The sequence below is a fragment of the Mytilus californianus genome, unplaced genomic scaffold (assembly GCF_021869535.1).
Source record: "Mytilus californianus isolate M0D057914Y unplaced genomic scaffold, xbMytCali1.0.p SCAF_8, whole genome shotgun sequence".
In the NCBI taxonomy this organism is placed as follows: domain Eukaryota; kingdom Metazoa; phylum Mollusca; class Bivalvia; order Mytilida; family Mytilidae; genus Mytilus; species Mytilus californianus.
The window spans coordinates 81,426,996-81,571,174 of NW_026262734.1; the positions used below are offsets into that span (position 1 = coordinate 81,426,996).

At 31.7% G+C, this 144,179-nt stretch overlaps 1 protein-coding gene across 1 annotated transcript; it reads right to left on the reverse strand.

Moving 5' to 3' along the window:
* Positions 1 to 26,180: 26,180 nt before the first annotated feature.
* Positions 26,181 to 90,985, reverse strand: LOC127711525 (uncharacterized). Its single transcript, XM_052217606.1, has 14 exons — positions 90,921 to 90,985; positions 84,717 to 84,885; positions 80,998 to 81,306; positions 80,286 to 80,352; positions 78,427 to 78,512; positions 76,734 to 76,781; positions 72,416 to 72,478; positions 61,431 to 61,664; positions 51,786 to 52,148; positions 50,827 to 50,924; positions 50,477 to 50,606; positions 41,431 to 41,544; positions 31,202 to 31,251; positions 26,181 to 26,719 (listed from the first exon to the last, which is right to left on the reverse strand). The coding sequence occupies exons 1-14, from the start codon at positions 90,960 to 90,962 to the stop codon at positions 26,507 to 26,509; spliced, it is 1,986 nt and encodes a 661-aa protein (XP_052073566.1). The 5' UTR covers positions 90,963 to 90,985; the 3' UTR covers positions 26,181 to 26,506.
* Positions 90,986 to 144,179: the final 53,194 nt, after the last annotated feature.

A 144,179-nucleotide genomic window follows, 5' to 3' on the forward strand; every position in this document is an offset into this window, starting at 1 on the left:
AGCAATTCAAATTTACAAAATTTTTAAGAAATAAAAAAGTTATTAGCATTTTCGTTTTGGTCCAGTCATTAGTGTAACCCGTCAAAGGGAGATAATTCGTATTGTCAGGAATATTACACAATGACCATTTTTTAGAAATTAATTTCAGATGTTTCTAAGTAGATTCCCCATAACTTTTTTTGATTTTTGATAAAAACAAGGCTGAAATTAATTGTTTTTGTGTTTCTTTTTAATAGATGTAGACGCATAATTTAACAACACTACACCAAATATTGTATTTTTCTCAAAATTCCAAACTTTCTCCGCTGTTACCATGGTAACCAACCAATATATATATCGGTTGGCATTATTTTTCTGACTAGGCTAATAGGATATACATATCAGCCAATTTTCAGAAAGATCGGTGAATATGTGTGCCGAAAAAGTTTAAGTGGTTACAGAGAATGAGTATTAAATATTTAAAATTTAACTGTCGAGAGTGGATAAATATCGTATTACACGAGATTTGGTGGTGGAATCTGTTTCTCTAATGATTTTCAAACTATATGCAGGCAAACTTATTCCTTCTTTTTGAATGATCTGCAAAAAGATGTGTTCTTTCTATTGTGACGTCATCAGGCATGGTCGCCTTTTTTCATGCCGTCACAATAGGAAATTCAGAGGAAAGCAAGAAAATTCGACGTCATAATCAGATTTTAACCAATGAAGAACTGAGATCAAACGAACCACACGTTGATTAATTTTTTTTTATACAATGGGTGCAGAAAGGGATAAATTGACGTAGAATTAGATATATATATATATATAAATAAGTCTAAATTGAAAACAACGTTCAAACCTATATATATAATATATAATTAACATATTCTTGTCTCGTTATGCTTTAACTTTGACGTTAAAAAGCTTTCCATCATCAACATCCATGGCAGTTTTGATGGCCAAAAAGGATAGGTTTGTGCGTTTGTAAGACCGGTTTAACATAAGCACAATTCATGACTACACATTTAGTCTACTTGGATCATGTGTTGTTTATTGTGCTTTTTTTCTGTACGAATATTTTTTTGAAGTCGGTTGTTGTGTGCTTGTGAGATCTGGTGTACTGGCAAATCTTTAGGTAATTCCTATTATCTTTAAATGCATTTTACTGATGGAGAAGGCATATTTAAATATGTAGGTTAAAAAGGAAAAAGGCGTAAAACCAGCTGCCGGATAGTTTCACACATGCAAGCGAAAATAAAAACAGAGCAGTGATGTACTTTACCTGGTGTTTACAGCCCGACTTTGTCACGAAAAATATGTTATCATTTCTGTGAAAAACTTCTGACAGCTCACTCCCTCTCTTTTACAGACATGTATTTGTAAAAAAAATATTGAAGCTAACCCCTCATTTGAAACTTATATTGGAAGACTGAGACTGCTGTTGCTAATGTTGAACATCTTAGTTAAAGTTAGAGTAAATGAAATAAAATGTTCTTTTATGAAACTACCAGTCAATTCTAAATAAAATTTACATTTTTTCCATTACCTGCTACACATGTAGAACCTTCATATCTTGAATATCCAACTTTTTGTTATGGTAAGTTGTTTTAAATATAACGTAATTATATCTAGATGGCTACAATGCATTAAAGTAAATGAAATATACCTGGAAACAATACGCTAATAATATTTTCCGTTATTTGGTTTTAAATGTTAAGACTTTTCTCTCCATTTAATTTGTGCTATCAGCAACTTAATTCATGTCTTTTGTTGAATGAACTGCTTTTAGGCACTTTCATATGTGTGGCAGTACGATCTCCTTGTAGATAAAGTGTTATACGGATGAACATAGCTTGTTCTTTCGTAACTGTTTTCCTCTGTACTTTCAGAACTGGAAGAGTCATCTTCTATAGCCGGATAAAAGCTGCAGGAACTTTGGTCAGGTACAGTTTTGCTTGACTTTTCCCCATCTAGAACTAATTTTTGGCCATTGTCGTCTTTGTGCTTATACGATTTGTTTTTAGTTTGTAAGTTACAATTTGTTGTACTTCCAGAACTTAACGAGGCCTCTTCTTTTGCAAAGTTCGGACGAAGTACGCTTTCCATTTGTATTTCATCTATCTCTTCGTAAAGCCTTTCGTCGAGCTCAAAGGTTTCTTGTCTTACATTTTCTTCTGCATTTGGAACTTCCTCTTCAGCAGTTTTGACACGTTTTGATCTAGACTTGCATATACGTCTGTTAAAGCAGTATAAGATTCCCAATATCCCAAGTATTACAATGATCCCAGATGAAGCTCCAGAGTATAGCATTAGAAGTTCTGTCTTTGATATACCAGTACCTAATGAATAAGATTTCTTGAAATCAATTAATTGTTTTATCATGTTTTAACTTTTTAAACGGAATATAAGTGTTCTAAGAAATATATAAATATCGAACCCCTGAATAGCAGAGCAAGCGAAGAAGCTGAATAGTACTTGATTTACAACAAGGATAGTTTTTCAGAAATGTTTGAAGTTTAATAATTCAATATGCATTGCATCATATAAGAATAACATTTAAGTCAATTCTGAAAGTACTAGTTAAATTTTCTTACATGTTATTTTCTTTACCTTTTCTGTCAAGAAATTTATGTATAATACATCACAGTAAGCTGTGACTAAATACTATATATTGTAATACTTCCAATACGTTAAAGTGGTTTATATATTAATCGTTTTTCATAAATCTTAATCACCTTCGTGTTCTTTATCTTCATGTGTCGTAGTCATACTTTCTGTTGACGAAATGACTTCATGCGAATTTGATTTGGTGATCACTATATAAAATAAAAACAATTTTAAATGAAATTTTCACCGTGTAACATAATTATCAGGACACATATTAAAACTCCACAATGTGTTTTTTTCAGTTTATACAATATACATTATAAAGGATTACATGTACATGGGACAATAATATAACCGTTGTTTTTCTCGTTATTTAAAAAAAAAATTAATTCGTTCCATAGGAATTATAAAACCTATAGGTAAAAAGAGGGAAATCAGTGAAATACTATTAAGTTACAAGAATGAAGGTAGTTTCCCCCGAATGACTGTTCACAAAGAACAGACACAACCATTCCACCAAAAAAATTGCTCATTCCAAGAAATTATTAAAGCTATTATTTTTTTAACATGATAAATGTAGCATAATAGAAATCATAGCAATGACCGTAGGATAAAAATATAAAGGTTTATGCTTTCTGTTCATTTTTCGTAAAACCCAGAGGTTTTGGTTTGATTGCTTCATAGACATTTATAAGTTATCGCATGACTTTTAGGACATTTGTTATTATTATACATGATATGTTAATTGTTTTTTTTATATCTCATAAGTGGTATATAATTTTATTATCAAGAATCCCTTAATGTTGAATGTATCATGATGCCAATTTTTTTTTATCATATATTATTTTTTAAACAAAGTGTATAATATGGTTTTTATCATTCACCAAAGTGGTTCCATACATTACATATTCTTTCATAGCTGTATTGCATCTATCAATCTGATTTACAGACTTGAATAGTTAATATTCTTATATGTGTAGTATTCTAGACGGTGCGATACATATAAGATTTGCTGACTTTAACATATATATATATAACATATATTGGATCTGTCGTAGAGTTGTCACTTGTTAAGACGTACTTAATTTGCTTCCGCAAATTTGCAGATTTAACATTGTTGTGCTGTTATTTAGAGTTATTATGAATATAATATGTGTTTTGCAGCCGTGTATCACCTTCTATAGGTGGATCCAGGGGGAAAAATTTGGTTGATTATATAGGGAATCACTGAAGCATGACTGTAGCGGGCCCCCTCTTATGGCAGTCAGTGCCCCCCCCCCCCCCCCCCTTTATAAAAAGTTCTGGATCCGCCACTGCATTCACTGATGATCTGTTGTAGAGTTGTAACTTGTTTAGACGTACTTATTACATATATATATATGATAATCATCGGTCATTTTAAAACGAAGAAAGAAATTGCCTATAACCACGAGACACCTCTTTAGAACAAGACATTATTGTTTCCGAATCACATAGGAAATAAACAAATATTTTTTTTTTCAAATCATAGTCATACATTCATACATAACAGTGTTTGATATAATAGAGATTATCAAAATTTTATATTTTCAATAATCTGGTTTAATTGAATCAAATATTTGTGCGGGTGTGTGGGTGTTGCAGCCTTCAGCTCATTGCCATGTATGGCATGGCCATAGATGGCGCTCTCACGTGGAATTTGAATTTTGGAATTCCCGTATCGGGCACTTGTTAATTTTCTGTCGACAACAAAGCAGGTGCTGCAGACAATAGTTTAATTATTAAAAAACTAAAAGATGCCAAACAAAAGAAATGCCAGGGGATCGCCATCAATTAGGACCATTGGAAAGAAGAGGAAGACGACCAGCAGGAAAGAAGGACAGCGGGGAGTACGGAACGTAGACATCACTCAAAAGAAGGACGGAGTTGGACGCAAACGAATGGAAAGGAAAAGACAGGAGGTGGATCACGTGGAGACACAAGGACCAGAAGAAAATGCTGAAATATCATCAGGTAATGAGTCGGAGGAGGATGCACGGGCATCCCCCCTTTTAGGCACGACCCGTCACAAAAAAATTTTGAAATGGCAAATAATTCAATTGATTTCACCCCGACACAAGAGGCTAGCATTCATGACACAATGGGGGAACACGTGCCTTTTAAAATTAAGGAAAAGATTTGGGAGGGAAAGTTTATTGAGCTACATTATCTTTTGAGAACGCAAAAAGAAATGGAGGAGGTTGACGATGGCGATTTGAAATTAAAAAGGGGGAAAATTTGCATTGAAAAAAGATCGTCAGGTGTTTATTTGTCCATAAATGAATGGACTTCAGCATTCATGTTTTTTATGAGTGTTTACATTGAGAAATACAGTACTCGGGCACAGGAATTGTTAAAATATATGCGTGATATAAGATTAGCGGCAACGAGGTCAGAAAACTGCATGGGCCACCTATGACGAGCAATTTAGGCTAAAAATAGAAAAGAATCCAAATTTATCTTGGGGAAACATACACGGTGAATATTGGCTATTACACATCACATCTCCCACAGTACAAAACAATGTGTCAGTGCAATCACAGGGTTATAGAACAAATACTCAAACTCGTGGTCATTATTACTCAAATGCAGCTACACTTTCAAACACTTACACGAGAACACATCAGCAATCACAGGTAACTAGTGGTAGTGCAAATATGTCATGTAAATACTATAATAATGGTAATGACTGTCCCTACTTTCCTCGTTGTAGGTTTCAACATGTATGTGAAATATGCAGTGGCAAACACAGAAAGGCCCAATGTAATAACCGGGCCCAAGGAAGAAGTAACAAAAAGTATTAATTTTTATTCATTAGGAAATACTCCTGTTAAAGTATCTGTCTTCGAAAATTATTTAGAATTTTACCCACATAACAATTTAGCACATGAAACTATATCTGGTTTCAAATATGGTTTTTCATTAAAATATTTTGGCTCTAGGGAAACAAGGAAGAGTTCCAATTTAAAAAATGCAATACAGCTACCCAACATTTTTAAAGAAAAATTAATGAAGGAAGTTAAACTTGGTCGCATTGCTGGCCCTTTCAGATACCCGCCTTTTCCCACACTTCAGGTATCACCAATGGGGCTAGTGCCAAAAAAGGATGGGGATTTTAATCTTATTCAACATTTATCCTATCTTGAGAATAATTCAATAAATGATTTTATTGATAAAGATCATTGTTCAGTGCAGTACAGTTCAGTGGACGAAGCAGCATGTTTGATTAATAGACACAAAACATTTGCCCGTTTAAGTCAGTGTGATGTAAAGGCGGCTTATTGCCAATTGCCCCGCAGGATTTTGACTTGTTGGGGATAAAATTTCAGGGTGAATATTATCTTAATAAAATGCTGCCAATGGGGCCTCAATAAGTTGTGCCCTTTGGGAGAAATTTGCAAAAGCTTTGCATTGGATAATACAGCAAAAAAGTGGAAATGATAATATCCTCCATTATTCAGATGATTTTCTATTTGTCGAGTCGAGCCAAACATCAAAAGTTGGCAATACTTTGAAGATATTCCAAGAGGTTTGCGATAAAATAGGTATTCCCCTTGCTAGTGACAAGACTACTTTGCCTACTACATTACTCATTTTTTTGGGTATAGAATTTGATACGCAAAAATTAGTAGTTGCGGCTTCCAAATGAAAAACTTGTCAAACTCTCACAAAAAATCAGAGATACCTTAGACAGTTCTAAAATAACTCTTAAAGACATGCAATCTCTTCTTGGGCTCCTGAAATTTGCTTGCAAGGTGGTTGTTCCAGGCCGCACCTTCTGCCGGCCCGCAGACTCATAAATTCAACAATGGGGGTAAGAAAAGCATATTACAAAATTCGAGTAAACAAGCAGATGAAAGCAGATTTAGAAGTTTGGTTAGACTTTTTAAAACAATACAATGGTGTCACTGTAATAACCGACAATGTATGGGTTTCAAACGAAAAATTAGAGTTGTTCAAGGATAGTGCAGGGGGGTCCAAAGGTGGGTATGGGATCTATTTTGCAGGTCAGTGGGCCCAAGGCATATGACCAAAACATTGGGTTGAAACTCGAATCACCAGAGATATGATATTGCTAGAGTTGTTTCCAGTTGTAGCAGCACTTATATCCTGGGAATCATATTTTGTTAACAAAAAAGTTATTTTTCATGTTGATAATCAGGCGGTTGTTCAAATCATTAATATGAAAACTAGCAAATCAAGTAGAGTTATGACTTTAGTAAGACAAATGATTCTAATGAATTTAAAAAACAATACATCAGTTAAGGCAATTTATATCCCTTCAAAACAAAACCAAATTGCTGATTGTCTTTCTCGTTCTCAGTGGGGGAAGTTCAGAAGCCTAGCTCCAGAAGCAGACCAGTGGCCAACCAAAATTCCAACACAGATCTGGAACATTTAAGTCAGGTGGCGGATTATATTGTCAATCAAGGTGTGTCCAAAAATACACAAAAATCATACAATTTGGCTCTGTCAAAACTTTGTAATTTTAGATCATCTTACAAATTGAAACAGCATTGGTCAGTGCCAGTCAATGATTTGCTAAATTTTATAGCTTTTTTGTCAGTACAAGGTCTTTCTGGGGGTACCATATCATCTTATATATCAGGAGTTTCATATCATCATAAAACACAAGGCATACAGGATACTACAAAATTCTTTATAATTGGCAAGGCATTAGAAGAAATAAAAAGAATTCAAGGAGGGAAACGTAATGACATTAAAGCACCAATTACAGTGCAATTGTTATCAGATATGATACATTGTTTAGATAAAGTATGTAAGAATAAATATAAAGATGCTTTATTTTCAGCAGTTTTTTCAGTTGCCTTCTTTGGTTTGCTAAGGGTAGGGGAAATCACTACATCAAAAACTAAGTCTGTTATAAATGGCTGCAACTTAACAATTGCTGATATTTTAGTTAAGAAAAAAGTCCTGGAGCTAAGAGTAAGGTGGTCAAAAACTGACCAAAAGGGAAAGTCCGTTACTTTATTGATACCTGGGAACAGAAAAAAAACTACTGTCCGATACGACTCATTAACGAATACTTAAAGGTACGACCCACCTGTAACAATAACGATTTGTTTATGTATTGGTATGCCTTTAACTATATACCAATTCAGCAGTATACTGGAAAAGGCTTTACATTTTCTTCATATCAGTAAAGGTCATTTTAGGTCACATAGTTTTAGAATTGGTGGAGCCACTGAACTGGCCAGGCAGGGGGTCTCAGAGGAGGTAATTATGAAATGAGGCAGATGGAAATCGCATGCTTATTCTCGCTATATTAGGTTGCAGTTTTTCTAGTTACAAAAGGCTAACAAGCTACAAGTTTTCACAGATCCCAAGATTTTATGGATTGTTGGAAGTTCCCTTGTTCATTGGGCCAATGTAGAGGCAAAGAAATATGGTAGGACCAACTTTGGACTGGAGTCCAAAGGAGTCTCAGCATACTGGATTGGGCAACCTGGTTTACAGTTTAAAGATTTGGACTCCCTACTGGATGCAAAAAGAAAATTTTTACCTTCTCCTAATTTTATCATTATTCACTGTGGAGCTAATGATTTGACAGATTTAGAATTGACAGGGAAGGGTTTAATTGAAAATGTAAAATGTTCTATCCTACGTTACCAAGCTTTATTCAAAAATGTTATTATAATATGGTCTTTAATGCTACAGCGCAGATACTGGCATTTTACACCCTTAAATGCGGGTCCAATAATCGAACAGAAGAGAAAAAGAGTGAATTCAGTGGTCAAAAACTTTGTAATAGAAAATGGGGGAAAAGCTATTTTACATGAGAATATTAGGGCAAGTGAAGTGTCTTTATACAGAACAGATGGAACTCATTTATGACAAACTGGAAATCAGGTTTTCTTAAATAATATACAAGGGGGGTTGAGTCGTTTCTACGCACAACAAAATCAACTTTTCCAATACTTCAATAATGAAAATTTTGTGGAGGTGAGAACCCAAGTCAGATTTGGTAGCTGATATGGGCTCTCGTGTGGGGGTCCAGGGAGACTGGTAGTGATTGGGGGATTATTTCACTCGGCCCTTGCTCTGGGCCTGACAAGTTCTACAATTTGCAGGTTTGGAAAATGTGGTTAGTGGTAACGGTGGGGTCTACAGATGGGTAACTCTGGGACCTCCTCCACCTCATCTTATAGAGGGGAGGCCTACACCTGCCAACAGGTGGGGCACTAATAACTGGAGCATTGATAATACGAGTGTTTTCCCCGGTCACTCCCCATGGTAGGTGGTGGTGTAACCGTGTTTAACTACCAGGGTTTTTATGACACTATGTCAACATAGGTCAGCTGATAGCCATTGTGTATAGGTAATCGGTAGTCACCCTGGCGCCTCAACAAAATATTATAGAATAGTCTGTAGCCAAAGTAATGACACAAAGTAAAAATGTATATTCTAGTCATGAAAATGCAAATACAAGTTGGTGTAATAAAATGTATGTTTAATTAGAATGATTGTTTCTTGTATAAGTGGTAAAGGTTATTAATGAAAAACAGAGGATGGAACCTCTACACAAATGAGTATAAAATACAGAAAGTCTAGTATTTTAATCTTGGTATTTGTGAAGTACAATAAACAATAGACAAAGAAAGACAACTCTATAACAATTTTTAATCACTTTGTGATTAAAGGAAGGACTTCAACATAGTTACAGCAGATTCCATTGAGTGTGTAGCCAAAGGTAATATCTTTGGTTAGCTTGCTTGTTAGCTGAACCGTGAAGTCATTGTTAGGTTAGGTAAACTACCCTACTTTAAGAATAGACTAGTCCGACAGAAAACCAATCAATCTGTCTGTTGGACTATGCTACTTCGAAAGGAGGGTAGTATACCTGACCTAATAATGACTTCACGGTTCAGCTAACAAGCAAGCTAACCAAAGATATTACCTTTGGCTACACACTCAATGGAATCTGCTGTAAGAAAATACAACAACAACTCTTGATCGTTGTTCTTCATCTCATTGTTATTCGTTCAGTATTATTTTAAGGTCTTCTTCTATGAGTATTGCAATTAAAAAAAAAAACAACAAACAAAACCAACAAACATTCAAATTGCCCCATTTATTTTGGAAAAATGCTTAAAAGAATGACATACATGTACTTGTAGTCTCTACGTCACCCGCTACACATCCATTAACATTGTCACATCTGTAATCAAAATTAAACAAGGAGATTGATGATATAAAATGTTTGGCGTCACATCGGCCTACTCTAACAAAATCAGATTTAACGACTGTGAGTTCGGATGCATGAAAATAAATTGTTGTTTTCATTTTTTGGGAGAGGTTAATAGCACATTGAATATGATAATCGGGAGAATAAGTTTTTTCCTGTGTTTGAAGGAACAAAACTCGTATAACATCCCGAAACAATTGTCAGAAATCACCCGTGATAATTTAATCGAAGTGTATTATCAAAAGTATACTAGTATCTAACTGTTGGTACCTATTAAGTTAAATACACGAATAATTAGAAAAAAAAATCTGTTTTATAGTTGAACTGAAAATGTGTTTGAGTCTTTCCTCAGAAAACGGATTTATAAAAGTTTCTCCGAATCTCATGTTTGACTGCTAAGTAAAATCGTACTGTTATTATACTATCAATGTTAATAGTTGTTATAATTTCAATAATGAATACATGTAAGCTGTCCTCAGATTAAATGAATATTTATTTCAACTCTAAAATCAGAATAGTTTGCTTACCTTTGTAAATCATTGCAAATACATTCCTGTGAACATCCTTTACCAAAAAAAGTCAATAAACAGGGTTCACAAGCTTTTCCATTTCTCGACATGAATCCAGTTTTGCATTCTAAAAATATAAAACCTGGCAATAACAACAGAAAACATCTTTATTAACGCGGATATTATCAAATTTTTGCGCAATGGAACTTATACTTATAAAATGCAGTAAGATACGAAGATGATGTTATAAATAATCCGACAATAAATACAGAAAACATGTTCATTAACGCTGAAAACGACAAAAAAATCATCATCATCATCATCATCATCATCATCATCATCATCATCATCATCATCATCATCATCATCATCATCATCATCATCATCATCATCATCATCATCATCATCATCATCATCATCATCATCATCATCATCATCATCATCATCATCATCATCATCATCATCATCATCATCATCATCATCATCATCATCATCATCATCATCATCATCATCATCATCATCATCATCATCATCATCATCATCATCATCATCATCATCATCATCATCATCATCATCATCATCATCATCATCATCATCATCATCATCATCATCATCATCATCATCATCATCATCATCATCATCATCATCATCAATCATCATCAATCATCCATCATCAACGCTGAAAACAACAACCGAAAAACGACAAAAAAAATCATCATCATCATCATCATCATCATCATCATCATCATCATCATCATCATCATCATCATCATCATCATCATCATCATCATCCCAAGTCAGGATTTTGTTATTTTACTTTTTCCTTGATACACTCGCTTCTTGCATACTCACCAATGCATTCATAGTTGATTTCTTCATAATTCGAACAGCAATAATAAACCCTATTAAAACACATAAAACGTAAAAAAAAAAATTATGATTCGTCAACGAGTAATTATAATTTATGTATACGATAAAATAATAATATAAAAAAAACTGAACATTTTGATATAAAAATAAGAAGATATGATACGATTGCCAATATGACAAATCTCCACGAGAGACCAAATGACATAGAAGTTTTAAAACAACTATAGGTCACCGTACGGCCTTCAACAATGAGCCAAACCCATACCGCATACCTATAAAAGGTCCTGAAATGATAAATGTAAAACAATTCAAACGAGAAAACTAGCGGCCTGATTTAAGTACAAAAAAGTGAACGATAAACAAATATGGCAGTTGTTTTCCACTTGTTCTGTTGATTCATAGCAACCCCTTTTTGAATTGGACTTGGAGTTCGGTATTTTGTTATACTTTTTATGATATACAGGAACAAACGGCAACCAGTGAATTACAGGCTCATGACTTGGGAAAGACACATTCAGAATGTGGATGTGTTAAACGTGTTTGGTGGCGCCCAAACCACATATAACCCGCTAACCGTATACAGTGGTGTAACAACACAACAAATGAACAAACTATAAAAATCAGTTGAAAATTGGCTTAAAGGGAAAATTCGCGTTTTTTTACTTTTCATCTTATTATGTTCATAATATCATAAAAAACATATTCACCAAGTTTTATCTGGATATGAACACTAATAAAGAAGAAAATTGGGAATTAATAATTTAATTTGTTCGAACTTCCTGACTTATGTGACGTAGTTTAAGTCTTTTTGCATGCCGGGAGTGAATAAATCTCATTGTAAGTCTTGTTCGTTAATCATCTAATAACGCGATTTAAAGCGCATCGACGACTTTTGGCGTAGCTATTAACCAACTAATAATTAAGAAAGTAAAGTGATCAGCCGTGCAACTTTCAAAATTAAAATGTACGATTTATATTTAAAGGATTTCTGATATGATTATAGTAATAAAAGTAAATCATACAATAGAATATATTTTTATGAATTTTTTTTCCGACGGATATTTTGAACAAACATATATAACTGATATTGTTTTACAAATGCATGTTTGTATTCTCACCTGAAGGCTTTTACTTCAGTCTAGCAAACATTTCTCACTAGTACTGTGTAAATACAATGTGTATTGTACTGTGACACTTAGTGACTACCTGTTGAATGCGTGGTTAAATTCAAGGTAATTAAAGATTAGCATTCTGAAATTCTATTCTTTTGATCTTCACTCATTGAATTTTAGCCAACACGATTCACCGTTACAGGTGTGAACAATATTTCGTATGAATGATAAAAAACATTAATTATTTTGGGAGGAATATGGTGGCAAAATACCTGAATCGCCGTTATATATATTTTTTTTTTATATTTTGCGTAAGCTTAATTTTAAAATAGATAGGTGAGTATTTTGTTGTAAAATCGAAATTCTGAATAACTTTCAATTAAATAATTTTATAAATAAAAATGGCCCACGAAAACGAACGTATAAACCAAACACTGTACTTACTTTTTCAAATTATCATGGGTATTAACCTTGAATATTTCAATGTTTAGAGAAAATTATCGCGGTTACATGATTAATATAGCTTGGTCCGTCCACAGAGATCTACATTTACCTAATCGGGAATGCCCTTATTAAAATATTTAAAATCTCACAACGTGTACATACTTTAGCTATTTGACCAACGATGTTTAAAAAAAATAACAGAATCAATCTAACGTCAACTTTCCTTTTTTGAATGGAGACAGACCGGCGGAATCAATTTTCAATGTGCTTTATATCTTGTACCTTTGCAAGACTTATCATTCATTCATAAACCCACTCTATACCAGAGACATATATGTCAGTCTTAACTGACAAGAATACATCTCAAGCGGACAAGCAGTATATTCTTTAAATTTCTGTGATTTAATACCAAGAAAGAAAAATCCCGAAATTAATTTGATACTTTGATACTCAATATATTTCCTGGAAAATATTCATATCCTCGTTTGGTCTGAAAATAAGATAAGAATTTGGTATACAGAACATGCAGAAGTGTGAATGTCGTAAAACCTTGTTATATCAGAAACCATTATAAATGTGAACCTGTATACGTTTATTTCTTTTATAAATTATAATTACAAGACCTCATGGGACGTCATCTAACCACATACAGGTAATATACAAGTAGCTCTGTTATACCCGGAAATGTCAAGGTAAATCACTACCGATACAGAATGTACCAATGCAAAGAAAATTATGATGATTGTGAAGCGTGACCCTTCATGATTTTAGAGGAATCTTAGGTGGAAATTGCCTGTACGATTTAAATTCTGACTAGGTTTTTTTCTCTCAATTTAAATCACTGAATTAAAAAAAAAAGAAACCTACGTCCAAGATCAGAATTCTTCATGTCAATTCATAAATACAACGTTCTAATTTTGTAACTTTCAATATACTTTACCTCCAACCACCGCCCCCTCCCAACCTGGGAACAGTATATCTAACATTACAATGTTTGTGTAGCTGCCCAAATAAAAAAAAAAAAGTGAACAAAAAAGAAAGAGATGAACGGTAAGTCACATCAGATTCAAATATTTATATGGTTGATTGTCGTTAACTAGAGATGTATAGTTACATGTCTCTGCGTTAACTTATAAGAATGACAGGAAAGTATATACTTGAAATAGATTTATGATGAATAATATGCAACTGCGGCACCCCTTTTTATCAAAGTGTACATGCATGTATTTTAATGACTGTCCGTTATTTCGATTAAGAATGACAATTGTACGTGAAATTCTATAGTTGCCAGTGAGACTTTCTTTTACCAGATATGCGACTTTTCGTATTTATATTTTCTCTTATATTACTCTCATTTAATATTTTATACATAAGTGCAATATTGGGAATAGTTTATTCCCCAACAAGCCAACTAAATAAATTAATCAACCATCTAGTTAATCAGACGTTAATACAAATACTATCAGTCTATCCGGAGTGAAGTTTCTTTATTTCTTCAAATAGATTTTTTGGGGATCATTAGTGTACGTCCAGTGGCATATATATTATATGCATGTCGGAACAGGAAAGTTAGCATAATGTACTTTTAGAACCATGTTCACATCATTATACATTATACCCAACAATTGTGGTGATGACGAATTTCTTTAACTGTTCGAGAACAATCTAAATGAAATATAAATCTGTGATTTTAATATGTCCATAACTTCGATGAACCAAAGCAAGTGAGATATCAACCTGTATTTAAATCAAATTGGTTCTGGATGTTTCTCTGTTATATTCAAAAACATGTTTAAATTTTTAATTGCGACTATCTATACATGGTTCCGTAACTTTCTATCTAGGCGTATTAACCAATGATCGACAAGTGCGTACATTTTTGTTAAATCAATATTTGTATGTTTAAAAATGTCCATCATTATTGACAACGAGTATATACTTACATTTTCCACAATTTACCCTTGGAAAAATTTTATCAAATCTTTTTTTGGAATTATTTAGATTTTCTTAAATATCATTCTTTACACCAGAAATGTTATTTATAAACAAGCGTATGTGTTTAGTAATGACTAGTATATCACTATCGGACACGCAAGACAAAGATGTATATTACACCTGATAGTTTCAAAATGGAAAGTTACAAGTTATCGGCCGTGTACACTGATCAATACCCTCAGAAATGAAGGGATGCATGAACTTGCTTTATGTAATTGTGTAATAAGAGTTTTTAAGCCCGACAGGAAATCGCATGAATACCTGGACGTGTCACCTCACAATACCTCTGGTAATCCATGCTGGTGATCAGATAAGGGAAGGTCTGAGTTTATTTAAATAATTAGATATAAGAAAATGTGGTATGAGTGCTAATGAGACAACTCTCCATCCAAGTCACAAATTGTCAATTTATAAAAGTAAACCATTATAGGTCAAAGTACGGTCTTCAACACGGAGCCTTGGTTTATTACATAAAAGTTTATTACATAAAAGAATTATGAACAAATTAGATTTTCGAAAACAATTATACACGGGACACTTAATTATTTATAACTTTGAACTTTGACTTTTTAACTAATTCCCATACAAATTTCTTGTTTCAAAACTTAGTAAAAACAAGGATTTGTATAGTAACAAATACAAATCCTTGGTAAAAAAAAACAGTTTAAAAACGACAGACCATAGTTATTAAAACAAAATAATTGCATTTTCCGTATCATGTTAGTTAGGAAAGGTTGCACAACCATGTCTATTATAATCATTCTCGTAACCCGGGAAACTGTTTATGCTTTTCTTGTCGGATAAAACAACTGTACGCTTGACAAGATATCGACACGCAATTACGACTACGTTAGGTTACTGCTGGTTTTGGTCCTTTGTGGTTTGTAGATATATCGTGGTTTCTAAACCGAGAAGATGTCAAAATGGCCGCATGCAGAGAATTGATACTCTAAATTTAAAATCGATGGTGATCTCTTATATAGCAGAATAAAACTTTAATATTTATGAATTTGTGCTTTTTTATACAGAATGAACATAATATCAATTTTTCATTTTTTTGCGAAGTTTCCCTTTAACTCATCCGATCGATACAAAGCAGAAAAACAAGTAACAAAAACACAGACCTGACGTGGCAGGGTATTTATAAATACAAAAAAGACACTAAGTACAGATCTTAGAGTATTCGCAGTTACTGACAGCTAGTTCAAAGCCAATAACAACTATGAAAAAATCTAAGACTAAAATATCAATCAGTACACATCCAATGCATTTAGTATAAAGACGTCATTTACAGTCAAAGAAAAACATGACCTTGTGTAATGCCAAAAACAGGTATCGACATTCAAGGTTCTAAAATCTGTCGATACCTGTTTTTGGCATTGCACAAGGTCATGTATATGACAATAATGTTAGTTTGGTTTTAATTTACTGATAATAAAATTAATATTCATACAAATAAAAACAATGTATTTCTTGTACAGAGACACTGTTAAAAAGAGAATTGTCGGTCTTTCATTTGTTTCTTGCAGTATAAGTTTGTATAATATTATAATAATACCGAAATCCAAGGTCAATTCAAAAAGGGGAAGTTCATAAAAACTGACAAAATAAATCGTTATCAACCAACGTAACGAGCAGAAAACAACTGTCAAATTCCTCAAAAAATGGTGGGCTAAACCTCGTTTTATAGTTAGCTTAAACTCCCATTTATATGACAGTTGTTTATAGTTCCGTTATATTGACAAAATTGAGTGAGCAACCCTGACAGTCGTACTATGTTAATGTAACAATAATTTGGACGAAGCAGCTAAAATTGAGTAAACATACATCAAAGACATACAACACAACTGACTACAAAATTCAAACAAACATACAAATAAATCTAACAATGTGTCCAACAAAGAGGTCAACAAAAAAGTTATAGTTAATAGTAAACTTGACAGAGTCACCAACAAAAAAGTTTTTTAGTTGATAGAAATTTTAAAGACGCCGATAAAAAAGTTTTTATAGTTGAAAGTACATACAGTATATAGTATACATTTTATCGATTGAGTGCAAATGAAGTAAAATATAAATACTAAGGTGAACAAAATGGAAACAACACTAAAACCCTCTTGCGTCCGAATCGCACATCCGGGCCCACCTTCACCAAGGACGTCCAAAGTCAATACTCTGATAGCGGGATGCATATATACCGAGTCACATTTAAAGTCATACGATCAAAAGAAACATTATAGCACGAAGACAAATAAAGTGAAAACTGTAAGGTAAATAAAAGATACACAACTTCAGCACATAGAATCTATAACTTTTTTTAATATTTAAAGTATGCAAATATTTTACTAAACCGAGAATGTAGTACTATTTTCATGGAAATGCAATTTCTTGTTCCATTTTATCATCTTCTTAAAATCATAATTCAAGAATTAAATTATACAATCATTGGCTTAATAAGGAATTCGGGGAAAATTATTTGATTTGTTAAGAGAGGTAATTTTTTGAACATGTGTTTTCAATTAATAAGGAAATGAATCTGGATATTTTTGGCAAATTGACAAAATTTTATAATATTTTGTGAAAAAGCCAAAAAAAAAAATAATAAAAAAATAAGGAAAATATCAATTAAAAAAAAAATAATTCCTGAAAGTAGTGGATTTATACAATGCTGTTACCCTCGCTAGATAAAATTTATTCCCCATTATAATGATTTCCACCTTTATAATCTACTAAAGTGCTTGTCTCACATAAAAAACATGCAAAATTGTAAAAATTGTCCAGGATGGTGGTTTGAAATTTTCCTGCCTAGGTTGATTTTTCAGTTCTTAGGTGTCTTAGGAAATAAAAAAAAAATATTTCAGACTTTTCTAAGTTGAGGCTATATATAGCAACAAACTTATTTGCATATTTGGGTGAGAAAGGCCGGAAATACCATTAAAGGTTGGTTAAGTTTGAGACCTTTAAAATCACCAAATGACATTTCCACCTAATTTTTGGTTTATAATATGATTAAAATATATATTATAGATTATGAAAAGCAATATTATGAAAGAATGCCATCATCTGCCTTTCATGTAGGATGCTATTTATGATGCAAAGATAAAAAGTTCGAACTATATATAAAATTATGAACCCAATAAAATTAAAAATAAAAAGACATTTTATTAAAATGAAATTTGATTGTAAATTCGTTTAACGCTTTTTCGGATATCTATGAGCCTTAGAAAATCAAAATCCAAAATATTTGTATGATACATAACTAGTACAACTATTATATTCGTTTTTATTATCAATCTGTTGATAAGTATAAAATAAATCCATCATGTTGTCATTAAGTTATTCAAGTCATTATGATTAAGTGAATTGTTAGTTTTGCTGCTCATTAAACATTTAAGATTACGCAATGGTAAAACAAAATCAATCCCAAAAACCAAAATATATCAGAATTTATTACATTATATATCTTCCTACCATATATATATATCTTTTTTCCTTAAACATTCCAGCATTTCCCAAATAATTTTCAAGATTTCTATACAGCACATTTTATCGCGACATCAATATACAAATGATTCTTCAAGTATAGTGGTTCTTTCTATTCTGATATGTTCCCCATTTGTTTATCTTACTGTCAATGTTTAAAAAACACATCCTAAGCTTTGGTAAAAATATTGGTATAGGTTATTGGTAGTTGTTTGTTTCAATGAAATGATACCAATTTCAGTGCAACCGATGCGTTTGTGAAATTAGCTTATTAGGTAAACATTTTAAAAAGATCGAGCAGGTTAGGCGACAATTACCCCTTCGAAAGGGGTAAACCCTGGTGCACCAGAAAGGTAATGAGTTCCTGTCCCATTAGTGACACCCGTTTTGTTAATTATTGCAAGTAAACACTTTGGGATATAAGCCACATCCGGTGATGTCACACAAAAGAATAAAAAAGAGAACAGAGGTAAGCGAAGATTGCATGTTCTTTAATCTTTGAAAATTTTAGTAGTGACTTTTTCAGGAACTCTGAATCAAAGTTGTGGCGATCCATGATATATGAACATAATTGCTAACGGTCAGTTTTGCCTGAAGAAATTGCATATAATTCATTATATGAACTGATTTTTACTGGAGTAGATTAACCATAAAATGACAAACGGTCAAGCATCTCTTTATTTCTGTTTCCCGATAAAATAAAAATATATTTGGAATGTTTTCTATGGCAGTAAAATAAAACGCGACATATATGACATATTTGACATAATATAGCCATTTCAAAATATAATTTTGTTCAGATAATAATTATCCAGAAGTTGTGAATATTTAGAAGTCAATGAAAAATCCTCAAACATACCAAAATAATTATATTTTGTCATGTTTTTTTCTATTGTTGAAGAACAAATGTAAATATATCAGACACAACTGATTTCTTAAAATGCAAATATTTAAACAACAAAAGTCTAGTGAACATATGAAGGATGTTGTTTGGTGCATTTAATGGCCATAAACAACGCCTTTGTTATATAAAACTACTTATTAATTATACCAACTTAAAAGTACTTAAATTGTTTATTCTAAATTGTTATGGCTTTTTGGTTGTCATTAAGTATCAAAATATTTATTACATCACAAAATATTGAGATGTGGTATAATTACAAATAGGACAACTATTGATTAAAACCGCATGACAAATAACAGGTAATGAAACAGCCTTCCACATTGTAAAAAAACCATATTGTATAGTATGTGAAAACTATAAAAGGCTCCAGGAAAAAATCTGATTGCCTGATTTTTATATATTACATCAATAAACGAAAAACTGTTATGATAGACAACTAAAAGGAAAATCACAGTTTTACTGGCTCCTGGCTTAGGACGGACACAAAACGAACGTGGCGTGGTGAGAGATGTTTGTGAGTGCCCAACCCTCTCGCTTATCTGGGACAGTTGTGAATCAACACTTTATAAGAACAAACTGTAAAAATATGAAAAATATATATGAATAACGAACCTAAGTAAACGTAGAAAATACAAACCCTGCGTGCTTGTCAAAACATGAATTTTGGTCATATTCTGTTAAATCTCTGGCCTCATTTCTTAATACAGTAACGAGCAAAATAATGATGCAAGCCGACATTTCTCATTTATGATTGAAATCAAATCCTAATAAGGAAATAGTTACGATTTTAAATATAATGTATTTTTTAATGCTTTCAAGTGTTTGAGGATACATTATTGTACAATTAAATGTGAAATTAATCAATGCAAAATATTTTTGAAACCTAGGAATTAATCATTAATAATCGGCTTATATAGACGGAAATACATAGTTTTTCCGTTATATTCTGTCTGTTTATCTGTAATTTGTATACAATGGAGTTGGTTCACTAACTCATAATTTGGGGCCAAAAAATCAGAAAAAAATTCACTGTGATAATTTTGTGAAAACTTGATTAAAACATGTGTTAAAATGTCCAATTTTTTCAGTTAAAACATATTTTCACCAATTGTGAGTCATTAGTGACGTAATTTTGACGTCATAATAAAAAGTAATTTCGTAAAAACCTGAATTTTTGCAGAATTCTGCAAAATTTATGTGACAGTTTTCTGAAAAATGAACAGTGGTGCCACCCTTCGCCCACAAATATTTTTGCTGAAATATTCTTTATATACCATATGCTTTACCTTTCAATAAAAAATTCAATGGGCGAGGGGTGGCTCCACATACAAAATCATGAAAAAAGGTGGACAAATTGACAAATTTTTAGAAAAATTGATGAAAGTTAAATCTTTTCCTTTTTCACGCTAACATACTTATGAATATGAAGCAGATATACAATTTTCGTTTTATACTTTTAAATATCATACATTTAGCAATGCATACCCATTAGATTAACTTTAATAATAATTGAAGTTGAAAAAAAACACCTTCACAGGGCCGTTTTTGGGGTTCCTGGCTCTTAATCCTCCTGTTTTATCCCATTACTCTTACAAAAACTGTTTTGATGCCTCATTGGTGTCGAGTATATGCACATTTCTGCGAATTTATAAGTTCATCTCTTTGGTTGCGTATTATGGTAAACTATGAACAATATATCATGTTGTCACGATTAAAGTCTGACCAGGGGAGTTATTTACAGCAGATTCCATTGAGTGTGTAGCCAAAGGTAATATCTTTGGTTAGCTTGCTTGTTATCTGAACCGTGAAGTCATTGTTAGGTTAGGTAAACTACCCTACTTTAAGAATAGACTAGTCCGACAGAAAACCAATCAATCTGTCTGTTGGACTATGCTACTTCGAAAGGAGGGTAGTATACCTGACCTAATAATGACTTCACAGTTCAGCTAACAAGCAAGCTAACCAAAGATATTACCTTTGGCTACACACTAAATGGAATCTGCTGTAAAGGCATTGTCAATTTATGTTTGACAAAATATTTTATCTGATCATGAGGATGAGCTCTTCAATTGTCTCCTTTAAGATTTTCGAACAATTTTTTTGATCAGGACCTACACGAAAACAGCCGTCCATTTGATATATTATTTTTTTTTCTTTCACATTTATCCAAATAAAAACGGTACTTAAAACGCTCTGTCTTTGGTTTTTGATGTATATCCAATTAACCTAAGGGTCGTCTGGAGGTAAAGACATATGGTCATTCCTTGCCTTTTTGTTTTTTTGTTGTTGACATATTTGTTTGTATTTATAGTGATTAAGATTATAACACAATGTTGACTGCTGTAACCCTATTTTGGACAGTTTTACCTTTTATGTCTGCTTGTTTTTTTCACACATTGTTGTCAATATAATGGAATTTTATGCGACTGTCATACAAGTGAGGTTTAGCTAGCTGTAAAACCCGGTTTAATCCACCATTTTCTACATAAAAAATGCCTGTACCAAGTCGGGAATATGACAGTTGTTATCAATTTGTTTGATGTGTTTGAGCTTCTGATTTTGCCATTTGATTAGGGATTTTCCGTTTTGAATTTTCCTCGGAATTCTGTATTTTTGTTATGTTACTATGTTTTTATCCTCGGCCGACCGACAGTAATACTCTTGCTAAAGAATGCGTCCATTTACCTAAGATCGATTTATTTATTCGGAGCCACGTCCAGTCAGAATAGGGACGTTAAATGCAATGCCGTGTTTAGAGAGAGTGTCTTAACCTATTTCAAACAAAATGCCTTCTTACTCAATCTTTACAGTTTTCTGTTTAGTGACCTGTAGATCCTTCTTTGTTCCTATTTTCTGTCATAATCTTGTGTGTTATTCTTCGAATAATGGTTTTTTAGTGCATCATTTCTATTTTCGTACTTTTAATGCTCTTTCTTTAAGAAGTAGCTTATAGAAATTCGTTTTCATTGGGCTTATCTGAAAATTTGTTTGGTTCGTGTTGCTCAGTCTTTAGTTTTCTATTTGTGTTTTGTGTACTGTTGTTTGTCTGTTAGTTGTTTTTTTTTAACCATAGTGTTGTCAATTTATTTACGACTCATGAGTTTGAATGTCCATTTGGTATCTTTTGTCTCTATTTTAGCCAATGTAATGACACAAAAACTAATTTGATAAACCTAAGGGTATACTATTAAATAGAAATAAGAAGATGTGGTATGAGTGCCAATGAGACAACTCTCCATCCAAGTCACAATGTGTAAAAAGTACACAGTTATAGGTCAAAGTACGGCCTTCAACACGGAGCCTTGGCTTACACCGAACAGCAAGCTATAAAGGGCCCCAAAAATGACTAGTGTAAAACAATATAATAAGGAAAACCAACGGTTAATCTATATAAAAAATTCGTAAGGGTTCCGCGGAACCAAGTGTCTCGCCTACTTTTGCTGTTAATCGCAGGCTCAACAAAAATGAGATGAGGAAAAAAATTAATAAAAATATTCCTCTCGATACAATTTTTTTTATTGTAAGAAGCTTCTGTCCAAGTTTGGTAAAAATCCAGGAAAGTTTATGAATCTAATAAATGTTTTAAAAACTTTAACTGCAGACTGTATGTAATGTTAACTGGAAGAAAAACTAAGTCCATTTATAAGTAATATACGGAAAGACATGAAATTTTGTTTTACAAAATTTCCTTCTAGATACTAGCTTTTGATCATAAACAAGCTTCTGTCCATGTTTGATACAAATCCAGGATAGTTTAAGAAAGTTATTTAAATTTTAAAAACTTTAACTACAGAGTGAATGTAATGTTTCCTGGCAGAAAAACTAAGTCCATTTATAAGTAAAATACGGAAAAACAGGATTTTTTTTAAAAATTTACTTCTGGATACTATCTTATGATCATAAACAAGCTTCTGTCCAAGTTTGGTAGAAATCCAGGATAGTTTAAGAAAGTTATTAAAATTTTAAAAACTTTAACCACAGAGTGAATGTAATGTTTCCTGGCGGAAAAACTAAGTCCATTTATAAGTAAAATACGGAAAAACAGGAATTATTTTTTTTACAAAATTTACTTCTGGATACTATCTTATGATCATAAACAAGCTTCTCTCCAAGTTTGGTAGAAATCCAGGATAGTTTAAGAAAGTTATTAAAATTTCAAAAACTTTAACCACAGAGTGAATATTTGTGGACGCCGACGACGACGACGACGACGACGACGACGCCGACGGAATGTAGGATCGCTATGTCTCGCTTTTTCGACAAAGGTCGAAGGCTCGACAAAAACGAGAAACGAGAAACACATATGAACCACATAAAAAAACGACAACCACTGAACAACAGGTTACTGACTTTGGACAGGACAATATTAAAGTTCATTTGACACCAAACGCTTATTTTCAAAATTTATCAATAGTAAGTGGCAGTGGAAATCTTATACATATTCATAAAAATATCTCAGTATTTGAAAACAAGTATTTTAAAAACTCATCAGAGACAGCATGCTTATAATTTGAAAAACCAGACGCGCATTTCGTCGACATAAGGCTCATCAATGGCACCGAATCAAAATATTTTAAAGGCTAAATTAAGTGCAAAGATGAAGAGCATTAAACACAGACTATGCTTGGGGTAGGAAAACTTTAATGTTTTGAATAATTCAACATTTGATAAGCAGCAAATTAGCAGAAAATTGACACATGAATGCTATTTCATGTCAACACAAGTGTTGACTTCTAGGCTGGGGATACCTTCTGTCGGGACAAAACGTAGCAGAATGATATACGAATTTAAAGTGTAAAATAAACAGAAAATTTCGCTAAAATTTATTTGCACATTATCAAAACGTCCGATAATAATCAACTTCATATTATCTATGAGCCAAGGTCAATATCACATAAAATTTCAACGTCATAGAAATTGGTTCCTCAGTGTAATAAAGATGTATGGATGGTAACACCTCATTCGTTATACAACTGCAAGATAGTCAAGAGATTGAATTGTCAGCCATATAATGGCATAAACTGATTGAAACCAAAATATTTGATGACTAAGATAACTGCTACATTAAGTTTAGAAATATGATAATATGACTAACCCATTTTTATCGGAGTTAGTTGCAGGGCGTCCACAATGAAAAGTTTGATTTGAGAAGAAAACTAAATCCCTAATATGAGAAATATATAAAACACATATTACCATGGTCAATCCCCTTAATTGTACATTAGGACTCAACGAATTAAACCCAGTCGCCCTATTTTGTCCCAACCTAGAACAAAATGACCCAAGTTCATTCTCTAGCAAAGAATATTTATATAAAACATTATATGATAAAGGAGAATATCCTTAAGTCTATTGTTTTATAAATTAATAATATGCAAAGGGGATTCATACATGTACTTATCATAAAAAGTCATGACCAACTAAACCAAACTATGACCAAAAATTGTACTAAACGCTCCTCGATATGACGACGTTAAGTACTACCCGTGGAAAAATTGTGTTATATAGTCTAGGCCGTATCCTCTATTCGTTTTCGAAAAGCTTAATAAGCGATTGCAAACACAATAATATCATGTTTAACGTCGTATTGTTTAAAAGATATTATTCAAATAATAAGAAAATCACATGTAACGTATTTGGAGGCGTGGTATTTATCTTAGATTTCGTGTGTCCTTAAAAAACCCAGATCATGTTATCCCTTTGATAACAAGAGTTATAACTTCAAACTTAAAGTTGATAAATATCGTAAATTATTTTTTATTTCTGTAAGTTTTAAAGGTCTAATATGATAACTAGAATTTTACATTTTTGATAATCAGAAAATATTGACTTTATGAATGTTTAAACATTAAAAAATTGAAATAAATACATTTTTGTGTATTAGCATTAACGTTTTCTGAAGCAAAATGAAAACCATCATCAAACACATATAGGTTGAAAGACAGAAGCATGTACGTAAAAACTCAACAAAGATTCCAACCCGGAAGAGCGTTTCGTTTAGATAATAATCATCAGTTACGCTCGAACCAAAACAGAAAGAAGTAGTTAGAAAGTTTTGAAAAAAGAAAATACCATTATAGGCTTATAATTAAGTTCACCACACAGACGTTTTGTTCAAAATAAGTTTTGTCAATTTATATCAGCTATGAATTGCAGCGATCGGGAATCCTTCTCCATAACTTAAAAATGAACAAATCCAAAAATATAATTTACTATTGCTTGGTGAAAGTTTTTTTATACGTCATAAAACGAAGACAAAACATTTTTTCCCTCAAAGCTATTTGAATTGTCTATTTATTAACCAGTATAAATATCATCTAGTCTTATATTGCAGTTGTGTACGGTCTTACCAATGGACAAAAGAGAATATACCATTGCCTAGGCCTCAACAGATCTTTTTACAAACAAAGTAAAGACAGACAATGGACAAATACTGTATTCATTAGTCTAGAAACTTCGTTGAAGAGAGAGAGAGAGAAAGAGAGAGAGAGAGAACTTTGGATTTTGAATATAAAAAAGGTCAGTACCTGATTGTTTTATCTCGAAGTAAACACTGGTTGTTAAGTAACTTGTCAAGTCAGCTTATAGTACATCAAAAAGAAACAACATTTAAAACAGAAACTTACTGACAACGACACAAGATTGTGTGGGAAAGATTTGTTTGAAATCTTTGCATATTAACGAATGACATGTACACATATTGCATCACTAAAAAACATACTGACAATTATATACTTACTTAAACTTGGTTGTACTTAATTGTAAATGATTGGCGTAGTACCGGAACGTTTTCTATACAAATAGGAAATGGTGTTTGAGATAAAGCAATACTGACGAATAAGCATACATGTTCGTATATTTGATAAATTGGATAACAGTAGAATAGGACATACGAGAATATTTTCCCACTTGATTAACACACATAATTTTAAATGATAGAAGCTCGCACTTATTTTTAATACGAACAATGTCTTCTATTTGAGGCGGAAGAATGTACATCAGATGTTCGTGGATAATTTCAAACTTTAAGCATCGTTAAAAGCCGACTTCATGAATAAACTAAACATATTTTTTTTATTTGTGATAATTAATCAGTCGTATATTAACAAACATAAAGTAATCAATATTTTGTTGCAAATGTTATCTTCTATATATCTTACACATTGTTTTTGAAAAAATAATGCTACTTGTCCATCATTTCATTTATATTGCATCAATACTAGTATATAGATATAAGAAGATGTCAAATGTATATATGCATATATTAAATGCTCTACGCTGTTCTGGAATATTCAGTGATCAATTATCTTAAAGTACAATACACACATACAATCGACATAAACCTGCCGAAAAGATATCTCTACTAGATATTTTACATAATTCATTTCTTTTCGGTGTCTTGGTATCTCACCCAGTCGATAATTTTCTGAAACTTCCCCCCAGCCAATTTCGTTAATTCTCCCTTTGCCCATTTCGTTAACTCTTCCATAACAGTTGCCTGTTGTGGCTCTATTCCCCTTCTACGAATAGTGTAATCATTCCTAAATTTCTGTATCAGGTTTTCTATTGCTATCGCTTCATCTTTTTGTACCGCCTGTAAAAATAAACTAATTATTAACATAGAAAATAACTAACGTTGAATTAAAGAAAAATCTAAATTGTAAAAAGGTTTTTATAATTGCTGTGACGTAATACTATGTTACTCGGTTGGTTACTTCTTGTAGAATCAAGGATTTTTTATCAGTCTGTCGGGGATTTCATACATGTCCCTTTCCAGTTTTAAACATCTAGTTGAATGGTTCTGGTTAAAGATTGCGATATGCATTGCATTCATGGTATGTACTGAATTTGACTTTCAAAATCTTTCATATATTGAAAAGTGTGGTCTTGGCGCATTTTTGTATTCTAAAAATCATTTAACTAGTATATATGAAACATGATTAACTGTAAAAAAATCTCTAAGATATCATGTGTATAATGGATCTTAATCTGTGGTTGTTAGATTACCAAATCAATGTCCTTGTATTTTCAAAAAGTCAATTGCATTGACGTGAATGCTTTGTTTAAGTAAAGTAGAGGCTCTTAACATTCTTAAGCGCCTGTGTCGCTTACATAGGTTCATGTGCATCTTTAACACATTGGACACTCTTCAACATTTAGACTAGAATAGAACAGAATTCGTGACACAGATCTTTTGTGGGGATTTTGTATTGCTGATTATATTCTTTCTGTTAAAAGCTCTCTCTATCTTTTTAAGTTTTTACCCAAATCATAAGAGGGTTAACAAATCGTCATTTCAGGGCAATCCTATAAAGAGTCTACTAACTATTTTAGCCAAATTTGACTTGTATGTAAATGTTGTCTTGCTGATCATTTTTGTTATTTAAAGTTTCTATCTATCTTTTGTAGTTTTCAAGATAATAGATAAAAACGCAATAAAATGGTAAAATTTGTCATTAAAGAGCAGAAACTCCAATATGGAGACTACTGACGATTTTGGTCATATTGACTTATTTCTCCTGTTGATAATTTTAGCTATCTAAATTGTCTATCTATTAATAATAGATTTCAAGTCAATTGGCTAAACTCTAAACATTGGTAAAAATCGTCTTCAACAAGCAAGAACTCAATTATGAGTCGATTGACGATTTCAAACCTTTGACTTCCTTGTAGGTCCTTCCTTTCTGATCATTTTTGCTATATTAAGTATCTATTTATATATTATAGTTTTCAAGATAATGGGCAAAAGCAGTAAAAATTGGATCATCATTAAAGAGTAATAACTCCTATAATAAGTAGTCTGAAAGGTTTGATGTAAATAGACAATAGACAACATTCTAAACATTTCTGCCCCTTATCAGATTTTGTTCTATTAGACGTGTTACGAAATTGTATATGCTCGACGCTGAGGTTGACAAATTAGACTTTAAATGTGGGTATCGTATCAAAACACAAAAGTGATTTAAAGATTTAAATTACATGTGTATCAATGGAATCTTGTGTTTAAACTGCAAAGTACTGATGTCCACGTATATTTGTTCCTTATAACAGATATCCCTTTGGAAACTTTTTCACACACAATTTCATTATAAATTTTTCTAATGGAACAAATATTCCATAACAATTATTCTGTGAGGAATAAAAATGATAAATCCCATAATATTCCTTCCTTTTGGAACACAGACAGGATGCAAGGGTATTGCAGAAAGGATCACCCCATTTTTGGTGGGGATTGTGTTGCTTATTCTTTAGTTTTCTATGTTGTGTTTTGTGTACTGTTGTTTGTATGTTTGTCTTTTTCTGTTTTAGCCATGGCATTGTCAGTTTATTCGACTTATGAGTTTGAATTTCCCTTTGGTATATCTTTTGCATCTCTTTAACTTAACCCTAGGGGTGTTTACCTGAGGTCAGAACTTTTTCCTAACCTAGGAGCTTTTAAACTTTGCACACGGTATGTATAGACATGTACATAGAAAATGTGCAACTCCTTTTATGGATTTATTTTGGAGATAGTATTTTTCGGAGTTTGAAATTTAGTGAATTTTTGGCAATTGTACAAATGAACAACATGACACATCTATGGCCTCGCTAACCATTATTAGACGAGGAAATGACTTTATATTAAATAATCTGTTAATACCTACTCAGGAAAAGCTTAATTTCCCTTATATTATTTTCTTGTAAAATGTGCCTGGTTCGATCCAACGGAATAAGGATCTTTGGAAAAAGACATCCTATATTTATTATTGCAAAGTTCCAAGCATTTCGCATTGTAATTTTTGAGGTCTGAAATTGTCGTACCCGTTTGACCATCCTTTCAATCAGTACGAAAAGTACTCCTTTCATATACCCTTTAATGCACGTATTTTCTTTGTTTATTTCTTTAACTCTAACTTTAAGGAAGTCTTAAAAAAAAAAAAAACCAAACAAAAAACAAACCAAGTTTAAACTGAAATTGAGGTTTCTTGTGTAAGGGTTCTATGCAAAATGTGACTCGCTTTACACCGGTTTGACATCCTAAATACATGTTCCTGCATATTTCTGTTTGAGGTTTCTGTTCATGTTACGAGTGCACAAATACATGCTTAAATATCGGTTCTTTGTGAAATCTATATAGATATAAGAAGATGTGGTATGAGTGCCAAATGAGATAACTCTCCATCCAAGTCACAATTTGTTAAAAGTAAACCATTATAGGTCAAAGTACGGCCTTCAACACGGAGCCTTGGCTCACACCGAACAGCAAGCTATAAAGGGCCCCAAAAATGACTAGTGTAAAACTATGCACTAAATACTTCTTAATCGACCGAAGAACACGTACGGGGCAGGTGACATTAAATGCCTACAGTGTTAGCAGCAATCGACAGCAGTTTTCATGCCATTTACAGACAACACGCGAGGCCCCGAGAACAATTTTACTTCAGATACCGGCATTCCATACATACACAGGTTTTTGTGGACAATATGAATAATAAAATATTCACACACAGTAGTTTCCTAGGACAACATGATGATGTTCAACAGTTTAATGTAATGCCTTCAATTGGCCAGGTATGGAATTCAGTTTTCCCCAGGTGTTTGTCATTTAAGATAATAAAATTATCGCATGTCGTTCTCCTCTCGTTACCCTATGTAGGCGTCATAAACGTAGAGCTGCGTGTAGACCAAGAGCAGAAAGAATATAATGTAAAACATGTACTCGCTATTATCGTTCGGATGTCGGATATGATTATGTGGAACACGCTTTTATGCGCTAAAAACTTTCAAAGTCAGTTGAAGCCTATGGAGACTTCAAAAAATAAAATCAACCAGACTAGAGCTTTGTGCCGGTTTAGTAAAGATTGATTGATTGTTGTTTGTTTTTCGTCCAGTGACAAATATTTCATGCATTTTCAGGACAAGGTTTAGCAACGAAGTTACAGATTGTCGAAGAACAGTCATTAATATAAAAAAATCAAACTGGCTTATCATGTGATTTTTTTTTCAAATCAGAAGTGCAAACTTGAATTACCACCAAACCCTCCCCCCGCACACACGTGCACCTTTCCAGTCCTATAATCACAACCAATGATATTAGAAAATGATTCTTCTATAAATCAATATAATTTTAAATGAACCAAGGCGTATGTAAGATACCTGGTTAACAACACACAAATTGAATTTTACATGTTTTAATCGATCATCAATGTTTTGACACAATCCCCACATTTAAAGTCTAATTTGTCAACTTCAGCGTCGTGTACATATCTTTTCGTAACATGTCTATTTATAGCGGTTTTCAGAATAATAGACAAAACTTGCAACTTATCCCTGTGTTTTATTGTTTAGCCATGTCGGCCATCTTAGAGTGCAAGCAGTGTCATCGAACACATTTAAAAAACTAGATACCCAAATGATGCTTGTTGTCAAGTTTGATTTAATTTGGCCACGTAGTTTCAGAAAAGAAGATTTTTGCAAAAGTAAACGGACGACGACGGAAGACGGACGCCAAGTGACGAGAAAAGCTCACTTGGCGCTGTGTGCCAGGTGAGGTAAAATGACACCATTGGGCCAATAAGAAATTCATTTGTAGAAGAAAAATCGATAAAATCATGGCAAAAACAAAAAGATTTACTTCAAATATCAAATAGAAAACCAAAGACTGAGCCACGAAAACCCGACATAAAAACCTGGCATTTCAAGTATGGATAACATTTTTTGTATGCAGCATTTCTTGAAGTCTGAATAATTAATCTCATTTTTTGTCAATTGTTCAAGATTCGCATAATAAATGCACGCAAAAAAAAAATATTTTGATTCAATTTTCAAACGTTTATTTCAGTTAGAATATGCCTTTTCTTTTCAGGTCTCACTATTTTCTTTGGACGGTTTCTCATTGACACTTTAGATCAACATCAACGTCTTCTATTGTTTGTTTAAAATCATATTTTTTTTACAATTTTATTTTAGGCAATCCACTTTATACTTATATACTATCAATTCAAAAATTTCCTATCAATATATACATATTTAACTTGACGTGTAATAAAATACCCCATAGAAATGCAGACCACTATACTGCTTTTATAAAACTTACATCAAATTCTGTCATATTTTTTGGTGAATCATAAGTCTCTATCGTGCCATCTAAAATGAAATATGCAAAGAGGTGTTTATAAAGTGCGCGTCAATAAAGCATAAATCATAAAAAAAATATTTGTTTTTTTATATAAGTAGATAACTCTTTTACTTGAAAAAAACTAACTTCTTCTATACTGGTGTCACGTTGGAGCATCTAAATTTTCTCCCGTTTTATTTGAATTTAAAAGCAAGTTTTTCAGAATAGTGTTTTATCAATATATTTATCTATCATTTGTTTAGATCATCTGGACCGACGATTCATATGATCTATTGTCATCTCTTGGTGTATGGTGTCGTTTGTCGTCGCTAATTGTTTGTTATCGTCATCAACATTTTCAAAAATACCACCTGCATTCGCTTCATGGATAGGGTTAAACATGACTGCAATCTTAATGGAAATCTACCTTCAAAATTGAATCGCTTATTTCACTCGACCAACAAACTTCACCGATGTTAATATGAGTAAAATCGCAGTTTTGCCATTTCTCTCAAAAACTTAAGCAGTTGGAGACACTAATAAAATATTCATCAAGTCAAGTATAAATTCATATAGAAAATTGAAATAAGACTTCATAGATTTGATGCGTTTGAAAATTACTGAAACTGTTTACTTTTTAAATAAGACATTTTTCCAGAATAGAATAACCAATTATGTGGTTATTGACACTGAAATGCTAATAAAAACAACACTTTGCAGTTTTGGGTATTGTATTGACAAATAAAGTAGATGCCTAGAGCATCACTGAAGAGACATTTATTGTCCAAATGCGCATCTGGTTCAGGAAAATTGGTCCCATTAATGTAATTAAGCAGCAAGAAAAGATCTACAAATATTGCTCTTGAATATATATTTTTACAATACCTTGTTTTGAGTTTTTAACTTTTTTCTTGAGAACCAAGGCATGTATGATAGTTAGAAAGAAACCGAAAAAAAGTAAAACATATCAGCACAGCAGGATAAGATATACAAAATGTTGATATAACTGAATTTGTAGATCGACTCCTTTAGCTTATTAGAATTTCACGTCAATGATTGTTTTTTTACAAACGTATTGTTTTTTTAATCATCTTGAAAAATAATAGAAAGTGAGAAACATGTGGATAAAAAAAAAAGATTAGCAAGACAAGGTAAACAAGAAGGTGAGACGATGGAGTAGGGGCAATAAGGCCCTTATTTGGCCCAAATATTAGTGCAAATTGAAAAGTTACCATACATATTCATAACTTTGTCCAAACTTCACTAAGGTGCAAGGTGTTCAGAAAATAAAAACAAATTTCAAATTTAACGAGTTACCATGCCAACAAACTATGACAAAATGTTTATATTTTGTAAAATGTCATGATTTTCCTTCTTTTACATCAACCTTTTGGTATATATTAGATTGGAAAAGTATGCGCGCACCCAAGAAACAACTTTATATTTGGTTAGAATATGTCCATAGTTAAAATAAAGCATCTCTTAAATTATTTTGTTGTTTCTTGCCTGCGCACGATGTTTCCTTGAAGGAAATAATGAAGGAAAACAACATAAACTTAGCAGTTTTCTTTCTTTTCATGAAATTGGTGGATTTTGTGACGTAATTGTGACGTCCTGATATCAAAAAAATATTATGTTATTCATTTATATTTCTTGAATTTATGCATTTCCAAATATTATGTGCAAATTTGAAATAGTTCTCAAAAACTTTTTTTTCTTGGGCCAAAAACGGGACTTATTGCCCCTTCTCCTTTGTTTTTAAAAATATTAGGGACATCAACTCGGTGAACAATTACTAATAGAGTAATTGTTGGCTTTACCGAGCGATACTCGAGTACTTGCTGGGAAAAATATCTACAAAATGGAAAACTAAATTATACCAATTTTATGTATTTTGGGTCGTTGTCTAATGGACGTAAAACCCTCAACATTATTATCTATGACTAGATAATAGTCCCAGGAATTTTATACCATAATTAATAGCTTATTTACTACATGTACTAATTATATAAACAATAATCTAATCATTAATGTAATAAACAACTATTGAAAACCAGATCAAACAACCGTATTTGGTAATCGTAAAGAAAGCACAAATGTTTGCAAAACATGCAAATTAATGGGCCACAAGATGATGTTGTCCAAATGCATCCCAAGAAAAAAACAATAATAAAGAACAAACAGTGACCACCAAAGAATCTGTAAATGATTCTCAATCCACTGAACAGGCTGAAAACCCCAAAGCAAGGTCAAATGTGGAGATAAAACCAAAAAACACAAAACAGAAAAGAACAGATGCCAAAAACAATGCAAATAAACCAAATCCTACAAAACCAGGAAAGGGAGAGACTTGTGTGAATTGGACAAATTCAAACAATGCTGACAGATCACAATCATTTATAGACAAATTCATGAACACACCACAATCTCAACGCAGGAATCTGTCTCAACAGCATACCTCACCTACACTATTATAGGTCAATTGCTGAATAATTCAAAGCAGCTGATACGTATTTATGTGTTTAACATGTTAGTGTTTACCTGGGCTATATTTAGCGCAATATACAAATATACAAATGCTGTGTGCTTTTAATAGTAAATGAACAATTGTTGATATTTGACCAAATACTGTATACAATTATATACAAATTTTCACAGTTTAAAATGTATAAATACTTACATTACTATCAGCGTATAAATTGATGTTGTATTTCTAGTTTAGCAAAATCAATTCTTGATACATATTTGAATATAGTACATGTAATAAATCCACAAATGCACTATCGGATATTCCTTTACACTTCAAATTACAGATATCCAAGATATTTATTTCTTCCAAACACTTGACTTCTTTAGTAAATATCGCTAACAAAACAGTCATTCCGCTTATTTAGATAGGATGATATGCACACATTACGTGAATAAGACATATAAATCAGAAACATATATCCGAGTTCACATCTAAGACAGAAACGAACAACACGTGGTGGTTGTTGAATATTTTATTGTTAATTTTAATGTCAATCGATTTAGACATAACAAGGTCAAATGAGGCCAGTAAATCAAATACCGTATTCACAAGTAGCGTGTTTTATTGGTTTAATACCCGTAATTATATTTAGCACGATAAACAATACTTTAAAAAAAATATAAATATTGTTTAACTGTATTGTTTGTAGACATGTACAGGTATGTGAGAGGAACTATTTCAAAATATGAAATTATCCTTTGAAATAACATCTAAATTTTTAATAAATCTAAGTAGTTAAGATGTAAATGGTACTAAAAATAAAGCTAAAATAGACAGAGTAATTGAATGGATTAAAGCTCAAAACTGCTCTGTTTGCTTTTTACAAGAAACTCATTTTGATGAAAATATAGAAACAGAAATAAGAAATAATTCAGATTTGATTTTTTTTCAGTCACGGAACAACCTATAGTAGGGGCGTGGTTATTCTCATTAAAAGCACTGAATTATAAGTTGATAAATAAACAGAACGTCGCAGTAAGACGATTGGTTCTTCTTATTGTAGACATTGACGAAAGTGTTTTTACACTAATGTGTATATATCCATCTAATTGCAAAACTAATAGAAACATATTTTTCAAAAAGGTAAAAAAAATATATTTAAAGAACAAGGGATAGGAATTACAATAATGGGGGAGAGGGATACATTAAAAGGATAGATAGAAAAAATACTAGTTCAGAGGTGAAAAAAATGTCCAACCAGTAAATAGTTTAAAATCCTTAATAAAAATAAATACCTTAACTGACATTTGGAGATATTTAAATAAAAATAAACAACAATATACTTGGCCAAGAAAAGATGAATCACATGCAAGTAGTTCAGACTTCATACCAGCAGTAGAATGTTGCAAAATTAAAACTGCTATTATTGATTCTACTGATCATTTAGGTGTTTTTATGAAATATAGAACTGGTGCATCAGAAGAGGGAAGGGGGTACTGGAAAAAAAATAAATTATTATAATTCTATATTAGAAACTATTGACTACATACATTAGTTAATAAAGAAATAGATAGCTGCTTTACGAGTAATCGTATTTAAAAAAAAACCTTGGTTTGGCATGGGATATATTTAGAATAAAGGTAAGAAAGGCAACTATAGCTTTTTGAAAAACTTCAGCAAAATTTACAAGAGAAAAGTTACGAACTCTTGAAAAAAAATTAGAAATAAAACTGAAAATTACAGATGAGCAAGAATCTAAGAATAACATTTTAGATAAATGATATTGAAAAACTTGAAAATGATATTACCAAAATTAACGAACAAAAGGCTAAAGGGCTCAAATCAGATCACGAGAGAAATGGGTTGAATTTAGGGAAAAAATAACTCATACTTTTTTAGATTTAGAAAAATAGAAAAAGGAAAAAAAAATTAATTAAAAGAGGAAAATGACGAGATTTTAACAAATCAAAATGATATACTGTGTAGTATTAAGGAGTATTATAAAAATTCATACTCGACACAATACCCTGATAAAACATCAAGCGATAAATATATATTTAAGACAAAACTAGAGACAGAAATGGATGAAAATGATAAATCAGTCTGCGATTAGGATATTTCAGTACACGAAAGCTCAGATGCTTTTTATAAAATGAAACTTAACAAATCTCCTAAATTAGAAGTAAGTATTCTTAATATTTGATATAAAGATCAAACACTAACATATTCACAGCGTACACGTGTTTTGTTTATATTTTTTTTATATTAAAAGGGTGATCCCTTGTCACTAAATAATTATCGCCCTATTTCTCTTTTGGATATTGACACGAAACTTCTTTCGTACGCTCGAGCACAACGATTGAAAAAGATCCTACCAAAGCTTATTATAGAAGATCAGACAGGATATTTAAAGAATACATTTATTGGTTTTATTCTTAGACAGATACAAGATATATTGATTTCACTGATTTATAAAAATTTGAAGGGACAATAGTCTTTGTTGATTTTTCTAATGCGTTTGATTCTTTAGAATGGAATTTCTTTTTCAGTTTTAAAACATTTTGGATTTACTTATTCTTTAATGAGGTGGGTAAAAACTTTGTTTAGCGATATTAAAACATGTGTTATGAACAATGGTTGGATATCTGATGTCTTTAAAAACACCGGGGGTATATGCCAAGGATGTCAATTATCGGCTTTACTATTTGTTTTATCGGTTGAAATCATGGCGTCACGATAAATAAGCAATACCGATACTAAAGGTATCAATATCAAACTGGATGGCAAAAATAGATCGTAAAAAAAAATAAAAGTTCTCAACTGGCAGACGATACTACTCTATTTTGTTGTTCCAAATATGACGTTTAATTAGCATTGCATGCAATTTAAATATTTGGTTCTTTTTCAGGATTAAAATTAAACAGATATAAGACAGAGGGGTTATGGGTAGGAAAGCTAAAATCATGTAAAGACAAAATTGAGGGAATCAACTGAAGTGATGGACCAGTTAAGAAATCTTGACATTTATTTTGGGCACTGTAGAGAGGAAAATGAAAAACTAAATTGGGAAAATAAAGTTGAAAAGATGAATTTATTATTTAGTTATTGGCAGAAAAGAAACCTTACTATTTTGGGAAATAAGTTGACAATTAAAACATTAATTGATCCTACTTTCACTTTTATAGGAACTGAGAAATATTTGAAAACAATAGAAAAAAGTTGTTTTAAATTCATTTGGGATAATAAACCAGATAAAGTTGAAAGAAATTCGATCATTGGTCCATATGAAAAGGATGGACAAGATATGTTAGAAACAAGAAGTTATTTCATTGCTTTAAAAGCTATATGGGTTTTTACCCACCTCATTAAAGACTAGTAAGTGATTGTGACGGATATTGGAAAATTATACCTTAGCACTATTTTTGTAGTTTTTGGTCAAACTTGAAACATTTACTGATATAAGAAAACAAATATTATGGAACAATAAACAATTGAAATGTAAAAAGAAAGTTATAATTTAAAAAACTCAATTAAAAGCGATCTTATTTATGAAAAAGGCTGCGTTTCACAAATTGTTATTTTGAATAAACTAAAAAATAAATCAAACTGGATAGCTGAAATTGATTTAGTAAAGTCATTAATACCAAAAGATTGGGCATCCATCTTAAAATCGGAAAATTCTATAAAAAGCACTGTTAATATAAAAAGAAACCAATTTACATGGAAAGTTTTATTTATGAAATTAGAATCACTATCAAACAAAATTTTATATTAGTCTCTGATAAATAAAACAAATTGCCCTAGCTATTGGACTAAAAATGGCAACATATACTAAATATAGATAATGTGTTGTATCAACACAATTTATATGATTACGATCACGATTACTGTGTCCTTATTTAGAAAACTTTTGGAATAATTTTTTTTTTTTTTTAAGTTTTAAGAGAAGTAATTAACTTTTAAGATAAAATTAAAACATTTAGTATTTGGATGTAAAATTTACCACGAAAAATATTATGGCTTTAACAACTTTATAACTATTGTTATTTTTTCAATTTACAAAGCGTATTACATATCTGATCAAGAGACAAAAAAGCCAATGTTTCTTCAATTTTCATAAATGAATTCAATAGAAGAATAAGTGTGACAATTCAAAGTAATATTTTAGTAACCATTAGAAAACATTTGAACAATGAATGATATTATTGAATATATATTTAATGTAATATGAATTTTACAACAATTTACTGCCCTTAGTAGTTAGTGGAATGTAACAGGGAACATAAGGAGGAGCTTGGACTCCTGATGGATATTGGAACAAGCCAGAAATTGAAAAAAATATTTAATCTTGTTATTAAAAAAAAACAAAAACAAACACATTTAATGACCAACAATAGGCGATGATTAGAACTAACTGGTGCGTTTAACCATTCTCTGAGGAAGACCACAGGGTGCAACGAATCTATTTCTATTTAGAAATGTTATCATGTCAATTTGTTCTGGGCAGAGTCGGTTTCTCAACTTTGTTACGTGTTACGTAACTAAAAGAGGGGCGAAGGTTACCAAAGGGACATTCAAACTCATAAGTCGAAAATAAACTGACAATGCCATGGCTAAAAAAGAAAAAGACAAACAGTCAAACATCAGTACACAAAACACAACATAGAAAACCAAAGACTGAGCAACACGAACCCCACCAAAAACGTGAGGTGATCGCAGGTGCTCCGGAAGGGTAAGCAGATTCTGCTCCACATGTGGCACCAGTCGTGTTGCTCATGTTAGTACAATCCTGGTGATAAGTCTAATTCGGTAAGTCACAATAGGGGAACAGAGGACGTGATTGCAGACGAAAATATTTGCTCTAACTGTACAGATGTGGTGGAATGGCTAAGACACGTTTAGCAAAAGTGTAAGTCTGTGAAAGCTGTCCTCGTGAATAGCCCACCTCTTTTCGGAAGAATTAATTGACAATGAAGAGCAAACATTCGAAACGTTTTTTTTTTGTTATCACAGATTACTAATTAACTCCCAGAGTGCTCTCAATAAAAAGAAGACAGCAACATTCCGACATGAAATTGATTAGTCGAGCATCATTTCGGTATTCGATACTTGGTACTACCGAGCGAAACCCGAGTGCTCGAGTTCTCATTGAAATTTCTTAAAATATTGTCTGATTGATCTGGATCAAACTTTGTCATCATCATTCTTATATTCCTCTTATAGTTGATGTGTTTCCCTCGGTTTTGGTTTGTGACCCTGATTTGTTTTCGCTTAATCGATTCATGACTATTGAACAGCGGTATACTACTGTTGCCTTTATTTAGTCTGAAAACGAAGAAATTTGAATGTTGCATATTTTGACAGGTAAGCGATTCGGGTTCCTACAGAAGGAGCCTCTAGTTGTTATGATCGTGATTGAAAGTTGAGATATTGAGAGTATAATTTTGTCTTTTATTACAGGCAAAATGTGGGATATGTTTTTAAATAATGGAGATCTTTTACGCCGGATAATTGACATTGTAGTCAATAAATTATAAGTGATTCAAATAATACATTTACAAGAAAATTTCATGTTCATCAACTTATGTAATTGTGCTGTAACCATGGATGCAATTCTCTTAGGCAAAATTGACGATTTGTTCTATTTAAGTCCTTTTTGTTTTCAAACATTTATGTGTTTTACTTTCCAACTTTTTCACGATTGAACCTGTTGTAAGTTATGCCATAAATACCTATACACACATATATTGTATCAGTTGTGTTTTACTCTCAATGGATAGGTAACACTTCTGGTGGACTATTAGTCCAGGAGAATACTATCGCACTGGAGTGATTCAGATGATGCATTATGTTTGATAATTTCTCGTTCCTTGAAACTATGAGTGTGTTAAAACTGGCTTTGTAACTCTGAGTAAATATAAAAATAAGAGGTAGTATAATTGTCAATGAGATAACTTTCAACCAGTAACAATTAACATGGATGTGAGTAACTATAGACCATCGACGGCTTTCAAACAATGAGCAAAAGCCATAGCGTATAGTAAGCTTTAAAAAGCACGGACAGGACAAACGTAAAGCAATTGAAACGAGAAAACCAACGGCCTGATATATGCGCAACCTTCCTCTAACCTGGGACAAAACAAAAGCACACACAGTAAAAATTATTAGAAAAAAGGCTTGACTCGTCAGATCAACAAAAAGCACAAAAAATAACTAACAAAAAGAATAAACACAAAGTATTGTTCTAAGAGTACTTTCAGTTATAAACAGCTAGTTCAAACATTCAAAGTCAATTACAATTTACAAATAAATCATGTGTCCCAGACTGATGATTGAAATAAACACTTCATAAATTTCGCGCGTCTGAAGCGCTTTTCTGGATTTACTTTCATCAGGAACGTTTTATCCTAAACATTTGAAAGCAAGGGATGCTTAAATACGCTGAAGGATTAATCATAACATAGTCAATGGATTTAGTGTTAAGACGCCACAAATAGTATGAAAAAACATAAAGTTGTACAATGCCGAAACATAGATATCGGTAGGATGAATAAATAGTGTTCATATTTAGTTATCTTTTAATTTACCAATCACAAAATCAATGTAAATACTGATAAAAACTATATCAAGAGATCTTATTACAGAGTTAAATTAGTGTGATTCGCATGGCAGGTGATGCATGCATACCATGTCGACGCATTCATTCATGCTTATTTTGGAATTTATACATTTCATTCATTTTTTATTTGTAACATTGACTTGTCTCTTCTTAATAGATTTACGAGATTAAAAGTTAAACTACTGTCGCCTTAATTCAAAATAATAACCTTTTAGAATAAGTTTATTCAAAGGATCGATAAGTTTTCATGGATTGTATTCAAATTTACGGGCTCTTTTAACACCATCATTCTTAACATGAGAATGTGATATCATGTTAGGAACAAATTTTCTACAGGTAAAGCCTAATTTCCAAACCAAATGAAAGGAGTTGATAAAGATTTAAAATGATGCGTGGTAACGACATCCCTGACTTAATAATTAAGTTTTTAACATTAGAAAATGTGTATTAAAACTATAAGTGCGTATGAAATGTGCATTTCTAAAAGGACTTCGTCACGAACGCTCGAGACCATAGGATTGGAAATCCTTGCGATTGTAGTATTTGTACATTAATTTGAAAGTTTGTTTTCTTGATTATTCTATTTGAATTACTTCACTTACTTAAAGCCTATGCTACGTCATTATATTAAATGTAAAAATTTGATAATTGACTGATATTTGGTATCTAGCGCCACTTTCAGCACTCTTACCTTTATCTTGGAGGCCAGATTTAATTGATTGAGGAAGCCGGAATGACCGGAGGAAACCACCGAACTTCTGCAGGAAAACTAGAAATCCAAGACGGATAAGATCGGAGTTAAATGCACATTCCACCAGCGGGGTTCCAACTTACAATAACAGGTTAAAAATTGAAAGATTTGGTTTGTATAAGTTGTATTATATATGTAAAAATGAAACTTTATATATCAGAGTAAAGAAATAAAAACTTTATGCCTAATGTGAAGAAGCTAAACGATCAAAAGTACTAAAATAGGTTAACATTTAACATTAGATCAGATGAGTTCAAAACGTTGACTAACATATGATTTGAATAAGTGTTTATGCATACTCGCTACTTGGTATAAAAAGTATGAAATTATAGAATGTATTCATACAATACAGCCAATATCTTACTTACCTTTAATCAAATCATTTAAAACTCTTTGTTCATATGGTCGATACTTGTACTTGTCCAATAAGGCCTTATGCATTCTATAGCTATTCTGATCTGCTTCTGTTGTCATGTTTTGATCTTTAGAAAAGATAATGTATTCAATAGTTGATTTTTGTATTGGTTTTTTCTGCAGGGTATTCTCAATTATTATTAATTTAATCATACAAATGCTAAATACAGAAATACAAAAATCGATGCCTGAGAAACCAAAGTTTAGTTTTTGGTACTGCACAAACGTAGCGCGGTATTAATATTTAAGATATCATGACATGTTTACCACTTTGCTGTATATCATTCTGTTGACATGTTGCCTTATATGTTTAAATATTTGTCGACTTTGTACAAATAATAACTTCATATTTAATTCTGTATGTATGAAGGTCGCCATAACTTCAATGTTCAATTCGGTATAAGTATAACGAGGCAGTTCTACCACTAATAAATGCAATATGCATTATTATGTGTAGATATATCAGTAAATATCTTTGTAGATGCAAAACTGAAAAAAAAAATATTTCAGTCTATGGAAGATATTACGAAGCTGACTTAAATTCATCTTTAAATGCCAACTCGCTAATTATGATGATAATGTTTGAACTTTGACGACGAGAATGACCCTCTAGATACCAAGAGGACAACTTTGCATTAAAACTGGAAAAATACAAAATCTTCTTAAGTAAATGCTCTTTTATTGTTCTTTAAAACAATTTATGAATAAATAGCGTGCCTGGGGGGACAAACAAGTTTTTTTTTTATTGTATACTAAATATTTGAAACAGACCTTCAAGTGCATTACTCATAGTCTACAATAAGTTTTATAAACAAATGTACCCGTGAGGGCGCTAACGAGGCAATTTTCCATAAATTTAATATTTCCAAGGGTCATAACTCTTTTAAAAAAAGTCGATCGTCCACCATTATAGAACTTGTCCGGGATATTGCTGATATTAACCTAAATTGATATAAGAAGATGTGGTATGAGTGCCGATGAGACAACTCTCCATCCAAGTCACAATTTGTAAAAGTAAACCATTATAGGTCAAAGTACGGCCTTCAACACGGAGCCTTGGCTCACACCGAACAGCAAGCTATAAAGGGCCCCAAAAATGACTAGTGTAAAACCATTCAAACAGCAAAAAAAACAAACGGTCTAACCTATATAAAAAAAAGGAGAAACGAGAAACACTTATAAACCACATCAACAAACGACAACCACTGAATATCAGGTTCTGACTTAGAACAGGTGCAAACAAATGCAGCGAGTTTAAACGTTTAATAGACGCCAACCTTCACCCTAACCCGAAACAATAGTGTAACATCACAACATAGAAAGACACACTATAAAATATCACTTGCAATGGCTTAACTCAATCAAAAGACTATAAGTTTCATAACAATCTGCAAGAATTGTACCCGTGAGAGCGCTAACGAGGCAATTTCCATAAATTTAATATTTCCAAGGGTCATAACTCTTTTAAAAAAGTCGATCGTCCACCATTATAGAACTTGTCCGAGATATTGCTGATATTAACCTATATAGATATAAGAAGATGTGGTATGAGTGCCGATGAGACAACTCTCCATCCAAGTCACAATTTGTAAAATTAAACCATTATAGGTCAAAGTACGGCCTTCAACACGGAGCCTTGGCTCACATCGAACAGCAAGCTATAAAGGGCCCCAAAAATGACTAGTGTCAAACCATTCAAACAGGAAAACAAACGGTCTAATCTATATAAAAAAAGGAGAAACGAGAAACACTTATGAACCACATCAACAAACGACAACCACTGAACATCAGGTTCTGACTTAGAACAGGTGCAAACAAATGCAGCGGGTTTAAACGTTTAATAGACGCTAACCTTCACCCTAACCCGAAACAATAGTGTAACATCACAACATAGAATGACACACTATAAAATATCAATTGCAATGGCTTAACTCAATCAAAAGACTATAAGTTTCATAACAATCTGCAAGAATTGTACCCGTGAGAGCGCTAACGAGGCCATTTTCCATAAATTTAATATTTCCAAGGGTCATAACTCTTTTAAAAAAAGTCGATCGTCCATTATTATAGAACTTGTCCGAGATATTGCTGATATTAACCTATAGTATAAGTTTTATAAAAATCTGGCAAGAATTGTACCGGTGAGAGCTCTAAGGAGGCCATTTTCCATAAGTTTAATATTTCCAAGGGTCATAACTCTTTTAAAAAAAGTCGATCGGCCACCATTATAGAACTTGTCCGAGATATTGCTGATATTAACCTATAGTATAAGTTTTATAGAAATCTGGCAAAAATTTATCCGTGAGAGCGCTTACGAGGGCATTTTCCAAAATATTAATATTTCCAAGGGACATAACTCTTTTTAAAAATCTGGCAAGAATTGTACCTGTGAAAGCGCTAACAAGACCGGACGGACGGACGCCCGGTATTTCCATGTCCTCCGTAACGCGTTACGCGGGGGACAAAAATATGCAAATGCTGTAATGGTTATCAAAATTTATACAAACGAGATGCATTATTCTATTTAAATGTACTATTTTCAGATGATTTTATCAACCGGTTGAACCCCTAACTACTAGATGACCATCAGTATCAAAAACACTTCTTTAAGATCAATGATAAACCTTAATCTATTTTAATAGAGTAATGCATGAGAATGATCTTCATATACTTTGCGACATATTTACATCAAGAAATGTTCGCCTCTTGCTAAGCACAGAGATGCTCTATGAACACGAACGGAAAACAGATTTGTTACATATTGATGAAATTGATGAAATTGATAATGCAAAATGCCTATGAATTAGATAAACACAACGCAAAATATTTATGGACGAAATAAATTGTATAGATACAGTACAACCTGTGACGTACTCTGTAAAATGTTCAACAACTGCTATGTTCAACATCCAATGTGACCATTTATTGGGGGTCATAAATCCTGGCATGTTGGCCATTAATTGGGATCATAAACCATGGTCTGGTGGTCAATCTAATTATGTTACCTGGAGAGATGCACTGATTTTATCTGTGGTTAAAAAAGGTTTGTAAATGACATCCTGCATCAAAACTTTACCTGTACAGGTACCTGTTCTTGTCCTTTTTCAATGACCTACATGTGAATAAGTTTTGTTTAAAATAATTTGATTGAAATATAATTTTTTATTTATTCATTTCAAAAGGTAAGAGATCATCTACATGTAAAGCCAATAATGAAGTTTTTTTTTTAAATTTGTACATGTGATACTAATTTTATCATTCTGTGTTTTTATGTGATTAATTCCCTTTCTCAATCAGTGTGAAGTTTTTATATTGTAGCAAATTCATTTGAATCTTTTTCATAATGCTTACGACAAAGGCAGTAAGGTGTTTTTTTATTACATTTTCCCCAAGGACTAAGTAGGGAAAAAATCACAGGAAAGAGCTACAATTCAGTTTATGATAATTTTTTTCATTCTGTGATTTACAAAAGACTTATTTCATTTTTTTCAAAAAATGTTAAACAACTTGCATACAAAATTTATTCTAAAAAAGTAATATACATTAAAATTATTTGTCAATATGGCTTATTTAAAGTTTCTATTTGACTGTCTTCGTGGTGTAAGAAATGGGCATAGGACATTTGAGCGAAAATAAAAAATGCACATAGGGTCTGCCATTTCGCTCAAATGTTTATTGCCGTTAAGACATATAGGTAAAGAGATAGAAACCCACAAAGTAGATAAGACAAAAAGTCAAAGATAACTTATTGACTAGCATTTGAAAACAAAATAGAGAATCCGTGAAATAATATATTTCTAAGGAAAAAAAAGTTATTGTACATCATTTACATCACGTACATTGTAGTCTAATCATGCAAATGATATGTTTATAGGCACCGTGAAGCTAGTAATTTGACAAGCCTGTTTTCTTAACAATAAAATTATCATTATCAATTCTTTTACAATAAATTTTGATAACAAAACTGTACAATGTATTATTATTCAGGAAAACTACAAATATGATTTTGGAAAAAACAAATTTTGTTTATCAATTTTTTTTTTAAATTTTAAAACAACAGTTCTGCCTGTAGCATCAATGAAGAGACTTTAATTTTCCAAATCCCCATCTGGTGCATATAAGTTAGCATCATACTTTTTGTTCACTTAGGTTCTGTCCTACATTCAGAATATACTAGTATATCATCACAATTTTATAATAAATCTTCAATTAAAATGCTAATGTAGAATTTCCTCAGATCTCTGAATATAATTTATCTTATGAAAAGAAAAGATTAAAAAAAAAAGTCTTGTTTATTGAAACAATTGTAAACTAATCAAATATGACATCTTCAGTTTGGCTAATTTCTGTCAGTTAACAGCCAAACTTTTTCTCCAGGAAAAATAAAGTACACATCTATAGATTGTGACATTTTTATGGACTATTAAATTAAATCTTTTTGTTTTTATCTGTGTACTTAATTATCCTCATTTTTTATCAACGGTGTTCTGATTCTAAACTAAATATCAGCTTTTCTCTCCATGCCCTATAATTTCCTGATTTTTTGTCCTAAAAATAATGTTCAATTAAGGATTATTGAATTATTTATTAGATTATCCTGAATTATATATCAAGCAATTTTGATTTTAAAAATTTAATATTATATATATATATATATGGATATATTTTCTGACAATACATACACATGCAAGTTATATAATACAAACATTTTAAGACTGAATTTTGGATTCTGAATTTTGAAAATATATATCCTTTACTAAAAGAAGCATTTATATTGTCAAAACTGCTGGACTTGCATGGTACAAGTTCTTGGTATACATATGCTAAGAATATTTCACACAACCCAGACCTTTTAGATAAAGCTAATAATTGTAGGGACTTAAATGAAGTAAACTCTTTAAAGCTTAAATGTAAGAATATTTTTGAAAATAGAATAAAAAGTTATGAGGAAAATAGTACACTGTTACTTTATAAAAATTTAAAACTTAACTTGGATTGAATTTTTTTTTTATTTAGCGTCCAATGACTTTTCTATAAGAAAATACATCACTGAGTTAAGAATTGGTGAACATAATTTAGAAATAGAAAAAGGCCACTGTTAAGGATAGAATATGTAAACTGTGCCACTTGCTGGAAGATGAAAAACACTTCTTCCTTGAAAGTAAAGTTAACAAACAAAAAAAGTCCATTCCGGAGTAACGATTATATGTAATTAGTATATTATTTATATTTATAATAATATCTGTAATATTACAATATCTATAATTACACAAGTTTGTATTTTTACTTTTACTTTTAAAGTATTTTTACGGAAATTATTCGTTACTCCGGAATTGATTTTTTATACTATCTCTAAAAGTATCAGAAACGAAAAACGGTCAGTGACCTTGCACGTTTTTTCAATCCTCGTGTTTGGATATATTGTTTTGTAATGTTTTGAAAATTTTGAATAATGATTTGAAAAGGTAAGTTGTTTTGTGTTTTACAACTTAATTATTAAATAAATTTGTTATTGATTTGACCCAAATAAATATCGTGCCGTGACCTTAACCTATCAATTGTTTGTAAACAATATATAACGTACTTACATTGTACATTTACAATTAAAGTATCACATGCATTAACACAGTGACAGCCTCTGTTTTTTTTAATTGCTTTATACCATAAAATGACTTCAATTTTTTCTCAAAATATTCAACACCTTTATCAATAGATATTATATAGATATAAGAAGATGTGGTATGAGTGCCAATGAGACAACTTTCCATCCTAGTCAAAATTTGTAAAAGTAAACCAATATAGGTCAAAGTACGGTCTTCAACACGGAGCCTTGGCTCACACCGAACAGCAAGCTATAAAGGGCCCCAAAATTACTAGTGTAAAACCATTCAAACGGGAAAACCAACGGTCTAATCTATATAAAAAACGAGAAACGAAAAAAAATTATGAACCACATCAACAAACGACAACTACTGAACATCAGATTCCGGACTTAGGACAGGTACAAACAATTGCAGCGGGTTTAAACGGTTTATCGCTATATTTGCCATACTATATAATTCTCCTATATTTTTTACTTCATATTTGAAAATTCTTAATGTGTCTACCATTTTAGCCTTTTTATTAGAAACTTAATGTACTTTATAAACTGAAAAGAATATTAAGCTAAGCAGATGATTAAGTGCATAGTATGCATCATCATGAATTTTGTATCCTATTACAAGAGAATGGAGACTTATCACATGTTCATCAATGCAGACTTTTTTTAGAATAAATATTTTCATTGATTTCCAAAATGTTTTATGATATGAACATGTAATGAAAAAATGATTATCATTTCTTATAGAATTGTTATTTCTTTGTGTTATTATGGTTGTTTTTTGTTTTTGTCACAAACTAATTATGTTTATATGTCAATAAATAAATTGTTAAATTTTGCTGTAATGAGTATTTTGAAATGTCAATAGAGAAAAAGATAACTGCCTAAATTTTGTATGAATAAAATCCTATAGATAATCCTAATCATTTGTTAATCAATGTAGAATGGAGATCAGTATCTTTAAATCTTAACTATTTTGATTTTAGAAAAATAATTTGAGAAACACCTTTTCAAAAGAAAAAGGCAGACATTATCAGATCCATAAAAATTGGAGACTGTTCAAGTTTACAATATATTAGAAGATGAGATTCATTTATTCTTCATTTGCCAAAAAATACATGTAAGAAATAACTGAAATTGAGAGAATAATTTAAAGGTATAACAGCAAAACAAACAGTCATGGCAGTATAAGCTACACGCAATGACATATAAATACTAAGGTCATGAGACAATTTTTTCTAAAAAATATTATTAAGCTATATGTTCAACTATTTTTATTATTTTATTCTATCTTTCATTATCACAGTAATTAAATTTGACAAACACATATATTTTACCTGAGATATATCACATGTACATTTACAATGTATCTGAGACACTTTACCTGTAAGCTATTCGATTCTATACCACTTAAATGCAATCATGATTTCCTTTTACCCTTGACTAGGTTTTGATTAATACCTTGTGTATTAATTAAGCAACAGTGGGTATAATAATGAACATATAGGGCCATCATGGTGGACATAGTTTTTATGGCCACCATTAATCAGAGTATGTCACAGGTAGTACTGTAATTCTACAAAACGTTAAACAATCGTACGACAATTAAAGCTCTTTCTAGACGAAAAGAAACTATTACGATGTGGTGGCCGCCGAATAGACAATGTTTTCAAGTTTCCATATCTGTTACCGTCAAAGGATCGTCTTACACATTTGGTAGTGTTAAAAGCACATGAGAACACTCTACATTCAGGTATAAATGTTACCCTAGCATATGTACAACAAATGTTTTGAATTTCGAAATTAAGACAGTGCGTAAAATCTATATTACAGAAATGTGTAACATGCCGAAAAGTAATTGGAAAATCATATCCCACACCAGTAATACCACACATAAGAGAGAGTTCATATGCCTATTTACATGTACCGTCACTCGAGCTGTACATTTTGGAATTATTTTACGATATCATCAAAAATCTTTTTTATTGTGTTTCAGGAGATTTGTAAGTCTACGAACCGTGCCGAAAATAATGATGTCAGACAATGCGCTGACGTTCAAAGTTGCATCAAGCGAAATTTCACGACTTTGCAATTCTATAAAAGTTATTGAATTTATTCAGATTTATGGTGTTGAATGGAAATTTATCCCAAATAGAGCTTCATGGTTTGGGGGCATGTAGGAAAGGTTAACTGGCTTGACAAAAACATCACTAATGAAAGTATTAGGACGCGCACATGTCAACGATGAGACTCTTCGAACAGTATTAACGGAGATCGAAGTCACGCTCAACGACCGTCTAATCACGTATATTTCCACCGATATCCGAGATCCGGAGCCGCTTACACCATCCCATCTTATACATGGACGAAGATTAACGACTTTAACGTATGTATCGTCAAACAGTGAAAATCTAAATGTTTGTTAATTAACGCACACAAGCTTGAACTATCAAGTGTTACAACGGACACAATTGATTGAGGATTTTTGGACAAGATGGATAGGAAAATACCTCACTTCATTGCGAGAATATCACAAGAGAGCGGGAGTCGACATTCAGAAGATTAAAGAAGACGATGTCAGATACACGACGAATCGAAACGCGTGCATCTGACACATGGTGTTGTGCAAAACACTATTAAAGGCAAGGACGGTTTAGTGCGCTTTACTATAGTGCGTACCAAGTCAGGAATAACAAATACACCGGTGGCGTAACTCTACCCATTAGAAGTCAACAGCATGAACTGTTGTTTGAGACGAAGTGAACGAAGAAACTAACGTGTGAACGGACTTGTTACTTTTTCTAATTTGTGAATAGACTGTCAAATTCATTAAGTGTTAACGTAAATTTCAAATTTCATATTTTTCTTGTTTGTGAAATAAATTTGTTTTAGTTTATTCCGCATGCCACAATACACCACAGTTAATAGACATTAAGTCTGGTGGCCCCGAGTAAGTCGATGATTTAGAGACAGTTTAATTTACGTCAAACGTTAACGGTACTTTTAACGACGTTTTCATTTTACCATTGTCAACGTCACTGTATATTTTGTTAACGTTTTTCTATCATTATTAGACACGTTATTATATTAAGTTGAGATTACACCATCAAACGAAATAGACGTTTTTTACTGCCTGTCCATACATCGAGTTTACCCATCTGTCATAGCAATAAGCTCTATTTTACATTAAATACTACTCTTTTTACATAACAACAATTATATCTTGTCATTTCGATTCCATCAATATGAAATATCTTTTTTGAGTAATTAAAAAGCATAATTAATTAATTAAAAGAAATACATTCAGTTATGTTATTAAATTATTTTGTCCGATTGATATAGTTTTCAGTACAGATATAAATAACTTAGGAAATCATTATAAATTCTACACTATCACTGACCATTAATCATCGGGTTTTCATCAAATAAACACGATGGCTGCAAATCGACTACTGGTTCTTTTTTGGATTCTTTTTGGTCAGTGGTTGTTATACCATTGATTAAGTCATTGGTAGCACTTGTATGAGAAATCTACAAATATAGCAAAGTTTTCGATTATTTTTTTTTTGATTTTTATGTTTTGAAAAAAAAACCAACAGACGTAAATATACACAAAACGGTAAACCCCAAATCAACTTTAAATCATTTAACCTTAATCTTTGAAGGCTATGCCTTTTGTGTATTATGTAAATGTTGCTTTTTTTTTGTTCAAGCGGCTATAAGCTAACCCCATAATATCGTTATCATATACCTTTGATCCACTAAGTGAATTTGATTTGTCAATTCCATACAAACTGTTTTTGTCTTGTATTAAGTCTTCGTCGTACTGGTCGTGTTTATGGCTTCTGACTAAATACAAAATTTAAATTGAAGAAAAATTTCACGTTCATAAATATAAAAAGTAAAATAACAAAATTAACAAACTCCAAGGAAAATTCATATCGGAAAGTCATTTATCGAAAGCCAAAATCAAAAGCTCATACACACCAAACGAATAGAAACAACTATCATATTCCTGACTTGGTACAGGCATTTCCTTATACAGAAAATGGTGGATTAAACCTGGTTTTATAGCTAGCTAAACCTCTCACTCGTACGACATTCGCATAGATTTCCATTATATTGACAACAATGTGTGAGCTAAACAAACTGACATAATAGGTAAAAATGTAAAAAATTGGGGTACCATGGAATAATGGTATAATTCATTAATGGACAGTCATTCATGCAGATTTTAGTACAATTCTATAGACTCATAAAAAAGTCTTGTATTATACATAATAATTCTAGTTGAAATACAACACACGCTCAATCAATCATTCGTTGAACCATCCTGCCCCCGCTCTACACAAGAAGGAAATAAAAGAAAATGAATAATAAGTGCAAAAGTTTATTGTAATGTAGATTCGTCAAAATTAGTTCTTATTCCTTGCTATTATAAATTTCACCCAATTTGAAATGAAAAACCTGCTTACCAAGATGCCATTTTACTTAAATCATTATTGTATTTTGTTACTATTACTAGAGCTTTTCTGAGAAAACAATGCAGCAGTGATATTTTGGTTTAAACGTAAAAATATTGAAGAAATAATTAAATGAACTGAACAGTTTTTCCTTATTTTTAGGAAAATTTCAATCGATACCGTAAAACGTTAAGGTGATCACATATAAAAATGATAAAAAGCCAACAATGTCTTCAATTAGTCTTACCTTTTCTTTTATTTGCGTCACTAACATCTGATAATTTCGCAACAGGTATGGTATACTTATTGTCGTCTTCAGGGTCAGTAGTTTGGGTATCCTTTAGAGAGTCTATGGCAGCAGTTTTGTGAGAATTTCGTAAGTTTGTATTGACAGACGTTTCCGAAATAATGTCTTGTTCAAAATCAATAAGTGAATCTTCTTTCGTCTGATACGACAGTAGTTTTGTTTCTGGAGAACTTCCTTGACTCTCGCTCTTTTGGGACTGTCTGTCACTCTTTTTAAATCCAATGTCTTTGTTAATATATTGCGTAAATGTATCTTGGGACTTCGTTGTTTTACGGTCAGTGCCAGGTCCATTTATATTATTGTCTGGTAAAAAATTGAATCAACATATTAAGTTTTTAACTTATCTTTATAATAAAATAAATGCTTTCATTTGTATTGTGCCGTTACACCACTGTCCCGGGTTAAGGGGAGGGTTAGGCGCCAGCAAACTAGTTTAACCCCGCCACATTCTGTATGTGCCTGTCCCAAGTCAGGGGCCTGTAATTCAGTGGTTGTCATTTGTTGCTGTATATCATATTTTTTTTCCGTTCATTATTTTGTACATAAATCAGGCCGTTGGTTTTCTCGTTTGAATTGTTTTACATTTGTCATTTCGGGCCTTTTATATCTGACTATGCGGTATGGGTTTTACTAATTTTTGAAGGCCGTACGGTGACCTATAGTTGTTAATATCTGTGTCACTTGGTCTGTTGTGGAGACTTTGTCTCATAATCTCATTGGCAATCATACCACATCTTCTTATTTTAATATTTCAAATATCAAGTGTCACTTCTTGAACCAGTCTATGACAAGAGCCCTAGAAATTGCAGAAAAAAAGCAAATAATCAAGCCTTTCAAGAATATGTGAATTTATTCGAAACATAGAATAAAATTTGTACAGTTTATTGTATTAAGTTAACTTGTAATGTCACTATGACGCCATAAACTGGCAAAATTGGTGTATTTGGACTAAAATAGCTATTTACACATACTTTTTTGACAAAACAGATAAAATCCAAGGCTTACAAAAACAATATTTACACTTTAACATCTTGTTAAATACATCTTGTTTCAAAATCTCTTTTCGGGTAATCCTTTGGCTCATATATTTTTATTAATGAAAATATCTATATAAAGAAGCTATTTTGTTCGTTTTGATATTTTTTTAAATAAGTAAATAAGAAGATGTGGTATGATTGCCAATGAGACAACTCTGCACCAGAAACCAAATGACGTAGAAGTTAACAACTAAAGGTAACCGTACTTATATGAATCAATAGTGTATAAGTCATCACATAACACTATAATACACTTGAAAAAGATATCTAAGATTCAGAAACAAGCAAAGTTTTGAAATTAGAAACTAAAGTTAATAATCCTTATGCAAATATTTTAGACAAAATTCAGACAAATAAACACCGTTGCCTGACAGCTTAATGTCTTGTGAACATCTGAAGGACATTATTTGTAGTTTTAAGATTTCATCTCTTCTCTTTTTCTAATCAAACTTAGTAACTAATTATAAAGAAACTAAGGTTTCAACTACCTTAGTCCCCGAGGGTATCATCAGCTTAGTAGTTAGTATTTCGGTACTGACATGAATTATAACAAACATTACTAAAGTTTTAACTCCCTCAGGCAAAGTTGACCTTAGATGGCTTTGGCTATTTTTTTTAGGTCCTTTTTGGCCTAATAGCTGTTCAACTGTGTCGGTTCTTATACATCATTGGCTGTCAAATATTCTGCTTTGATCGTTCATGATAAAGGTAAATCCAGAAAATCGCTTCGGACGCATGAAATTTAGAACGAGTTGTTTTCATTTTTTATAATTTATATTTATTTTATTATGAAACCATCTTTAATACCATAGAATTTATTTCGTTGATATAATATTTTGGTACAAAGACGTCCAGCTCAAACTACTACATTTTTCTTTCACGACATACTAGTAACAAATACTACTTAATCATGAACATGATGAACGCAAAAATGACTGACATATATTTGTTCTCCATTTTACCCTTCTTTTAGCATTGGAAATCTCTCGTAAGTCTTAATTATATAAACGTTACAAATTCTACTGCACCAAATGCAGTAAATGTCTCTTCAGTGACGATTAAGGCCAAAACATTTGAAAGTAAAAGCAAATATTGGAGATGTTAAAAAAGAATAAATTAATAGCCAAGCCTGGACAATAAAGAGAGCTATTAATAAGGGAGATACAATCCTTTATTCAAAACTGAGGTCCATATCCAAATTAAATATAACGGAGTTTTGTCAGAAAAATTAAACAATCTAAAACTGTCTTAAATTATTTTTACTTATGCTGTGAAATTATTTTTTAAGGTTTGTTCTCGTGTCCCTGGATAAACCTATGAATTTAATAAAGGATTCCGAGACAAAGACTCGATTCTCAATGTACAGATGGAAGGAGGTATGATGATAACCTTAACTTGACAACTGAAATTGCAACATTATTAAATTTCTTCTTTTCTTTTAAAATAATATTAGTTCTACCAATAAATTAACAGGTTGATATAATCTGGACAATACACCAGTTTCACATTTAACTGCGCATGTCTAATCTAATTAGCCAAACTATGAAATCGCGCGATAATTTCCGAGAGTTCATCAACTGGGGGCTAATGGTTGATAAGCAGTGACCATGCAGACTTGGGAAAAAAATCTTCTGATTACATGTTTGCGTTTACATGTCAAAGCAACATGAGCATCATTTGAATCAAAATATAAAAATTATATTGACGAAACAACTTTATTAACAATGACACGGTCAAAGATTTTAAAACAGACTACTGGTGTGTTGTTGATTGCGGTAATATACGATCTGATATGCCGCCTGGCTTTATTGTACCTTTAATTGTCACAAATTCAGGCTGAGGTCGTTCACTTAACGGGAAGAATAAATTAGATAAATAAGCGGGGCTCACTTCATCTACATAGTATTAGGTCATAAATTAAGAAGTCAATTAACACCTTAGCCATGTGGAATCCTCGTTTTACCTTGTACAATCTCACCAGGTGACAATTGATAAAAACGTACCCTTATCTATACATACAGTTACTGATAAAGGGCGACTATTTAATTGATTTATTCAACTTTTGTACACAATTATTTCCTGCATCCTGCAGATTATTCTTTTCCATCCTGCCTGGTCATACTTATTCATTTTTAACTCCTACTAGAATAATAATTTCCTAAACATCCCCCCTAAAAATCAAATGGTCATTCCCTTATACAGATATTTAAAATTTAACCCTAGTACCTAATTTATACTTATTTATCATGGCCAGTACGGACCTTAATGCCACTGGGAATATTTTAATAATTTAGGAGGGGGTTCATTCAGCAATTTGATCTTTTTTTATGGCAAAGCGTGGTAAATATAGGATATTCAAGTAATTTTAATGGCATGAAAAATGATAAACTTTTAGTTGAAAATATGTAGAAATTACCCTGTTTGCTGGGACTGAACCTCTACATAGACGAAGTCGATCATGAACATAGCTTAGAAATTAAAATGGTATTGAATGCATTGTATTATAGTCTGATGTTTGAAATTAAAGATAAACCTGTATTTCTGATACGTATTTTAAAACTGCTTTTATATCTCTCTTCATTATCATGGCCGTTTAAAATATCACTGACGCAGAAATATTTGAAACAAATGTACATTCAAATAAGAGGATGTGGTATGAGTGCCAATGAGACAACTCTCAATCCAGGTCACAGTACGGTCTTCAACACGGAGACGAGGCCCTGTCTACTATATGTCAATTTTTTCTGTTGGTATTCTGAAAGCATTTTATAAGAGCTATATCTTCCCACATTTTATTTTGATATTCTGTCATTCATTTTACCTTCAAATATTCTTATAATGATACCTTAAAAATTTTCTCTGTATAGTCCATACAAAATGTTTCATATTTTTACAACCTGTAGCTTAAAAACAAAACTCGGTGACCTATCATTGTGTTTTTCATATTTTTAACATATCACAATATATACTACATCTTTGACAAAGGATATAAGCACAAATTCTATCACTTTTTTTTTACACTTCCATACTACTATTAGTGGAAATTTCGATTATTTAGTAATGCCGGTAACTTATCCTTGTACCCATAAAATTTCACGTAAAAGTCACCATAATAGTAACCTGTTTTTTTTTTAAAGAAAATTAAAAGTTCGAGTCTATGATACTAAACCTATATGTAGGCCGTAACCCCGTAGATGCAAAAAAATATTTCAGAAAACCTGCGAATTGATACTGGAACAGAACTGAAATTAAATGTATTTTCTTTTTATCAAATACTTTTCTCTTTTCAAGAAAAATCAAAGTGATATACTGCAATGTACATAGCGCAGTAGGCAAAAGAAAGCAATTACAAGATTAATACTTTTTTAAAAACCATTTTACTAATATTAAAACACAACTGTTAGCAACAAGATGACTTATTTTCAGGTTTGAATTGTTTTGTGTCGGGACCTTTTAGAGCTTACTATTCGGTATGGATTTTTTCATTGTCGAGAGTTGTATGGTGATATATATAGTTGCTTTCATCTGTCATTTGGGTCTGGTGGATAGTTGTCTCGTTTGCAATCATACCACATCTTTTTATTTTAAATTTGTTAATCAAATAAACGATTATTAATATCTTAAACTTAAATAATCTCAAGCATACACCATGAGAGAGAGAGATGTGTATTATTAGTTGATTTATTATTGTGTTGCTAAATAACAGAGTCAATTTGATGTAGCCCCCTGTCACGTATGATATCGTTAATTATCGCGGGATTTAAACTCAAACGCGCATAGGATTTCGAGATCAGCGTTGATAAGTCGCTTATGTGAAACTGGTCTATTCAGAAAAGGTCAGTTGTGACGACACTTTGACTTAAAGAACTTGAATTGGCGTACTTAAAAAATATTAAAAAAAATAGTTATGAGCTAATGCCTCATCCAAAAAGTTCTGACACCTGTGTATATGACATCGTGTAGCAAAATAGTTTTATTAGTACAGCTTTGCTTCATATCAAGGTGAAGTTACAGTAAATGGGCTATGTCACAGATTGTAGTAATATTTTGCATACAACTCTGGCTCGGTGAAATACAACTGAAAATCGAAAACATAATGCATTTATCTCCTTTATCATTATTTTGAAATATTACCGATTGAATTCTTTCAAAATGGGTGAACATATTTGTCTTAAAATCATAAAATCTCTAATTTTTACTACATAGCTTTTTTCTTAAAAAATTATATGTTGTTGATACATCAATTTCCGTTTAAATGGTGTAAAATAAAGATAGGGTCACAGACTTCGTTTTTACGGTATACATCATTCAAAGAAGATTTTTCGCCGATTTTATGTGATTTCTATACAAATGTTCACCCATTGTAAAAGAATTCAATCAGTAATATTTCAGATAAAATAAGAGAAAAATGCATTATTTTTTCGATTTTCAGTTGTAGTTCAACGAGCCAAGGTTGTATGCAAAATTTTAGCAAAATCTGTGACATAGCCCATTTACTGTTCCTTGACCTTAATATATTAATGACAAGATGCCAAAATGAAGCTATTTGGCAGATTTGTGTGAAATACAAGAAATTTAATTCCTCAAGCAAATGCTCGACATAATTCAATAATATGAATACCGATATCTTACGGAATACTGTTTTGTTAACAATTGATGGATGATATATAAATCGTTTGATAAAGGTCAAGTGTGAAACATAACATTATGGCCTTTTACGTCAGTCGGACTCTTTTGAATTGTTGTTTGATTGCAATCATACTATATTTCCTTTTTTTTTTTAGAATATCTTCTCCTTTACGATTGGATATAGCTACATTATATCATAGAAACTCCAATTCCTGAACAGATATTTGATCGATCGTTGTTTACTACTAACCATGAGATTTAACTGACACTGTGACATTTTTGAACATTATTAATCATATTAAAGTTTGGACACAACAAAAGAACTTTAGAGGTTAAGGTGTAAAATTACTTTTATTAAAATTTTCCTACTGCATATTTTAAAGAATAGGAAGAAAGCATGATACAAAAAAGTGTTCGTTCCAATTATACATAAATAGGGTGATTTAATTTAATGCACTAAGCACATACATAGATGCTAAGTGGATGTTAATATAACGCTATTAACCTGACGAAATTAGTATATTTTACCTAAATGTGTATACTGCCCATAATTTATGTCAAAATCATATATGAACAAAATCATAAACGACCAGTCTTGCTGAATTATTTTAACAACTTCAAAATCTTTGAATAATATATTTTCAAAGAAATATAAAGGTTGTAGTTTTACTTAAAAGCTATTTACAAGATATGTTATTTAGGCTTTTCGAGAGTTTTAGGCATTTTCCTCAAATCAGAGAAGTTATAAAGACAAAGAGCAATTAATTATATATCGCTTATAAATAATATTACCGATATATGCATAGACAGAAACCAATAAATACAAATTTCATAATTGACGGTGAAAACTTTGTCAACGTGTGAATTATGTTATTTGATATATTAAGAATACATGTTTAAATTATGGAATTCATAGTAATGAAAAGGATGTCTTTTACATATCTTAACGGGTTAACTTTGAACAGATCTGAGAAACATAATCTGTCTCAGTGTATATCTTTTGAATGAAAATTCTACCATAAATGTTATAATTACTATGTATTCTAAATGAAAGTAAATCAAGAAAAACGCTTCGGACGCATAAAATTTACAAAGTGTTATTTTCATTTTCTACATCTCGGTTGATAAACTGTGCGACCTTATGTTATCATACGCAAAGCATTTCTGTTCTTTGTCCACTGTTTTAGAAAGGGAGCAATAAAAGGTCATTCAAACCGGATATTTTACTAACACAGATTTACAGAGACAGAAATCTCAGTAACACATGAAGTTACAAATCCTCCTATCGAACATCGCACTGCTTCATTAAACGACATTCTTAAACATAGAACACGTTTTTGAAACTTTGTTTGGCAAAATATACATCAACTGCATAAAAAGTTGGATCATTCAATGTATGCTACTAGGGTTGAATACTACGCTCTTTAAATAATTACGTTATATGCACAAAAATTTCTCAAAGTAGGTGATGCATCAACTTTTACCTTCTGGACTATTTAACTTGATACTTGATCAATAAATATATAAAACAATAGACAAAAGAAACCATTGAAGATAGAAAATACAAGTTTGATTTATTTGGCATACAAAATCTTCTGTTTCGCTGCTTATTTCCTTAGATGTTTGATATAACATAAGATTTTGTTTTTATTTTAATGTCGTATATGCCGTACGATAACAAAACGTTCTGATAAATAAAGTTCAAGGATTTTCGAACGTTTACGATAGATTAGTATACGTAAAACCTATAAAAATAATATCGTGAATGAATCTTATTCTCACCCAATGTGATTGTTTTTGCTTGTTCGATTACCGCGTCTTTGATGAGATTTTTACCAAAAGTAGCCAGAAAATCTAAATATTTTAAGGATATAAGTGAAAGGTTCCAACTCCCTAAGGTAAAGGTAAGGACCTGAGATGAATGTCGCTATTATTTTCACGTCCGTTTTGGTCATATGTTTCTACGTATTTCTGTAGCGTCCCTAGGATGGGTAATCCAGAAAAGAGCGTAGGACGCACAAAAAGTGTTTTTATTTACATTTGCAGTAAAATCTATATGTGCATATTTTTATTCTCTGTATTTCGTTGTAATACGGTGCATATGTGTCACGTTTCGCAGCATCTCATAATGGTTTCTTTTTTGCAAATCATTTTTCAGTGATGTATTTTTGTCATTGCAATTTTGAAACATATGTTTCATATAAAAGCCTAACTGGAAATATAATACTAATTTACAAAATAAATAGAAGCACAATTCTAGGATTTTGTTTTCGTCCATTTCGTGTAAGGAAACTTACAATTCAAATACAAAATTGTGACAGTCTCTATAGTATATATTGAAGTTATTTTGTGATGAACATTACGTTATTTAAAAATATTATCGAAACGAAGGTTTAACTTTTTTTCTAGAATTCAACCTTCATCTTTTAATCTAACGCAAAGCTCTGGTTCCTTGTCCGGATGTGACTATAATTTATGTTCTTTCCGATTTGATTAGCTGTTCAACGTTTGTAAAAGATTTGCTTTTTCAAATATATTGACCTCGAGCATCACTGGAGAGAAATTTATAATTGAAATGAACATATGGTGCAGTAAAATTGGTAGCGTTGATGATATTACTACCACTGGATCGATGCCAGCGGACTGTTAGTCCCCAAGGGTGCGGATATTGTTTGATTGAAATTTGCTCATCGTTATAACATTTTTGAAGTCATTTTGAATTGAGGAATATATCTCACTCATGCAAAGCTCTGATTCCTTGTCCGAATTTGACTTACTTAACGTCCTTTTTAGTTTGTACACTAGACATGAAATATCGAAATGTGCCTCTGATGCTGTAAAAATTTTACCGTTTATGTTATCATCTCGTTAAATTGAAAATAAAGGTAAAGAGACGATCAGAAATTAGAAGTAAGCTTCCAAAAGCCTTACTTGCTGACCTGAAAAATTAATCTAAATGAATAATGGCTCAAAAGAAATAAATCCTGTCAAATTTAGCTTTCTTTCGATCAGTCACTCTAAGCTCAAAATTAGAAGCTTCGCCTCATATTGAATAAAAAGATTGTAGGGAACGAAACATATACACATTCTTTCAGAGTGTGGTCATGATAGACTGAATGGTCTTAGACAAAAAAATATATGAAAAGTTTACCAAAAGAAAGACAACGACAAACGGCAAGTGACGGTAATATTGACATACATGTAGTCCTCAGAACCCTTATGGTGAGCTAACATTATCTTTTCTTATTGAATTTGAATAATATCAATAGTTTAATGTAATTAAAGCATAAACATAAATTAGTGACATGCAAAGGTGATCCCGTTTGGTTGTTTTATTCATATGTATTATCATGTAGTTTGTTTTAAAATCTGTTTAATAAAATTATCATGAAAAGAAGGCTGCATATGTTGCATATTAACCGATTACAGATTAATATATCATGTAGACTATCATTGAGGACCGTTTGTTGACCTCTTAATGTCCTTGACGTACACTCGTTATCATCGACGAATACCTGAAATAACTACGAAATTTCAAGCTTCAGTATTATTTTCTTTATTTTGGTTGTAACTCTTTAAAACATTTGTCTGTTGATTGCTGATTTTGACTTCTTTCACTTATCTTTGTAAAAAAAATCGGGGAAAATTATTTTCGTCCTTTATATTTTCTATTTTCTCGTTCACTTTAAAATTTGTTAGCTGTATATCTTCTGACTGTAAGTAAGTACTTTTTAATTTTTTTTCTGGTACATAAATTGCAAATGCATGCATAAAAATTCAAACCAATAGCGTATTTAATGATCTTTTAAAAACGTAATTATAATATTCTATTTCTAATAATGATGTATTGACGATTAATACTTTTTTGAAACGAACCTTTCCGACACTGCAATAAATTAATAAATACATTTGTACTAACCTCCAAGCTTGTATTCCTGTCGTGTTTCGGATGACCCCAACGAGCCATTAAGAGAATGGGTATATGATCTTGAAATGTCAGATTTAGTTTTCTCCTTACTTAAGTTGTCGTCTGCACTCTTGAAGGAATCATGTGAAAGACTATTTACAGTAGATTTGGAAGTAGCCCTCTGATTCAAACAATTGAATGAGCTCGAGTGTGTCATATGTTCAGAATCCTGGACAATGTTTTTATCTGAATAAGATATAAATAATCCACTTTAAATTAATATGTACATGTACTTTCTTTACGGGATGTTTTTTTTATATAAAAAATATAATCATCAGTTACGATTTTTGTGTTTAAGGATGTTTGCTACTCTTGCTTTTGACTTTTTGTAAGATTTTCTGAATCCTCTAGTTTGATCCATTTTGTACCAATACAAATTTTTCCCCTAAACACGTAATTTTCTTTCCATAATTTTATTACATATAGTTTAAAAAGCCATTTTTTTTAATCTAGTATAACACTTGTTATTTTTTCATAGTTTTTGAGAGAAAAAAAAATAAGCGCGAATGTTAAATATATGAAACATCTAGAGATATTCGTTTCTAGACAAATTTTCAATTGATTATATCTCAAAAACAAGGACACGGATCTGTCTTTTTTAATACTTTTTAAGATCTGTTAATTATATACTATCAATTTATAACATTCAGTTAAAACGGTTGTCATTTTAAAACAGAAGCGAACATTCCTAAGTTTTTATGATATTCTACTATGTAAGATATTGTGAATTGCAAAGATAAACTCTAATATAAAGTTTTTCGTTGTTTATAGGTTAAACTTTGTAAATATATTTGTTTCTAAAGTCACGCTCCTTTTGAGGAGATATTTAATATTTATAAATATTTCGTTTTGTTCACCTAGGAATAGATTACCTTAGCTGTATTTGGTAAAACCTTTCGGAATTTTTGGTCCTCAATGCTCTTCAACTGCATACTTTATTTGGTCAATTTAGCTTTTTTGATTCGTGCGTCACTGATGAGTCTTCTGTAGACGAAACGCGCGTCTGGCGTACAAAATTGTAATCCTGATATCTATGATGACCACTTTGAAATTTTACCAGTATAAATACAGATTGATAGCGGTTCAATTGAATTCTCAGGAAGACTCCAAGTAAAGGGAGGGGTATTTCAAAATTTAACTCTTAGAAGTTCAAGGCATATAATTGTTGAAAATATGCCGCACAGCCCTATGTTTTAACCAATGCAAAAATAGAAGTGCATGTGAACTTTCCATTCTAGAATATAATTTTTACGAAACTTCATAGTAAAGGTGGCACAGTAAAAGGAGTTCCTATGGGAAATTGCAGTGTCCATATTTACAGAAGTGCAACCTTAAGGCTTATTTATCATTTATCTTTAATAACGTTATCGTGCGATTGTGTAATTCTTATAATTACATTTTTATGCAACAAACATAAAATAAAGAGTTATATCAAGCTTTTCCTTTGTTTTTCATTGCATGATTTTAACATTGTAACGGAGAGCACGTGTTATTTAAAGCTGTTGTATTTTATACGGGAAAAAATATGATATTGAAGTGCCTCGCGATTGTTGTCAGCCAATTAAAATTACGGATTCTAAATAAACACACTTGTCATGTCGTGCTTATAACCAGATGTATGTTTTAAAATAACTGTTTGTGCTTGTATGAATTTTTACAACAGACAATCATCCTTGCCAAGTGTGTTAAATGTTGTATTTTAAGACACATTTTAGTTTGGACCTATATACTGCTGCCAAAAATCCAAATTTCAGTATTTTTTTCCTTTTTTCTTTTTTATATTTTGCTTTTGCTTTTGTTTTTGTTATTTATTTATTTATTATATTCTCTTCGGTCTTTTCTTTTTCTCTAAAATATAGTTCTATTTTTATTGAACAATACTATGGAAATAATGGATACATAATAATAACGTAATGTAAACTGTATATTTCAGAATTTAGAATACTAAGAAAAATCCAAAGAACGCTGAGATGATAAACAAAAATTGCTACTCGCATATGTAAATAATTATGGAAAATCAGAGCCAGAAAAGCAGCACAACAAAGGTAAATATAATAAACTAAAGAAAACACAGATTAATCTTTTTTTCGACAAATACTGAGAAAAGACAGAAAAATGAATCTCCGAAAATAAACATCAAGAGAGGATCCAAATCTAGAAGCCAATCTCGCAACCGACCAACAAATAGGAAGAACCAAGAATCATATTCAAGTGTGATCAAACGTAAAGGTTTTAAGTAATTTGTGGTAACGAAATCCCTGACTTAATAATTTACTAGTGATACATAGGCTACGCTCATTGAAATCAAAAATTCACCACAGACACGAGCCAAGTTGACGAGTTGGGATATAAAAACACCGTAAGACGGTGCCAACGGAACATCACTGTCCAAAAAAATTAACAATAGGGAAAGAAAAATCATCCCTTTTGTCGTAAATTTTTGTGTAAAGTTTCTGATGTAATACTGAAATATCTAGATCTAGGAAAGGACAGTTATTGCTGTTGATATTTGATTTATTTAAAGTAAAATCCTTTGGGTAAATTTCAGCAGTATAATTAGAGAATTCTTGATTATTTAACGAAAATATATCATCAAGATAACGGTTAGAGTTGTTGAATTTATCAATTAAATGGAATTTAGACGTTTTTTTTTACTGAGTTTGACCATAAACTGTGATTCATAACAGTAAAGGAACAATTCTGCTATCAAAGGGGCACAATTGGTGCCCATAGGAATACCTACAATCTGTCGATAAACTTTATTGCCGAAACGTACATAAATGTTGTCAAGGAGACAATTAAGGGCTTTAATCATCTAATCACACCGCCTGTTAGTATATCTAGCATATTTACCTTTCTCATTTGAGAAAAGAGCTTTTTATGAGTTGCGGCAAATAAATTTGCAATCAGATTTATCAAACGACCATTTAATTAGAAAGGAACACTTTTGTTTGATAAGATTGTGTAGAAGTGTAGTATAAAGAGTGGAAAAGTCAAAACTGTCAACCGGATCAAAAGGACCATTAAAACCATGTAATTTATCTAAAACATCCAAAGATTTTTTTACACTCCAAAAAAACTCTTAACATACTATAGTAAAAAGAAACCATTATTACCAAAGAAGCCAAAAAGGAGGCTCAATTGTAATAATGGATACACAATACTGTAATTGTACCCATTTTCGCGGGTACTTATTTTCGCGAATTGTGTATTTCAAACAAGTTCGAGGGTATTTATTTTCGCGATTTTTTCCCGAAAATAAAATAAAAGAAATCGTTTCACTATTATAATTATTGTCTCGTGTGTCAATATCAACTTTATTAAAAGTAAATGGGTAAATAGCCATCGGGTAAACTGTATTTAGTAACTTTGGTTATTTGTAAATAATCGTCGTGTGTATTTATTTGTGCTTGATTTATTTTCATAAAATCTAATTATAATTGCAATTTTGTTTGTTATCAAATGAGTACAGTAAAACTTTCTAAAACATTGTTTGCTTCTATACACATATGTTTGTAAATCAATCAATAACTACAATAAAAAAGTCATATGGTTCAAGGTAACCTTGAGCCGTTATTGTTTCTTTGATCTTAAATTGGTTTCTACTGGTCACCTATTGATATTAATTTATTTTGTTTATTTAACGGATTAAAAGGTTTATAAACATGTCATGTCATCGATGTAAGGTGCATAGATGAACAGTAAGTTTTCAGTTGAATGGTTGGATTTAAATTCGCATGTATTTATTTCGCGATAATATATCAACCGCGAAATTCGTGAATATAAATACACCGCGAAAATAAGTACAATTACAGTATTATAAAGACAAGATCTTGGAACAATTAAATGATAGGACATATTATAAACAAATAGAGGAAAGCATTGACGAGAAGGCCATGCGAACCATCAGCACATTGATTTCAAAATACTGCAATAGCATAACAGATAAAGAAGAAGATTTTCTGTAGAACTTTGAGATAAAAAAATAGTTACTTCTGTGTTTTGCCAAAGATCCATAAAAGTCTACAAATTCAAAAGCCATTTCACAACAACAAGAGGAGTATATTACTTTGAACTCACCAAGTGACTATAAGTTTAAACCTATTGTTGCCGAAGGTCCAACACATCGCTTAAGTAATTTTATAGACATAACACTTAAACCGCTCTGTCAACATGTTCCAAGTTTTATTCAGGATGACTTAGAATTCCTTAACCACTCATCTACTCATATTGAGGATAATTGTTTATTTATAAGTTTTGATGTGACCAGTTTGTACAACCAACATTTCCCATCGATTAGGAGTTGATGCTACATAATTCTGTTTGGACAAACATGGAAACACACTAAACCCTCGCTTCCCGTATTTATTTCGTCTTCATGCCTTGATAATTATCTTAGAACATAATTCTTTTTATTTTAACGACCAAAACTACTCACAGATATCTGGAACAGCAATTGGAACTAAGATTGCACCAACATATGCAACGCTAGTATTGGGATTTATTGAACATAAAATGTACGAGATGTTAGAAATTGAGTTTGACATCGAATATTCAGCTAACATACGAGAACAATGGAATATTTTTTAGATGACTTTATAATCTGAAATAAAACCGACAAAAAACTACATACTTCCCATAGACTCATCGATAACATCAATCCTGCAATAAAATTTACCATTGCAAGGAGCACCACTGAACTGCCATTTCTAGATATACTGGTGACTAAAATCAACGGAGAAATCTCAACAGATATCTACTACAAACCAACAGACACACATTAATATTTGGATTTCCGATCATGTCACCCCTCACACACTAAGAGAATTATTCCCTTCTGTCTTGCGAGACGGCTGTTTTTGATAGATAGCAATACAGAAAAAAGAGAATAACGCTTAAAGGAACTATCGTACTTTTTAAGGGGACAAAATTATCAAAAATATCTAGTAAATCGTGGTATTGAAAAGGCAAAGTCGATACCACTTTCGGAGTTGAGGAAATCAGTACGACAAGAAATGGACAATACTGTTATACCTTTTGTTAGAACACAAAATCCATTCACCCTAACAGGTACAGCGTTATACACACACATTTGCCTATATTACACAAACAGGAAAATATAAAGACACTTTTTCCTGCAAAGTCATTGCTTAAAAGTAAAAAATAAACCCAAAATCCTTAGAAGATTCTTACACGAGCAAGATTTGAATGGAGAAATGTGCAGAAATTTTCAGCAAAACGGTGAAAAGATAAAAGGTGTGGTCTGTGCAAATATATTCACGTTAGTTCCAAACTGGAATTATCAAGTGTAAAAACAATTACACCGAACAGAAATCTAAACTGTGGTTCAGAAAACCACATATATTGTGTAGTTTGCAACAATTGCAAAGAATGTATAAGAAATAATAAGTGGTATAATTGCCAATGAGACAACTCTCCACCAGAAACCAAAGGACATAGAAGTTATCAACTATAGGTCAACGCGCGGCCTTCAACAATGAGCAAAACCTATACTGCATAGTCAGCTATAAAAGCCCCCGAATGACAAATGTAAAATAATTTAAACGAGAAAACTAACGGTCTGATTTATGTAAAAACAATGAACGAAATACAAATATGATACACAGCAATAAACAACCACTGAATTAAAGGCTCCTAACTTGGGACAGGCGCATACAGAATCTGGCGGGGTTAAACATGTAAGCGGGCGACCAACCCTCCCCTTATCCTGGGACAGTAGTGCAATATAAAACACAAGAAATGCACAAAACAATAAACCAAAAAAAATCATATTCTACAGCAACAAACAACAACCACTCAATTACAGGCTCCTGACTTAAAACTTGGTACATTGGACGAACGGGAAATTTGTAACGCGAACGAATCCGAGTTCTTAGAGAAAACATGAAGGATTCTAGCACAAGAATGATCAATTGAAATGAACGTCTAGAAGTGCGAAAGTACAATATTCAGTGTTCCCATTTTACAAAATGAGCGTAACAAATGAATTTAAAAGACTTGCTAAAGAGTCTCATTTTATAAATATTTCTACACCAAAGGTAAATTGTGCTGCTTAGCCTCGAAATAATTAAGAAATATGTGTAATGCGAATTACTCCCCTTTTCATTATCATAACGTCCTAAGCCATCGTCGTTGACGGCGTCGCTAGAGACAACAATTTCATTCGCCTGAGGAGTATTAGGAGGGAGGAATCATTAGCGAACATTATGTGATTTTTATTGTGATTTTGAATATTTACTAAATGTAGTCTATTGCAAATTTTTTCTTTTATTTATATATATCTGTACACAGTGGAGCTTACAAATTAATTCTATAAAAAGTCTAAAGATTTTCGTCTTACTATGTGACAACTTTCCGACAGGCGTTCTCCATCGAATACCCTGTGGTTATACAGGGCTAACACCATAGTTTATATATACTTCGTCTCAAATTCAGCCCAACAATGTTAGATCTGCAAATTTGCGTTAGGAAATTTGTTGTTCTCCCCTCAGCGGGATTCGAACCCCTGCATCTGAGACATCGTGGCAACAGTGCCTGCACTGTGTCCATATCTTTTAAAGGAGAGGTTGAATGATTGCCAATAATACAACTATCCACAAAGAACAAAAGGAAAATGATGTGAACAGGTCACCATGCAGTCTTCAAAAATAAACAAAATCTACATTATATAGTAAGGTATAAAGGCTCCGGAAGACACAATGTGATATAAAATAAAACCAACGACCCAAAAAATTAAAAAAATAGTAGCCAGTAACAAGCATTTACCAATATCTCTAAAACCGCGATGTTTTGGCAGTTATACACCTGTTTTGAATAACAATTTAGAAATGTCACTTAGGTACGCTTTACTATTCCTTACAATGCTGACCCGGGGAAATTTGTACAAAAAATAAGAAAAAACAAATCAAAGCATGGAAATATTACTTGCGGTAATTCAAACCCCGATATTGTATAACGTTCTACCAAATTTAGTAAGTATACAATTTTGAAAAGCTCTTTCCCTATTAGAAAGTTTTTAGGAGTTTCCCTATAACACTAAAAACATTCACGCATTTAAGGATGTACACTTCTGGGGAGTCAAAAATTTCTAGAATTAAACTTTTTTTCTTAACCTGATTTTTGGTTTTATCTCACTATAAAAAATAATTGGTGAAGAAAAAATCATATGGTGGTGCCCTTCTTTTATTGCTACGGCCATTTGAAATTATCCAATTTTGATGATTTTCTCATTATTCATCAATTGTTTTCCATTTTTGGGCTATTATCATGAAAAAAATCACAGTTTCACAATTAAACTTTTTTTCATACTTTCACAAAAGATGAAGTGGACCAATCTGAATAAATTCAACTTGAAAAAATTATAGGTAGGTGTTAATATAAGAAAGTTTTATAAAATTTTGCTGCTTTTTCGTGCCAAAGTTACCACGCTGTCAATTTTGTAAATATGGGATTTTTCTCTTTTTTTAGAACAAAAAGCATATTATTTCAACTCCTTTGTTATAAATGATTGAAAAAATACATATCTGAAAAAACTGAACAGAAAAAAATTGATATGGGTTGTACATGTTTCTGGTAAAATCATTTCTTGTACCCCTCACCCATTTTCTCGACATTTGGCTAATGAGACTGACTTGATTGGTTAAAAAATTCAAAAATTTTATTACTCAAAAACTACTTATTGTAAATACACAATTTTTATTACAGAGTTAAGTTTGATTATAATATTTTTAAAATTCATTGATATTTTCCACTTGTATCACATGTTTTGGAAATAATGGAGACTGAAACATCACGTCAGAGGAATACATCCTTAATGTATGTGATATGCAACCCCTAAGGTTTACTAACTACGTATATTCGGTATGGAACTATTAATTACACATAACTAACTCAACTTCGAAGGCTGAAAGAACAACATATCTCTCATTTCTTAGAAATAGCTTAGGCGAGTTATTTTGATCGGGTAAAATTCGAACTAAAAAGAAATAAATCGTTGTTCCGTTTTTTTAAGTCGTTAAAGTATAACATAAAAACAGAGGTGATCGACCTTGGAACACTAAACATTTCATGTTGTTTACTTTTTCTTATATTCTCGCAATTGCATGTTTTTGTGGGTTAAAACATAATCGGCCAAACTCTTGTATATATTCACCATAGCAATTTATGTTAATGGGATACTAGATATGACCAGTGTTTTTGTACCCTCAAATTTAGGAATCAGTAGTTTATCGATGTTCAAAACTCATAAATCGATTAAGAAATTAGAAATCACGGTAACAATAAAAATAAGGGAATCGCACGAACTCGAACGCGAGACCGGGTGAGTCGACAGTTTAAACGCCCCATGATATACATACATTAAGCGCTATGCGAATCAACCATCAGCCAAATGTCACAATCGGGAAAATACACAATCGATAAAATAAATGATCCGAGTATCCTGGCATTTTAAGATATCAGACCGTAAAATTATTGCGCTAATGGTTTGAGACACAGGCAAATATTTCCGGTTAAGAATGTGATTGTGAATGTAGAAGAGAGGCAGAAGTTATAAAAGGGGTATTCAAACGCACTTTATTAGACAAACTGGCAACTTCAGGACATACAAGTTATGTAGTGTCGATCTTAATCGTTCTTCCTCATAACTCAGTTGGAGCTGTTTTTGTTTAAGGACATCACCTGTTTATAAAGTAAACAAAACGAGAACATGCACGAGCGTAACGTATTAAAAAGTTTTACAAAAATACATAAGGTATGGTGTAGGAATAAGAATTCACCATGTAGTTAAGTTTTTGAACTGGAGGACTGTTATTTTCCGAGGGTATCACCAGCCCAGTAGTCAAGACTTCGATATTGGCATGAAAATACGGATATTGTTTTATTAAGATTTGATGTTACACAATTTTGAAATTATTTCAAATTAAAGAATATATTTCTCCCTCATGCAAAGTTCTGCCCGGCTTTGTCTATACTTTCTAAACTGTTAGGCTTGCATTATTTTTTGTAATTGTTTTAGCATTACTGAAAAGATATTTTTTGGCAAAATGCGCATCTTGTGCGGTAAAATTGGTACAGTAAACAAGGTAACTGTTTTTGAAATTAATGAGAACAACACGTTATTAATTTCATGCATCCGAAGCGCTTTTCTAGATTTACCTTCATCAGGAACTTGAAGTAATCTGGTATTGTTTTTTGCACAGATTTTTGGTGAAAAATATTGTTTATATTGGTAGCATCACAACCATTATAAGCGTACGTATTTTCATTATCTTTGGAAGTAGTGTTTTTGATTTGTATAGGCTGGGATTATCTATTTCCATTAGTATGGCAACGAATCTATTATTTTTCCTATCAATAAGTGTTTTGGACCTCTTAAAACCTAAAATACTAGAAATCGTACATTGGTGTGTGTGTGTGTCCTAGTTATTGATATGAATAGCCATGGCTGTTTAACTGAATTTAAATTAAAATATGTACAAAATTAGAATGTTGAAACTTCAGAAACCTAAGGTGGCAAGTGTACGATTGATTATTTCAACACTTCTACAAAAAAAAAATCGATTATTTCCTGAAATAAATACTGAAACAGATATTGTTTTCCAACTTTTGAGATCACAAACTTTTAAGAAATTTGACCGTTTGAAATTTAACATAATACGATTTTATCTACATTATTAACATTACAGTGTTTTTTAAATGAACAAGCTGTGTAGGAGTAGGTCTAACGAAAGACAACAACACTTTATAAATTTCGTGTGTACGAAGAGCTTTCCTGTGTTAATCCTCACATGTAACGCTCAAATCTAAACATTTGAAAGCGAATTAAGTGAAAAGTTCAAATAATGCCTACAGTTAAATTTATACATACAAATACGGAATATCCATCGAAGAACAATTAACCTTGGGACGAATTGATCAGTCAACATGTTCCATTAATAAAGTCAGTATCCTTCCCTCAAACAACATTGTCCAAATCAGCAATTCCCAAAGAAATCGTCTCACAACCAAAACAGATAATCTCTCAATATATATGTACCCCTATTATTATACTTTTATTTTTCTATCCATTGATGATTCCAATTAATCCCCCCCACACACACAAAGCTTTAAAGATTCGATCTAAATGATGCCATACTGCCAAGAGCATATTTGAGAAGACCTGCAAAGTGTATGTATGGTTATTGTCTTACTCTTTCACATTTAACCCTTGAACCTATTTAAAATCTCAAACCTTCATCTAATGTTCGGTAATGTAAAACATTACCAACTTTCTTTGATGCTGTTGCACCATCATCATAATCAAATGTAAACAGTATTTTACATCAATTCTTAATAGCGCGGTCTCAATATCTGTCTGACAAAAACGCACTTTAATTTCACATTCCAAACTAAAAGACAAATTGAAAGAATTGGTCCTGCTTTGTTTCATAAAAAAATGGCTAACGTAGATATAAGTATCTTGTCTTCGGTAATTTGAAATCGTATTTTGAAAAAAAAAAATCATACTGATTCAAACAAAAATTTCTCTGACTCTTCATGTCAAGGAACAGTAAATGGGCTATGTCACAGATTTTGGTAAAATTTTGCATACAACTATAACTGAAAATTGAAAAAAATAATGTATTAATCTCTTTTATTATCTGAAATATTACTGATTGGATTCTTTCATATATGTGAACATTTGTACAGAAACCACATAAATTCGGCGAAAAACCTTCTTAAATGTGTCTAAAAATCATCAAATCTCTAATTTCATGTAGTTTTACAAATAACCCTTTTTCACATTATTTTTGCTTTCCGTCATGATTTCACAGGAAAAATTAATGACTGGAATGAAAGAAAATCGTATAATTAGTTCAACGACAAATTTTAAACTAACATTCTAATCGGACATTCTGTTTTCTAAACTTACATACCTATTTTTAATATCTTTGCAATCTTGTCCGGAATCCATGGATTCAGGAAGAAAACAATAAAGACTGAAACACACAAATGAAAAGACGTATGATGTACATTTGCACACTTGCCCAGCTAAGCATGAGTTTTACTGCCGAATCGATGAAGTCTAGAGGACTTCTTTTCCGTTCCCAAAACCAATTTTTTGTTTGATATAATATGATGTGTATTTCAATGTCCACCACGTCTATTTTCAAGGTTTGTAATGTATACAGTCAATCGTATTTAAGAATCGTTTCGAGCACCATTTATTAGTGATGTCAAATTGAACAGTTTTGCTAACCGGTTATTCGGAAATCTTTTGACCGAATAACCCGGTTAACCGGCAGTTATTTTGAAGATTTGTTTACACTCTATAAATCCATGGTTTTATGATACAATGAACTGAAGTTTATCCTTGCGCATTATAAAGGCCTGGATTTGAGCGTTCCTGTTGAAGTTTTACTTTTAACAATCCAATACTACCCTATCGACTATGGCGTTTGTAATAACTTAAGATGAAAATAGTTCGGATTTAGGTGAACTGACAAAGTCTGAAACCGACGATTGTTTCATTTTCTCTGGTGGCTTCTGTGAATTTTTTTTTAATTAGATATGATTAAGCATGTCAGTCGTACCCCCAGTATACATTAATTCCATTCACATAATTTGAATGTCGCAATTTTTTATTAGGTATTTCGCTTTAAGTATTACCAAGCGTTTGGCGATGGATGTGGCATACTTACACGTCAGTCTAAACAATAATAAATCAAAGTTAAATAATGAACAAAATCGTAATATTTAATCAGCTTACAACTGTACAAGATATATGTATGCTAACTATGTTTACTTTAAATCTTGCCCCGAGCTGATAGATAAGTTGTCTTTATGCTAATTAATTTTGTAAAGATTGGAATGTTTTCAAGGTTAATAATAGTAATCAATATACTGGACAATCGATCAGTCAAATTAAGTACCAAGATAATAATTTTAAGAATCAACAAAATTAATCAATGATTTCAATACACATTTAAATCAAATTAATTAAAATTTCAAAAAATGGTCAGGTTAACCGGTTAAATTTTTTGGTATTCGATATTCGGTCCTTCCGACGGTTAACCGGTTAACGCTACTTTATATCTATTACTTGTCTGTCTAAACCTATACATGACTGGAAATTATATTCTACACAATGAATCGAATTTAATAATTCAATCTCTAAAACAAACGACAATGACTCACGAAATAAATAACTACTGAGTCTGTTCAGCATATGCACGTTTTAAAGTATTAATTATGATTTTATGTCGTAATACTACTAGGGGCCTCGGTGGCCGAGTGACCTAAGTAGTCGAACTACTGTATCACTAGCCTGTCAACACGGAGGTTATGAGTTCGATTCCGCTACGTGGCAGGTGCGTTCGACTCCAATCTTAATTGACTAGGATTGTTAGTTTTCCTACCGGAGGTCGATGGTTTTCTCCGAGCAATCCGGCTTCCTCCATAAAAAAACTGACTGCCGCGAAATAGCGCAATAATGATGAAATAGATATTGTTAAACACAAAGCAATCAATCAATCAATCAACCATGATTATACTACAGAATTCTTGATTATTCCGTTCAATCTTTAATATTGCTTTTCTCTAACGTTATCAATAATCCGTTACTATAATATATTAAATTTCATACAATTGGTGAAAAGTATAAAAGATCATAACACATTTAGTCTGTATATAAATATAAAAGGATGTGTTATTACATTCCTCTGAAAAAAATGTTGTTTTGCTACCGGAGTATTTAGCAAGATTAACGCCATCTTAAGTCATTTATAATATCAAGTGGCCTCTTTTGATATTATGTTAACGATGAATGCTAAAGAAATAATTCAATAAAAAAAATTTAATATGGTCAATTTCTGAAAATATACATTTGAAAGGTCACAAAATTTATGATTTTATTGTGACTGGAATGAAGTTATGCATATATTTCAAAAAAAAAGAAGGAAAAGGTAAAAATAAGAAATTGCCTTATTCCATATTAAAGTGGTGAATGGAGATAACAAATATGCTTTAGACCTAATGTTTAAAATAAGATTCGCATTAACTTCAGGTATAATGACCGTCTAATTATAATATGTATCGAATAATAAACATATGTTAATAGATAGGTCTACCCAAAATAAATGTTGAGTGGACATACAAAAATAGCATTTAAATGCCTTTTCTCAGACCTGTCTTTGTATTGGCCAATAACATATCCACCTTTCCCAAAATCATGCGTAGTCAAAAAGTGTTTACGCCTAATATTTCGAACAATACGAAATCCCTCAATTTCTCTTCAAAATACCTTTTTACATAGCATACAGTTTTATTCAGCAACCAGGTTAACCTCATTTCCCCCGAATATAACAATCGAGAATCCCATCCATCCTTTCAATATATAATGTACTAGAAATCGCATGCCTTACAAGATTATTATTCTGAATTCCAAAAGGCTGCTTATGAGGAAGAATTTGCTTCAATGAAACTAGAAAAGTCGATTCATGTTTTTCGAAAATTTGTAAACATTTACCAGTCCTTTTAGAATATAAAAATAAGAAGATGTGATATGATTGCAATGATACAACTCTCCCCCAAAGACCAAATGACATAGAATTTAACAACTAAAGGTCATAGTACGGCCTTCAACAATGAGCAAAACCCATACTGCATAGTTAGCTATAAAAGGCCCCGAAATGACAAAATGTAAAACAATTCACACGAGAAAACGAACGGACTGAATTATGTACAAAACAATGAACGAAAAAACAAATATACAGCAACAAACGACAACAACTGAATTACAGGCTCCTGACTTGGGAAAGGCAAATACAGAATGTGGTGGAGTTAAACTAGCTTGTTGGCGCCAAACCCTTCCCATAAGAAGTCCATAAATAATAATGAATCTTATTTTCATATGAGTCGGAGTTCTTTCAGACACTTGTCAAAAACAAGAAGATCAAAGAAGCCAGATCATTTAATTTTACATTCAGATATATTAATGATGTTCTTTCCATTAACAATTCAAACTTTTCTGATTGGGTTCAATTTATATATCCTCCAGAACTAGAAATTAAAGAAACAACAGACACGGCTTCCTCCGTCTCAGTGCCAGAATCTATGACAAACGAGACGATTTTAATTTTGAAATTATCAATTTCCCTCACCTTAGTAGCAATATACCAACTTCACCTGCATATGGGATATACATTTCCCAACGCATTCGGTATTCAAGATTCAAGAGCTTACAGCTGCTACCCAGACTTTATAAAACGTCACCAGTGTCTGAGCAGAAAGTTGATAAACCAGGGTTATGTCAAAGAACGTCTCGTCCTTTTTATAAAAAAGTTCATCGGAAGATACCAAGACCTTGTTGATAAATATTCCGTATCAACTTCACAAATAATACTTGATGGTCTTGAAATATAGATTCACGGTACTGACGTTGTGTATAATCTTAATTACGTGTTATAGTGTTCTTTTATTTGTCTTTGTTAATTATTAACCTTTACTGTTTAGTCCATTTTTGGTAATATCCTTCTGACGTGGCTCGGTACTTATGGATCCCGCTAATGTGTTGTTGTGCTTTGGTCACTTTTTGTATTTTTGTCTTTCATTTTTGCTTATGTGCTTTGTCAATATGCCATTTTGTTTTTCTTTGTTGACATATTTGTTTGTTTTTATAGTGATTAAGATTATAACACAATGTTGACTGTTGTACCCCTTTTTTGACATTTTTACCTATTATGTCTGTTTGTTTTGTTTACACATTGTTGTCAATATAATGGAATTTTAGGCGACTGTTATACAAGTGAGAGGTTTAGCTAGCTATAAAACCAGGTTTAATCCACCATTTTCTACATAAAGAAAATGCCTGTACCAAGTCAAGAATATGACAGTTGTTTTCCATTCGTTTGATGTGTTTGAGCTTTTGATTTTGCCATTTGATAAGGGACTTTCCGATTTGAATTTTTCTTGGAGCTCGGTATTTTTGTTTTCAAAACTAGATACAATTATTCTTAAAAGTCAGGATTCAACAAATGAAAAATTGGAATGTAAACAACAAAAAGTTTGGTTGGTCCCAATACCAAAATGTAGAGAATATAATTTTGATTCTGAAATACCTTTTCAATGTTGCAGGCTGTAAGAATTGTATAAGAAATATATAAAGATAGTATAATAAAATGTTGATGACCGATTTGTGAAATGACAATACCGTGTTTAAAAAAAATGATTTGAGGTCTTAAAATTGGTACTTACCCGATATCAAAATTGCAGTCATCAAAGTTATAGATGCAATTCTTGATCCTGTTCAAAAAATTAATAAGGGAATAAGGAACATGAAAATCAGATACAAAAAAAAGACAAAACTTGGTATGATTGTGAAGTCAATCAGACGATTAATACAACAAATAAAACATACCTTTATATATCTATCTATAAATGATATAATAATGAATAAGAACTTAATTCATACTCCTTAATCAACAGATTTCATATCAGCAGTTTTTGCAGTTAACATATTTTAAAATTGCATTTTGATTTTGTTATATAGTCCAAAAGGGTCCATTTGTAGTAAAAGAAATAAAAGAACTATTACCTGAATGAAAACAAAAATCTTCCTTGTTAAGTAGGTTGTGAATAAATTAATTTTCAAATAGCGTTATAAGTAGACTGCTTACATAAATGCTATTAATCAAGTAGTAAAATGAAATTTTGTGAAACTAAAACTACTATAATTTCCTAAATTACTAGTTTTTTTTGAAAAATAATGAACAAGTTCGACTCATTTTGTTCGTGAAATCTAAATATTAAATCAGATTGTACTCATCGTGGTCCTTCATAACTGAAATGATAAAATAATTTCACGTTTAATGTTAATTTGGTATGCTCTAAAACCCATGTTGTTCCCTTATCAATGGTTCCGTCGAAGGCAGTGTCTGCTTGGAACCAACACTTAAATGATTGACAGAAAATTCAATTAGTTCTATTGGGCATGTTTTAAGTTTTCTATTGTGTGTTTTGTGTACAGTTGTTTGTCTGTTTGTCTTTGTCCTTTTTAGTCAGGCGTTGTCAGTTTATTTTCGACTTATGAGTTCAAATGTCACTTCGGTATCTTTCGCCTCTCTTTTAAGTTTTGTTTGTCACTTCTGATTTTGCTTCTGTACCAGACTTGACAGTCTGATTAAGAAATGATGCGGTTTAAACTGTAGTCCTTTAATGTTTTTCTGCAGTCGATTTGATGGCATTCCGTTATGTGGGAAACCATTGATGGCGTGAATCTGTCTTTCATGACATCCGACGACTTGGTTAGTAGTTGATGTTGCAGTAGTAACCCGTCTCGCAAATGGCATTACGTAATGAAATTCTATTAACGTGGCTTGGTCATTATAGGTTGATATGGTCATTAGTAGTCAATAACAAATCCCATATGTTAGTACCGTTGTTGTAAGGACTGTAAGAGGAGTTTCTGACGTGACATTGTCTAGCAACAGCAGGTTGACGTATTCCTGCCCGTAACATTTTTTTGGCATGATTTAGATTGTATTTCTGTGTCTCGGTAATATGGAAATGCAACATGTTTTTACTGATTGAAGTTTGGGTATGGATTCAACGAAATGGTTCACAAAGAATAAAACCCTAAAAAAATCATGCATGAGTTTTAAATCTCGCGTTTAGAAATTCGTGCGACGTCAATAATCCGGTATGTTCAAGTACCTCAGGCATGTCATCAGTATGTGAATTTGTGGAAACAGCAAGAAGTATGATAAGAATGCATAGCAGTTATATAAAGGATAATCATGATTTGGAAAAAACAAATCACGAAAAGATGTGTTGCGTTTTTAAAGTCCGTCAGAATATTACAATCATAGGAATTTAATACTGGAAAATATTTGTCGATTATAATAAATCACACTGAGAATAAAACTACTTTTAGTTTAAAAAAGTTTACCTGTTCCTTTCGTTATCGGTTTCCTAATATCGCTACCTTCTACTTCATCAAGTGTACTGTAAGTTGGTTGACTTCTGTAATACAGTCTGCAAAAAAAGCAATGCATAAGGTTTTTTTATGTATTTCAATGTCTTAATTTTTCTGTTACACTTACTGATATCGATATAAAATGCTATTTTTATTATTCATGGTAATCCAGGTCGTTCTACTGTTGTAGTTGCTGCGGTAATGGTTCGATTCCGTAGCTGAATTACACGGAAGTAGCGATCTTGCCCATGAATCGTTATGCGAGGTCTTCTATTCCTCGGAAGGTCATTGGCTGAACCAGCCTGTTTGAGTCTATTCCACTGCTAGTGCTCTGGTTAACGGTTAATGTAAGTTCAGATTCATTTGGACTATTCGGCTTGGAAATTATCAATAACGACATTTCGAGTGGCAGGGTCCAATTTCGGAAAGGCAGCATTTCAACTTCATGATACAATTAAGGCGACAGAAGTTTATCGATGTCAAAATCTCATCAATTGATTAGAAAGAGACAAATCAAGGTAACAAATAGAAAAAAAAAAATTAAAACAACACGTTATAAATTTCATGCAAAAACTCCACAATGATAAAAGTCAGGTTTCAAATTTAAACCTTGTATAAGCCTAGTTTATCAGTTATATTGACAACGAATTGCCCGTGAAAAACGTTACTGAATATTTGGGGTGATACATGTACATGGACCATCCATTTCTTAAAGCCACAGTGTACGTTTGGCAAATAGTTAAATCCAATGAATAGGCATTTAGAAGTTGAAACTAACTTTTTAGAAAACAATGATTACATTGGCCATTTAGATTTATCTGGTTTATTGCAGAATTTGCATTTTGAAAAAAAATCAGGGGGTTATGCGTTTCTGTTTTTAATAGTATAATAATATAAAAAATATTTGATTAAACCTACAAAACTATATACTGAAATGTTTGGGTTTGAGCGTTCCTGAAGGTTAATCAAGAAAGGCGATTTGTACGCACACAATTAATAAATGATATAATCATTTATGCATTACAACTGTTTTGATTCCAGTGCCACTAACGAGTCCTAAAAAGACGAAACGCGTGTCTGGCGTGCTAAATTATAAGCCCGTGATATTCAATGATTTTTATTAACGAATGGCTTATTACTTTACAAACGTCTGGTGTTCTATATAATAAAACTAGCATTTTTGATGGGTTTTTTTTCACCACAGACTTGATATCACTGCTTTGGTCCCGATGGTATATCCTGTAATATCATTGATGCGGTCATTCCCTGTACATTTACTATTCCCTACTTATCTTTACCCTTCGAAACTTTAAAATGTTCCTACTTCAAAGCATATATGGCTTTAGCCAGAACTGAAACATACAGTATATAATAAAGTGTATGACTTTTCAATGTCACACACCGTATTAACTCCCAAATCAAAACATTCCCTTAAGCAGAGCTTTTAGAAAAATATTGGTGTCTATGATTGATACAGGTGTGATCAGGGTGACGAAATCAAACTATCCTTTGATATATTAGGGATCTCTCTGTTTTATAATAGACTTTTGAAATCCGGAGATTTGAAACGCGCAATATTTGAACTTCCATGCAAAGGAATCAAAGACTTTGCTGTCTATATGCATTTCGTGTGTGCTTTTTGTGTATCTTAATATAATTTGAGTGTCGAAAATAATGTTTACGCCGTACCAACATAAATAAAAAAAAAATTGGCTTCCATTTTTATAACTATGATGTTTAGTAAATCAATAAGAGTAATACAAAATATATATTTATCTGACTTTTTAATTTCAAAAAGAAAAAAGTTATGTAAAACAATGAAGTTAACTTACTGTGTAATATCAATTTCTTCACAAACAAGCAGTCCATAAGAATCCCCTTTGTTGATGCATTTGTAGTCTAGTTATAGAAAATATATTTTAGATGTTGACTCATAGAAAAGTAAATAATATCGTGTGATGTATCGTGTGGTACATTTAAATTTCAATTTCATCTTTGTTGATTTTTAAGGAAGTCAAATAAAGTTTATCATTCAGAAACTTGGTATCAAATAGTCTAACTTTAATTACGATTCAGAAGAGCACAGAGAAAACTTCATTAATTGGTCTCTTGGTTGCTGGATAATTAACTTCGAGTGCTGATTAATTAATCTATTAAATACGGTAACAAATAAATAAGGTTTGGCCGGGGTGAAGGACAATCTGGACTTCCATTACCAAAAACGTTGTTCCAAGTCTGACTAATGCTTTCTTTGACTTTCTTGAATTGCTAATATAGTTTATGCAGTAGAAAATGTATTCAAGAACGTATGCTTCCCTAATTATTTATAATTTTCATTTTTGAATTACACACTTCTATTTCAGATGATCAGTAGTTTTATTTTTTATTCGAAAACAAAAATAAAGTAAATTGTGCAAAAAGAAACTGAAAGCACTTGATTAGTTGCAAGCAAGAAGAAAAAAAAAGTACGAATTGAACTTGAACATAATTTTGATCAAATAACTTAAAATCTAAGTAAGACTTAATTATGTTGTGTTTACATACCCGGTGACAAAATCTCTCCGTTGCCACAAGTTTTCCTGAAACATGAACAGTCTTCCATTGTTGGATCACAGGAACATCTGTTTTTTCTATTTGTCGATAGAAAACTAAAACTCTTTGTATAGTCACACCTGCATTCTCTGTTACTTCGACTAGTTCCATTACTATTAACAATTTGTCCTTCATCGTTGCATGCTATTTTCTTGAAAATGCAGTCGTTGCCCTGATATGTAGCAAATGAAAATGGCTGGAATCGGTCATTGGAGCATGGTTTTGTATCAAAATTTCCGCTGTTGACCACTGTTTTATCTCCTAAAAAAATATAAAGTATTAATCGGTTTATATAATATAGTACAAATACATCTATTGACTAATTGTGAATATAACTATATGGCAGATAGAATACCTATCCTGCCTGTTAGGCACAACTAAAATTTTGAATACTGATATATGACAGATTATCCCTCCTAGTGATAACCGCTTTTACAAAACACTGTTTAGAAACTGGATAATTTTTGTGCATAATAAAATATCCAGTAAATCTATACTATTAAACGAGAAGACCTCATTTTGTGTGTCGCTTCTCTTCCTTCCCCAATAAATTAATCATCATGCCTCTGTGTCCTATAGGTACCATGCATAGTCGCATTTGTCATCCATTCTTATGATTATTCAGTTTGGGTTATTTTGGGAGAAACACGAAGAAAAAGGCGTCCGGATATTGTTTCCGTCATCAGACCGACTTTTAAGTCATACCCAAAACTTCCGATTTTAAACTTTAAAAGAGGGGGTAAAGGGTTATTTTCGTGCAACGTGTTTTGCCACTTTTTATTTCACGTGCAGCCGTGAAAAAGGTTCGTTATTCACCGTGTTTCTTGAAATCGATAAAAAGATCAACGTGCAAGAAATTTTTAATTGTTCGCTCATCGTGAAATGGCAATTTTATTTCGCGTTCTTCCGTGCAGAGACTCCCCCCCCCTTTACTCCCCTCTTTAAACATAATTTTCATAATTACTCGGGGACAGGACAATTATTTTCGCGTTATTCTGCATGTATACTATGATTATAATCCTATAATATATAGTGACTCTCTATATAATATAACAGTGATCGCCGTGGAGAAGAAACTTGGAATTGATAGTTAATAGCAAATACACTTTATTTATATTATATGTATGTTCATAGTATACAGAAACGCAAAAATCATGGAATTTAACAGAGAGCAAAAAAATAACGGACTTTGGAAAAATGGAGAGGGTTTAAAATCATTGTCCTGTCTCCAAGTGCCTATGACTCAGTTTGATACCGCTTTTTCTGAAATTCTCCAGACATAAAATCTTTTACAAAAATTCATCCTACAACAGTTTACATACTTTAAACCTCTAAATACCCGCGATTTCGCGGGTGTGTTCTAGTTGTTATTAAATTTCGAATAGCTGTATCGTACAATGAATAATTTAAGATACACGAAAGTATGTAGCCAGAAAACTTATTAAGAAAAAAGAAAAATACTTCTTTACATAATGTCACAAAGTAACACGTCACGTCCTTAGGAAGTTTGGTTCTTTACAATCAAATAAAACGAGCACTTTGCAGTTTTTAGAAGAAAACCTTCATTTTATGAAACGTTATGCTATGGCAGGAAACTTCAAATCATTTTGACATCTGTTCAAATGGTTACTAGTATTTGAAAAAAGAGGAGGAAGATACCGAAGGGACAATTAAAATTCATAAGTCGAGAAACTAATAAAACAATGGCAAAAAAAACGACGAAAAGACAAACAGTCTACAAAACACTTCATGATAAACTAAAGACTAAGCAACATGAACCAAACCGAAACCAAGTGGTAATCTCATGTGCTTCTTGAGTGCGGGAGGTCGTGAGTTTGAAACCTGGCCGCGTCAAACCAAATGCTGTAATGAAGAGAGGATAAGGCATCCACAACATCGGGTTCCTTGAATGGGTCGGAAACCGGTATGTTCAAGGTTCCTCGTTATTTTCTAATACTTCTCTGAATTCATTCCGATACTGCTTTGATCCATTCAGATAAAGTGCCAATAAATATTTGTCTCCAGCGACATTAGACATGGACACATTGGATCAGTGAACCTGTCAATGCAGGTGACCGTTTAACTTTTGAAGAATCGAATTCGGTCTTTCGTCCACGTAACTCTTTTTGTATTAAGACAACACGACTATTAATAAAGAACGTATAATGTGAACGAGCATATATTTTTAGCATGATACGTTGAGATATGCAATCACTACACGATGAGGCAAAAGTTATGTTGCAACTGAGAAATGAGAAATGTGTGCAATTGGAAAACTGAAAACCATATAAATATTTAGACAACCACGAACAAATCAGAATATTCGTTAATAATTTTGAAGGAAATAATGTTCAAATATGACATTAAATTTGGATAATTTGCATCACAATTTCGATTTACATTCCGAAACATGATTGATTCGTGCCAATAGCTGATAAGGAATTGCTTACCTTTCCGAAACAACTCTTAGATCTGTTTTTGTTTTTCCCTTGGTATTTTTGTCTTTCAACGCACAACACGAGTTTATTAAATAATATTTATCTGGTACCAAAATGCTTTTGGGACATGGATCTTTTTTCCCGGTGGTAAGATGAATTTTTTCTTTTTTTTTTCTTTAATTTCATTTTGTTTTACTTAATTGTTGTGTTCTTGTTCCTATTTATACGATCTTACAGTAACAGTAAGATATACGTGCTGTCTCTCTAGCTTATCTTCCACATAAGAATAGAGGAACAAAACGGATCATCTACTGTTATTGTAAGATCGTATGAATAGGAGCAAGAACAAATTAAAGAACCAAAAATAATTTGAAATATTTGAGAAATTTGAATTTACGTAAAACAAATTTAAACACCAAAATGAAAAAAAAATTTAAAAAAAAGAAGGTTCCATGCCCCAAGTGCCTGTGAGTCAAACAATGGAATTCTCTTTTAACGGTTCATTTAGATATTTCTTGAAGCTATGTTTCAAAGTCGACATATTGTGTTTCGAAAGTAAATATTCGATAATGAATGTGTAAAAATGTTTTTACTATAATTTCAACGTGTGAGTAAAATACACTTCATTAATCATTTAACAATAAACTAGTACATTATAAAATAAGTAAAAAATTTATTTTAAAAACACTTAATTTGTTACATCTTGAAGGGTCATACTTATCCAATTTACAGTAACAGTATCTTTTCAACGTTTATCGCATAAACTACCCGGACCATATAAGTATATAGTATACGCATATGGTCATGACCATCCAAATATTCATATGGTCCGGAACAGAAATATTCCTTTCGAAAATGTCAGTCATCTTAAATTTCATATACCTTTAGTTTCAAAATAGGAAGTGCAAAAAGTGAAATGCACCACGATCATTGATTTCATTGATATTGTAAACATCCATATCATTTTATCTTTAAATGTATATGTATTGCTTTTCTTCATTATTTGTTATATAGGTATGTTTGTAATCCTTTGGCAAATGGGCGTAAAGTGCTTTTTTTAATAAATAAAGAATTAATTTAAAATTGTAATCAACATTATCACGAAAACAACATTTCAGTTCTGACAAAAACACTTATTTTTTTGTGACCAAAAGTAAATTTCGAAAGCTTTCATTATTTCAGAAATTTTCAAACTTAATCTTTGTTAACGTAAATGCAACTAGTATTACTTACCGGGTGGTTCAGTTTTGGGTCCACTACAGTCTTCTTTATAAATATTGTGTACATAATCAAGCAAGCATGTGTATTTTCTTACAGATGAACATATCGAATTAGCTCTAAGGTGCCAAAGTTGTTCTGATGGACATACAGCGTCGTAATATGCATAAATTATACAGCAATGCTAAAAAAGTATACAAATATTAAGACTGACATTTCTTTTGTTAATTTGTAACGTGAACATGGTGGAAATAGTATGTTATCACTGATTAAAAGCTACTTGTTTATAATGCAAGGTTTGTATTGCACCTTTCGAAAAAACCTGAAACTAAAAACAGACACGAAACAAGAAAGCGAGATTACATATTTCACAAAAGAAGCCGTGTGGATAGTTTTATATTTTGATATTACAAAAAGAGGTTTGATTATAATCTATAAATTACAAAGTCTCCCAAAACATAAACTGGGCTTGTGCATAAAGAACTACAGTAAATTGTGTTGACTTCCTATGTGGCATAGAATTTTATTATTTGCACCCGTCTAGATTCTGATAATACAAACAAAAATCAACAGGGGTACAATAAAAACAAAGGAAAAAAGTACAAAAAGGCTACAGTTTGGACTCTTAAATTCGAAAATGAAAAGTATTTTGTACCTATCGTGTAGTATCCCTCAGAAGTTCACTAAAGATCTAAAATTTGTATCATTTTTTTAAATTTTGTCATACTTTCTGCTTTCGATGCAAAACTGCCAAAATAGCTTTGTTTCGATAGCTTTTCATTTATATTTGGATCAGTATATTTCATTACGAAATGTTTTCTACAAAAGCGTTAATATCGGTAACATATCATGTTGGTTAAGGCAAACAAAATGTAGGCTAATCTGGTGGAGAGTTGTCTTATTGGCAATTATACCACATCTTCTTATTTTTGTAATATTTAATTTTGCCAAAAAAAAAAAAAAAAAAACGATAAAACAAGTGAAATGAATGAGAATTACATTTATATATGTTATGAGTCCGACGCACTATTCTGGATTTACCTTCATCGCGAACGCTGAAAGCCATAAATTTGAATGCCAAGGATGTATAAATACAGAAACATATGAAGAGCTATATGACCACAGGGGACCTTAATATAATAGCCAAATTTATCTAACGTCTTTTTCCGAGCGGGAGTTGGTATCTTCAGAAAATACATGAATTGGAGCAGATTTTCGCAGGGATGGATTTCTATTCCAGAAAGAAGTTTGTAAATAAGAAGAATTAGCACTTTTACAGTAAAATAGAAATGGGATTCCTAAAAAAAAGGGGGGAGGGATGGTGGAAGGTGGTCGACCTTGGTTGAATGATGAAGATAAGATGCATGTATGCATCATGATAGCTGCAAAGTTTGAAGCTATAATCAGTTAATTTGTTCATTTAACCATTTCAGTGGCATGGAACTCCCCAAAAAATGATGCGTATCATTTTGACAAAAACCCTCCAGTTATATCATGTCACGACTAATATTTTGGTCAATTTTTTTTTGTCGATATCTTTAACTCTTTCTGAGTAGAAGCAGTATGAAGTGAATGTCAAAATTTAGAACATGACCTTGACCTTTGACCTTGACCTCATTTTCTTAGTTGGGACCCAAGAACCTCAAATAAAAGGACTCTAGGTTTATACGGCTTACGGTTAATGAGTTACAAAAATATTACGACAAATTATTTGGTTAAGGTAGATAACTCCTATAAGATTTCACTGGATTGCTTCGATCAAAATTGGCCAAAAATTTCTGAGGATGTAACGAACAATTCAGAAAAAGAATTTTGTCGTTATCTTCTTTTGTTACGAAGGAGATGCACACACAAGATAAACAGTGAATTGGGAGATAACAATTACCAAGAAAATTGTTTGGCTTAGCAGGGTAAAACTTAAAAGCGCATAAACTGTACGATACTTTATTAGAAATATCTAAGCCACATATTGCGAAACAAAAATTGCACGCAAGAACAAAATTTGGCGGAAGAAAAAAAAAATTAAAAACCAATTGTGAACAATTGAAGGTCTTTCCATACCAATTTTCTAAATAATTGATAAGAAGCTACTTCCGGTTTACTCAAAGTTATTTTTGGCATTCAATCATAGATTTCTTCATACTTATTCAATAAATATATGGTTTCTATATACTTTTGTTTGAAATAAGGGAGATAATTGCCAACTTCCGGTTTAGAAAATATCACTTCCGGTCTCATATGATAGCTGTATTTACACTGATTCCAAAAATATATGGTTTATATATACTTTTGCCTGTAAAAAGGGAGAACATTGGCTACTTCCGACTTAGAAAATGTCACTTCTGGTCATAAATAATAGCTTTATTCCCACTGATTCCAAAAATTTATAGTTTGTATATACTTATGCCTCCAATAAGGGAGAGGATTTGCTTAATTCTAGTTTTAGAATGTCACTTCTGGTCTCAAATGATAGGTTTATGTATGCCCATTAAAACATATATGGTTTTTAGGTACTTTTCCATGAAATAAGTGCAAAAATTACTACTTCCGGTTCACTCCAGCTCACCTCAGGTTGACATTTTTCAAGGTCCCCCAACATGTTTCAAAAGACCCTATGGCATTATCATGTACCAAGCTGGAGTAATCATCAATTAACATTAAATTTAACCATTTCAGGGACAGTAACTCATATTAGATGTCATTGAATTGTTTCAGACCAAATGCATCATATCTTCATCACAATGAAGCAAACATTTTGCACTAGTCATTTTATACATATCTTTAAAAGTGTCAGAGGAGATCATAAAACAAGGAAAAGTCAAAATTTAGAATATGACATTGCTCTTTGAACTTGACCTCAATTTCATTTTAGTGAACAAAGGATCTCAAATCAAAATATCTTAGTTCACTATCACTTACCATTCATGCTATGCATTAATATATCCTTTATGTCAAATACAAAAGGGGAAATAACTCTCATTTGGAGTCTTCGTGTCGCTTCGGTCAAAATTGAAGAAAACATCCTGATGATCTAAAGAGCAATTTGGTACAATAAATTTGTCGATTTCTTTTAGAGTTACGGAGGAGATGCACTCACAAGGAAAACAGTGTTCGGGGAGATAACTCTTAAAAAGAAAAGTATTCGGTATAGCAGGGTCATTTTCAAAGGAAAATAAACTGTGCAATATCATATACAAAACATCTAAGCGACATCTTGCGAAACAAAAATTACACGCAACGAAAAAATAAAAGTGGCGGAAGAAGAAAAAAAAATAAATATAAATCAATTGCTTTAAAAAAGCCATTGTAAACGGTTTTCCCCTTTGAACATGATTGATTGCTATGTGTGTTTGGGTGTTTGTGTGTGTGTGTGTTTGTTTGTTTGTTTCTTTTGTTCAATGAATGTTTTAACGTTTACCAGTCAATTGTTCACATTACAAGGAGAGAGAAAGAAAACAAAAACACAAGTAACAGAAAGAAACAGGTTTAATATTACCCCCCTAAATAAAAAGAGGGGAGGGACCGAAGTTCTCATTTTCAGACAAGGGTCCATATTATTGTGTTGGTTAAGTTTCTATATTCAGTTTGGAAAGTTTTTATTCTATTTCAGGTCCCGCGCGCGTCTCTCGCGCCAGATTGTGACGTCACGAAGCTGGTTTATAATAGCGAAAACTTAGAATATTTCTTTCTTTTTAGATGGAGATGTTGGACAGACAATATGTATATCGACGGAATAACACACAATGTATTTCTTTTGTCATTGTAGGTAGTTGATGTTTTGATCAGAGTTCTCGAGCAGTGCATGCTTTGGATTTAATTGATCCTGTGTACTTTTAAAACACGTTTATCGATTATTTTCATACAATGTACAATTTTCAGCAGCAGTTTGTAACAGATTTGTATTTTAATCTAGGAGCAGACATTTCATTGTAGGATTTCACTGAGATTTACGGAGCTAGCAAGCGATTTTTACGGCATTGAAATTTCTTTTCTCTACGAAAATTCTTGGGAGGTAGCTGCACAACGTTGTTATATGAAGATGTAATACATGTATACCCTGCTGACTGCAAATTTTGAGGTCAATTTGACATGTAGTTTCAGAGAAGATCACATAACATGAATGTGGATTTTTTTTCCGAGAATATTGTAATAACAATATTAAAAACCAATTGTTCAGAGAACAATTGAAGGTCTTTCCACATGACATTTCTAGATAACTGATGAGAAGCTACTTTTGGTTTACTCAAAGTAACTATTGGCATCCAATCATAGGTTTGTTCATACTGATTCAAAAAATATTTTGTTTTTTTTTATACTTTTGACTTAAATATGGGAGATAATTTGCTACTTTCGTTTAGAAAATGCTATTTCCATACTCATATGATAGCTTTCTTTGCACTGATTCTAAAAATATATGGTTTTATATACTTTTGCCTAAAATATGGGAGATAATTTGCTACTTCCGGTTAAGAAATTGTCATTTCCGGTCTCATTAGATAGCTTTTTTTCCACTGATTCCGAAAATATATGGTTTTTATATTCTTTTCCTTCAAATAAAGGAGATAATAAGCTACTTCCGGTTTAAAGAATGCAACTTCCGGTGTCATAAAAAGGATATTGTTAGCTGATTTTAAAAATATATAGTTTATAAGTATTTTTTGTTTGAATTAGTGCAAAAAGAGCTACTTCCGGTTTGCACAAGGTCACTTCCAGTTGATATATGTCAAGGTCATGTGTCATCTAACGCTTTGCAAAAGACACTATGGCTTGATCATGAACCAGAATAAAGTTATATTCGATTTACCATAAATTTCAACATTTAAGGGGCAATAACTCCTATAAGGTATAATCAGATCGCTTTGGACTAAATGTATCATTTGTTCGTTTCAACAACCCAAACATTTAGCATCAGTTTATTTATATGTAGCTTTTTTTGTATTAGATAAATGCACACACAAGCAAAGGGCGAAATTAAGAAACTAACCGTGACCTTTGGCCTTGACACCATTTTCATGTTGGTGTACCAAGGACCTTCAATCAGGATACCCTAGGTCTCTATGACTGACGGTTAATGAGTTACATTTATATATGACTTATGTCAAATACAAAAGGAAAAATAACTCTCATATGGAGTCTCAGTATCGCTTCGGTTAAAATTGAGAATTTAACGAGCAATTTGGAAAAATAAATTTGTCGATTTCTTTTACGGTTGCGAAGGAGATGCACACACAAGAAAAACAGTGTTCGGGGAGATAACTCTTACAAAGAAATTAGTTCGGTTTAGCAGGGTCAAAATTAAAAGCGTATAAACTGTACGATAACACATACCAAATATTTAAGCGACATGTTGTGAAACAAAAATTACACGCAAGAACAAAAGAGAAGAAGAAAAAAAAAAATAATCAGAAGAAAATCAATAGGTCTTTTCACAGAAAAGTGGAAAGACCTAATAATCAGATTAAATACAATAGGTCTCTCCACAGAAAAGTGGAAAGACCTAATAATCAGATCAAAATCAAAAGGTCTTTCTACAGAAAAGTGGAAAGACCTAATCATTCCAGTATCGAATCTCTGACTACTGACTACTGAGTTGATGATATGATTCCCCGTAAAATAGCCATTTTCGGTCAAATATGCGACTTTTAACATATTAATGACATCCCAGTGATTTCATAAGAGAAATTTGTATACGAAAACGATGTTTATTATATTGATTTATAAAAAATTAACAAAGATTGAAAGACTTTAAGAACTTTACAATTTTTTGACCCCAATACTTGTTCTATGTTACCCCTCTCTTAGAAGGTTGTGACCACTTTCAACACAAAAGAGCATGCAAATCATATCATACATTTAGTACGTGCATTCTGTTAGCACCACTGTAGGTGGACAACCAGTTCAAATGGATATCACCCCTACTCCATGTAGCAAGTGATTTCATATTACACAAAAGGCTTTAAATTTCCAGTTCTTAAGATTAAGTTATTGTGATCAATTTAAGGTTTCAACTTTCTCCAAGAATTATTGACCTCGGGGGGTTGTTCAATATTAAACAACTCTTGTTTATATGAACTGAAATGCATGATTGTTTGTACTTTACAAATATTTGACCTTGATAGTGTCTTGTGAAGTTTTCCCTAAAACACTAGTGGTGCACATATTTTGCTGTTGCAATAAATAACGAAAATGCTTTGAATTTACATTTTACTTATTACTTACCAAGTACAGTACATATGCAACGAATATCATGCGTTTAGACATGTTGTCTTTTATTCTTCATTTAATTAGATGATCTTCTGAAAAAAGATACGTGAATAAAGCAGAAATTATGAAAATTATTAATTATTGGTATCATTTTTATCGTGTTCATAGCCACGTTTGTATTTCTGATTGCAATTCAGTCCATTAGTGGAAATAGGAAGATGTGGCATGTTTGATTTATAAGAAAAACGTGTACTTTCGCATGACACTTTCATCATTAGGTCTTTCCACCTTTCCGTGGAAAGACCTATTGGTTTTCTTCTGATTATTTTTTTTTCTTCCGCCTAATTTTTTTCTTGCGGTGTATTTTTGCTTCAAAAGATGTCGCTTAGTTTTTTGGTACATGATATCATACAGTCTATACGCTTTTGAAACTGACCCTGTTTAACCGAACACTTTTCTTTGTAAGAGTTATCTCCCCAAACACTGTTTTTCTTGTTATGAGATCTCCTCCGCAACCGTAAAAGAAAGCGACAAATTTATTTTTTCAAATTGCTCGTTATATCCTCAGGATGTTAGGTTTTATTTAGACCGAAGCTTTACGAAGACTCCATATGAGAGTTATTTCCCCTTTTGTATTGATATAAGTGAAATTTATTTGTAACTGGAAAACCATAAGTGATAGAGGCATAGGGTCTTTTGATTTGAGGTCCTTTGTCAATAAAAATGAAAATGAGGTCAAGGTCAAAGGTCAAGGTCATGTTAAAAATTTTGATTTTGGCTTGTTATCACTAATTTTCAGAAATCTTATAAGATATCGACAAAATACTTTTACAGAATTGTTAGTTGCGACATGTCGTAACATGTAAATTTTAATGGGAGTTTTCTCCCCTTTTATATTCAAAATTACATGTATGGTGATATAACTCATTCATCTTATATAATTGAGACCTAGGGTCTTTTGATTTGAGGCCCTTGTTTCATGACCTTTAAATTGGGGTCAAGGTCAAAGTTTAATTTGACGTTCTATTTTTTTTCTTTTTTCTTCCGCCTAATTTTTTTCTTGCGGTGTATTTTTGTTTCAAAAGATGTCGCTTAGTTTTTTGGTATATGATATCATACAGTCTATATGCTTTTGAAACTGACCCTGTTTAACCGAACACTTTTCTTTGTAAGAGTTATCTCCCAAAACACTGTTTTTCTTGTTATGAGATCTCCTCCGCAACCGTAAAAGAAAGCGACAAATTTATTTTTCCAAATTGCTCGTTATATCCTCGGGATGTTAGGTTTTATTTAGACTGAAGCTTTACGAAGACTCCATATGAGAGTTATTTCCCCTTTTGTATTTGATATATGTGAAATGTATTTGTAACTGGAAAACCATAAGTGATAGAGGCCTAGGGTCTTTTGATTTGAGGTCCTTGGTCCATAAAAATGAAAATGAGGTCAAGGTCAAAGGTCAAGGTCATGTAAAATATTTTGATTTTGGCTTGTTATCACTAATTTTCAGAAATCTTATAAGATATCGACAAATTTTTTTACAGAATTGTTAGTTGCGACATGTCGTTACACGTATGGTGATATAACTCATTCATCATATATAATTGAGACCTAGGGTATTTTGATTTGAAGCCCTTGTTTCATGACCTTGAAATTGGGGTCAAGGTCAAAGGTTGATTCGGCGTTCTATATTTTGACCTTTGCTTTTACCTCATATATATACATGATAAAGCCATGGGACTTTTTGCATTAGGTTGCAAGCCATTTGACCTTGAATAAGCCAACCGGAAGTGACCTTTTGTAAACCGGAAGTAGCTATTTATTCTACTTAATTAATGTAAAAGTATATAGAACTATATATTTTTGGAATCAGTGTCAAGTAAACTATCAAACAATACCGGAAGTGACAGTTTTTAAACCGGAAGTCAAAAATTATCTCCATTATTTATCTTTTTTTGTATAGAAACCATATATTTTTGGAATAAGCGTACCTTAAGCTGTCATTTGACGCTGGAATTGACATTTAAAACCTAATTTTAATATTTTTCAGATCAAAATAGATCCTTACTGGTGGAAAGACCTTCAATTGTTCTCTGAACAATTGGTTTTTAATATTGTTCTTACATCTGTTCTGAAAAAAAAATCCACATGCTTGTTATCATATCTTCTCTGAAACTACATGTCCAACTGACCTCAAAATTTGCAGTCAGCAGGGTATACATGTATTACATCTTCATAAAACAACGTGGTGCAAATATCTGTCAAGAATTTTCCTAGAGAAAAGAAATTGCAATGCCGTAAAAATCGCTTGCTAGCTCCGTACATCTCAGTGAAATCCTATAATAAAATGTCTGCTCCTAGATTAAAATACAAATCTGTGTTACAAACTGCTGCTGAAAAATGTACATTGTATGAAAATAATCGATAAACGTGTTTTAAAGTTACACAGGATCAATTAAATCCAAAGCATGCACTGCTCGTGAACTGTGATCGAAACGTCAATTACCTACAATGACAAAAGAAATACATTGTGTGTATTCCGTCGCTATACATGTTGTGTGTTCAACGTCCCCACCTAAAAAGAAATAAAAATACTAAAGTTTTCGCTAATATAAAGCCTCGTCACGTGACGCCACAACCTGGCGCGAGACAAAGACGCGCGCGGACCCTGAAATAGAATAAAAACTTTCCAAACTAAATATAGAAACTTAACCAACACACTAATATGGACCCTTTAAAGAAAGAAAAAAAAACCAAACAAACAAACAAACAAATAAACAAACAAACAAAACAAACATACAAATATATCAGTCAATCATGTTTCAGGTGGGGGAAAGACCGTTTACAATTGCTTTTTAAAGCAATTGATTTATATTTTTAATTATAATTTTTCTATCTATACGCAAGATCAATCTTCATTTGCACTCCTCCAGCTGCTAAAACATGATTTAGTGGTGAAAACTCAATACTACATGTATACAACGGCTGCTTAACAACGTTTTCAGACTTCCGTTTCTTTTCTAATTTTTTATTAGAAATCAAAAGTAATGATTAACTCACCAATCTTAAGTAACATCATAATCTGAATAAAGATTGTCTAAGTGTTGGTAAGTTTCAGATATTCATAATACTTCCTGATACGATCATGCTGTAGGGTCCATTTTGGGTGCATTTAATACAAAAACATTATTGAAACAGATTAACACTGGTTTGCTAGTTTTTATGCGCTTGCCCGCAATGTAGAGCAAGTGGAAGATAGCAAGAATCACTAGTGATTACTACTTATATTGGTCATATTGAACATATTGGTCAACCAAGTAAGGATTAGGTGTCATAGTCTTTATATTACCCCTCAATTGTTAAAACGAAAGTGAAATTCATTAGTCTTAGAACTATGATTATTCAATTGACGGTGAAAAGGATGATACGGTATGGACCATGCATAATGACATTCATTTATAGGTCTAAATAGATATATGAGCCGCAATGGCAATTTATTGCTAAAAATATTTTTGAAATATTGACTAAAAGTCACAGCCCTATCACAGAACATCTTAAAATTGCTTACATTATCCCAGAATAAGGCTGCCATGGCAATTTTTTTTCCAGTTTTGCATTAAATGCAAGATTATTAGGCCCTAACTGAATGCAATTTGCAAGACAGTTTTGTACAAACTGATATATGATTTGACCTTATTTTTAACATTATGGTTTTACATGAAAATTGAAATTCAAATATGTTAAAGAAGCAAAGAAACAACATTTATAAAAGTACCCTTAGTGTGAAAGAAAGTAATCAAAATGAAATAAAAGTATTCACAGATTACTTCCGGAGCATAACATGAATTAAAAAATGCTTTAATTCCGTTTAAATTCAAATTTTATTAACAACTATACATGCCTTAAGTCTGAAACCTTGAACGTGCGTCGGATTACCTGAATGGAGATTTTGTTTTATGCACTCTTATAAAAATAGTGTTTTTGCTTATAGCGACATGTGATAGAAACCCTTATGCAAAGGTCTCGATTTGTCACATTTTATACTAGTAGTATTAGTCAGAATTGTTCATGATCTAAAGGATTTCTTCTGAGTAGCTTTATATATATATTTCGCATCCCGAATTCCAAAGAAGGTATGAAGAGCCTTTATTTAGCTCTAAATAACAAAATATTAAGGTAAATCATGCCTTACAAAATAATGTTAATTTTATTCCTAAATGAACAGGTTGGTATAATCTGGACATTTTACTGCAGAAACGTCACAAATGATGCTACTGTGATCACATAAACCTGCTGAATATATAATGGACATACTTGACCTAAAATGACAACTATACACATAGCTTTTGAACAATACAGATATGATTAACATCCTTATCTTCAAAGATATTTTACACACATTAACATTGGTGTAAAATACATCTTGAAGGAACATACCTTTTTGGGTAAAGCTGTCGCTCATATCTATACTACAAGATATCTAAATGAGGCTATTTTGACAGTTAATGCAGTTTTGCACTAAATTCAAAAGTTTTGAAGCCTTGATTCAAAAATGTTTATACTGAGGCCCGACAGACTACTGTTGTATAAACATCTGAAGGATGTTATTTGGTAAATTTACAATTGTTTTTGATTTTCTGATTCAAGGGGCCTTATACGTTCTCCTGTCTGAAATGAAGACGACTCTCATTCTTATCAATATATATTTGTAGTTAACCCTATAGCTTAATACAATTCAGAAGTAAAATTTTTGATACTTATATAACATAAATTAGAGCCAAAAAAGATTGATTGTTGGTTGCTTAACGTCCAGTGGCAAATATTTCATGCATGATCAGGACGATAGAGCCAAAAAAGCAAATAATAAAAAAAAAAACAAAACAATTACCTACATAAGATAACTAAAACTATAAGAAAACAAATGAAATTATAATCGAAGCATTTTTATGAAAAGTTAATAAATGATAAAATAACAGATATAAAGGACAACAGCAAACTCACTATTTATAAACATGTAAAACAAAATAATACAGAAGAAAAATATTTAGCTTGCTCAAAATTTGAATTATATAGTTCTATAGAACTTTGAACTTTGATCTTTGAATAAAGAGTCATTAGAAAGTTCGAAAGGACAAGACTTTAGACGTTTATGAAGAAGTTTTAATGCTATTATTGTGACATACATCAAATGAAATACAAAATGAACGCAATGAATATTCAAAATCAAGATGTTCGAACAAATGAATGTGATAAATTAAGTTTTGTCGTACTTATATAATGCTTAACAAATATGTCGGGCACCACCAATTGATCGTTCCGCTGGGATACAGAAATCAGACCGATTTTCTTATTTTGAGTTCTAAAAATTAAATAAAGGAACCACTACTTGGTTGAGTGGGATAAAACATACGCTGCTACATCCGATCAGAGTAAAGCAATTAAAACATTATATCTTTAATATTTCTCATTAAAATTTTGACATTTCTTACTTCTAACTTGACAGTGAGAAATGTAAACTGGAAGTGAGAAATATCAACTTGGAAGTGATAAATGTCAAGTTTCAAATGAGAAATTTTAACAACCGAATAAACCTACATGTCTCTTGTAACGTATGAAATGTACAAGTCACGTTCTAACACGTTTAAATGCTTTATAAATTATTTGAGGACTCTGCACATGGTAAGATGTCTGTCCCTTTCCAAAATATTCACTTTCTATTCCAAATGTTTCGAACTTCATGCAGGGTGAGCCAATTTGCAGTAACAGCCTATTAGACGAATTATTTGTTCTCATTCTGAATATGCATATAATATTGAAAGTTGATACGACGTGTAATAACTTGTACAAAATAAAACCACGTAATCGACAAGTGAATGACTCGGGCGCATGCCCTGTATCCAATAAGCAAATATCATTCATACCAACCAGTCTGCAACAGCTAAACATATTCCAGTTTTATGAAATTCCCCAAAGATAAACAAATGTCATTGACATTTTACCAATACATGCGAAGTTTTAATTGACTTCCTGTAAATTACGTACGTTACTAATAAAAGAAATGAATCAATAGCTTTTGTCATTTAAATTCGTAGTCTTTAAAGACTCGAGTTATATTTAAAATTTGGTGTGTTTCTTTAAAAAAAAAAGAAAAACAACACGTGAACTATAATGCGCTTAATTTGTTGTGTAATTTTGATAATCTCTCATTTTTATCATTTTATTATGTCAATATTTTCATAGAGCAATTTATGCAATGTCTTTTAACTTGTAAAGCATTTTTTGCTTAAAAAACAGCTATTAACTCTGTAAAGTTTAACATTACCAGACCCTTTCCGAAGACTTTCAGAAACAAATGTGTTTCTTTATATGTTACTTCCATCGATCATTGTACACATATTTGAAATATGGAACCAAGATTGATTGTTTAAAATTCTAAGACAACAGCCGATCCAGATGGATTCATATTTCAAGAGCCGTTTATGATATTCGGTCAAATGGATAAATTTCTAAATAATAACGATTGCTATATCGTAAGTTACTTAAAATGCAACTGTTCTGTCATAGAAAGTTCTGACCAGGTATTCCGAGATGCCAAACTCTATCTCTTGCATTACACTAACAGTTATTTCTACTATGCATGATTTGTGGTATGGTTTCATGTATTTGCCTATGTAAATATGTGTTCTATGAATCTTAAAGATGTTTAAGGGGAGGAGCCAGCCTGTACAACTTCCACTTAGTCACGGACGTCATATTGTACAATAACTTTCATTTTTCGGAAGTTACAGTATGGAAAGGGCTTCCCATCGAAAAAAAAAGACGAAGAAATATGCCACACATACAAATTCCTTCAAATTAATCTCTATTCTGAACAACGGTCACATGCAAACAAGAAATCAAAATTTAACATTATTAATCATACGTTTGAAAACATACATTTTTCTCTACATTTTCCGAATTTTAGCAATGATCACTTATCAATCATAATTACATCTATTCTTTTAAAATAAGAGGCTAGAGCAAACCCGGATTAATCGTCAAAATCAAACTTGACATCGGTATTCTATGTGCCGACCGATACCCTGTCCACCTGCCCACCGTACTACCAAAAATTGATAACCATATTGTTAAAAAAAAACTGGCGATTTTAGTTTTGACACGGAATTTTATTATTAAACGGCGAAATACTATATCCGCTCAATGTTTTCTATTCAGTCATGGGTTTAAATGCCGAAAGTTGTTAAAAACAAGTGGAATTTTTTGTAAGCAATTTAGCAATAATTTCCCCATATGTCCATATTACAACAATTTATTATATGCGCATAACATTAAAATTTCAACTTTTAAAATTACTGTTGTACCATATATTTAGAGAAAAAATTACTGAAAATTGTATATGTTTTAGTTAAATTTAGATTGCAGAATTGTTCGATTGATTTTTTGCGTACACGCCTGGTGGCAAATATTCTATTATCTAGACAAACATTTAAGACGTTGTCAACCAAAGAATAAAACGAGTTTGAGTTCTATGCAGTATAATATTCTTATCTTTCGTGTTAAATCTAATTGGCTAAATCCACCAATAGTAAACAGCTTTGAGTCCCTCAGCCATCAATATAGAGGAATATTTTAACTACATGTATGCGCAGATCTTACGGCAATGAAAATATATAAAATCTTTTTGCATGAATCCTGGAAAAAATTTCATGAATATGTATATGACACAATATATTTACGGTACTCTTTAGCGGTTGTAAGTGATTGACAATGCGGAGGCGCGGAAATATTCTTGTCGCATGCTACTGTAAATATAACTTACTGTTTTTGATTAGACGCAGTAACTTATTGCAGTACTGATAGCAAAAGAGCAAATGGCGATTGCTTTAAATCTAGAAATAGAATATAGTTCAAATGAGGACACAAGTATTATACTGCGTTTACAGTTATACAATTGATAAAATGTGTCAAAAATATTCTACTTTCATGTTATAGAGAAAGTCCAAATAACTGTCCATTCCTGGGAAATGATGGAGCGAAGGCAGGAATGGACAGTTAGTTGGACTTTCGCTGACTTAAAATACACCTTTAATATTAAAAACCAATCTTTAGATTATAACATTTTAAAGAATTTAATACATTTTGTACTGGTTTTCTTTTCATTTTCCCCGTGGTGTACCCAATAATCCACAGGCAAAATATAAGATCAAGTTGACCATCTACTCACTTAACGAAGTATTTATGAACAGTAGAATAATTACTATAAAAAGATCTTGAATAAAGTTCATCCAGATTTATGTTTTAAGTCATTGGATACGCTCGTCTTTCTTGTGGTGGGATTGAAAGGATATTTATTTGTGTCTTTAAGTGGTATTTCGGGAGAGAGAAAAAACTAATATTTATGCATATATGTTAATGGATTATGTGTGTTTTTCGTTTGATAAATCTTGGATGTAGAATCGTCTGAGAAAAATGACATGGTACAACTAGAATAAATTTCCAGGTATGTAACACTCTAGTATATGTATAATAAGGGTGTGCTCGATTTGAAGTCATATCTGAAACAAAATATGATTCTATAGTTCAAACCATTCTATTAGATCAAATAAGATTAAACAAGAAAACAGTGTTTCATGTTTCATACATAATCCAACATTTTTATCGCTTCCTTTGCTCATAAAAACGAAAAAAAATGTTATGCATGTTTTAGAGTCTTAAATAGCAATACAAGCAAACTGAAAATATTTTTTCATTCTTCCCTTTTATCAGAAAGGAGGCAAACAAAAAAAAAAAACCCGCGTGATTTAAAACATTTCTAGATTGCGTTTTGTATGTCTTTAACTTAAGTGGAAAACTACTTTTTGATTTCATTTAAACATTTCAAGATTAACGTCGTCATTTGCACTGCCGATATCACTGTTATATTTGCCACTGGACATATAATAACAGTGAAGGAATTCGATTGTGTTAGGCGTTTTTTGTTGAAAATTGAATAAAAATCCCACCCAATAATTTACACAAGCCTTATTCAAATGTTATCCATACCCCTCAAATTCTATTCATTAGTACCATATTCAAATTATAACAACGAAAAATCAAAAAATATACTGAATACGCTATTTTGACCATTTCCGTTTCTTAAACTATTTGTTCTATTTAACCACAATATTATTGTAGAAACTATCTGAGTAATATTTCTTTTTTTAATGTACATATTAAAATGGAACAAACGATTTTTGCTGTACAAAATCAAAATACAACACTTTTAATTTCAAGCAAATGATATCTTAAATGGTAAAATCAAAAGTAAATCTGTAAGTGAAATATATTTTTCTCTAATTTTCCTTATTGTATAATGTTAATGTGTTCAATATTACAAAAGAATCTAAATGAGTTAACACATTTGGTATTTTGTAGATGCACAGAAGAGGAATGGCACTCAATGAAAAATATGCGTTTTACCAGCTTTGATACTATCCGTGACAGAAATTTAGCCAAGATTTGCATCGGAAAATAAATTGCGGATAATGTTGTGGAATTTTAGTGAAAACGTTACTATATATTATACGATGGAATTACGACTAGCAAATAAAAGCTGTTTATTAATAATGAGATATTTAGTGTTAATTGTACTACTACGAGGTCATCCCAATTAAAAAAAATCCATTTACAAACGTTCTATAGTTAGTGTGACAAGTCTTGCTAGTAGTCGTATAGAAAGACTACAAACATAACCACTGGACTGATAATTGACTATAATTTACTTTTGTTAGTTAATCTATTCTTTACAACTTCGTTTAGTAACGCTTCATGTACCACAAGATTACCTTTTTTGGTTGAATTATCCAATCAACACTTGATAGCCGTATAGAAAATGACAAACAAAAACTCTAGCGTAATTAAAACGAGAAACAAAAAAAGGAGGATCGCCTAACGATATACGATCCTCATCTCTCTTGTTGCTACTAGATTACAAATAAATCATGATAAATGACTGTACAGGGTTTTACAGTCATTATTGTCACTGGATTAAAAATATTTAGCCTTGTAGTTTCAGACAGAAAAGAAATTTGAAAATTGACAAAATCAGAAACAAGAATTGACTCTGGATGAATCGATACGAAAGTTATGAATATGTCTCGCAGGCAGCCACACACCCCGGAAATTTCACAGCATCGGAAAAAAATATAAAAAGCTTACTTATTTTACTAATATTCTTAATTTACAAATAGCCACTTCCACGAAACATTGACAGTGTTTTTGAAGGGGTTATAGTATTAAGACCATCGCATATAGCTATTTCTGTGAAATCAGATGATTCATAAAAAAAATGAAGTGTATATGGATTTTTTGTATTTATACTGTCAACTTGCATGTATTTATTAAACTTAACTTGAACAACAGCATCTAGGAACTATCTAGCACACGTTTTCAGCTTTTTAAGTGACATTTTTTAGTCATGAATCTTTTTTTGATATTATTGATGCACTTGGTACGTTTTCTCGTGTTGTAATACCATCAACTAACAATCACTTAATATGTATTTCGGAAATAAAAATAGACGGCTTCCTTGATTTGTAATATTGTACTTCTTGTAATATCTCGTTGGAACTCTTGATTCTCTCAGGTTCAGAACGGGTTTTCACAGGCGACAACGTCCTGTCAATTCGGTACTTCTGAACAACTTTTTCTACAGTCTTGTGCAAATTTTCAATTTTTGTATATAGGTAATGCAAGATGTTCAGGTGTTTTGTTTGTAATTTTTCTTTACGGCTATCAGGTGTTGATTGGATAATTCAACCAAAAAAGGTAATCTTGTGGTACATGAAGCGTTACTAAACGAAGTTGTAAAGAATAGATTAACTAACAAAAGTAAATTATAGTCAATTATCAGTCCAGTGGTTATGTTTTTTGTCTTTCTATACGACTACTAGCAAGACTTGTCACACTAACTATAGAACGTTTTTAAATGGATTTTTTTTAATTGGGATGACCTCGTAGTAGTACAATTAACACTAAATATCTCATTATTAATAAACAGCTTTTATTTGCTAGTCGTAATTCCATCGTATAATATATAGTAACGTTTTCACTAAAATTCCACAACATTATCCGCAATTTATTTTCCGATGCAAATCTTGGCTAAATTTCTGTCACGGATAGTATCAAAGCTGGTAAAAACGCATATTTTTCATTGAGTGCCATTCCTCTTCTGTGCATCTACAAAATACCAAATGTGTTAACTCATTTAGATTCTTTTGTAATATTGAACACATTAACATTATACAATAAGGAAAATTAGAGAAAAATATATTTCACTTACAGATTTACTTTTGATTTTACCATTTAAGATATCATTTGCTTGAAATTAAAAGTGTTGTATTTTGATTTTGTACAGCAAAAATCGTTTGTTCCATTTTAATATGTACATTAAAAAAAGAAATATTACTCAGATCGTTATTTTCAAATTCTTAACTTCTTTAATAAAAATTGTCTTGACTCTATCCCGAACGTATGACTTTAATCAGTGTTGGTGTTTAAAAAGCAATCTCTGATTTGTTATATACCTTAATCTTAGCGAATATTCAGACAAGGGGAAAGAATATTTTGTATTTCTTATTATAGGGTAGCTATATATGTACTTACTATAAACAAGAAATGTGGTATAATTCTGAATGAGACAACTATCCACCTTTGTCTAAGTGCCGTGGATTCATCCTACGACCTTCGAAAAAGAACAAAAACCATATATAATAGTTAGCTATAAAAATCCCTAACTTGACAAAATGTAAATCAATTTAAGCGAGAAATAACAACGTCTTGATTTATAACCACACAAAAACCAAAAAACGAATATGACAGAAACCACTTGTTGATTTTCCTGTATGTTGATAAACTCATTGGTCAATTTTTATTAGCTTGATTATAAATATCAGGGGCGGATTTAGAAATTTTTCTTGGAAGTGTTCCAAAAAACTAATTTTCAAAATATTTCATTTTTTTGTTTATTGATATTGAGGTTATTAGGGTTGTAACAAAACAAATGGTAACGCGTGGTTTACAAAATTGATTCCAATTGCATGATACTTTGACCATGATTTTGACCGCCGCAGTGGTTTAGTGGTAGTGTGCTCTCCTCGTGTGCGGGTTTCTACGGGTTCAAACCAAATACTTGAAAATTGGAATTTGCTACTTCTACGCTAAGAACGCGGCAATTAGAAGCAAGAACAACGTCTGGTTAGCTCGGAATAATGTGTCCGGGAAGGGTGATATGTCTTCCTGTGGACTGTTTGATTATGAACTAGCCCCTCTAAAATCAAGACTCAACGTGTCAGTCTAGTACAAAGCAGGATGGTTGGTGTAACACTTAACAATTAATTCAAAATTTCAAAAAGTTTTCAATTTTTTTTTAATATTTTTTATCAAAGTTTTGAAATATTAACATGATTAACATTCCAAACTTTTGAAATTTTGAAAATGTCACCAAATAATAAAAATGTTTAAATTCTAAATTTCTAATTCTAAAATTTAATAGTTTAGCTATTTATTCAACCTTTAAAATTCCTAAACGTATTTGCAGTTTTGAGCCTTTTGCTTTTTGAAAGTTTGACTTTTTAGATTTGATTAAAAATTTGAGAAAGGACTAAAAAGTAAAATCTTTATCAGGATTGCGCTTGCTTGATTTTCCGGGGTACCTGCAAAGTGCGAAGCGGAATAAAAACGGAACGGAACGAAACAAAACAAACAAAACGAAATCTGATGAAACGAAACGAAATAATCATTTTAAAAAAGTTCAAATAAAAAATTAAAACAAGAGACAGACGGATCTGAGCAGAGAAAAAAATATGTATTTCGCAAAAGCGGAGAATTAATTAATAAGAAACACTTTGATGATTTACATATATAAGTAGTAATAAAAAGAAAGAAACAAATTTATCAATTTTGTATTGCAAAAAAAAATAATTAAAGAAGACGATGCTGTATTAATACATTTTAAATAAACTGTGTCCTGCGTTCTATTGAAAGATGTTTTTCGTGAAAATCTCTTTTTTTAACGACGAATATGTCACAACATTTTACTGTGCTCAATTTTCGCCAGGTAGTTTTTTTTTCACTTTAACTGCATAGATCTTACCGAAATGTTGTTTTAATTATTTGTATTCCAACTTTGTTGTTTTTCGTTAAACAAATCGAACATTAAACGAGTGCAAGATGTCAGTATCCCGAAATTTTCTGCATCTATTGAAAAATAAACACAATTTCTAAACTTATTAAAGCTGCATCAACATATTTATGACATATAATTCAAAAAACAAATCTCTTAAAGAAGCTAAGCGTTTCAGATGATTCAACCATGTGGGTTTTTCATAATTAAACAACAGATTTCTAATTTATTAGTCACAATTGACCAAAGAAAATTCCAGGCTAATCGATGGTTTACTCCTTTGCATGATTGTTTTTTCCTACACTTTCGCCCCAACATTTTGCTTGATAAAGCAACCGGCATATAGGAGTAACAGTAAAAACTGGATGACTCGCAGTAAGCCGAATACTGTGTTAGGATGGAGTGACATGTCTTTCCGAACACTATAACATTGTAAGCTTCTATCTGAAAAAATGACTCATTGTGTTGCTCTAATAATAATTTATATCACTTTACTGTATTTTCCTTATCAGTATGAAAATATTTGCTACTAAACGTTAAGCAATACTTAATTAACCAAATGATTTAATACTCGTGTATTCCCTCAAATTTGGTTTAGATTTATTTCTTTATTTTTTGGCTTTAGGGCTACGGCTTCTTACTATCTGTGTTCATGTCGACAGATCGAATCCTTGAAGGTAGATGTTGAACTAACTTCTTTAGCCTCTAATTGATTGCATGACGATCATGTATTGTCTTTTAGTATTGATTTGAAGTTTGGTAGTACCGGTATTGGTACGGTGTGTGAAATACGTAATCAATGGTGTCGAGATGTTGTGTTCGCCTCGAATGAGGGAGGTTATGGATTCGATTTCAGTCGGATCAATTCAAATTCTTTGAAACTGTTATCTGCTTAAGACTACTTCTCGGATATACATGCAGCATTTAAGAGTAAGACCAAAATAATTTTGATAATGAAATATGTTTTGTGGTCATTATATTTGTGTATGTGTTGTCTTGTCTCTCTTCTTTGAAAATGCTTGCATATGCATAGCCTGCTGCCTAAACCAATTAAATGTATTTTGAAAAAAACAACACTGTTTTAATTAGATTAAATCTTGGTCAAAACTGAAATATACACTGTTAATAACATTATTTAGAGCAGTAATCATAGATGTCTAAATCAGGTCTAACTAATAAATTTTGCGATTTAAAGAAACAAATTGCTCATATATATCACTATATATCAAACCATTTTTCCTCTTGTTTTATATTATATTTAAAAAAATGCTCATTTCGTTTCGTTTCGTTTCGTTTCGTTTCGTTTTATTCTTTCCTTTTCGTTTTTATTCCGTTTAGCACTTTACAGATATCCGTATACAGATGTTATCTTTTTCGCACGTTTTGTATTTCAATGGTTTACTTAAAAAAAAACATTTTCATAAAGCGAAATGATGAAACTGAATGTTAAGTTTAGTATTTTTAAAGTTTGATTAAATATTTAAAATATAAAAGAATTTTATAATTTAAACATTTTAATTATTTTGTGAAATTTTCAAAATTTGAAAAAAATAAAAAAATTTGGAATGTTAATAATTTAAAACTTTGATCATGTTGATCAAAAATAAAAAAAAACAAAATTTGAAAACTTTTTAAAATATCGAATTTTTAAGTGTTACACGGATCCAATCCCACTCTCCTGAGTATAAACATTTTCTAAAATATTTGCGATGGGTCAGCATTTTCTTTTGTAACTTTTTTTTTTATATATTAATGAAATTCATTCATAATAATTCACTCTTACAAAGCTAACTTTACAATGATTAGAAAATAACATACCTATCGTTGTACCGTGAAACCTTATTATAACCAGAATGATTTGTCCTTTCCTCGATGGCGCTGGCTTTTTTATTGAACACAATATTTTCACAGCATTATCAAAAATATAGAGATTTACTTAGGACGACTATCATTCACTGCAGCGAGCTGATGATAGTACCCTCGGGGACTGATAGTCCATCAGCAGAGGTATCGACCGAGTTAATTTATAGTTTGTATGGAAACTTAAAGGTGTTCTTATTGTTATAACGCATTGACATTCTACATGTATGTTCGGGACATTGAATCGTGTCTTTTTGTACTGAATACAAAACAAATAAGATTTGTGTATGAAATCTTATCGTATGTTCGTACAGCTCTTTCGATGATATAAGAGAAGGCAAGGTTTGCTTTCAAGCTTGCTTTCAGTTACTGATAGTATAGTTTTAAACGGTATTATTTTGTTTATAATATATTTGGTTTTTTTTATCTATTTTATATACTGTTGCTATATAGGTAAGTGCTTCCATGTTTGGCAATGACTGTTCTTTCATGTACCTTTTGTTAGTCTACTGATTAATATAAATACTTCTATGTCAACGAAACTTTATATGATATATATATATATATATATGTTGAGTAGGGGCCGAATTTTCTGTCCTATACCAGCCAATATTAACAACCTGCAATTGGAGACAGATGTAGAGCAATTTGCAAGACGTCTTCGCCCGAAGGAACATTTCAATAGGCAACACAAAAAAAAACTTACAGGAAGCTGGAATGAATGATTCTGAATATGAGAGTAATAAAGAAGACATGTGCATCCCTAGATTTAAAATGAAAAGCAAATAGAATCCAACCAGAAGTAAGAACAATAATTTAGAATCTTTTATATCATCTATTAAAACAGAAGTAAAATCATCTATTAAAACAGAAGTAAAATCATCAGTCAGTGGCAAACGCATACGGAATCTCTCAGAACAAGAAAGCCAAGCCATGAACAATTTAAAAAGCCGAGATGATATTGTTATTAAACAAGCAGACAAAGGAAGTGCAGTTGTTGTGATAAACAAAACCGACTACATTGAAGAAGGGAATCGTCAGCTTTCAAACACCAAATTTTACAAACACTTAGAATGTGATTCTACAAAAGAAATAAGCAAACAAATAAATGAGGTCCTTTCAGATATGAATAGCAAAAAACACATAGATGACGACACGTACGTCTATCGCTGCCCTGATGAAATCTGCACAGCCGGTCGATTTTACTTGCTCCCAAAACTTCATAAAGAAGGGAATCCGGGAAGACCAATAGTATCTGCCAATGGCCACCCAACCGAAAAAAAAATATCTGAATTCGTTGATTACCATCTTAGACCACATGTAAGAACAATGTCATCCTACATTCAAGATACCACAGATTATTTGAAGAAAATGGATTCATTAAATCCCTTACCAAACGACACAATTTTGGTATCGATGGATGAGTGTTCTTTATACACCAATATTCCAAAGAATGAAGGAGTAGTCGCTTGTGAAAAAGTATGGAATAATCGTAAGGATAAACATCCCCCAACCGACAGTCTGGTTCAGTTGCTGAAACTAGTGCTCGAAAACAACAATTTAGTATTCAACAACCAGCACTACTTGCAGATTGACGGTACCAGTATCCTTCCTTAAATAGATTTTTCCATCACCTCCCGTCATTCCTTACCGCAGAACCAAAAACCTCAAAGATATTCTAGTTACATCTAAAGTATCTTAACAAGAGACATCGACAATAGGAGGTTATAATCCATGCGGAAGAGGCAATTGTTAGTGCTGCAAAGTCTCCAACATTGAAACCCAAATCGTCAGAACAGTCACAAAAAATAAATACAACATATTTATAACATCCAATTGGAAAACGCAAAATTGTATTTATGCTCTAACGTGTGGAACTTGCAAGTTGCAATGTGTTGGTGAAACAGAAATACCATTCAAAATCCAACTGAATAACCATCGGTCATTTTATACAAAAAAAAAAGAAACTGCCCAATCACAAGACATCTTTTAAGAGAAGGGCATGATTTGAAAACGTCACATTTCAAATCATTGAGAAAAACCAAAATTGGAACACGCAAGGAAGACAAAAGAGAGAGAGAGATTTTGGATGCACCAGTTACGGACTCTTGAACCTGATGGACTCAATAAGAGAGACGGGAAAAGTTTTAAAAACATCAAAATAATAATCTTGAAATCATACAATTTATTGAATATCAATAAATATGTGAAACTTTTATTCCAACTTTGTGTAGTTTAAGCTACAAAAGTATTTTTTGTCATGCATCCGATTTCACCTTGATAGATGCACATGCCTGATGAAGCTAGTTTGTCTAGCGAAATATTGCGTATATCTATTTAAAATCTAATAGAACTTTTCAATGTATCAATTAGCGTGTTTAATTTATATTCTTAGACATTTATATAATTTTAATTCAGAAACTGTATCAGTTTATTTTCACAAGCTGATCCACGCCTAAATAGATTGGATGTTTATTGTTGCTATTTTTAAACTATATATGTATATATATATATATATATATATATATATATATATATATATATATATATATATATATATATTTCAAACTTACATTAAGCCACAAATATTCCAACCTATTCCATTCACTTATTCCCCTTGTATGTCGTCGTTATTTACACATTTAAATGTGGCGCAAAAATAAGCAGGCATGCACCTTTAAGTGTTTGCTTGGAATTCAAATAATTTAGTAATAAGGTTTTAAGTATGCTTGAAATGTGTCCTTTTCAAACTGGTAATTACACAGGCTACTGGTGTATTTAACTAGACATAATTAAGTATCTATAGAGATAATAATCTGTTCACTGGCTTATATCCATAGTAACTATTCAACTTTAAATCATGACCTTTGATGTTAATCATGGCATGACATGCCCCGTTTGTTATATGGGTGATTAAGAACATATGTATTTAGAAGTTGCAGTCGTGGGAAAATATCGACTGTCCGCTTCAGTTTTGCTATATTATACATTATACATAGGACGGTTTTTTACTGTGATTAAAACTAATTGTCGGGGTAAATTTTTTTTTTGTAGCGAATTGAAAATAAATTAGTTTTGTGAATTAATATCAAGGAATGTATTAAACTAAACAAAAAAAGTGGTGATCTTAATTGATAACGGTAGGTTATTCTTACAAAATAAAATTCAAATATATTATCATTCAAACTTTATTAAAAACCCTTGTTCTATTTATCAAATTAAAGACGAAACTTAAAAATATATGTTTAAACACACACACAAAGACCTTTTTTTCCAGAATGTGCGATGAATTTATAAGCTCTGATAAAACTATTTTATTTTGATAATTTGTAATACGCTATGACTTGGCCGTGACAAAGCTTCAGGCCAGATGACGACAACTATCAATTAAAACCGTGTTGAGAGCTGCAAGGACAGATGTTTTCATAATCAAATGTGAAACAAATCACTTGAATCTTTATCTTCAAGCTATAATAAGATAAACATTGAATTAAACGATTACTATTAACAATATCAGTTTTACCATGTATTTTATTCAAGCGATCATTATATTTGTACATTTTTACATTTTCACCTAATTACGGTATCACAATCTTAATTCATAACCATTTATATGTTATGAAGGAAACCTTACAATTATCTATAAGCAAACAAGAAAAGAAAAGTTGAATGAAAAAAAAAGACGTTAACAAACAATGCTTCAATGTAAGGAGCACCAATTAGGCTAATTACAATTAAAAAAAAAAAAACTAATAAGTACGTGGTGCACTAATCTGCTAGCTGACATTACAACTAATTTTGCGCTACAACAGCATATCATACTTTATTGCGTACCAATTACGTCACATTATTACGTCTGTATTTTGCTAATACATGTCGATGCATATACTACATAACAATCATATAGTAAAATGCAGTATTACATTAACCTTATATTATGCATTTTTACATAACAGTCAATCAGCTATATGCATCATTACATGACAGTCAATTAGCAATATCCATTATTACACAATAGTCAACTAGCATGTGCATTATTACATCATAATAATAATATGCATTATTACGTAATCTTAAAAACGAGAAAAACGCGAGAAAAAGTGCTCTATACGTATGACCTTGACTACTGTCAGCTATAAAGTGTGAGAACATAAAAAAAATGTTGAACAGTTCAATCGAGAAAACCAATGGCCTGATTTACGACAAAGCAATAATTGAAAAAAAAAACAAATATGACAGAGAGCAACCAACGACAACCATCAAATAACAGGATCCTGACTTGAAATAAGACGGACTTGTTCTGTGTTGCATATGTACTTCAAACATATTTAGGGCACAGCATATAAGTGTCTGGTTTGCAAAAAAAATATTTCGACATAAACCATGTTATCCCGAATTATTGCTTGTATCACAAGTTATTTGTTGACCACAATTTTAAAATGTGCATTCAAATTCTGAAAATACAATGCAATTTGAAGTCTATATAGAATATGACATCACTTATTATTTACTGACGGCAACATTTATTTGTTGGCTTATATTTATGAAAATATTTGTTTACTGCGTAGTTTTGATTGGCAGACAACAGTCGCCAGGCATTACAAAATATTTTTTTATACAACTTTACATCTGTGGCTGCGTAAGCCTTGCATGACCAAATTCAAAAAACCATGTGACAACAAAAGAAAATTTGATTTCATTCATGATTAAAATAACTCATCAAAGATACTAGGCTTAAGAATGTGTACGATCGACGCGTGTTTCGTTTATTAAAGACTTATAAGTGACGCTAAAAATAGTGAAAAGGCCAAATAAAGTACGAAGTTGAAGAGCACTGAAGACCAAAAATTCCGATTAAGTTATCGAATATGAAAAATTTAATTATAAGAATCGAATGCCTTTTTATTATAATTTAATAGTGTTGGTCGTGCGATTTTTTTTCCGAAACTGGATTCTGAAATCGCTTTTTACTTTAATAAAATCATTAAAAAGAAGTATTCCATATTCTTATAAACACTGGACATTATATCAATACATATAAGATATAATTAGGTTATTTTCAAATTTTTCAAACTAAGTTTGTCAGTTGATCAAATAAATGTAAATAATACTTAATAAGTTTCGTTCGTAGTAAGTTCTTTTCTAGATCTACCGCCATAAGGAACACTAAAACCAAACATTTGAAAGCAAGTAGATGTATAAATAAGCAGAAAAGTAGAAGTTAGATGACCTAAAGGGGGATACGAAAGAATAGACAAAGTTATCTAATGTCAACTTGCCTAAAGGAGTTGACACTATAGTTTCTTGTTAAATGAGAGTTTTTGGAGATATATCTTCTCCATAAAGAAAAAAATGTTTCGTACCTATAACAGTCAGGGGCGTTACGAAACGATTGACTACAGTGTACTGGAAAACAGAGTAGTTTCGGGGATTTGTGAAGGTGGCCGAACATGCATCAAATTAAAATGTAAGCCTCAAAGACTTCAAATTGTCATACATAGGTAGAATGATATAATTGACAAATTTTCAAAATGTAAGATTCAGACCAAAAACTATAATAGTTAGACTGAAACTTTGAACAGCAAAAATTACATCCATCCAAGGACTGTGAATAAATGAAATATTTAATCTACACTTTACAGTAGTATTTGCCTCTAGATCACAATGTTAACCCATTTTATTTTTCATTTCTGCTTATAATCTTGAGAACCATAACGGATAAACCGAAAATCAGTCTAAAGACCGATGTTAAAATATCATCAATCGACTGAGGTGATATATATAATGGTAACAAACAAACAAAAAATGAGAAAATCGCATGATCTTCAAAAGGAGCGAGACACTGTGCGTTCACAGGGAAAGCATCTGATTATATGCATGCATGTATCAAACGCCAAGCGAATCCACACTTTGTCAAAATTTCAGAATCTGGAATGGTTCACAATCGTCAAAATTACAAATCAGACGACTTTTTTGGTATCTTAAAATCAAAGACCGCGAAAACATCTCGTTAGTAAGTTGAGACACAGACACATCTTGGGCAGTTATGGGAAACTAGGGTCTTACATCCTTGCGTTGAACAAGGTAATTTTTTTCTAAGACTGGTTATGTCTTTTGAATGTGTACTGACTGATATTTTGGTCTTGGGTACGTGATTTATTTGTTAGATCTTATAACTCTGGAACTATCGTTCAGTAATGTTAGTACTCGGAGATCGGTACTTTGTGTTTTTAGACAATTTGATAGTTTTCTTGTTCGTTGTGTCGATCTGATGAAACAAGTTTTTACAACATATGTTGCAGTTTGATATTATGTTGTGCTGTTACACCACTATCCTAGGTTAGGAGAGAGGTGAGTGTCAACAAACATGTTTAACCCCACCTCTGAACTGAAACTGAAGAATGCCATCTGTTAAGCCGAAATATTTGTCAAATTGATTTCTATTACATCTTGTTCTTATATTACTATCAGATAAAATAATGACTTACATGTACTTGTAGTCTCTATGTCTACACATGCTATGACATTGTCACATCTGTAATCAATATAAAAAAAAAACAAATATGAATGTAAGGGATAATTGTTTTTCTGCTGTTACGTGCGAGGAATCCAGTAGAAATTTGTTTCGTGTTAAAAGTATTTTATATATTTTGCAGTTTAATAGTTGTGTTTACAACTTCAATCAATGATGCAAAAATAAAAATAAAAAACATTACAAGAACATAAAACCTTAGCTTAAACAAATTAGATTCATACTGGAATTAAAAAATACAACTTACAACAGTGTAATAATAAAAAGTATAGTATGTAACATACATTTGTGTGTGTGTGTGGTTATTTTTGTGTGTGTAATATTAGCGTAATTCTCCATTTCAACTTGTCTTTTCTATTCCTCCTGTTCGGCTAGGTTCAAATTTACACAAATATTAATGATCGAAATGTTTAACATTTGATAATAACATTTAATTTGAAATAGCAGTAAAGAGGGATACATTATTATCTTTCTAGAGCAATTTATTGCTGTTTTATGTACAACGTATCATTATACTTGTCCTACTATATCATTACAGTCTATTGTAGTTGACTTTATTGATGTAAACACTTGTCCATTTCTTTCACAAACCGATTAAAGTAAGATAGATTTAAAATTGTGAGTAACAGATCCGGTTTACACATACAAAAATTGAAAAATCTGCATGAGCTCTTTACAAAGTTATCTTCACTTGCAATGAAATCCTTAGCCATGCAATTTCAAACATTTGTCCAGTAATACCTCAACCAGGTTCAGTACGAAATAACAGTGGCGTAAGAGTAAACTGAAAAGGGAGAAAACTTCCGAAAGAGATAAGATATAAAAACAACCTTTTCTAGTTTAATAGTCTATTAGTTAGTTAGTGTCCTTTAAATTATCATTTTCAATTTCTTTTCTAATTATTTTTCGTTCTGCCAAAAAAGTGGGGAGGGGGTAAAACATTGCCCCGTGCCCCAGGCTCCAACACCAGTGAATCGGTAACATGTTTTAAGGTTCATAATAACCTTTTAGCAATAATGGCCATATTTACACAATAAATTTCGCTCTGAGTATAGACAACCTGTGCACCTGGAAAAGTTTTAAAGCATGGCTGGACCTAGATATATAAAATTTAAATGCATTTTAAGTTTCAGAATATTAAAAACTTAACTGGATTTTGCTATTTTTTTTTTTATTTCTGCAGAAGGTGCCAAAATTAACTAAGTTGGGAAAGAGGTTTGCGAAGCTCTCCTAATATAATTAATGTTGCGAGTTGTGTTGATTCAAATGGACAATAGATGGACAATAGACATCTGCAAACAATAGAGTGATTTAAACTGTGTAACGGGGTGGGCCGTATCAAATGAACTCAGGTGTTTGTTTATTTTGCTATCTTCTGCAGACTGGAAAAAATGCACATGAAAATCCAGGTAAGTTTTTTACATTTTCTGGAACATAAACTACATATAACTTTTATATATCTAGGTTCTTAAAACTTTCAAAGATGCACCGGTTTGTCTGTACTCAGAGTAGATTTTGTGATGTAAACACGACCATATTTTTCAATTCATTTTGATGAACCTTAAGTTGGAAAATGGCCAGGAACGTCACTGTAGGTAAACTTGATAATCGTTAAATTGCTTTTTAGAGATAATTTGATACTATGGATTTATCAAATTTTGTGTACTGAATTGTTATTTTGAACCAGACATGTCCATAAGGAGAATATTTTATTTTTTATTGTGTGATACTTTTTTTATTGATTTGTGTGATATGTTTCATAAGCTGTTTTTATATTGATTGCTTTTTTTCTTGTAGCTTTTCACCATAAAGATGTGCAACGAATAAACACTAAACACACAGTATTGAATTTGATTGATTCGTTAGTCTCTAACTATTTTGGCAAGCACTTCGGTTTACCTGTGCTGCATCTAGGCAGTCATATTACCACTAAAATCCTTCTGTAGAATAGTGAATGGAAACGGGGAATGTGTCAAAGAGACAATAACCCGACCAAAGAGCAAAAAAAATAAAACAAAAAAAAAAAAACAACATAAGGCCAGCAACTGGTCTTCAAGGCAGTGGGAAATCTCAAACCCGGAGGAAGGCTTCAGCTGGACATCTAAACAATTATGTATACTAGTTCTGTCAGCGAAATGGACACCACACTTAACCCCAAAACATACAAATTAACCAAATTAAAAAACACACAAGACTACTAAAGGCTAGAGGTTCTAGACTTAGGACAGGCGAACAAATGTGGCAGGTTAAACATGTATATTTTTTTGGAATTAATATTGATTCACTCATAGGGTCTTTGCGTCGGAAATAAACACATTTATTATAAAACCAGTTATTGGCATGATACGGGTTATGTTCTTTTTGTATATTTTATGATGGTATGATACTAAACCCCTTAAGGATGTTCGCTACTCTGTTTCAAAATAACAAGCTTTTTATAAAACTGTTATAAATTGGTAGTATATAAATAAAGGAACTATAAAAGCAGAAAAAAATGAAGGGTCTGTGTGATTGTTTTCGAGATATAAGCCATTGAAAATTTGGCGGGAAATGATTCTCTTTAGATTTTTCATACATTTCACATTGGCACCATTTTTCTTTCAAAAACTATGAAAAAATAACAAGGAATTAATAAGATTTTCAAAGGTGGCATTTTAAACTTTATGTAATCAAATTATGAAAAGAAAAGTAGGCGTCAGTGGGCATTTTTTTTTAAAGGCACTACATGGATAAAACCAGAGGATTCCGAATATCTGACAAAAAGTCAAAAACAAGAGTAGCGATCATCCTTAAGGGAGGGATTGCGCTTGATTTTCATATGATGAAAACATAATCTTTAATCAGTTAAATTGAAGTCTGGAGCTGGCATGCCAGTAACTGCTAGTGATCCTTTGTTAATTTATGTTCATCATTCTGTTTTTGCTAAGTTTCTTCTGTTACCTTATCTTACATCGGACTCGGACTTATTTTGAACTGAGTTTTATTGTGCGTATTGCGGTGTTTGTTTGTATTTGTTTTTTTTTTATTCCACATTGGCTTGAGGTATAGGGGAGGGTTGAGATCTGTGTAACCCCGCCGCATTTTTGCGCCTGTCCTAAGTCAGGCACCTTTGGCCTTTGTTAGTCTTGTATGTTTTTTTAATTTTGGTTGATTTATATGTTTCGAAGTTTAGTGTGAACTAGTACACATTTTTGTTTAGGGGCCAGGTGAAGTCCGTCTACGGGTACGGGATTTTCTCGCTGTGCTGAAGACCCATTGGTGGACTGTTTTCTGCTCTTCGGTCGGGTTGTTGTCTCTTAGACACATTCCCCGTTTCCATTCTCAATTTCATTTGTAAGATCTCAACCCTCTACCTATACCACTAGCCAATGTGGAATAAACAAACACACAGCAATACACACAGTAAAACTCGGTTTAAAAGAAGTCCGAGTCCGATGTTCGAATAGGTAACAGAAAAATCTAAGCAAAACGACAATGAAAAACATAAATTAACAACAAAGGACAAATAGCAGTTACTGACTTGTCAGCTCCAGACCTGTATTTGTTTGTGCTACACTATGCATACAATCTTTATAATAAAAGGAACAATATACTTGTTTTAAATGTATAATCCATTTAATATTTCATACCCTTGTAAATCGTTTCAATTACATTCTGTTTTTACAGCCTTTACCGTAAAGGTTCATTAATCATGGCTCGCAAGCTTTCCCATTTCTCGACTGGTATCCTAGTGTACATTCTTGAAATGTACGAAACTGTCTATTACTAAAAAGTAAAATCACAAAAATACTGAACTCCGAGGAAAATTCAATCGGAAAGTCCCTAATCACATGGCAAAATCAAATGACAAAACACATCAAACGAATGGACAACAACTGTCATACGGGGAATGTGTCTAAGAGACAACAACCCGACCGAAGAGCAGAAAACAGTCCACCAATGGGTCTTCAGCACAGCGAGAAAATCCCGTACCCGTACTAAATAATACAAATTTATCACATCAAGAAAATTTGACAGAATGCACACATGCAATAATTGTTACTTGTGATATAAAGAGAGACAGTACATGTAAGCCATAATTTGATTTAATGTAACCATTTCAATCATTTTAAGAAAAAGGGCTTTTTATAAAATAAGAATAAATTTTTCCAGTATCGAAAAATGTGTTTGTGCCTGATTACTTTGGCTGTAAATTAACGTTTTAATTCTTTTATATGCAGTTATTTCTACTTCTATCATAGTATATCGCTATTGCATACTTACAGATACATTTACCGCTGATTTCTTCATAATTCGAACAGCAATAATATTCTCTGAAAAAATAAACTTATATAACAAATAAATTCCTTTCTTAACCCTGTGTATGGCTATGTATCTTTCAAGTTTTATATTTTTTGCAACTGAGTAATTTGGTTTTAGCTTGCTTATAAACAGGCATATTCTCGCATTTCCGTCGTCGAGAAAAAAACAAAATACAGCTGATCAGTTCGACCATTGTCATCATACGTGTTTGCTCAATCATGGATGAACTCGAGGAAAATCAACATAAAAGCTCGGTCTCAGCTCGTGCAACGACTAAATATTATAGTTTTGCATGAGAAATCTTTGGCTTTATTTGAAAGGAACCTGATGAAATTTGACTTTACACTAGCAAAAAGAAGGATATTATTCAGTTGTGAAGTGGATTTTCTTTGTTTCACACAATGAAATTGGTTACACGTTTTAAACAGATATCAAAATTTCGATGCGACTATGATCACACCAACCAGATGCGACAACAACAAAAATAAACAAAGAAGATAAGTACAATAAGTGTATGAGTTCGGAACAAGATATTATGAACAATCATAATTTTCTTTCTTTGATTATCTACTTCATTGTAAAGGAGTTTTGCTGTTAACTCTGTCAATTTGTCAAACAAAAATTGTATTTGTTACCTGAATCCTAAATCGATTTTTTATGGTCAAGGTTCAGTGATTGTCATTGAAATGGACATCAACACGCGTTTATCATTTGTTGTCATTATCATTTAGTAACAGTTTTATTTCATTCGTTAGGTAAACATGTTTAAGTTTTACAGTCAGAGCCCGTATGCATAAAGCTACTTAAGTTCAGATTTTCCTTAGTAAACACTTAAGTTAAGGAAACTCCGCCCTTTTTACGTAATCGGTATGCATAAAAAATCTTAAACTAAGTATTTCCTTAGTCAAATCTTAGTTGTTTTAAGTCACGCCCACAAAACTTAAGTGGTATGCATAAAACCCCTTATACTAAGAAAACGCCTAAGATTATACTTAAGTCTAAGGTACCTATAGAGCTACCTTAAATTTTCAAAAATAGTTAAAAATCAGTCGAAAGTAAGCGTTTTTTTGCAAAATATTAATATATTAGCTACCGTTTAATAATTAATAATTATATCAGTAATAATTTCTTTTTTTATTACTTAATATAACGATCATTGTAATTTTCGTAAAATCAAATATAATCAACACATCAAGAGATAACAGGGTAGTTTTATAAATTCATTCTACACATATTTCTCAATCTCGTTGTTGTGTATACCGAAAAGTATTCATTTTTTTCACGCATGGAATTCGTGCTATTATTTTTCTTTTGTTTACTCTATACGTGCATATTTACACAAATAACTTTGAACGTTAAATTATTAAAATACACCGCGTGGTATCAATTGTAACCATCAGTAAAAAAACAGTATGAAGGAAGGAAGAGATAAGGATCTTCAGGCATGCAAAATCCTGTTTTCTGTGTGTGTGTGTGTGTGGGGAGAGGGGGTACATCGGTTGAATATTTTCAATTATTTTGTTTTATTCGAAAGATGTAAGGCAAATTGTTTCACTTACTGGGACAAAATCGGAAAGTTTTAAGACCTACCCCATGGAATTCAAAGTGTATATAACGTATTTATGATACCTTAACCGTATTAAATTAGTTTTCATATTTCCTTATTATATTAAGTGATATATTGCTGTAAAGAAAATATTGTTAGTACGCTAAGATGTTTATAATACCTTACCATAAACATATGAATCTAATAATGTGTGTTTTAGTAAAGCTTGCAGGATTTTTGAAAAATGGCCCTGTTTTATATGAATTCGTGGAAAATTGATTCTACACCTTTTTTATTGTTGTAAAAGGGAAGTGATAAAATAGTTTATTTCAATTCGAAATAGATTTTTTAAAACTCCAAAAGAAATTATAAGTAGGGGGTTTGGAAGGGGGCGGCAGCCCACCAGAAGCTGAACGAATATAATAAAATTCTTATTGAAAAAAAATGTTTTATAAAATTAATTGTAAGCACATGCTTACAATGCTACACTGGTGCTACGCCATTGAAACCTTTATCATGTTTCGTTACAGTTATAAATATATCGTTGTCTCCAGAAAATAAACAGACACCTCCATCCAACAACACCCATGAAAGATGAATTAAAGATTACTAGTAAATAGGGGGAAGTTTTGGATTACAAATATGTTTTTCTTTCCATGCCCATCCATCGACACGTCAACCTTTTCTCTTATGCGCCAATTTATCAAATGTTATATTACGTATTATTGAATTGTTGTACATACCAACATAAATTTAACCCTAGCTACTAACTAAGTATGTATTGATCAATCAATGTAAATAATCATAACAAACTTTTACATGGATGAGTATATGGCCTCAGACCACAATTATTCTTCCCATTGGTTACAATGCATTTTTTGGTAAAAGTCAAATTGAATTAAAAAATTTGCACCGCATCAAACATGAAATAAATTTAACTGCTTATAGACCATTATTATTGGAATAAAATATGCTTGTCCAAGGACAATCCATCAGTGCTTTTTCTTTTGACAGCCCTATTAACAGGCCAATGGTAGAATTTGAATCTTGAATAAATGACGAGGACTAATTTCTACCCTACTTTCATTTTGGCCAAATCAGTACTTTCACTTTCAACAATAAATTTTATTTTATTACATTCTGACAATTATTAAGAAAGTTTGGAATGTTTTTATATTAGCATATCTGTCTGCGGAACATGCTTTTTGCAAAGTTTTAAGAAATCAGTCAAAATTTTATTCAGAAAATATTTGTTTGGTAATTTTTTACCAAGATATGCCTTAATCCAGTAAACATAACTTGTATTTAGTTGAAATGAGACAACTGTTAAAGCAAACTGTCACTTATGTGCCAGTTTTTTTCATATTTATATCTCTCTGGTTGTTAAGTCAGAATTGGTCAATATGATAAGGGCACAGGCATAAAGAGCATAATTGCGGGTAAATAAAAACTGAAAAGTTGATTTATTTTCATCTTTCTATCCTCTCTACTGGTTATTTACTTCTAAACAACTAAAAGTAATTTAGACTTGACACTTTTGAATTTTTAAGACATTTTGCTTTTCATATTTTTAAATGTGTTTGTATGTCATGTTATGTCCCAGGATCAACTAAGTTTTGTAAAAACTTATTGAAATTGCATTTATAAGGTACCCTCATTGATTCAATGAAGTAATGTGGTGCATTCTCACAAATATTTTTCTTTAATTTTCATTAGAAATCATGTAAACTGTAAAAAATGCCAATACCTGCCTCATTTGCCCAAATATGGTCAAAATGTCTTATTTTGATAGATTTTGTGTAATTTCTATTTTCTTTCTTGAAAAGTAATATGACAAAGATCATTTTGTACGTGTAAGACCCTTTATTTACAATAATTGTGTTTTGTCCAAACTCATCTCCTAGGCCTCAGACCACAATTATTCTTCCCATTGGTTACAATGCATTTTTTGGTAAAAGTCAAATTGAATTAAAAAATTTGCAGCGCATCAAATAGAAATAAATTTAACTGCTTATAGACCATTATTATTGGAATAAAATATGCTTGTCCAAGGACAATCCATCAGTGCTTTTTCTTTTGACAGCCCTATTAACATGCCAATGGTAGGATTTGAATCTTGAATAAATGACGAGGACTAATTTCTACCCTACTTTCATTTTGGCCAAATCACTACTTTCACTTTCAACAATAAATTTTTTCCACATGTTTTACTTATTTCAATATATATGCAACTGATAGGACCACTTAAATAGTAAACATTTCAAAGAAAACAGTAGTCAGAATACTTAGGAAGAAATACCCCATATAATAATTGGGAACTATATTCCTAGACCACGAACAAAGGGAATTAATTGTGGTCTGAAGCCTATTAGACCTCAAAAATTTAAAGCATTCTTATGAAACTTCACAATTACTCAGCATGATATCTTAGTAGCATAAATGCCAAATTTTATTACATTCTGACAATTATTAAAAAAGTTTGGAATGTTTTTATATTAGCATATCTGTCTGCGGAACATGCTTTTTGCAAAATTTTAAGAAATCAGTCAAAATTTTATTCAGAAAATATTTGTTTGGTAATTTTTTACCAAAATATGCCTTAATCCAGTAAACATAACTTGTATTTAGTTGAAATGAGACAACTGTTAAAGCAAACTATCACTTATGTGCCAGTTTTTTCATATTTATATCTCTCTGGTTGTTAAGTCAGAATTGGTCAATATGATAAGGGCACAGACATAAAGAGCATAATTGCGGGTAAATAAAAACTGAAAAGTTGATTTATGTTCATCTTTCTATCCTCTCTACTGGTTATTTACTTCTAAACAACTAAAAGTAATTTAGACTTGACACTTTTGAATTTTTAAGACATTTTGCTTTTCATATTTTTAAATGTGTTTGTATGTCATGTTATGTCCCAGGATCAACTAAGTTTTGTAAAAACTTATTGAAATTGCATTTATAAGGTACCCTCATTGATTCAATGAAGTAATGTGGTGCATTCTCACAAATATTTTTCTTTAATTTTCATTAGAAATCATTTAAACTGTAAAAAATGCCAATACCTGCCTCATTTGCCCAAATATTGTCAAAATGTCTTATTTTGATAGATTTTTTTGTGTAATTTCTATTTTCTTTCTTGAAAAGTAATATGACAAAGATCATTTTGTACGTGTAAGACCCTTTATTTACAATAATTGTGTTTTGTCCAAACTCATCTCCTAGGCCTCAGACCACAATTATTCTTCCCATTGGTTACAATGCATTTTTTGGTAAAAGTCAAATTGAATTAAAAAATTTGCACCGCATCAAATAGAAATAAATTTAACTGCTTATAGACCATTATTATTGGAATAAAATATGCTTGTCCAAGGACAATCCATCAGTGCTTTTTCTTTTGACAGCCCTATTAACATGCCAATGGTAGGATTTGAATCTTGAATAAATGACGAGGACTAATTTCTACCCTACTTTCATTTTGGCCAAATCACTACTTTCACTTTCAACAATAAATTTTTTCCACATGTTTTACTTATTTCAATATATATGCAACTGATAGGACCACTTAAATAGTAAACATTTCAAAGAAAACAGTAGTCAGAATACTTAGGAAGAAATACCCCATATAATAATTGGGAACTATATTCCTAGACCACGAACAAAGGGAATTAATTGTGGTCTGAAGCCTATTAGACCTCAAAAATTTAAAGCATTCTTATGAAACTTCACAATTACTCAGCATGATATCTTAGTAGCATAAATGCCAAATTTTATTACATTCTGACAATTATTAAAAAAGTTTGGAATGTTTTTATATTAGCATATCTGTCTGCGGAACATGCTTTTTGCAAAATTTTAAGAAATCAGTCAAAATTTTATTCAGAAAATATTTGTTTGGTAATTTTTTACCAAAATATGCCTTAATCCAGTAAACATAACTTGTATTTAGTTAAAATGAGACAACTGTTAAAGCAAACTGTCACTTATGTGCCAGTTTTTTTCATATTTATATCTCTCTGGTTGTTAAGTCAGAATTGGTCAATATGATAAGGGCACAGACGTAAAGAGCATAATTGCGGGTAAATAAAAACTGAAAAGTTGATTTATTTTCATCTTTCTATCCTCTCTACTGGTTATTTACTTCTAAACAACTAAAAGTAATTTAGACTTGACACTTTTGAATTTTTAAGACATTTTGCTTTTCATATTTTTAAATGTTTGTATGTCATGTTATGTCCCAGGATCCTAAGTTTTGTAAAAACTTATTGAAATTGCATTTATAAGGTACCCTCATTGATTCAATGAAGTAATGTGGTGCATTCTCACAAATATTTTTCTTTAATTTTCATTAGAAATCATGTAAACTGTAAAAAATGCCAATACCTGCCTCATTTGCCCAAATATGGTCAAAATGTCTTATTTTGATAGATTTTGTGTAATTTCTATTTTCTTTCTTGAAAAGTAATATGACAAAGATCATTTTGTACGTGTAAGACCCTTTATTTACAATAATTGTGTTTTGTTTAAACTCATCTCCTAGGCCTCAGACCACAATTATTCTTCCCATTGGTTACAATGCATTTTTTGGTAAAAGTCAAATTGAATTAAAAAATTTGCACCGCATCAAACATGAAATAAATTTAACTGCTTATAGACCATTATTATTGGAATAAAATATGCTTGTCCAAGGACAATCCATCAGTGCTTTTTCTTTTGACAGCCCTATTAACATGCCAATGGTAGGATTTGAATCTTGAATAAATGACGAGGACTAATTTCTACCCTACTTTCATTTTGGCCAAATCACTACTTTCACTTTCAACAATAAATTTTTTCCACATGTTTTACTTATTTCAATATATATGCAACTGATAGGACCACTTAAATAGTAAACATTTCAAAGAAAACAGTAGTCAGAATACTTAGGAAGAAATACCCCATATAATAATTGGGAACTATATTCCTAGACCACGAACAAAGGGAATTAATTGTGGTCTGAAGCCTATTAGACCTCAAAAATTTAAAGCATTCTTATGAAACTTCACAGTTACTCAGCATGATATCTTAGTAGCATAAATGCCAAATTTTATTACATTCTGACAATTATTAAAAAAGTTTGGAATGTTTTTATATTAGCATATCTGTCTGCGGAACATGCTTTTTGCAAAATTTTAAGAAATCAGTCAAAATTTTATTCAGAAAATATTTGTTTGGTAATTTTTTACCAAAATATGCCTTAATCCAGTAAACATAACTTGTATTTAGTTAAAATGAGACAACTGTTAAAGCAAACTGTCACTTATGTGCCAGTTTTTTTCATATTTATATCTCTCTGGTTGTTAAGTCAGAATTGGTCAATACGATAAGGGCACAGACATAAAGAGCATAATTGCGGGTAAATAAAAACTGAAAAGTTGATTTATTTTCATCTTTCTATCCTCTCTACTGGTTATTTACTTCTAAGCAACTAAAAGTAATTTAGACTTGACACTTTTGAATTTTTAAGACATTTTGCTTTTCATATTTTTAAATGTGTTTGTATGTCATGTTATGTCCCAGGATCAACTAAGTTTTGTAAAAACTTATTGAAATTGCATTTATAAGGTACCCTCATTGATTCAATGAAGTAATGTGGTGCATTCTCACAAATATTTTTCTTTAATTTTTATTAGAAATCATGTAAACTGTAAAAAATGCCAATGCCTGCCTCATTTGCCCAAATATGGTCAAAATGTCTTATTTTGATAGATTTTGTGTAATTTCTATTTTCTTTCTTGAAAAGTAATATGACAAAGATCATTTTGTACGTGTAAGACCCTTTATTTACAATAATTGTGTTTTGTCCAAACTCATCTCCTAGGCCTCAGACCACAATTATTCTTCCCATTGGTTACAATGCATTTTTTGGTAAAAGTCAAATTGAATTAAAAAATTTGCACCGCATCAAACATGAAATAAATTTAACTGCTTATAGACCATTATTATTGGAATAAAATATGCTTGTCCAAGGACAATCCATCAGTGCTTTTTCTTTTGACAGCCCTATTAACATGCCAATGGTAGGATTTGAATCTTGAATAAATGACGAGGACTAATTTCTACCCTACTTTCATTTTGGCCAAATCACTACTTTCACTTTCAACAATAAATTTTTTCCACATGTTTTACTTATTTCAATATATATGCAACTGATAGGACCACTTAAATAGTAAACATTTCAAAGAAAACAGTAGTCAGAATACTTAGGAAGAAATACCCCATATAATAATTGGGAACTATATTCCTAGACCACGAACAAAGGGAATTAATTGTGGTCTGAAGCCTATTAGACCTCAAAAATTTAAAGCATTCTTATGAAACTTCACAGTTACTCAGCATGATATCTTAGTAGCATAAATGCCAAATTTTATTACATTCTGACAATTATTAAAAAAGTTTGGAATGTTTTTATATTAGCATATCTGTCTGCGGAACATGCTTTTTGCAAAATTTTAAGAAATCAGTCAAAATTTTATTCAGAAAATATTTGTTTGGTAATTTTTTACCAAAATATGCCTTAATCCAGTAAACATAACTTGTATTTAGTTAAAATGAGACAACTGTTAAAGCAAACTGTCACTTATGTGCCAGTTTTTTTCATATTTATATCTCTCTGGTTGTTAAGTCAGAATTGGTCAATACGATAAGGGCACAGACATAAAGAGCATAATTGCGGGTAAATAAAAACTGAAAAGTTGATTTATTTTCATCTTTCTATCCTCTCTACTGGTTATTTACTTCTAAACAACTAAAAGTAATTTAGACTTGACACTTTTGAATTTTTAAGACATTTTGCTTTTCATATTTTTAAATGTGTTTGTATGTCATGTTATGTCCCAGGATCAACTAAGTTTTGTAAAAACTTATTGAAATTGCATTTATAAGGTACCCTCATTGATTCAATGAAGTAATGTGGTGCATTCTCACAAATATTTTTCTTTAATTTTTATTAGAAATCATGTAAACTGTAAAAAATGCCAATGCCTGCCTCATTTGCCCAAATATGGTCAAAATGTCTTATTTTGATAGATTTTGTGTAATTTCTATTTTCTTTCTTGAAAAGTAATATGACAAAGATCATTTTGTACGTGTAAGACCCTTTATTTACAATAATTGTGTTTTGTCCAAACTCATCTCCTAGGCCTCAGACCACAATTATTCTTCCCATTGGTTACAATGCATTTTTTGGTAAAAGTCAAATTGAATTAAAAAATTTGCACCGCATCAAACATGAAATAAATTTAACTGCTTATAGACCATTATTATTGGAATAAAATATGCTTGTCCAAGGACAATCCATCAGTGCTTTTTCTTTTGACAGCCCTATTAACATGCCAGTGGTAGGATTTGAATCTTGAATAAATGACGAGGACTAATTTCTACCCTACTTTCATTTTGGCCAAATCACTACTTTCACTTTCAACAATAAATTTTTTCCACATGTTTTACTTATTTCAATATATATGCAACTGATAGGACCACTTAAATAGTAAACATTTCAAGGAAAACAGTAGTCAGAATACTTAGGAAGAAATACCCCATATAATAATTGGGAACTATATTCCTAGACCACGAACAAAGGGAATTAATTGTGGTCTGAAGCCTATTAGACCTCAAAAATTTAAAGCATTCTTATGAAACTTCACAGTTACTCAGCATGATATCTTAGTAGCATAAATGCCAAATTTTATTACATTCTGACAATTATTAAAAAAGTTTGGAATGTTTTTATATTAGCATATCTGTCTGCGGAACATGCTTTTTGCAAAATTTTAAGAAATCAGTCAAAATTTTATTCAGAAAATATTTGTTTGGTAATTTTTTACCAAAATATGCCTTAATCCAGTAAACATAACTTGTATTTAGTTGAAATGAGACAACTGTTAAAGCAAACTGTCACTTATGTGCCAGTTTTTTTCATATTTATATCTCTCTGGTTGTTAAGTCAGAATTGGTCAATATGATAAGGGCACAGACATAAAGAGCATAATTGCGGGTAAATAAAAACTGAAATGTTGATTTATTTTCATCTTTCTATCCTCTCTACTGGTTATTTACTTCTAAACAACTAAAAGTAATTGAGACTTGACACTTTTGAATTTTTAAGACATTTTGCGAACAAAGGGAATTAATTGTGGTCTGAAGCCATATGTGCGATGAGCTAATACATATCATACGGTAATTAAAGAAAGGTTCCGATTTAAGTATTCCTTAGTTATATTATATCTATGGTGAAGTGAAGACTTAAGTAAGTTTATGCATACGACTTAAGAATTATACTTAACTAAGGAAATTCTTAGTGACATCTAAGTTTAAGGAACACTTAAGCTAAGATGTTTTATGCATACGGGCCCTGGATTCTACTTCGTCAAAATTATCTCCCCATTACGCCACCTATTTTTTTTCAATCGTAAAAATGCAAGCCATCACTACACGAAAAGGCAGATTAACAACAATTAGGGCAGTCATGTAAATGTTTGACAAATGTAACTACTTTTCTGCCAGATATATTTGCGGACCTACTAATGTATATGTAAATGTATTATTCCTTTGGCATTATTTAGGAGGTCGTCAAAGATATGCTAAAGATAATTATTTTATTTCCATAGCTTTAGTCATACTCCAAAGATATGTAAAAATAGGCCATAGATTTGTATGCACTTTCCAGTGCATAACTGTTTTACAGAGGTGTGGGGAGTTTTGAGAGACCGCGGTTTATAAAACATTTACGACCAATATAAATGCTGACAAATGTTTGTGTAATATTTGCAAACCTTTGTCTATATCGTTCATGTATGTATAGAAATGTATTTTATTTACTAATACTTTCCAGTATTATAGTTATTTTGATAAATATTGATTTTTGCAAGATATCTTCACAGACGTGTGCAAAGTTTTGAGAGACCGCGGTTTATAAAACATTCACGACCAATGTAAATGCTGTCAAATGTTTATGTTATATTTGCAAACGTTTGTCTATATCGTTCATGTATGTAAAGACATGTATTTTATTTACTAATACTTTTCAGTATTATAGTTATTTTGATAAATATTGATATTTGCAAGATATCTTTACAGACGTGTGCAAAGTTTTGAGAGACCGCGGTTTATAAAACATTTACGACCAATGTAAATGCTGTCAAATGTTTGTGTTATATTTGTAAACGTTTGTCGATATCGTTCATGTATGTAAAGAAATGTATTTTATTTATCAATACTTTCCAGTATTATAGTTATTTTGATAAATATTGATATTTGCAACATATCTTTACAGACGTGTGCAAAGTTTTGAGAGACCGCGGTTTATAAAACATTTACGACCAATGTAAATGCTGTCAAATGTTTGTGTAATGTTTGCAAACGTTTGTCGATATCGTTCATGTATGTAAAGAAATGTATTCTATTTACTAATACTTTCCAGTATTATAGTTATTTTGATAAATATTGATATTTGCAACATATCTTTACAGACGTATGCAAATTGTTGAGAGACCGCGGTTTATAAAACATTTACGACCAATATAAATGCTGACAAATGTTTGTGTAATATTTGCAAACCTTTGTCTATATCGTTCATGTATGTATAGAAATGTATTTTATTTACTAATACTTTCGAGTATTATAGTTATTTTGATAAATATTGATATTTGCAAGATATCTTTACAGACGTGTGCAAAGTTTTGAGAGACCGAGGTTTATAAAACATTTACGACCAATGTAAATGCTGTCAAATGTTTGTGTTATATTTGCAAACCTTTGTCTATATCGTTCATGTATGTAAAGAAATGTATTTTATTTACTAATACTTTCCAGTATTATAGTTATTTTGATAAATATTGATTTTTGCAAGATATCTTCACAGACGTGTGCAAAGTTTTGAGAGACCGCGGTTTATAAAACATTCACGACCAATGTAAATGCTGTCAAATGTTTATGTTATATTTGCAAACGTTTGTCTATATCGTTCATGTATGTAAAGACATGTATTTTATTTACTAATACTTTCCAGTATTATAGTTATTTTGATAAATATTGATATTTGCAAGATATCTTTACAGACGTGTGCAAAGTTTTGAGAGACCGCGGTTTATAAAACATTTACGACCAATGTAAATGCTGTCAAATGTTTGTGTTATATTTGTAAACGTTTGTCGATATCGTTCATGTATGTAAAGAAATGTATTTTATTTATTAATACTTTCCAGTATTATAGTTATTTTGATAAATATTGATATTTGCAACATATCTTTACAGACGTGTGCAAAGTTTTGAGAGACCGCGGTTTATAAAACATTTACGACCAATGTAAATGCTGTCAAATGTTTGTGTAATATTTGCAAACGTTTGTCGATATCGTTCATGTATGTAAAGAAATGTATTCTATTTACTAATACTTTCCAGTATTATAGTTATTTTGATAAATATTGATATTTGCAACATATCTTTACAGACGTATGCAAAGTGTTGAGAGACCGCGGTTTATAAAACATTTACAACCAATGTAAATGCTGTCAAATGTTTGTGTAATATTTGCAAACGTTTGTCGATATCGTTCATGTATGTAAAGAAATGTATTTTATTTACTAATACTTTCCAGTATTATAGTTATTTTGATCGATAAATATTGATATTTGCAACATATCTTTACAGACGTATGCAAAGAGTTGAGAGACCGCGGTTTGTAAAACATTTACAACCAATGTAAATGCTGTCAAATGTTTGTGTAATATTTGCAAACATTTGTCGATATCGTTCATGTATGTAAAGAAATGTATTTTATTTACTTATACTTTCTAGTATTATAGTTATTTTGATAAATATTGATATTTGCAACATATCTTTACAGACGTATGCAAAGGTTTGAGAGACAGCGGTTTATAAAATATTTACAACCAATGTAAATGCTTTCAAATGTTTGTGTAATATTTACAAACGTTTGTCGATATCGTTCATATATGTAAAGAAATGTACTTTATCGACTCCCAAAAAATTAGATAGGGTCTTAAAAATTAAAAGGCTTTTTGAAGCAAATATTACGTTTTGATGGTTTCAAAGACCGTGAAAATATTTGAATTGATGAAGTAGATATTGTTCTTCCCGAATTCAAAAAAGAACTTATTGAAGTTATGATAATAAAAATAGCAGTGTGCTTTTTAAATGTCGGACCGATGATATTTTTTTCTATTTGAATGGATAAGAAAATCTTCAAAGCTTTACTCCAGAACCATGGAAAATATTTAAAACTTTGATGAGTTTTTTTTAAGATCTTGCTGGTATAAAAAACACAAATGCTTTAAAATGTATATAATAGCTTTCCTTACAGCAGGGTTTACAATTCAATATGCTTGTTTGTATCAGAACGGAAACTTTAACTAATACGATGAATTGTAACAGTTAGCTGATACTTTTTTTAAAGCTTAAAGACACATAATGAATGGATTGATGGATTGATTTGTGTAAACGTCCAGCTGCAAATGCTACATGAATCTCAGGTGTAGGAAGAAATGCACTTATATAATAACCCTGTAATAAATTGTAAGCAGCATTACTTTTTGTACTTCAAAATATGAAGAAAAAAAACGATGTCATTCAAGAATGAACTCTAAACTAGAATAATAATGATCAAATCGATTAAGCGGTACGTTTTCTCAATCCAAGCTAAAGTCTACCAATATTGGTGTGAACTTGGAAAAAAATTGGTTTAGTTTCTGCTTATTTGTGATCTTTTCTCATTTTAATAAAGAGAATAATAAATAATTATTTAAATATAACTTGAGCCAAGGCGTGTGTTTTCACTGTTTTGCATGATCCTATAATTTGAAAATACACGAGTATGCACATACATGTACATGTATTTTATCAGAATGTTTATGATTACAATTGAAAATGTCTAATAATACAATGAAGAAAGAACATTAATCAACTATCCCTCAATAGATGGTAAATTTGTCACTTGTATGTAAATGAAGGGATTTTCCTGACTGTGAAATGGTTCATCTTTTAGCACTACAGGGTTCCTTAAAAGGAAAACCGTATGTGTTAATTACCAAAATTGATCTTATAACGCTAATTGGGTATAATAAAATCCAGACTTTCCTTAAGAGATTAATAGTATATACAAATATACCAATTATACGTAAGCCAAGAATATGGCAGATAAAGACATCGGGATTATTTCTGTAATTAAACATGCAGTTTGTATTCATGAAAATGTGTTAATTTTTTGAAATAGGAAAATAATTTAAAAGTTTACATGCTAGAAAATTAAAGAAGAAATTAGAACAGTAGCACAGTAGCATTGTATCTTAATTCTGTTGAGGATAAACACCATTTCATATTTAAAAGTAAAATGTACACGTTTACAAGCTTATTACCTAAAAATATGTTGAAATTATATACAGTAAAATTATTTTTAAACAACTATCTTTTGTATATAAAAACATTATCCTTTCTCTGCTTCTCATAGCAGATATAATAAATTTGATGCAAAGCAAATAATTTGACTTTAACTCGGTGCGAAGCTATAGATAGAACGGCGGACCAGTTTACCCGCTCGTCCGCAGTAGAACAATAAATCAATAACGGGACTGAAAATACGGTAAAAAAAATAGCAAGTTATAAATAAATGTAAAATAAATCCGGTTCCCTGTCACATTCTTACATCCTCATGTTTATGTCGTTTACTTGTTTTAAAACTTGTGTTTGTCTTTGAGCCGCTTTTTGTTTTTACTAAATGTCATCAGATGTCTGAAGTGTGTCGGCACTGATTTTTGAAACTTTTCAGCAACAACGCTGATATACACCTAATATACAAGTTTTATAAAAATAAAATCTGGCAAGAATTATTCACGTTAAAGAGCTAACAAGACCGGACGGAAGGAAGGACGCACGGTATTTCTATGTTCCAATCGACGCGTCGCGTGAGGGACAAAAATCCAACGACATCTTAAAATCATTTTGAATTTTAGATTCATATTAATTTGCACTTTGGTCTTCGGGGATGGGTGTGTTATTTGGTGTTTTGAGTTAGACATGTTGAACAGGCCTAGTACAGCTGGTAAAAAAACGCATCTTTTCACAAAGTGGGGAGACAAAACGACTCACAGACGATTAGCAAAAGTGCCTTTTTGTGCCAGTTGAGGGGGGAGGCATATTGGTCGCATAGGCGTCAGGAAAAGCCCGAGAGTATTCACAATCTTATTAGGAGTTTTTCTTACAAGTATACAAGTGTTTATGTAAATTAAAAGGGTTGCTATTTCTTTATTTACATAAATTGAAATGTGGGATATACACAGCAACCGGCCAATTAACGACAATCAAAACCAAAGACATATAGTAAACACGTGACTAATGCAGGATGGACAATACAATTGAGAATTGAAGTATTTTTTTACTGCTAATCTGTTACAGTAGTTTTAGTAAAGATTCGTTGGTCTCTTGAATATGAAAGTTAATCAGTATATTTAGTATTGCAAGTATGAAATCTATCAAATTATAACACCACATGTTCACAACAATAGTCAGATTTAAGCTATAACAGCAACAAAGTTCAATCTCCTAGTAAGTATTTGTTAGTCTTGATTAAAATCATACCGTTATGACATAAGGAGATGTGATATGATTGCTAATAAAAGAACTGTCCACCAAAGACCAAATGACGTATATGTTAGCTTGCTATATTTGAGATCTCCCAATTACCATCCCACTATGAACTGCTAACACAAAAAGATATTTTGTCACCAAATTATTTATAATAATTTATAAAATAGAACATTATTATATATGCTAATATAAATTGTGTTCCCTTGGCTAAATACTGGGATCATATTGTTTTACCAGTGTCCTTTCGACAGTTCGTCCCAAATTACGTTATTCCGTAACGGTACACGTTTTCTGCCAAAATCTAAGCGTATCGGTCATCTTTGAAGCAATGTATATAAAAAAACAAGGACGATGGCATATGTGTTTCTATATACATGTATATATAAAAAATAAGAGGATGTGGTATGATTGCCAACTCTCCACAAGAGACCAAATGACACTGAAATTTACATCAATAGGTCAATGTACTGCCTTCAACAATTAGCAAAGCCCATACCGCATAGTCAGCTATAAAAGGCCCCGAAATGACATATGTAAAACAATTCAAACGAGAAAACTAACGACCTAATTTATGTACAAAATAATGAACGAAAAGCAAATATGTTACATAGCAACAAACTAAATTACAGTTTCGGGACAGGAACATACAGAATGTGGCGAGGTTAAACTCGTTTATATATATACTTTATTCTGATAAACTGTAAATACAAAGGTACACAGAAGAACATAGACATTATACAATATTACAAAGGAGCCAATCTTCCCCTAACCTGGGACATAAACTGGACCCCTGTTGTGTTCACTTATCGCTACTCTAACGGTGCGACGCTTAAGATGGAATGGCGGACCAGTTTAACCTGGGACAGTGGTGTAATAGTACAACACAAGAATAAACTGTAGAAATCAGTTAAAAAAGGCTTAAGTTAACTCATCAGATGGATACAAATAGAATACATCTAACAAAAACAGAGTGGACATGGAAGGGTACTTTTACATAGCAACAACCAAAAGACTTTAAGTACAGATCTTAGAGTACTCGCAGTTACTGACAACTAGTTGAAAGCTAAAAACAACTAATACAAAAAAATATGCATCTTAGATGGTTTCAGTATACAATCCTGGATATTATGTTAGTATTTAGTCTTTCTCCGTAGATAAGAACAAAGCCATCTATTGAAAAATTAAAAAAAGTTAAAACAAGGCATCTTCCCTATGTAAATTTGTCGTCAAAATTGACGTTTTTCTAATCAAATTTACGAAAAAAACATAAATGGTGACCTCTATTTTTTTTTATTACATATTCCGATGTAACTCGATTCAAAGTACAAGTGTTCTAAAAATTTTAGAAATCGGGAGATATCCCATTCAGTATCGTGTTATCTTGATATATTAGTACACAGTTTTGGAATACGAAAAAAATTGCCCACTTGCAGGGGCACACGAAACTGCATTGAAAATGAAAAAAAAAAAAAAAAAAAAATCGGGAGCAAAATTAAACAATACAAAAACCTAGGTTAAAATACACTACTTTTAAAAAAGAAATGAAAAAAAAAATTACAATCATAATAATCTAGTCAAATAAAAAAGACGTAGATAACTAGAATGACATCTTCTATAAGGGTGTGGATGGAGTTTACAGAATAGAGAATATTGGGCCAAAAAAAAAAAAGAATAGAAAAGAAAAAGATAGGCCAACGAATAAAGAAAAGTGGGCTTCTAGAATATAAAGAATACAGAATAACGTGCAAAATTTATATAGAATAGAGAAAACATGGCGTAAATAATATTAAGAATTAAAGAACACCCATCTCCCTCCTTTTCTAGACCCTCTTTTATCCTATGACTGTTAAAAGAAAGAAGATCTACTTGAATCGTCTTTACATTCTCATAGCATATGATGTGTGTCAACATTCTTTTTTTAATGAAAACTTTGCAGAAAATTGTAATCTTTATCTTAGTTAAGGAAAATAGCAACTGCAGTTTTTTCGAGCGCATAACTGTTGTCCTTACAAACTAGACCCTAAGTTCACCTATCCTGGTTCCCGGCACTACGTTCCAGGTATTAGCTAATAGCCATACGCTGTCACGAGGTATAATATGTGTAACATACTGAATATTGCGATCGGGAACAGTGTAAAGTTCACCAAGCTTAACAAGTTGATGCATCACAGGAAAGCAGTATTTCACAGACCACTCCCCCCAAAAAAACAAAAAACAAAAAAAAAACAAATCAAACACAAAAAAATACATTAAGAAAAACCTCTGTTGCTAATACCTGGACAATGACATGCGACCCCCAATGCTAGTTAATAGGGGTGCAGTACTTGTCCATAACTTATGTGCGTTGATTAGTAGATACAATCGTGAAATGAGTGTGCGTCTCTTGCCAAAAGCAATTCACTTTAACATTTCTTTTTACATTTAAACACCTGTGTTTTTTTAAATTTTTGTAGCATTTTTTACAATGACTATTAATTTATGAACTAACGTCACATTTTGAATAGTCATTTGAATATATAGGAATTTGCATTGATAGATTCTGCCAGATTTGCAACTTGCATAATTAACTAATTACAAATCAATTCAATTATAAAGGTCAAGTTTGGTACCAAAAGAACTAAAACTTCAATAGACAAACCTGCATAGGTATTACAACATCGTGAACGGAGGAGTTGTATGTAAAAAAAAGTACAAAATACAGCAGCCCGTCTTATCACCAGGACAAGAAAACATGAACATATTACTCCGATACTTGCTGATTTACATTGGTTACCCGTCCAATACCGACCACAATACAAAATACTTACGTATGTGTACTGCGCTTTGAATAGCATTGGCCCTGCTTACATTCGGGAACTAGTCAATTTACAAGTGCCAAACCGATCTCTGCGTTCAAGCTCTACAAAACTACTTACCGTTCCAAAAGTGAGGACGAAGACGTACGGTGAAAGACAATTTGATTGGGCAGCCGCATCTCTATGGAACAATATCCCGAACAGTTTAAGACAATGCAAGTCCCTAGAGTGTTTTAAATCTCAGCTAAAAACTCATTTTTATCGCATTGCTTTTTAATTAGATTTTTTCTTTTTCTCTTTTACGGGGTTTTCTTGTTTTGTATCAACTTTTAATGCAACTTTTTGTATTCCTTTTTAAAGTTTTTGCTTGTTTTGCATGCTTTTAGCCTATATTGCTAATTTTTAAATTTTTTGTTTTAACATGTATTTGCGTATTGACCTTTTATTTTATGGTAGGCATTTTTGTTGTATTTTTTTAATTTTTTTATTTTTCAGTATTTGAATCTGACACAATGTATGTTTTATGTTTTTGTCATTGATTTGTTTTAATTACCATGTTGAATGTACAGCGCCTTAGAGTAATTTTTTTATATAGGGCGCTTTATAAATTTTCATTATTATTATTATTATGTAAAAAAAAAATGTCCTATGATAGCCAATCAGACGAATACTTTTATACGCCAGGTACGAAAGGAATTGATATTAGGAGCTTCAACGATAAGCATGATGCGAGTTAAAGATTGTAAAATCAGAAACGTGCCTTGATATATATATATAGACACAGGGGCTTGTCAACTTTTTGGTTTTATCTTTTTATTGGAAAATATTCTTTAGTATTACAACTTATTTAGAGTTTTAAACACTTATCAATGCGATTTAACTATAACGGTAGTTTATGTATTTTGTCCCTCTTTCCTTTTTTCTCCCTTTGTTGAAAGAAAGTACAATGATACATGTTTCAGACTGAGCTGTTAAAGAACAAATGATACATTTTGTTATTTTAAGGCTAGACTTCGTCTTGTTGTACAGAGTACAATTGCCTTATATTTTTCAAAGATATGTTTTCCATGATACGAGCCCCTATCAACATTATTGTGATATGTATTTTTCGTTTACAAATCTTCATGAATTATGTTAAAACAAAATTACTTCGTCACATCAATTCTTGTTTCAATTTTATTTCCATTAAAAAGTGTGCAAAGTATATGTTAAATGTAATTATTGCAAAAAAAAAAACCCCAAAAAAAACTTTTCTGATCATGACAGAAAACAAACCGATTCCTGTCAAAGTACATATGAAAGCTGTAAAATTTTAGGATGAAATAGGCGATAAATGAGATATCGAATGACTGATAGTTCGATAACTTATTTTAGTTTTGCGTATTTAAAAACAACACAATCAAATGACAACGGGAGCATTGTTTTAAGAAATATTGATGGATATTGATACTAGCGGTGGTCTTCTATTGATCTTTTCGGACCAGATCTTTCTGTAAAAGGTGATAACTGTCACATTTAACTGCTGATAAACCCCGTTGATCGGAGGAAGGGCGACATCTCGTCGATGGAATGATATTATCTATCGATTTTGTTTGATTTCATTGGTACATTGTGTGTCAATTATGACACGTGACTCACTGGTTCTTTGTTTGTAATTTTTAACTTTCTTTCTCTCACACAAGAAAGTTTTTGCAGAAGCAGCTTCATGAAGCACACGGAGTTCAACATCTCGAGTCTGGACTTAACGGATAAGGAAAACAAATGTTACAAAATTGATCATGAAATATTCGTCAATAGATTTAACGTTTATATATGTGTGCAAACTAGCCGATTCTTAAAAAACATACTCTCAAGATGTGTCTTGTGTCAAATATTATGTGGCAACTAATCTACCGATGAAGGAATACTTCTAGACTATTTCAGAAACTTGGACTTTTTATAAAAACTTGATAAATCGATCGATAACCTTCCGAATGCTACCGATTTTAATTTTGATACTGAGGCCGCATATCTAGTATTGTTTAGATTTAATTTGTATATGTGTATTATTTCTACCAGTAACCAGAGATATATATATATAGTTACATTTGTCTCTGCAGTAACATATAATACATATTGTAGTAGATGTCTCTATAAAAAAAAATCTATGTTTTATAAACAGAGTGAATTATGACTCGTGCAATTCCAGAAGTTTCAAAGCGATACTCAAAGGAAACGATCGTTTTATGCTATGCGAATGAACCATCATAACTTCCCGAGAATAGAAGATTTTGATGGATAAAGAAATTCACGCAGTACATCAAACAGAGATAAGATCAAGAACCGATTATGTAGACCCGCATTTTTATTATATTTAAACGAAATTATTAAAATACATGCATAATAAATGATATTACCAATATGCCAAAACCAATCCCAAATCAGCTATATTTGTCATATCATAGCTTGACCAGTAAAGCTATGGCAATATTTGTCAATATCATCTGCACCTTTCAAATATATCAGCAAATTAAAAGCAAATATATCTATTTACATTTCTAGCTATCTTAAATATCTTTTTTTATAATATCTTTGCATACATATTCAAAGTTACATATGCCCAATATATTTACACATACATTTCTAGCTGTCTGAAATAGCTTTCTTTATCATTTCTTTGCATATGTATTCAAAGTTACATATGCCCAATATATTTACACATGTCATTGATAATATCATTTGACCACATTTCTTAATTAAACAAATTGTCTGCAAATCTATGTATTTACCATACATTTAATAATATGTTCAAAGGCTTTTGATATGTTCTGATTTGACATACATTTCAGCCGACTATAAAGACTAACAAAAATATTCCTTTACAATAAATTTGACAGGTCTCTGCAGATTAAAGGAAATGATGCTTTACACCCCTCTATAAAGTTCTCGTTTTGAATTGGTTTACATACCAGGAAAATGTAGATGCACCTTACACTTTATAACCCCTATAAAAGTATTTGAATGATGATGCTTTGCTACCTAGACAAAGAAACACATTTGTTGATAAATTTACATCATCGAAAAATACATGACAAAGAATTCCATTTGCAGAGGTATACAAATACATAACTTTGCCAAAGTTTTGCGACGGTCATAAATATATGCAAATTCTAAACTTCAAAATGGTTTGATTAGGTGTTAATATATTTTAGAAACCGCGGTCTCTCATAACCGCCCATAGGAGGGTATAGCACAAGAAATATTGATATTTACAACATGTAAAGGCAAGATAAACTAAATGCAGCGGTTTGTAAATATATGTAAATGTCGGTCTCTGAATACACTTACATAACATTTGCATTCCTCTTCAACATGTTCAAATCCGTGATTTCGTGTAGTGCATTGTAGGGATCGCTGTCAATTGAGCTCTAGAAAATCAATAAATTTATCCACATAGCAACATTACGAATTTTACATGACAGTAAATTGTATTTAAAAAGACAAATTTATATACTAGTTATTAAGCATCGATGTACTTAGTGTCCTTTTTGTTGTTAGGGATGCGGGATGGATACATACCCTGCGACGTCTGTCTAAGTTTATGTTTAATGTTTTTCTGCTTTGTATCGATGTGATGAGTTAAGCCTTTTTCAACTGATTTTTATAGTTTGTTCTTTTGTTGTGCTGTTACACCACTGTTCCAGGTTGGGGGAAGGGGGGGGGGGGTTTGAGCGCTCACAAACATGTTTAACTTCGCCAATTCTTTATGTGTCTTTGTTTTTCGTTAATTGTTTTGTTATAAGTTAGGCCGTTAGTTTTCTCAATTGAATTGTTTCATATTTTTCATGTCTGGCCATTTTATAGCCTACTGTACGGTATGGGTTTTTCTCATTGTTGAAGGGTGTACGGTTGCCAATATTTGCTTACATCCACTTAATTTGAACTTTGGTGGATAGTTGTCTCATTGGCAATCATATCTCACCTCCTTATTTTTATATTGTAGACATTTTGTCAACTTAAAACTATTGTCTAGTCGGTTGTTTGGGGGGATTTTTGAAATTTAAAAAAAAGAAAAAACTAAACAAAATTCTAATTAAATATTTCTTAGAGATAAACTCATCATAAACACCAGGATAAAAAATTTGTACGCAAGACGCGCATTTCTTCTACAAAAGACTCATCAGTGACGCTTGAATCGGAGCAGACTAAAACTTTTCAGAGGTTGAAGACTTATTACCATATATACCACACACATTGAAAAAAAATCCACAAGTAAAGTTTATCGTCAAGTGCTTTTAGTAAAAAATTGTTATTCAAACACACTAACTCTGTTGTTATGACTCATTAGAAAGGTATTTCACCTGACCCATACATTTCATATTTTGGTGCAGTGAATTTATAATGTTATTATATCAACATGCAGCCTTAATATATAATAATAAGGGAATCTGAAGCGAGATGATATATAACATATGTTTTCTTTATACGTTTCCCAAGACAACACCGTGAACTCAAACACGTCTTTTTTTTTATCAGTTTACTTCATGATTTAATCTCATAGTTTCAAATAGCTAATTGATACAATATACGTTTAGTCAGCGAATATTTGTATTAACATTTTTATTTGTATATACAGATTTATTTGCAATTATAACAAATCGTACAATTTCTACATCTTTTAGACATCTTTCCGTTAGTTTTCTTATCCATTTTCATATTACTTTGTTAGCATGTATATTTTTTCTGCATATTCAGTTTTGAACAAAGTTATTTAGGGCAGTTAATGTTCTTACATTTCTCTCTTTCAAAACACAATTCTGAAGCCTTGTTCCGGTGTTTGATTGATTGTTTCTTGCTTAACGTTATCATTGTATGAATATATACAGAATACACGCAGGTCTCGTTTTGGCGCAACAATGATGGTTAAATTTAATGTTTGATTTGACATATTTCAAGTACGTTTGGACAGACGAGCAATTGATGATATGAGGTCCTGCTTGAGGGGAACATATCAACTCTTGTTTGGGAAGAACAACGATTGAGGAATATTTGTCCCGTTTGGTCGGAATATGATAAGTCATATTGGAGCAGAATAAAAAGTGTTTATATATTTCCTGTTTAAATGAATACCATAAGTCCTATTTGGGTAGAACACAGATTGTAGATTTGGTATAAAGTTTTGACAGAATATGAAAGGTCCCATAATTTGGGCCAAAGTATTAAGTCCTGTTTGGGCCGAACAACGATTGTAAATTTTATGTTGCGTTTAGACGAAATATATTACGTGCCGTTTGTGTCCAAACGTCTGTAGATTTAATTTCCTGTTTTGATACAATATATTAGGTCCCGTTTGAGCCTAAATGATTGGTCCCACTTGGGAATATTATATTAAGTCCCATTTGGGCATACTAATGATTGTAGATAATTTGTCAGGTGTGAACGGATTACAACAAGTCCCGTTTGTGCAGAACAAAGATTGAAGATGTTATGTCCCGTAACGACGGATGAAAATAAGTGCCGTTTGGGCATAACAACGATTCTAAACTAATTAAATATGTACGTCACGAGTGGAAATGTTTATCAAATCACGTTTAAGCAAAATTACTTAGTCCTGATTAGGCAGATCAATGATTGCAGATTTTATTTGGCTTTTAAATGAATTAATAATCAAAAGTCTCGTTTGGTCACAACAACGATTTAACTGTTGATTTTCCGTTTGTGCCGATTAAAAATAACGTCTCCTTTGGGATCAGTATAAAAAATCCCGTTTGGGCACAGTGTCAAAAGTCCCGTTTGGACTCAGTTTGATAAGTACCGTAGGGCTCAGTATAATAAGTCCCGATTCGGCACAGTGTAACAAGTTCCGTTTGTGCTCACTATAATAAGTCCCATTTCGGCACAGTGTAACAAGTTCAGTTTGGGCTCAGTATAATAAGTCCTGTTTCGGCACAGTGTACCAAGTCCCATTTTAGCATATTGTAACAAGTTGATTGGACTGAGTATAATAAGTCCCGTTTGAACACAGTCTCATAAGTCCAGTTTCGGCTCAGTTCAATAAGCCCCGTTTGGCATTGTGTAATAAGTCCCGTTTGGGCCTATATCATGCGTCCCATTTAGGCTCAGTATAATAAGTCCCGTTTGAGCATAGGCTCTTACGTGGGCTCGGTATAATAGGGCCCGTTCGAAGTAAGTATAAAAAGTCCATTTGGTTCCAGTATAATAAGTCCCGTTTGGGTTCAGTATAATAATTCTCGTTTGGGCACAGTGTAGAACGTCACTTTTTCGGTACAGTGTATATGTAACAAGTCCCATTTGTGCACAGTTTATCAAGTCCTTTTTGGAAACTATGTAACAAGTTCCGTTTGGGCTCAGTGTGTATTTAAGTCCAATTTGGGTACAGTATAATAATGTTTAGGACTTATTATATTGGCCCAAACAGGATGTATTACAGTGTGCCCAAACGATACTTAATATGCTGTGTCTAATCGAAACTTATTATACTAAACCAGAACGGGCTTTCTTACACTGCGCCGAAACGGAACTTATTATACTGAGCCCGAGCTGGACTTACTATAATGGCCCAAAACGGGACTTGTTACACTGTTCCCAAACGGGACTTATATTGACAGAAACAGGACTTATTTACTAGTAACTGATTCAAAACGGGACTTATTATACTTAGCCCAAACGGGGGACTTATTATACTTAGCCCAAACGGGGGACTTATTATACTTAGCCCAAACGGGGGACTTATTATATGGACCAAAACGAGATTTTTTACACTGAGTCCTAACGGAAATTTGTATACTGAGCCCAAAAGGGACGTATTACACTGAGCACAAACGGGACATATTATATTGACCCAATTTGGACTAATTATTATCCATCCACACCTGACAAATAATCGTTTATAATGCCAAAACGGGACTTTTTACACAGTGCCGAAACAGGACTTATTACACTGTGCCTAAAAGGGACTTTTTACACTGTGCCAAAGCAGGACTTATTACACTGAGCCCAAACGGGACTTGTTACAACGAACCCAAACAGGACGTAGTTCGTATGAACAAACGAGTCTTATTACACTGTGCCTAAACGAGACTTATTATACTAAGCCCAAAAGTAACTTATTATACCGAGCCAAACGGGCCTTATTACACTTTGATGAAACGGGACTTATTATACTGAGCCCAAACGGGACTGATTTTACTGAGCCCAAATGGGACTTATTATACCAAACTACCAAAACAACCTAGCATTCTGTAAGATCAGCATATAATTGAGATAGCTGTAAAGTTTTATGAAAATCCAGGTTGATTTGGAATAGTTATAAAAAAAATTAAAGGTGACTATCTGAATTTAGTCCGAACTGAAAATCCTAACTTTTTTGGCCTATCAATTAAATCCTTAAATTTGACAGCAATACAACAAACTACCAAACAACCTGGCATTCTGTAAGATCAATATATAATTGAAATAGCTGTAAAATTTGATAAAAATTCAAGTTGATTTGAAAAAGTTATAAAAAAATTTAAAGGTGACTCTCTGAATTTAGTTTGAACTGAAAATTCTAGCTTTTTTTCTACCTATTAATTAGATCCTTAAATTTGACAGCAATATCCCTTAAAGACCAAACAACCTGGAATTTTGTAAGATCAATATATAATTGAGTTAGATGGGCTGATTCAGACCAGTCTAGACTTAATCTAAAGTTCAAGACTGGTCGAGACTGGTCGAGATAGGTCGAGACTGAGTCAAGACTAGTCGAGACAGGTCGAGACTTAGACAAGACCGGCCGAGACTGGTCGAGCATTTGTCGAGACCATTTCAGACTATACCAAGATTATCAAGTACTGAATCAGACTTATTTAGTAAAGTCGAGACCAAAGTCGAGTACAGTTAAGTAAAGTTAAGTACTATCGAGATTACGTCGAGTCTTATTAAGTAAAATATGTGCTCGACTTTACTGGTCGAGCACAAAATATGGTCTTTTCAGACTCTGAGTTGTTTGTATTGAATGATTGTCAAACATTCTATACTTCTATTTGTGTCAAAAAGAGTTATACGACTCTGAATATAACTAACAATAAACATTGTGTATCATACATATTAGAAGTTAAAGTACAATTCTAATGTAATTAATCATTATATAAATATCAATAAATAAAGGTAACAGTAGTATACCCTGTTCAATGGTCATAAATCGATTAAGCGAAAACAAATCCGGGTCACAAACCAAAACCGAGGGAAACACATCAACTGTAAGAGGAAAACAACAGAACAACAGAAACACTGAACTGCAACAAAAACAAATGCCAACATACATAGAAACGGACTATTTGATAACAACTGCCATATTCCTGACTTGGAACAGGAAATTTTAAGACAAAAATGGTGGGTTGAACCTGGTTTTATGGCTAGCTAAACCTCACGCTTATATGGCAATGTTAAAAATACCGCTAAAATGACAACATTTAGTTACAGGAATAAAGTACAAATACACACAAGAACACTCAGGACAGAGAAACACATGAATAAATAATATAATAGTACATTACAACATGTAAACCACAGAATAACAAGGAACACCTCCCATGAATCTACGACAGCACACCAGGACACTAAAATCGAATTATAAACTGTGCGTCACACGAATGTATCAACGCAACAAAAAGTGACATATTTTTTGTGACGTTTATATTATCACAGGTAAATTTCTAAAAATAGAATAGATTTGTTTTATTGTAGACACGAACAAGAATATAAAATTGAGTTTGTAATGGTGTTACTTTATGTATTTTCTAACCATGACAAGAGTATTAAAATGGAATTATGTTTGTAATGGTGTTAGTATTTGTATTTTCTAACCATGTCGGTTTTTCTTCTAAATCAAAACTGTGTATAAATAAAAAAATCCTGTGCATATAGTTGCTTTAAACAAAAAATCATATAAATGAAGTAGCTAATTAATTATCTTAACTTTTACATACATATAGAAAATAAAAATAATATAACTGTCATATAAGCAAGATCATGTAAGACCTAACAGTAAACACACTGCGTGAACAGCATTTTTATAAAATCAATATCATACATTTCTTGTCAAAAGGTTCAACGGATTTCAGCTACGAACAAAACATTGAAATATTCTTGGCAGTTCAAACATTCATACTCAGTAGCAAAAGATTTGTCATATGATTACAATCATCTTGTTCAACAAGTAATACTTATATCTTAAATAATTGTGTCCGTTCAGAAACATACACTTTATTATTGTATATCTGATGTAAAAAAAAAAAAAAAAATTTCTCTTTTGTGTTCACAACCTTATTACATGTATATGTTTTGTTTGTTTTCCATCTAGTGTAACATTGTTAATTTTTTTACACTCTACTCCTTGAGTATTACAATATGAAATGTTCTTATTTGAATTAGGAAACGGATTAATATAAGTTAACAG

What these genes read in the sequence shown, in the direction of transcription:
- LOC127711525 (XM_052217606.1), bottom strand. Translation starts at nt 90,962, where the DNA reads ATGTCTAAACGCATGATATTCGTTGCATATGTACTGTACTTG. An exon ending in TGCAAAGATATTAAAAATAG is followed by an intron (nt 61,665 to 72,415) that starts GTATGTAAGTTT and finishes TATCTTATTCAG; the next exon opens with ATAAAAACATTGTCCAGGAT. An exon ending in ATTCACTTAGTGGATCAAAG is followed by an intron (nt 50,607 to 50,826) that starts GTATATGATAAC and finishes CTATATTTGTAG; the next exon opens with ATTTCTCATACAAGTGCTAC.